The sequence below is a fragment of the Cnephaeus nilssonii genome (genome assembly GCF_951640355.1).
Source record: "Cnephaeus nilssonii genome assembly, chromosome: 8".
In the NCBI taxonomy this organism is placed as follows: Eukaryota; Metazoa; Chordata; class Mammalia; order Chiroptera; family Vespertilionidae; genus Cnephaeus; species Cnephaeus nilssonii.
The window spans coordinates 80,802,671-80,946,849 of record NC_137079.1 but is presented as its reverse complement, the minus strand read 5'-3'; the positions used below and the strand labels follow the sequence as shown (position 1 = coordinate 80,946,849).

Here is a 144,179-nt window from a genome sequence, read left to right as displayed (position 1 = left end):
AATAATTATTATAAAAATATGGACGGATTTGTGAACAGGTGGGTTCCCTTAGCCTGGCCTGCGCCCTCTCTCAATCTGGACCCCATCAGGGGATGTCAGACTGCCAGGTTTTGGCCCGATGGGGCAGAAATCGGCAGTCTGACATCCCCCTGAGGGATGTAGCAGTGCCAAAGCAGCCGCCACTCGCCTCGCTCAGCTGAGAGGCACTCCCGCTGTGGGAGCGCACTGACCACCAGGGGGCAGCTCCTGCGTTGAGCGTCATAGGACCGGTAGACCGGTCATTCCGGTTGTTAGGTCATAAGGGTTGCATATAGATTTTATAGCTCAAAAACAGTTTGGGCTCACAGGCATTTTAGAGGAAATGCAAGGTGAAGGGCCTTTTACTCAGCCTGACTCATTCACCCAAGTGTTACAGGGGATATCAATTCAGTGGACCAGTGAGTCTGGTCCCACTTGATTGTACACTTTGTGACAATGACAGAATAGAATGGGAATGATGAGGCACTTGCCTGTCATTCTGTGGTGTAGTACAGCGGTCGCCAACCTTTCAGACCTCACAGACCACCAGTGGTCCGCAGACCACCGGTTGGCAACCAATTGTTTAGTAGAACACAGGTGATAAACAACAAGACCTTCCTTATTGGTCTTGTTGATAATCACCAAGTGCTCTATGTGATGGGCTATGCTTTGGGCACAGAGCAGGCAGGGTTGCCCTAAAATAACTCCAATGCTTCTCAAGGCTGAAATCCTGCCATTATAGAACCATCTTTCTGTATCTTTAAAATATCACATTTAAAACTTCTTCAATTAAGATTCACTTGGGGCAGCCTTGGTACTGGGTATGGATATGCACTTGGAGTCCCAGGCAAAGGGAGAAAGGGGAAGGGAAAGGAGAGTTGCCTGGGACAGTCTTCTCCTTCATCACATTCTTCCTGAGCCTGGCACCTTCTGACTTTATGAGAACAGGGTAAGATTCTGGGATGATCCTGCTTTCTTGATTTTTCTATAAGAAAACGGAAATAAAATACTATTTGCAAAATGCTCCCTGATAGAAGAAAATATATTAAATTCCCCAAATCCTCCGTTTCTGTCTTTGGGCCGTCCCTCTAATCTTGGCAGTTTCATAACCCCATTTTCCAGGTTGAGAGCCAATCCATGGAAATAAAAGGTAAGTTCTCTGTGGAGCAGGTTTGCACTGAGCCTGAAACCAAGAGAAGGTTTTGGCTCTTCTCCATTAGAACCACTGTTGTCATTGAATTTCAACAAGACGACTATGTATGCTTTCCTTTAGTTCTTAGGATAATGAACTGTTTGTATCTTGTTATTCATTTTCTCTAAGAATGCCCTTTTGTTTTCTTGTTTGTATAGGGACATGTGCTCACGGTGGTGTGGTGAACATCAGCAGACCTGTTATAGTTCAGCTCAACTGGAGAGGGTTTGCTTACAAGTATGGTGCCTGGGGTCGGGATTATTCTCCCCAGAATCCAGACAAAGGGCTGTATTGGGTGGCACCTTTGAATACAGATGGAAGACTCTTGGAATATTACAGACTCTATAACACACTGGATGATCTGCTATTGTATATAAATGCCCGAGAGTACCGGGTTCTGTACGGTCAAGGTAGTGGTACAGCAGTTTACAAAAACAACATGTATATCAACTGGTACAACACCCGCAACATTGCCAAAGTTAACCTGACCACCAACACGGTTGCTGTGACTCAAACTCTCCCTGATGCTGCCTTTAATAACCGCTTTTCATATGCTAACGTTGGTTGGCAAGATATTGATTTGGCTGTAGATGAGAATGGATTGTGGGTGATCTATTCAACGGAAGCCAGCACTGGTAACATCGTGATTAGTAAGCTCAATGACACCACACTTGTGGTGCTAGAAACTTGGCATACCAAGCAGTATAAACCATCTGTGTCTAACGCCTTCATGATTTGTGGGGTTCTGTATGCCACCCGTACTCTGAACACCAGAACGGAGGAGATTTTCTACTACTATGACACAAACACAGGGAGAGAGGGCAACCTAAACATTGTCATGCAGAAGATGCAGGAAAAAGTGCAGAGCATTAATTATCACCCTTTTGAACAGAAACTTTTTGTCTATAATGATGGTTACCTTCTGAATTATGATCTTATCTTTGACCAGCAACCCCGCTAAACTGTTTAGGTATTAGAGCAAGAGAGAAATAAACTATTAGTTGAAAAAATGCTATTCTCCACTTGTTTAGATACCTGCAAGAGGATCAGAAGTATATTTGCTTAGTACTAATATTTGGGAGCATAGTTCTACCACACTAGAAACTTAAGATATTTGTCCTGATTTGTCTGCCTCTTAGGATTCATTTCCCTCCTGAAATAAGGCTCTTCCAGGGTGGGGTTGTCAGGGGTCTAGGGACAGTGTGGACCCAAAAAAGCCTTCAGTGAGGTGACATCTGGAAATGATGGAACTTAAAGAGGACTGTGTATGGTTTCTGGGGCTTCTTTGACAGCAGAGAGGCTCAGTGACCAGTCTCCTCCATGTAGCACAAATAATTCTTCCATACCTGACAAAAACCTGGGCCTAATTATGCAGAGTAATACCTGAAGCTCCTTGAAGAACCAAATCTCTAACTTTGTTTTCCTGCTTGAACCTGAAAGGGTGTTTTGTATGTAGCAGATAAGTAAATTTAGCGTGCTTATATTTTATCTGTAAAATCCTCTGAGTTTTCTGGAGAAAAGCGTTTTTGTATATTGAAGCACACACTGAAAATCAACCCCATGTGAATCTGCAGAAGAGGCTCTGGGTTATTTCCCCCCATTGTCTACTTATAGGAATAAGTAGAACCCAAAGATAGCTTGGAAGATTGGAAATAGATTTGCCAACCAATTATTGCACCCCCATCTTCCTACATCTTCTTTTTTAAATAAAAATTAACCAGTTTTTTTTTCATGTAACAAATATGAGATAAAATTACCTTTTTCCCACTCATCATGAATGTTTACTTACATGACTCTAAGACTAAGAAAATCATGGCAGAGATAAAATGGCAGCATGTCTGGTTATATAACAAAGCCCTTGGAGCATATGTGAGACTTGTATGAAGTCATATCATTTCATGAAATTTTTGTCTTTGTTTAAGACTGAAACTTGTAAGAAAATAATATTTTTGAGGAAGAAATATAGAAAACCTGCTGCAAGTACACCTTCAATCAATGTAGTTTGAAAACCTTGTGGGTGTATGTGCTTCTGCGCTTTTGGAGGCTTTATCATCTGGTCTTGGCATATTTCCCCCTAATGTTCATGAGTTCGGCTCTCTAGAACTGGCTCCTTCAATGCTGTACTCTTTTTTTTTTTTTAAATAAACGATTAATATGTGCTTTGAAAAAAATTGTTATCTTTTGTTTTATTTACTCTTTTAATTTAATTAGAAAAAAACTCTTAATAGCATAGCTCATACTTTGCTGTGAGGTACAGAGAATGGCTACCTCCCAAACAACAAAGCCCGGGAGATCATATACATGACGGCAGATAACATTAATAGCTTTTAAAGGAGTCCAAAGTCAGGCTGGTCTTTTCATTTCCCTTTAAAATCCATTCTTTCTGGCAGCTTTTGTTGTCTGAGACTGCACTCTTTTCTGTTGGGATATGACCTTATGTACTTATTAATTTGCATGACTGAAATGATTATTTCCAATGTTAGACTATATTTGTGTGGCTTATGTTCCTTTTCCAAATGAGCTATTAACATGGGTCAGGAACCTCCAGATCTTTCCCAAACAGGAGGTCTTGCACAGCAAGCAAAGGGACTTACTGGCCATAGTAGGAAGAGAGTACCTTTATCAAAGAGAAGGTGGAGGGGACAGGTGACCTAGAGCTGGAAGGACAGACCGACAAGGCTGGTGAAGTTAATCTTACTGATATGCTAATTTTTAATCTATGCCAAGCCTTTTGAGGCAGGTGGTAGCTGTGATATTTAGTATTTTTAGCAGGATTTTCCCCTGTCATTCAAAGCTAAACATAGAGACTGGCTATGGCCTTCAAAATGCAGCAAGATATGAAGATAAAGACAGGTATGTCATGTGAGATACAAGTTAAAAACAGGGATGTTATATTTAATCTGGCCCTAGGCAATTTTCCAGATGAATGTTTCTACTGAATACACAGTATGACCTCTGAAGATTCGGGAAAGGAGGCAGGAAGCCAAGGTAACTCTAGCAATCAGCTTCTTATTTAAAGGGCTACAGAAGCATTTGCCTGAAAATTCCCTTCAGGACCTTCCCATTGGACACAGTGGATCAGCTGGCAATGGCCACCTGCAGAAAACCTCCCTCCTGGGAAGGTTGAACAACTGAATGGATTCAGATTCCACGGTTTCCTACAAAAAGTCATACAATACAAATTTAGCTCAGATTCACCAGCTAGATTTCTTTTGGGAATAAAAAAACAACAACTATGTACACATATTTAAATCAGCTTTATTGAGAAGTGGCAAAATCTGCCAATTTTAGGTGTGTGATCAAATGAGTTTGACAAATGTATACAATTGTCTCAAGGCTACCATAATTAGCCTATAAAACATTTTCATTATCGCCCCCCCAAAAAAAAACTTTTCTTGTGCCTTTTTGTGGTTAACTCCTACCTCATGTCCTAGCCCCTAGCAACCGCTGATCTATTTTCTATCTCTGTGGAATCATACAATATATAGCCTTTGAACCTGGCTTCTTCAGGTCTCTTCTTGAAAAAGGGAACAGTGGGCTCAAATTACCCCAGAGAGTAACTGAGCATTACCAGTGGCTCTGAGGGTTTCCTACATTTTTATAATTTGGGGGGCCATTGGGGAATTTTGAAGAGCTGTGGTGACCTGCTTGCCTCTATAAGTGTTCCCCTGGAGTTCCCTCTATAAGAGTTTGACTCTTGGTTCAACTGTTTACAAGCAACATGGTGTTGGGCAGATTCTTTAATTTTTTCTGGTACTCAGTATTGTTTTCTGTATAATGGTATAAAACCACCTACTTTAGAGTCCTATTGGGTGAATTAAATAGTATCTCTCTAGATAAAACCCTAATATGCAAATAGACTGAATGGTGGAACAACCAAACAACTGAACAACCGGTCGCTATGATGTGTGCTGACCACCAGGGGGTACAAACGGAACATGGTGGACGTCAGCGGCAGGCAGCAGAGCACGGAACATGGCCGGCATTGGCCATGGCGGGATGGTGGAGCAGGTGAGCAGGGGTGCCAGACCAAGATGGGGTACCAGTCACTGTCATCGGGGCAAGCCTCTGGTGGTTACTGAAAATTCTTTGCTCCCACCTGCCCCAGTCCCGCCCAGTGCTCACACTTGCTACCAGCGCCGGCCCTGCTTGCACCTCCTGCCGGTGCCCGGCGCCAGCCTCAAACACTCGGTGCCATCAGCAGGTGCTAGCAGCCACTGCCAGCCCCGATCGCCCCTGAGGGCTTCTTCACCTACCCCTGCTCCTGAGGGGCAATCTAGGCAGCAGCCATAGCTCGCAGTCACTGAGGGTGCTAGCCCTGCTTACACCCGCTGCTGGCACTGGCCCCAATCACTCCGTGCCATCAGTGTGTGGGAGCAGTGGCAGCAGGACCAGGGCTGCCAGCAGACAGGGGACTAGGGACCTTGGTGGGAGGGGCCAGGCGGGGGCATGGAGGATGGGCCGAGACCTGCCTCTGTGCCCACCACAGCCTCACAGCCCACAGTTCCTTTCAGTGTGCACGAATTCTTGCACTAGGCCCCTAATTAAGTATATAAAGTGTTTAGCACAGTCTTTGGCACATGCTCTGTCCTGAACAGGAGTTATTATCCTTGTTTCTCATTTGAACTTTAGGTTTAAATTAGGCTGGCAAGATACAAAGCTAATTGGGATCAGAGTTTACATTCCCTCCCCCCCCTACCCCCCGCCCTTTAAGACTTGTTGCAATTACTGAGTCTTTAAGCAGGTGCCCTTCTGGTATGAAAGCGTTCCAAAGGCTGGAGTACCCTCTCTCTGTCTTCAACTCCACAATTGATCCTCGGAGCTTATCCTTTTCATGTTGTGACTCCAAGGGACAGAGCAACATGAGCAGCAGAAACGGAGGAGCTTTACCTTTCCTTTGAGCCACTGAAAACCTAAACAAAGGCCAACTCTCATTAAGCCTCATCCGGGAACTACACACGTGCACGTGCTCTCCTACGTGCTTTGCTGTGGTCAATGGAACATCAATCTTCTCTAAACAGGCATAGGCATGTTTTCTGTACTCTACTTTTAGTAACATATATTTATCTTTTAAAGCTAGTTTGCACTGCCAGCCATAGGGCTGTGTTTTCCTTCTCTTCTCGATTTGTGAGCCACTGAAAGGGAAATGACAATGCTTGGAGAGAGGGTGACTGTGTGCCGCCTTCAGGATGATGGAGGGAGGTTCTGGGTGTGAGCCCCCAGTCATCTCAAACAGATGTCATACCATTAAGGATGATTAGCCTCCTGTGCTCCAGAATGTTCTGGAACAACAATAGGGTGAATCGTGACACATCAAAATATAAAAGGCAGACACGTTTCTCAGGCATGCTCCCAGCCAGTGGAACAGACCAGCTGGCCTGGCGCATCGACGAGAGATGCTATTTGAGCTGTCAGTTCAGTTGCCAGGCCTCACATCTGTACCTCAGGATGTGCCCACTTGTCCCTGAGATCTGCATCTGCTCCTGGAATCCATTCAAAGGGAACAGCCCTTGGAATCAAGGTCCGTGGAGGAGAAAGATGGCTTCCAGCCTGTCCAGAGGGGAGGCTTCTCTTTGGATGCCACCCCTGGGCTTCCTGGAACCTGTGAGCCTGGTTTCCTAGACCAGACATTGGAATATTAAAAACCAACAAACAAAAACCTTTGGTGTGTTTGGGGACTTCTAAGTGGTTTTTCTGGAGTTTTGTGTATGTGAAGGATGAGGATGGAATGATGAACAGGGGCCAGGGTTTATATGACATCAAAGGAATTTGGTCCTGTAGCTGCCACACAGGAAATGTATGCTGAACCCCAAGGCTCTCCAATCCCCTCTCTTTTTTAGTTAGTATCTACCAGCTCATGTGCTCCTTTTGGTTGTGGCCTATATTGTGCTTATGTCAGTATTACCAGTGACTTACTCTTTCCCCTGTGGCTGTCATCCATCAGAGTTCAATGCAGGAACAGAAACACCTGCTTTGAACTGGGGTGCTGTTGCTAGCTGCCACATTAGAGAAACATCACTATCCCAGTGACTTAGTAAATAGCAGGTTTTCCCCTTCACTTCAGTGACCACTGCTTTCACCATTTTGCCCTTGGTTGCTGCTTCTATAATATCTGCCTCATCCCCAACACCTTTCTTCCCCCTCACATGCCAGCTGTGGTTTTGTCTGGGGCCACTATGATGGGAGAGAGCTACTCTTCCAAGATGACTCTCTTTCAAATGGTGATTCAGGTACTCAGGCTCATTCCATTCCATCTTGTGGCCCCACCATTACCACCCATAGCTCCCAAGGTCATTGTGCTTGTCTGCATCAGACAAAAAGGGGGGAGAAGAGCATGGAGGGTCTTAGGTGGAGATTGTTTAGTACGGGTCTGAAGGGGGTGTCCAACACTCCCACTCACTATCCGCTAATATAGGTTCACACCCAACTGCAAAAGAACCTGGGAAGCATTTAGTCTAGCTGGGTACACAGAAGAAAAGAAATGGGTTGTAAGGAGAAAGGATTTAATGCAGAGCATTAGGTGCTTACAAATCATTGGAAAGACTGGAGGAATGGCAGCCAAAGGCTGCCATTTAACATTTGTCTTTGAGGTCACACCCCTGCCATCAACCCAGAAATCAAGAAACCGCATCTGCCACTGGTATCATCCCCACACCCTCCAAACTGGTACCAAGACATTGGAACATGGAGTCCATCTGCTGCCAACACTCACCTCTGCTGGTGCCCCCTTACCCACTGGCACACCTGGTAAGCCTTCCATCTTTCAAGTGTTATCCTGTCAAGTGGATCTCATTGAATAAACCTAAAATAAGCCAAAAAACTGGATCTATCCAGGAGACTGGAAAATGTAGTTTGAAGCTCCCCTCCCTGTAAGATAAGGAAAGAGGTTGAAAATTGATGCCAGTGCCAATAGACAATCTCTGGCAGCAGCCTCATTTGGTGGCTACTGCTCTCACCATCACTACTGCTCCATTGTGTGTCTGGTGACTCTTCTGTTAGCACCTCCTTCATCCCCTGGTGACTTGTCACTTTTTTTTTTTAATGCTCACACTCATTGGTGGCTTTGCCTGATGCCACCAGAGTGTGGGAAAATTTCTCCTCTAACAGTGGTCACTCTGAATGAACTTCTGAAGGGGAGCTGGCTTTTACAGCTTTGTAGTTCCTTTGCCAACTCCATCAGAGGTGTTGGAATGTATCTCAATGGTGACTCCATCACAGGAATCCACCAGTGTCCTAGGACAGGCCTGAGCTCCTCGATTCCCTTATGAGGATAGAATTCAAATCTCTTCTATTTGTGGAATGATCCAGAAACTTCCAGAAGTTGGAGTATGCCATGTCTCTCATTTTCCCTCTGTTCATCATCCCTGGAATATTGGCTGATATTTCCCCGCAGCAGTCTTAGAGGGTCTTCTGGCCGAAAGCTGTGTTTGGGAGGTGATGTTTTACCCAGAACTCCAGAGGTGATAGTGCAGAGAGGGACACCACAGGGCCATCAGCAGGCTCTGATCTTCTACTGAGGAAAATCTGGGTTAGAATGGTAGTGTGGGCTTCCTTCCCAATGCTACCACACAGTGTGTTGGTTTTCTCAGAACTATCCTGGGCAGGGCTGCACCGCAAGGCCCCACGGAGACCATCTGCTGCTTGCTGGAGTCCGAGTGACAGGTTTTCTAGCAAAATCTCAGAAGTCACTGAGTGAAGACAGAACTGCCCCGGAGAGGAGGAATTCTGGCAGCATCAGTTCAGGGAATTAGTTTGGGAAAGAAAGTTTATAATAACAGTGTTCTAGTTCCTGCTGAATAAAACATTTGGAGAGCTTTTCTTCTCCCAGCAGAAAAATAAAATACTCTGGTGGCAATAGAATGACTGTTCTTTTTAAATGTGGTGTTTAATAAAAATCAGATGATTGCAGTCATTTGACCTCTACACTGCTCTCCCTCCTGATCTTGTACCTGGCATCCTGTAGGCACACGTGGGACACCATGTCCTGGGGCTCTACCAGGCTCTCTCATTTAAGCAGATGGGGAAACAGTCATTTGAGTGATGGGGCATGAGCCCGGAAAAGGTACAACCAGCTGCAAACAGACCAGTAAATATGGTTGCTACACATCTGGTAGGCAGTTCCACAGCGATGCAGCTAATGGTGCTGGTATTTAAGTGGCCATTAGTAGACTCTGGATTCCGTGCACACAATTAAGAAGTACCCTGGAAGCTCTCTCAGTGCTGCTCTGCTCTCATTTGGCTGCAGATCCGGCCAGCAGCAGAGCTCGCATTTGCATGGCTGTCATCCTTGCCTGAGGGAGAGAGAAAGCTCATTTTATCAGCTGGAGAGAGGAGGTTCTAAAGTGGGCCCCCGCACCAATGGGGCACCTCAGAGGTGATACTTCTCAGAGCTGATAGTTACCTTGGCCCTCTCCTGCGGGGTTGAGAATGCCCGTCTGACATGCCATGCATTTCTAGTGTCTGGCTCTCATTAACCCTGAATCGACAAAACCTAGAGCCTGTTAATCCTGGTGATTCAATATTCTTGAGTGCCAGGCTATTCCCTTCCAACCTCTGGCAAAGGGCAGAGGGGAGGTGCTTTTTCCTTCTGAGGCCTCACCTGTCCAGAGAACTGAGCTGGCTCTGTCAACCTTGCCAACCTCTTGTAAGATCCGAGGATCCTGGTTGCTGAGAGCCACTCCATTGCCTTAGGGATTTGTTTACAGTTAAAATGCAAATATCTTTGGTCAAGGTATTTATTCAGCATTGGTGTTTTTTTTTTTTTTTTTTTTTTTTTTTTTTTTTTTTTTTTGTGTGTGTGTGTGTGTGTTTCACCTTGCCTGAGAAGTTAGAATATGGAGAGTTTAGAGATTATGAGGAAGGTGGGCTGAGTGTAGATGAGGGACATCTCTGACAGCTTATAGGACAGGAAAAGGCGAACAATGGCAAGAAGACACACTTTACCTACCTTTGCCGGCCCGCTCCCACCTCCTGCCCCTAGAAAAAGCTCTTGCTTTTTAATTCTTCTTCTTCTTCTTAGGTATTATTAAAAACAGCCACCACCCCTTCCACCATGTCCTAATATGTTACATGCTGCCCCGAAAAGAGCAGTGACATCTTGTTGGGGCAGTCTGGGTTATGCTTGCTGTCCTGGTGTAATTATTCATAGTGCCCCCCCGCCCCCCCTTTGAATTGCAATCATGTAGTCACCCTATTTGCAGGCACTTCATAGGAAAATGCCATTTGTTTTGTCTCTTTTGTTTAATCTCTTTAGTTTTTTCTTGTTTGGGGGGAGCAGCAAAGAGACACGTGCTTCTACTTTCACACAGCAATTTAGTGACAAGGAGAAACGTGAGTCGATTGGGGAAAACACCAAGGCAAGCCTAAAAGAAACCAAGCTGCACAAAAACGCAGATTGCAGTGGGCCATCGTTCCCAGGTTCCTCCTCAGGCCCCAGGGCTCACTGGAGTCGCCGCTCAGCACCATCGCTGCCTCGGGGAGAAGCTTTGGGAAGCTGGCGTGCGGGGCTGGGCTCTTGATGACCCAGTGGTATGAATAGGACTTTTAGGGTACAGTATGCTAATGATGTGGCTATGTGGTGGGGGCAGCATGTGACAGAGGTACTCACTGAGGTAGGTCACAGTCACTCCTGCTGCCAGCCCCAGCAGTAAAGCGAAGGCCGGCACTCAACCTGGCTGCCTCCACTGGGAAGAAGGGTTCTTGGAATTAGGGAAGATGGGCTGAGCATGGGCTTGGGAAGTTTGCTCTGCTGGACTGATCTGTGTCCCGATCCCAGGGTGTTTGGAGATCTGTACATACACACACACACACACACACACACACACACACACTCTTTCACCCATAGTATTTACTAAATACCAGGCACTCAACATATGGCATATAGATGGGAGGTGTTAGTGTGGCATAATGGAAACAGATCTGGTTTGGGGGGCAATCCAACTTGGTTTCAAATCCTCCCAGCTCCATGATTTACTGGCTGTGTTTCCTCAAATTTCTTAAACTTTCTGAGTCTCAGTCTCCTTAACTATGAAGTATGGTCATTGTGAGGATGAACTGATAAAACATCTCCCAGTCCTGAGCTTTACGTGTGACCCATATGATCAGTCCATAAATGGCAGCCACCAGTTTTTCCTCATTCTTACTTCAGCTCTAAGAACCTTTAAGTTGAGCAGGGGGAGGCTCCCAGAAGAGAAAAATGTACTCTCTTCTGGCCATGCGAGCATGCCCGCAGTCAATCTTTTATTTAGTTACAGAATTTATATTCCTTACTGGCAGCATCCAGGTCTGACCCGACTCACCCCACTTCATATATGCCATCGGGGCCTAGCCTATGCTTGGCCTCTGACTTGCATATGTGTAATCATTGCTACTGCTGCTGAATGAAGGAATGACGTTGGGTCGGGAGCAGAGCGAGTGTTCCATTTGCCGGGGGGCCATGGAGCTCGAGTGATGTTTTGGTTCTTTGAGGTTCCTGCAGGCAGATCCTGAAGAGATTTATCATAGGAGTTTGTCTCTCAAAGACACTGCTGAGGGCCTGCTTCTCTTTCTGTTCCTTGCTGTCCCCAAACAACAAGAGGGTAACAAGATCTGTCCCCTGGAAAATGGCCTGCTCTTGGCCCGTTTCTGTTGTGCATTCGCTGTGTTTGGCCTTGACGCTCCTGTGTTCTGTGCTGTGAGCAGAATATCAATTGGTGAGGGGAAGCAGCAAGCCAGACCCTGCCAGCGCCGTGTGCGCACTGTCAGGGGGAAGTCATGCTACATGCACGGAAAATAACTTCCTTTTCTCAGTTTGTAAATTAGCTCAGGATCCCTGGGATTATGAACCCTTATTCCCATAGATAGTGCTTTTAAAAGGAACAAGCAACACCACCAGCAACAAAGGAATCAGAATGCAGCTTTCTTAGCGGCTCCAAAGAGCAAGCATGGGTAGGAACACAATCTGACCGTCCTTAGGTCACTCTGAATTCTCCCCTCTCCCTGACCCCACCTTTTCTCCTTAGCACCATCCCTGCTTTGGCTGCTTTATCATGAAAAAGTTGGATTAAGCCTCATAATCTCAGTTGGGGCTGCCAGGCTGGAGAGAAGAAGAGGGTCCCTGTTTTCTAGAGGAGAAAAGTCACACAAAATGTTGGATTTCTGTGCCTGCTGGTCTATCAGACTTTTCAGAAACAGGTTTATACTTTATATGATTTTGTCATAGATGCATTGACAATCAGAGCAGGAAATGGACCAAAACATCCCCCAACTGACTTTTTTTTTTTTTTTTTAATCCCAGAGATAAGGAAATTGAGACCCAGAGAAGGTAAGTGACTCGCCCAAGGTCCTCACTCAGGTGAGTATGACTGTGCTTCTGCTTCATTGCTTTGCCTATTAAAGAAACAGACTTAGGGCTCCCAAGGGGGAAAACGGGCGTGTTTCCCCATTTCATTTTATTCCAGAGTGAAAAGCACATTCCTATTTGTTCTTAATCTATTCGTAAACTCTAATGACTAGTTCTAGTGTTAAGTACTTAACATAATTTACTTAACTAGCTAATTGCTAACAATGAAAAGTAGTTTTCTTTGACCTTTTATACTCCATGTTCCTCCCACACAGAAAAGAAGTCCCAATCATCAGCGATTTGGTGACATTGGCATACAAGGTGAATTACTTGGCAGAAAACCAGAGTCCAATTCCGGAAGGTCATGCTTTTCTCTACTAAACATCCGACACTCCCTTATAAAGTAAAATGTAGAAGGAAAAGGACATTTTGGAATTGAAAGCATTACACACACCTATATATTCACTGAGCACAGAGGGGAGCTAATCTGGTAAATAAGTGTAGGGAGACTGGAGCCTCAGGGGCCTGACTTCAAGCCTTGCCTCCCCCCTTTCTTAGAAGAAGGACTTTGAGCAAAGAACCTGCCTCTGAACCTCTGTTTTCTCAGCTGCAACATGGGTTTGATAGCTGTGCCTATTTTGTAGAGTTGTTATGAGGATTAAGTGGATTGCCATATATACAAAGTTCTAAATAATGTATATGGCACATAGTAAGTCCTTGATAATTGATATTATTATTGTTCATAAATACTGATGGAAAAATATGAAAGTTTGTGAAAGTATGAAGAAGAAATGCTGCCTCAATTTCATTCCTCTGAATCTGCTACTCTTCCCATTGTGGAATCATCATAATATAGTGGGTATATAATTTAGCAGGCTGCTTTTTTTAATTTAGCATTCTTTTGTGAACATCTTCCCTTCTTCTTCGAACACATGATTTTTAATGTCTACAAAATATTTCATAAATAGACATACCATAATTTATTCAACTATTTACCCACTGTTGCAAGTTAGTTTTGTTTCCCCATTTTTAAAAAATAAACATCCTGGCATATAAATCTTTGTTTGCACTTCTCATCATTTTCTTAGGATAGATTTCTAGAAGTAAAATTATTGGGTCAAAACGTCAACATGTCAGAATCTTGATTCAAACTGGCAAGTTGCTTTGCAAAATGAAGCAGTGCTTACTTTTAAAGCTCATTCTTCAAAGCTGCACACATCAACATTTCCCAATAGTCTGCATTTTTGTTTGTTTGTGTGTGTGTGTTTTTGTGTGTGTGTGTATGTAAAAAGAGTAAACAAATAGTTAACTAATGTCCTTGTTCAATCAAGAGTCGATTTCCTTCTGCTTCTACTCCTATGCTGCCTTGGGAATGTCCCTGATTTGAGGGTCCTTTTGGAGAGTTACCCAAACCTGAGCTGACCTCATGACCTCAGCTTATCTAATTCAGTCTTCTGACCAGTGAAATGGCATCCTCCATCATACTCATCTTTAAAAGCTTTCAGAACAGCTGGGCCCATGGGTTCTTTGCTTAGTGTATTGCTGTATGGGTGATGCCTCTCATCTGCTCGAAATTACTGCTTGAGTTTACCCCCCCCAAATCCTTGACCAATTTGGTCTTGTTAAGCAGTGCTCTCCAGGGGCACGTCTTCTCTCCACACTGTGTGGGCCACCATGCCACAGGGGTGCCCTGTCTGTACCTCTCTGGGTTCAGCACAGGAAAAGTTTGCTACATGGTACAAATATTAAGCTTCTTCTCAAGCTACTCTATGTTAGATCTAGAATCTTCACCTTTTCTGGAATCACCCTTTCTAGTCTCACTGCCCTGCCACCACCACTCCCTCCCTTCCCCGATATCGATATCGGGGCTCCTGCTCTTTCTGCCTCAAGTGCTGCATACTTATCTAATTGGTCTCGTTGTTGTCAACCTCTTCCTCCTCCAACCTGTCCTAGATGCAGACTAACGCTCCTTAAACATAGTTCTGGGGCGGCCACTCCTCACTGATGACCAGTTTAAGCACACTCTCAAGGCCGCCCATTGTGTAGACTGTCTCCTGGTTGGCCCATGACACTTTCCATCGAAACCATATTACTTGCTGTTTCCTGAATGGACCCAATCCTTGCCAGTCATTGTTTCCCTTTGCCTTAACTGTCTCCCTCCCCCCATGTTTCTCTTGAAATTTCATCTATCAGTGCCAATCCCAAATACCCATATATGAAGCTTGTCTTAATGCCTCTTCACTGGAATGAAAGCTCACCCACCATAAAAATAAGGCACATTAGTTCCCTTTCCTCAGTTTCCCTCATAAATGATTTTCTAATCTTCCCTTTGTCTCGTTCGTGGTAGATAATAAAGATTACCTACCTTTATTATCGATCTCTTATTACTTCATCTTGCCTTTGTCCCAGTCTCTGTAGATAATAAACTCCTGGAAGGCAGGACAGTGCTTGCCTCTTAGCACTGTATTCCTTACATCACCCAGAGTGGGCTTTGTACGTGGTGGACACTCGTTCTGAGACAGACGTTCTCAGACACAGCCCTCCTCTCACACTGTCACAGAGTGGGAGCAGCACAGCTGCCTGGATTTATTGCTTTTCCCAGGAGAGGCAATTATAATGCTTTATCTCCCCTCTTTGGCTTTCAGCCAGTGGCTCTATACCTAGTCTTTAATTTTCTTTTGTTTAAAGGGATGTTCTGTCCACTCAGTCAAAGCACAATAATGATGGTAATGAAAATTGCTGCTACTTATTGAAAGCCTACTACGTGCTAGACACTGTGCTTTTCATATGGAATCTCACTTATTAATGTTCATAAAAATCCGATAAATTAGATATTGTTATCCTACTTTATGAATGAGAAAATTGAAGCCCAGAGAGGTTAAAAATATGCCCAAATCACTTAAGTAGTAGATTAGAGTTGGAGCAAGAGTTGAACCAAGATCTGTTGGTCTAAATCGTTTTCAGTAAGTATGTCCCGCCAGAAAAGGATGACGTAAGGCTGGGCTGGATGTCAGCCTCTGGCTCACTTTTCCTGAGATGTAACACCCCGAGGTTTTCAGTGGGGGAGTGCATACTCCTATTGCAGCTTGATTATGCTAAGCCCCTGGTTCCTCTTCATCCTGTGGCAGCGCCTAGGAGAGGACAGGGAAAGGTGAAGCTTCTACTCTGTGCTGCTCCTGGGTGAGATCTTCGACTATATACATACTCAGCTTCTTCCAGAGCTTTCTAGAGCTTCTAGATCCATCACTGCATCAAGGGGCAAAGTATACTCTTTGACATTAAATTATGGGAAACCTGATTCCTTGCTACACTTGCCTGGTCATCTGCTTGCTCTGGGGAAGGCAGTTGAAAACGGTGTAGTATATGCCAAGATTAAAACAATATTAAATGCATTACTTTAGGCATCAAAACTGGGTGTGTTGGCATAATTCAATGTTGTTTTTTAAAGAACTCTAGAAAACAGCATACTAGCATAGTGCTTGAAATAAAATAGCTATTTAATAGACATTAATTAGATAAGTGAATGAATAAATTCAGGAATATAGGAATGAATGAATGTTATTTTTATGGCAAGCAATAGGGAAAAATGGTATCTTCCTATTATTAGCAGCATGACTTTGGGTAACTTATTCTGAGGCTCAATTTTGCCATGTGTAAAATGGTGATGCTAATACCTGTTGTCAAGAACTGTGAAATGACTTAAATTTTACTTGACTTCCAGCTTACTTGTTAGCCTGCCACAGTTTCAAAGTTGCTGGGAGAGGACGTGGACTTTTGGGTCAGACACATGACTTTATTACTCATGGTACAGCAAAACATGAACATAATATTTGTATAAGTTCCCCTGGCAGTGCTCAGATGGATGGCAATACACACAGCCAGCTGTGTAATAGGAGAGGAACCCTAGGCTTAGAGTCCTAAATTTATAAAGGGCAGCAAGCATGCTATCTCTATCTTTGCAGGCTGTTTGCTAATGTCCTCGAGAAGATATTCTGGAACAAAGGGAGCTATTGCTTTGCTTGTAAGACATACAGGAATTCATGAGACCCATGAACAATTGTGTCTCTCAAAAACCTTGTGGATCTTTTAAAAAAATGACTAAATGATCTAACATACTGTATCAGTTAGGATAATTCAGGTTGTGCTTCAGTAACAAATTTTTTTACCCTAAACTTCCAAAGAAGTATTTCTTGCTAATGCCACTCACTAATGGGGAACGGGCTGGGAAGTCTGTTCTAAGTTATCCTCACTCTTGGTCCTAGGGTGAAGGAGGTTTCATGATGTGGCACATTGCCATGGCAGAGGGCAAGTGAGTGTGTCAAATAGCATGCTGGCTCTTAAAAATCTATCCCAGAAGTGACATACATCACTTCTGCTCATATGCACTGTCCTAAGCAAGTCACATGGTTCAACCTAACTTTGAGGGGGAAGGGAAGTATGCCCAGAAGAAGAACTGAAAATATTTATTGGGTAGGCAGCACAAAATACTGCTACACAAACCCAAAGTATTTGCACAAGGCCTGGCACATTCAAAATGGAAAATTTTCCTTACCACTCCTGGAGCAGTTTGGGCAGACTCAGAAGTGTGGGTCTTTGGTTTAGAAGAAATTCACAGTGGTAATGGATTCAGATGTTTTTCTGGCTATCCATGGCTGTGGTCAAGAAAATTTGCAGATTTCCCAACATAAAGTTGTGTCCAAGCTTGTACATGAAATTAATCAATAGTCATTACTAACATATATTCAAATTCACGATTTTGTTGGTCAACATTTAAAAGGAGGAACATATAATTTCTCCCAATTCCCAATTATTGCACTAATTGAGATAATAACTAGATTGAGAAAGAGAAGAAAATTTTTGATTTTTACTCATGATACAATGCAACCACAGATTCAATAGCAAGAATACTTCCTGACTTAAACTCGTCCCCCTATCTGACTAGAAAATACTGAATGTTGTAGAATGAAATAAAGATTATGAATCATCATGGCCTCCATGCTTTAGAGTTGTGGTGTGTGTTTTTTTAAATGCCAGACGGGTCTTAATTAAATTTTTCTATAAGTATGCATTGAGACCCCTCTATCTGTCAGATTCTTTTTTGAGGATCTGAGTATACAGTGAAAAGCAAAAGAGACACAGTTACTGACTTCATGGAGCTTAGAGTCTACAGGGGAAAAATGATTATCATAAAAGCTAACATTTTTTTATGGCTTGCTTACTAGGGGCTGGGTGCAGGGCTATGCAATATATTTGCATTTCATAAAAGGCTCATCAGCCCTTTGGTGGTTTATTACTTATGATGACTCTGCAGAGGTAATGAAGACCACAGACCAGAGACAGTGTAGTCAAGGCTCAGAAAAGTCATTTGGCGTTTTCTGAGGGTACTGGAGTTGCTAGGACAGAATCCAGGTAAGTCTCAGAATTCAGGTAACCCAGATGATGGATGCACTGACACCTGGACATTTTCAGTAACCTGCACCACAAGAACCATTCTTGTTCACAAGCTGTGGATTCCCCATCTCCAGGCGGCACCTTCTCTTAGTTAATACTCTCCATCAGTGAACGAATCATTCAGAGAACCTATTGCACACCTATTTGGTGCCAAACACTGTGCACCTACAATTATCTTTCTATAATTATCTGCAAGGATAGGAAATTGAAGATCATAGGAGACTTTCCTGTTATTCTAGGAATAAAAATGGTAGAAGAAACCAGGATTCAACCAACTAGGTTGAGCCAGAATTCTTCCCAGGGGCTTGATGCTGCCCCTCCTAACTGCTGCCAGGCCTGGCCCGTGGATGCTCCCAGACCTATAACCATGGCTCCTGCCAGACATCCCTAAATCCCGCTGCAATAATGCCAGCTTATGAAATCCAGGCAGCTTTAGCAGAAACAGACTCATTTGGGAAACACCTGCCTCTTCACACTACAGCGGTATAACTTGCAGCTTTTACTCACCTATTTTAATGAATTCAACAAACATTGATTGAACAGCTTCAATGTGGCAGGCCCAGGCGGCTGGCAGAGTGAGCCCAACACAGCCCTGCTCTGCAATGGCTGAATATCAAGAGCGTGAGAGAAGCTTAGAACCACAAACTGTAATGCAAGTAGACTTAACTCGGGGTTAGAGCAAATAAAGGGCAACAGGAGAACAAAGAGACAGAAGAGAGAGAGAGAGAGAGAGAGAGAGAGAGAGAGAGAGAGAGAGAGAGAGAGAGAGAAAGAGAGAATATGAATCCAGGAAGGTTCTGGGGGGAAGTGTGATGGTCACAGCCTTGAAGGATGGCTAAGGCTCATGTGCTAGAGCCGGGGCAGTGAGGGGAGTGGTGGGAAAAGGTGAGTGTGAAGGAGCCAAGTCATGCAGGCAGGAAAAGGTGCTGTTTCTCCCAGAAACTAGTAAGCTGAAGAAGTTGTTTTTCCAGAACTCACAAAGTCTGATCTATTTTAACAGAGGCCCTGAGGAGAAGTGACTTGCAGAAGGCAGGTGCAGTCTGAGGGGCTGCCCTTCCGGTGAGCTGAGACGAAAGGACACCATGGACACTTCAAAAACCTTACATGAAAGGAAGCCATCTGGTGCCTAGTACCAAGCAAACTTGTTTTTATTTTCTCCAGGCTCCTGGGCTCTGGTGTCTGGTGTGCTGTCCCCTTGGGCTTTGTGAGTATGGAGGGACCCATGGCTCCCTGGGCTGGCGAAGGGCTGCATCCACGCCTGAAGCCTGACTGGCCCCTGTCTCTGCACCTCTGCACCTCTGCAGAGAGCGGTCCCCATGGTGAGCTGATGAGTGACAGCTGTCTCTTTAGGAGCCCCTCGGGTCTCCACTGCCTATGTGCCTGTCCGCTTGCGGGAGAAGCATGGGTTTTTAATCCTGGCCAGTTACATCTGGAAAAAACCATCCAAACGTTAATCCATCCAGAGAGAAAACGAATCCATGTCTCCTGCAGCCATATCTTTTGTTTTTCATCTCTGGATTTTTGAATCTCATTATGAAGCCAGAACGAACCCCCGCCAGCCTGCCTCCTACCCTTCAGGCAGCCTTTTAAACATTTCTTTGTGCTTGGTCTCCTTATGCTCCTCACTCACAGAGTTCCTTTCATCTGGAAGTGGCCCAGCTCTTGAAATAGCTAAACAAAGCCTCGCTACACCCCCACGAGGAAAGAGGCGATCCTAACTTGCTTTCCTCCCGCCTGAGAGGAGATGAAGTGTGGATAGTACAGTGACTTGGTTGAAGAGTCCAGCTCCTGCCACCGGAAAATAAGAGCGCTGGCCACAACATCCTGCCCTGATGTGCTTCTGCAGGAGTGGACTCACATGTTCAAAAAAGAACTCGGTATATTTCTTCCTAAACCTGCTCCTCCTCCTGTGTGCCCTGTTTAGGAAAATGGCATCAACTCATCACCCAAGCCTGGAACTTTCTACTCTCCTAGGCTGTAGGGACTTGTGCCTGGATTTCTACCACAGCTTGTTCTCTGCAGTCCCTGTTCCTACTGTGCTTTCCTCTTAATCCACCCTCCAGGCTGCTGTCAGAATAATCTTTCTAAAATACACAGTTAGGTCATGCCTCTGCTTAAAACCCTTTTCCTACAAGGTCCCATTTAAACTCCTTAGCTTGGCGTGGAAGTTCCATGCTCCATGCTCGAGCCTTCCTGCCCAACCTCATTTTCTACCTGTGCCCCTCTGTACTCTTCATAACCAGCCATGTAGAGCCACTTTCTGTCCTCTGGATGCCTTTGCGCATGCTCCCTGCACTACTCTCACCTGCTGTCAGGGGAAGCCCTGCCCACCGTCAAAGCCCAGCTCAAGAGTGGTCTCCACTCTGAACAGCAGACGGAGCAGACCACTTGCCCCTTTGGGTCCCATTAGACCTAAAGAGGGGAAACATGGGGTGCAAAGTAATCCTTTCAACCAGTGAGTGGCTTACTTTTTTCTCTGTCCCCAGTAAGGATAACCTCGGGGTGAATAATGACAACATGATGAAGATGTCCATCCTCAGCCAATATCGTGGCATCTGGTGTTTTGATTCTGAACCCAGGGGTTAGCTGGAAAGTATAAGAGGAGACTCCTGTGAAGACCCTTCTCTTATTGACTTTCTCGTGAATGTGTGGTTTTGAGCTGCTACTGAGAAGGTACCTCTCTCTGCAGGCAGGTGTGGGCTCATCTGATGTGAAGTCATTCCTGGAAGATTATTCACTTGGAGACAAGGTGGTCTTCAGACAGGAAACCAGAATTTAGAAGGTGGGCCTTATTCGGGCAGGGAAAGGAATTTTCTGGCTTTCTCAGGGCTCTGGCCTCTTTGATAAGGACTTTGAGGAGTGGGTTTAACTTTGATGGGTAGTTGCTGCCTAGAGAACTGAGTCCAAGTCTGCACTCCATGAGGAAGAGTGCTGAGTGCTGTGGTTGATTGGTGATCTGCCAGGAGCAGCCCAGGGAAACCACGCAGCCCGTAGGCTACAAATTGGCCATCTCTGGTGCAGAGAGTCACAAGACCCTGCCAGGATGGCAGGGACTAAACGTGACCTCCAGCACGTGGAGGCAGCAGGACAGCCAGTCAGGGAGGCCTCCCAATATGGGTCATGTGCTAAATATGGATAAACTACATGTGTAAACATGATCTGGTTGCCTATTTTTTTTTAAAGTATTGTTTTTGATCCCTTAGCCATTAGTGTAATCTTCCAAAATGTGGCTGGGTCTCTGCTTTGTCACAAGGTGGAGGACACATGCCTGGGCTGGCGTACAAAGAAGTACCGGCTGGTGAGAACAGTGAGACTGGCTGTGGACAGCACCCTAAGACCCCCAGGCTCACCTCAGGGCCCAGGCTGCCCTCCTCAGGGGTGGATTTCCCCTCTAAGTAAGCTGAATTCTAATTCTCTGTAGGCAGCATTTCATTCTTCTACTAGTAGCTTCAGCTTTTCCAGAATTTTGCTAGACACTATTGCCAAGATGATTAACCAGCCCTAACCGGTTTGGCTCAGTGGATAGAACGTCGGCCTGCGGACTGAAAAGTCCCAGGTTTGATTCTGGTCAAGGGCATGTACCTTGGTTGTGGGCACATCCCTAGTAGGGGGTGTGCAGGAGGCAGCTGGTCAATGTTTCTCTCTCATTGATGTTTCTAACTCTCTATCCCTCTCCCTTCCTCTCTAAAAAAAATCAATAAAATATATTTTAAAAAAAGATGGTTAATCAATCATTTTAATTCTTAATTTCATTAGGAAAAGACTACATAGAAGGGGAAGGCAATGATTAAGACCTAAGTTGAGTGAATATTTATCAAGTTTTTTTTTTTTTTTTTAAGAAAAACACTTTATTGAGGCATACGGACAATAAAAAGCTGCACATATTTAATGAGCTTAGGGACAAATATACATCTATGAACCCATCACCATCAATTAGTCATCACCTCCCAAAGTTTTCTTTCATCCCTTGTATTATTAGTTTATTATTATTATTAATTGTGGCAAGAACACTTATCTCACAATTACCTTTTGAGGTAAGCATTACTGTCAACATGTAATTGATGATGAAACTGAGGTTCTGAGAGGTCCAGGAACAGACCCCAATCTCCAACCCAACCAAAGGCAGAGCCACGCCCCCAAACCCGGATGTTCCAGTTCCTACTGTGCATGCTTCTTGCCCCACCAAGCTCTCTCTCCCTGAGGGTCTCAGGGTTTGTGTTTCTGGTGGAACCACCTAAGGAGTGTGGGCCCCAGGAGGGCTGAACAGGGTCAGGAACTGCAGCCCCGGGAGGAGCCAGAAAGCTCCACCTCGGGAGCAGCTGGGCTTCTGGACAGGCAGGAGAGGGCTGGCATGCTCTGTGCTCTTGAGCCAAGGAAAGCAGCAGCTCCCCCGCCAAGACTCCACAGGTGACCTCCAGCTTGAAAGGCACTGTGCTTAAGGGTCGAACCTCTCTGGGCCTCCTGTCCATATCTCTGTGCTAAAAATGCTCTTGACATGATTTGCTCTATGGGTTTTTATTATAAAAATGAGAGGCCTGGTGCACGAAATTCGTGCACTGGGGGGGGGGGGGTTGTCCCTCAGTCCAGCCTGTGCCCTCTCACAGTCCAGGAGTCTCGCTATCAATGGATCGCCCTGCAGAGGGAGGCCCCACCCACCCGCCACAGTGCCGCTGGGGGATAGCTTGGGCCTCCCTCTTTCGGGCAATTGTGGAGCCCCTGATTGATCGCCCTGCCGGCTGGTGGCCTGGGACTCCCTCTGCAGGGAGATTGTGGGGCAATGGTTGGGCCCGACCAACCGCATCACACCTGCCTTAGCTGGCCTGGCGCCAGTAGTTGTCATAGTGTGGTTGTCCGGAAGGTCATCCGAAAGGTCGTTCTGCTGTTCGGTCATTCAGTTGATTTGCATATTATGCTTTTATTATTATAGATTTCAAGGTATTTCATGAGGTGTTAGCTATGTGACTTTCACTGAGTTTGAATGAGTCTGTGTAGCTAAATCATGGAGCAAAGTGTCCTAGCATTCTGTGTGGTGGTGGTAGTGGTGGTGGTGGTGGTGATGTGCGTGTGTGTTTGTGGTGTGTGTGCTTGTGAGGTGGGTGCTTGTGAGGTGGGTGAGGTGGTTATGATTTGGCTGATGTCACTATGAATATTTTTAGAGACCTTATGAATGTTCTGTAATTACATTGTCTGTACTTTGGGGCTAGTGTTATTGTTCCATTGACAAAATTACAATAAACAAAGAGTTTCATTTCTCTAGAAAAAACATTTTATAGTTTCTATTTGCTTGAAGCAGCCAAAAATACCTACCTGGATTTTTTATTTTTTATGGCTGTGACAGGAACACCCAAGACAATTTTTATCACAGTTACATCTGTATTGCTTGCAAACAAGGAAGTGTATCTTCACACCTTCTGTCTGAATGCGATGGCAGAGAGATTAGAAGGGTTTTGCATGCAAAGTTTAAACTAAGCCTAGATTTTGTGTGGCTAAGTAGCAATGCTTATTCCAGCATTGTTCCTTTGGGCTTCAGTGTGCTGTGTAGACAGAAGCCTGGGGATTTTCCTCTGAGTTAGTGAGAAAAGAATTGAGATTTGCAATCTCCCATTTCACAGATGAGAGGGCAAGAGGTTAGATCAAGCACAGGCCACCCGGCCTATCTGAATGGGATTGAGGACATGAGAGAAGTGGCAGAGTAGTAAAACATGCGGTTCTGGCTCTGGTGGAAGTTTAGCTCTGCCATATACTGTGTGACCTGTGGCAGGTTACCTTACCTCTCTGAGCCTCATAGAGAAAATGGAAAAAGTAACAGTACCTCCCTTATAGCATTGCTGTGCATGGATGGAAAGCACACTTCTTAGCACAGCATTGATACAGGGAGTACTTATACGCAGTAGGCTGTTACTTTTAAGATGTGCTCAATAAGTGTGGTGAATGAGTGAAGAGTATTTGTTCTGATCACAAGATGCTTCAGGCAACGTTTTCAATTTTAAGTTGTGCCAGGAAGAAAGCCTAATGAAGTGTCAGCTTCCCCCAGGAACCTTGTAACTTCTGATTGTCTCCAACAAGGCTGACTGCTAACCTTCCTGTTTAACTGTGGCCATCTGCATTCTGCAGTGACAGCAGCCAGGAGCTGTTACTGGAGCCGGAGTGGTAGTTGGACTGGGCTGACATAGTAGGGCCCAAGGGGGCTGGTGGGCACTTCTGGAGCTGTACATAGCTAATGCTTATTGAACTCTTGCCATGTGCCAGGCACTGTTATAAGTACTTTATGCCAGAAGAGCAATTCCACCAATAGGCACTATGGTTATTCCCATTTTACAGATGCTACCCTGGGATAGAGAGGTTCGATTAGGAAGTCCCTTGAAGACCTACAGCTTGTAAGTGACAGAACTGGGATCCGAGTCCAGGCAATCTGGCTCCAGCTTCCATTGACCACTGTGCTCTGTGGCCTCCCTGGAGCCTGTAATTGTGAGGCTGTGTGAATATGATTTATGTTATGAGTCGGGATGCAAATTGAGAACAGGGCATTTGTTCTCTGATCTACTGAAACCCCGCCAAGAAATTAACCCAGGGTAGATCATCCAACTGGGTGCCTGGAGCTGGCCTGGCTTAAAAAAATCTCTATGTGCATGTGTGTGCATACACACCCACTCAACACACACACACACACACACTTGTTTGTGGGTCCTTTGAAGCAGTTCATGAGGCTTAGACAGACAAGTGAGAGATAGTGTAAGGAGCACAAGTGGAGCTGCATAACTGAATTAAGGAATTTGGAAGACAAGGGAAGAAATGGATTTTCAAATACTTTGTGCTTGCTGGAGGGCTCTCACAGATTCATCTTATTTCCATTTACCCTTAAACATTTGTTTAGGCTTGCCGCCGTGGGCAGAAAATAAAGTCATGGTCCTTCTTAATGTGTCCGTGTCCCCCAGGAATGCTCTCCCTGCTCCATGCGAGGGCGGTTGGCAGTCACAGCGATGACACTGGCAGACAGATTCCAGCATGTGGCCTGGCCTACACCCTCCTGCCTTCCTCTCCAGGGAGTACAGGGCTGTGTAGATCAGCCATGTGGAGGGCTTAGCTATTAAAGAACCTGACACCTATGTGATTGCTTCAAACCTTTTTGAGTCATTAATCTCTGTTCAACCAAAATTCTACTCAGACACCGAGGGTGTGAGGCAGCTGAAGGTGGAGATGCTCTGGTGGAAGCCAGGGGGTCCCGGAACCCTGCCCCCTCTCCCACAATGGGAGCCTGGGGTAGAGAAAAGCAGTTTGAAAGCCCCAACGAGCAGCATTCAGTTCCCCTTTATAGGTCTGAAGACCAGCTTGTCCCTCTTCTGTCCTCCATTCTTCCCAAATTCTGGGTGCCTGTGATCCATTGGTTATAAACAGACAAACTGGACTGCAGGCAGGATCAGAAGGCAGTCATCAGGGGCCAGACTGCACACTCATTCTGCACCATTCTTCCCTAAAAAATGAGGATTGGTGGTGGTGAAAAGTTATTGAACGGTAGACTAGTTCAGAGGTTGGAAACGTGGATTGTGGAGTCAGAACGCCTGGGTTCAAAGCCTACTTTTTTCTACTTACTAGCTGTGTGACCCTGGCAAGTTTCTTAGTGTCTCTGTGCCTTCATTTTCTTATTGTAAAATGGGGACTAAATAATAGCAAACTCTCTCATTTGTTGGTTGTGAGACTTAACTGGATTAATACATATACTGCACTTAGGAAAAATCCTTGCACACGGTAAGTGCTCAATGTTATTAGGCATTATTATTTAAATAATCTTTTCTCTCTTCCCACAAGTGAATTCCAATGTATGCTAATGTGCAAGTGACAGGCTTTCTGATAAGCAACCTTTTTTTTTTTTTTTTTATTGAAGGAAGAGAAAAGCAGTACTGGAAGGAAGAGAAAGGGGTCTTATGGAGGGTAGAAGAGCCACAGAAAGGAAATCCCACAGCGTGTGGAAGGCATGACCCTGCCCCACTATCCCAGACCACTTGCTACAGAGTCTTGAGCAATTTAAGAAATAGGCTGTACCTTATATGAACCTAAGGGAACAAAGACTCATTGGAATTTTATATAACAGTTTTGTTTTATGAACCAGCACTACCTCACCCAACCATTTTATAGTAAGTCGTTTTCTTTTTTTCTTTCTCTTGTGGAGTTGGACACCCTTTTATTATGTGAGATGCTGAGATATTTCCAGACATTTCAGGCCTCATAGCTTTGGGCCAGGTCCTGGGCCAGGAAAGCGTCACATATTCTCACTGGAAGACTTCCCCAGGGGTTGAAGGAGGCTGCAGGGCAGAAATGCCAGGTGATTCTGGAAATCAGTAGCCTGCTAAATATAGCGGGTAATCATGCAGTTATTTTGTTGATTTTTTTTCTAATCACAGTTTACTGGAGGCCTTAACCTTTAGAACCCTTAACAGCAGGAAGGCTGCAAAATCTGTTTTTGTGTCCTCTCACAATAAATGTCTTTGAAGAGTAATTAAGACAATGTATTGTTGCCTTGGTTTCATGGAACCAAACCTAAAGTGTAACTGCTTGGTGTCCAGAGCCAGCGGTCAAGAAATAAGCAGACTTCAGTTGAGCTGAAGCAAGGACACAGGGAGGGCCGGGAACCTGGAGTCCAAGGCTGGGAGCATCACAGATCTAAGGCAGCTTGTTTAGAGGATATTGTCCATGAATTCTCCAACTTTTTAAACTGCTGAGAGCAATAAGAGATAAGTCCAACACAATTGTACTTGGATATAGTGTAACAATCAACGGAAACATTGAACATATATTATCATAGCACATATATAATCACGCATAGGGTAATGATAAAACACATAAATACAGGTCATCATAGTAGCCATTATGATTGAGGGTTGATAAATAATCTTCAAGGAAGGTGTGATAGTCTAAAGACATATTTCCCTCCTGTTGCTCACAATTTTGATTTTGACAGTACTTTGACTCCAGAGTCTGGTGGTCAAATATTTTAGTTTGGTGAGTCCATGGGGGGAGGGGAGGAACTGCAGCTAGACATATAGGTTTTTTTTTTAATTTCTTTATTGATTAAGGTATCACATATTTGTTCTCGTCCCCCCATTCCCATCCCACAGCCCTCCCCACACATGCCCCCACCCCCCTGTTGTCCTTAACCGCCGGTTAGGCTCATATGCCTGCACACAATAGACATATAGTTTTGTTGACACTGACCCTAGTGGTCATCTTGGCCTTGGACTTGCAGAGGTGAGGTATAGGGTGAAGTTCATCCAGAGTCAGTGATGAACTCCCAGAGGAACAAAAGAATAGACCAGATGCAGCGTCTCCAGAGAAAGCAGAAAGGATGTAGAAAGGGAATAACCCTCCCCCCAAGATTCTGGGGTCATAGGGGAAGAGCAGGATTGTTTGGAAGGAGCTCATGCTCTGAGGCTCCTTTGAAAACTCCTAGTTTATAATTTTCATTTTTTAATTTAACAAATATTTATTGATATGCTGGGCACTCTTTTGAGTATTGGGAAAAGGGGAGTGGGGAAACAAAAATAAATAGACATATGAAAAGATGCTCAATGTCACTAATCATCAGAGAGATGCAAGTTAAAACCATAATGAGATATCACCTCACACTGTCAGAATGGCTATCATCAATAAATCAACAAACAACAAGTGTTGGCGAGGATGCAGAGAAAAGGGAACCCTTGTGCACTGCTGGTGGGAATGCAGACTGGTGCAGCCACTGTGGAAAGCAGTACTGAGGTACCTCAAAAAATGAAAAATGAAACTGCCTTATGACCCAGCAATTCCACTTCTGAAAAAAACCTGAAACACGAATTCAAAAGAATATATGCACCCCTATGTTCATTGCAGCACTCTTTACAATAGCCAACGTTTGGAAGCAGCCCAAGTGCCCAGCGGTAAATGAATGGGTAAAAAACTGGTGGTGCATTTACACAATGGAATACTATTCAACCATAAAAAACAAAAAAATCTTATCTTTTACAACAGCATGGATGGACTTGGAGATTATTATACTAAGTGAAATAAGCCAGTCAGAGAAAGACAAGTACCATATGATTTTACTTATCTGTGGAATCCAATGAACAATAGAAACTAACACACAAAACAGAAACAGACTCATAGAGACAGAGAATAGAATGATAGCTGTCAGAGAAGAGAGGCGGTTGGGGGACTGGGTGAAAAAGGTGAAAGGGTTAAGCAAAATAAAATAACAACCCTCATAGATACAGACAACAGTACAGTGATTACCAGAGGGAAAAGGTGGTGGGGGAGGTAAAAGAAGGTAAAGGAGGGGGGGATAAGTGGTGATAGAAAGAGACTTGACTTGAGGTAGTAAACACATAATACAATATACACATGGTATATTATAGAATTGTACATCTCAAACCTATATAATTGTATTAACCAATGTAACCCCAGTAAATTAAATAATTAACAAATATATAAGTAGACACATTCCCTGACCTTGGTTTAAACCTAATAAGCAAATTGGTAGGTGTTTACACAAATAACACAAAGCAGCAGTGGGGGGGCTGGGCTTATTTTGAAATTATCCAGCTTTTATTTCCAAATTGGAGCACTGTGGAGGTTTCCCCTTTCTAAATCCCACATGGCCCCTGTTGACATGTCTGCCCATGTGTCAGGGCAGAGCACAGGATGGGAGAGGGACTGCGGTTAAACCTCATCTCCTTTTTTTCAGTGTGGGAAATGCTACTTGGGTCTGGGGGACTTTAATCTTTGTAATAATTTGCTCTATTTTTGGCCATGGTGCCTGAAGAAATGACTGGTCAGCATCTTTATTCTTATCCTTTGGGGAAGAGAGCTAGAGAAGTGCAGAAGGGCAGTCAGAAGCTGCTGCCCATTTAGCCCCCTCAGCATTTGTTCCTGAGCAAAGGCAGCCGGCTCAGGTAATTAGAGTCTGAGTCCTGACGGAGGTACTTTGTTCAAAGTTCAGTTACAGGCTGGGATGGAGAACTCTGCATGCCCACTTCCCTTGTTAATAGCTTTGCTGACCTTCTCCAAAGAAAAAGTCATTAGAATGTTGAGTTATGACCTGTTTCTTGTAAAATCACATCAGTCCCTCATTTATAGCCCTGTATTTCAACCAGTTCTAATTACCTCTTAGAATACACTTCTTCTCGCCCTTGGAGAATATTTCAAACCCTGATCCAAGTAATCAAGCATACTTCTTGGTTTGAAAGCTGACTGTGACATGATGCACGCAAGTCTCAATGAAAGCCCCTTCCCCTTTCCCAACAGCCCCATAATCCTTATCTCCAGGGCTCTCCAGGGCTTCAAAACCCAGTGTCATTCATTTTTTTAACCTCGGAAGATGACCTTTCATGGAGGATGTTGAATGTCAGGAAGCTAATGAAGAAGAGCAAAAAATTCTACGTCTTTCGCAATAATTTTCTGCATCTCCCTAGGAAGGGTCTCTCCTTCCTTCTCATTACTGAACATCATTCGAAGCCACTGGCTGTCCTCTTCCTCCACATCTGGAGAGAAGGTTGGTTCAGTTCAGAGTCCACTGGGGGTGGGGGTGGGGTTCCAGGAAATGGAGTTCTTGTATTGCTTCTGCTTTATCCCTACAAAATACCCACAAGGTGGGAAAAAAAAAAAGTCTCCAATAGCTTATGAAGCCAAGAGCTCCCTGGTACATTTGAACCTGGCTGTGTCCAATAGATTTTCTCTCCCACCTACTTCTTTTATGTATTAACCTCTATCATTTCAGGCAATTCAAGTGACTCAAAGATTTTTCGGAAGTCTCTGTTCTTTTTATGCTCTGAATGGGACTACAATCCCCCACACTGCTGAGAGGAAACATTTTTATAGACTTTCTAAATCTCCCCACTGCTGAGAAGAATTTTTAAAAAAAAGCATTTCTCTTGTCTCTTTATTTCTAATCACTTTTTCCTTCTAACGGGACTGAGCACCATGAGAAATGGCGCTCTTTTATGGCAAAGACTCATTTGCCCATAACAAACACTGAGTACAAAAGCAAATTAAAAAAACAAAAAAACCCACCCAACACTATGCTTAGAGAGACCATTAGGAATGATTTGACATTTATTGAACAACAGATGGCGATTAAAAGCATAAAAGCTAGATTGCCTTGCTAGAAACAAAGGGTAGCTCTACTGAGGAAGTATAACGTTTCAATTAAAATACCTCTCAATGTCAATTAAATCATATGAAGATAAGACTAAAAATGGTTGTTTCTAGCTGCATTATAATCAATAGTGCGGTTAAAATCCTCCTCAAGAAGCACCCACGTTTTTCGTTTGACAGTTTGCTAAAAGATTAGCCAAAGCTTCAGGAAACCATTTCCTTCAGTGCAGGGTTCAAAAGGTAAACATTTAACCAGGAGTGCTTCATACTATTAAATAGATTTATTTCAACGATGAGAAGGAAGCCTCGCAGCCTTTGCTTTGTTTCAAATCTCATCCACTTTTCGGTATGGATTAAGCATTAGCGAGGGGTGGAAAAATAACCCCATTATTTCCACAGCAAGGATCTCGTTTTAATGATGGTTATGTTCTTTTGGGAGGCAGCAAGTTGGAGTGGAGAGAGAAGTGGTTTGATAGTGAGGCAGACCTCAGTTTGAATCACAGCCCAGTCACGTAGGGCAAGTGTTTTTAATGATCAGAATCTGTTTTCTCATTTGTAACGTTGTCATCACAATACCGCCTTTTTCAGATTGCCTGGTGCGGTCTAGGGTCTCAGTGAATAAGGACCCTTATCTTTAGCCATCTATTGGCAGAGCCTCACGATATACAATCTATTCTAGTAGATTTTATCAAAACTGTGTTCCTTAGGACACCAGTTCTGCTACGTATTCAGTGCCAAAAGGTTCCTGTGTGTTATGGGTTGAATTGTATCCCCTTAAAATTCATATGTAGAAGTCCTAATCCCCGGGACCTCAGAATGTGACTTTTTTTTGGAAATAGGGTTGTTGCAGATGTAATTACCGTAGTCAAGTTAAGATGAGGTTGTGCTATAGTAGGGTGAGCCTTCGTCCAAAATGACTGGTGTCCTTATAGAAAGTGGAAACATGGAGCCGCCCCCACATAGGAAGAACACCATGTGAACGTAGAGCCAGAGACGGGGGTGATTCTATGAGCCAAGGAACGTCACAATTTCCTGAAACCACCAGAAGCTAGGGAGAGGCTTGAAACCGCTCTCCCTCAGGCGGCCAGAAGGAACCAACCCTGCTGACTACTTGATGTTAAACTTCCAGCCTCTAAAACTTTGAGACGATCCTTCTGTTGATTAAGCTGCCCTGTTTGTGGTACTTTGCTACAGCAACCCTAGAAAACTAATATACTACGTCAGATACATTTGGTAAACATTGGCACCGCCTCCTGCTTTCATAAAGCAGTTTACCAAAGTCAAGTCTCTAAGAAATTATGCTGCTAAGAATTATCTCTTGTGGAAAGCACGGGACTTGGTTGGAATGTCTGTAAGGAGGATTCTCTGAAAGGTCAGGGGCCCCTGGGGGGTCCTTGCCGAAGGCGGCAGCCACTACCTTGACTTTTCCAAACAAGTCTGATCCCCCAGGGTGTTTTGCTAGAATCTCTATGTTTTGTCTTTAAAGACCCGACCTTGTAGAAGCACATACTTTCTCAAGGATGCTTACCCTGCTGATTGCATCTAGAGGTTAATTTTAGTTCACACTGTTGTGACAGTAAAAGCCTAAGAAGACAGGTGAACAGGACTGCTTTTGCTTCTAAAGTAAAACAGTCCCTTAGCCCTCTCTTTCACAGAGACGTGTGTCAGAGTAATCTGTTCATCCATTGCTCAGGGTCTGCTGGTCAGCCCCGGCAGCCTCTAAATTATCTTATTTTGTCCCATGTTTCCCAAACATTTGGCCATGGGATACTCCCCTCCCTCCCCTGCATACATACCTACTTACATACTTTGAAACTACTTTGGGAAAGAATGCTCTGAAATGTTTTGGTTTAACCCCACCTCCTAACTTCCATCACCCCCATTCCTTCACCTCAGCCCCATTCCTTCACCTTCACTCCAGTTTGCTGCCCCGCCCTTAGCAACCAGCCCCTCACCCATGTGCTCTGTACCACTTCAGGGGACACCGCCCCCTAGTCACCACTCCATCCCTAGGCAACCTTCCTGGCTGTTCTCGCTCCTTTTCTCCACTTCTACTCTTAGGTGTTAGGTGCTGCTCAAGAAAGTAATGAAAGCCAGTCAAGTGATGAATTTGGATCACGGCAGTGAGACAGAGTACATTTCAAGCTGAGTACTCACTGCTGCTCAGCCAGCTGTAGTGCACGCCTTCCTTCATGTGCATTCATTCTTCATCTAGTGAGTGGCCCACTGTGAGCCAGGTCCTATCCTAGTCACCCGGGTAGGTAGGTGAGGAGGGGCAGGCACTGATGAATTCCTTCCCTCAAATGCTGATGGTCTAGCAGAGGAGATAAACTAACACTATGAGAGAAAATAAACATTCACAGAAGTGCTACCATATTAAACGGAAAAGGGAACAGTGAATAAGAATTTGTCAGCTACAGGTGGGAGAGTATATTTCAGACAAGGAATAGCAGGTGTATTCAGAAATTTCCAAGTTCTGGTCAGATGTTAGGTTTTTAGTTGAGGGAGAGTAGGATGTGAATCTATAAAGGAGACAGGGATAAAAGTATGACACGTTAAGGCACTTGCAGTTTCTCTTGTAGGGAGGGGGAAGCCATTATTGTCATTGATGCCTGTATGTAGTGATCAGGTTTTCACTTAAGGAGGTAATTATGGGATTATAAGTGATTTTAATTTTCTGTTTTGATCTTTTTTGACATTCCCCAAATTCTCTGCCTGCTTTAGTTTTGAAAATATTGTATACATATATATTTATATATTTATGTTATGTGAATATATTTTTATTAAAAGGATTAAAAAGTTCAGACATACACAGAGAAAATCACTGCTTTCTCACCACTCTTCCAATCAATGCACATTTCCTCCCAATAAGTTTGATTTATTTTTTAGGTCCTCATTTATCTTTCTTTGCATTTGTATGTATGTATACAAGCACACACACGCGTATATACATCCACATATGTAGAAGGTGTCCCCCAAAATGTGTACACACTCTAACAGCTGATAGCTCAATTTGGAAAATAAAATATATTTTAATAAACACTGACTTTATAATTATTCAAAGTGTGTGTATAAATACATATTTTTGGGACACCTTATACACACACACACACACACACGAATCAAGTTTCTTAGTTAAAAAACATAAATACAATCATGCTATGCTTCTTTTTAGTGACATATATATTTTTCATTTGCAATGCTATGGAACTCTTTCCAAATATGGGTTCATCTCATTATAGTGGTTTCATAGTATTCCATAGAATAGATGTAATTTAATTTATTTTAGTGATAATTTCATAGACAGAATTTGCTATTATAAGTAGTACTTCAAGAGTATTTTGCACATAAATTTTGTGCACATGTATATTTCTTTAAGATTTCCAGAAGTAGAATTATTGGATCAAAGAGTATACCATTTAAAAATTTAAAAAATGTTGTAAAAAGTGACTTCCAAAATGGTCTCAGTAAATCATTCTTCTACTATATTTTCCAATGAATAATATTATCAATACTAGAGGCCCAGCGCACGATTCAATCGTGCGGGTAGGGTCCCTAGGCCTAGCCTCCTGCGATCAGGGCCATCTTCTGCCTGTTCGCCAGTCCCCAGGCCCAATGCTGCCTCCTCCGCCGCCACTGAGCTGCCAGGCTGTTGGGATCCCCAGCTCATACCCAGCCGCTGCCGCTGCTGCTGGGGCTTGAGGCGCTGACGAAGGGGAGCACGGCAGGGGATCCGGGTGCGGACAACCGGCTCCCCGCTTCCGATGGCAGCGGAGCTGGGTGTCCAGGGTGTCCGAGGCAGCCCCCCTCAGCAGCCGCCAATCCAGCCGTTGAGAGGCGGGGGGGGGGGTGGGAGTCCCGCGCCTCTCAATGGCCGGATATGCCACCCCGAGTCCCACCCCCCAGCCTCCCACCGCCCAATCGTGGGCGTAGCGGAGTGATGGTTATTTGCATATTGCCTTTTTATTATGAAGGATTTTAAATTTTTTCCAAGTTGGGGAGGGCAAAATTTTTATTTAAGAATATTCATCTTCTTGCTAAGGATCTTTTTATATACATATGCTTACTTATATTTATTACTCAAATTGCCAGTTTTTATCCTTTGCCCATTTTTAAATTTGGGACTCATCTATCTTATTCATTTGTAGGAGCTTTTTATATAATTGGAACATCAATTCTTTGTTATTTTACTATTTAAAATTTATTTCTATCTGACACATGTCTTTTAACTTTATTTTGTCTTATTAAAGGAGATTTAAAATTTATATAAAGTAAGACCTGATCATTTCTTTTTCTATTACTTTTAGGTGTTGAGTCTTATGTAGGAAAGATTTTCCTACCAGACTAATTTAAAAAAATATATTTTATTGATTTTTTTACAGAGAGGAAGGGAGAGAGATAGAGAGTTAGAAACACCTACTGGATATGTGCCCGCAACCAAGGTACATGCCCTTGACCGGAATCGAAACTGGGACCCTTGTGTCCACAGGCTGACGCTCAATTCACTGAGCCAAACCGGTTAGGGCCCTACCAGACTAATTTTAAAATTATATATTTTTTTGGTGCTTTTACAGTAAGAATTTATTTTTGTACACAATGTGACATTCAGGCTGTTAATTATTTTTTCAAAAAGGCTAACCAATGTCCCAATACCATTTACTAAATAATAAAATATTATTTTAATCAGAAATAAACATTTAAAAATATATATTAATTTGGTGTCATTGTATAATTTGGATTGGAAGGGATTGAGGAAGAATAATGAGATGAAAAGAAATGCAGCCTTACTTATTAAAATACAACCCAGAGTCTCCAAGTTTTGTTACTAGAAAGAAAATGTTCAGGTAAGGCAATCTGGTAGTTAAACTAAGGAATTGGCTTTGGCATAGAGTTGACTGAGAGAAGAATGCATAAAATGTGAGTTCCTTAGGAATGGGACAGATAGGGACTGGTAACTGACTGAGGGAGAGGAGGGATTCTGTGTGGCCTAGGTTTCCAGCATTAAGTGCCAAGAAATTTCCTGGACAAGAAACTAGACTGAACACAATAACATATGATTCCTAGTGGAAATAACAAAAATGCTGGATGACACATTTAAAAATCTAAAAGTAAGAAGGAGGCTCTGGAATGCTAAAAACGAAAAGGGAATGCAAAGTGGTGAGTAGGAGGCAGAGTCACCTTGCTCAGGGGGCCTAGAGCCCACAGGGGAGGCATTGGTGGCTGTGTTTTCAACATCGTCTTGGGGATGAAGTTAAGTCCACCAGCCCTGGGTTGGTGTGGGAGTCCCAGAAATTAAATCCCTGTGTCAGGCTAGGAATGTGCTCCGCTTCCTTGTATAAGGGAAACAGTCACTGTCCACTCCACAGGGCTGCAGCCCGAAACCAGTGCTGCCTCAGACGAGGGGTGGGAACTGTCTGACCCGGCCACCGCTCCTGGACGGCATCATTTGCAGGTGTAGGGACCAATTTATAGGACTTATGTGGAATGAGAACCGGAGCCCAGCAACTAACTTAAAAAACTGGTTTGGGCTGGCTGAGCCCACAGCACCTGAGCAAAGAAAATGTAAAATTAGCCAGCTGGGACGTTAAGCAGAAAAAAGCAGAGATAGATGATAGATAGATAGGTAGATAGATGAATTTCACACATAGACTCTTAATAGTGCAAGTGTAGAATATCAAGTATAATGAGAAATTCTACAAGGCAATGGAGGAGAAAAAATAAAAAGGTTAACTATAATTGCACAGGAATAAGATTGACAGTGTACTTCTCAGCAGCAATAGTTGTCATATAGTGAAATATATTTTCAGAGTCCTAAAGGCAAATAATTTGGGATTCAGAAATCTATTATGATTCCTATAATCTATCATTTAAGAGTGAGTATACTTTGTACTTTGTGAATTTGTATCAGGTGCTTACTTTACCTATTCAAAAAATTAAATAGAAGAGTGAAAGTTAGGTAAAGATATTGTAGGTCTACTATGATTGAGAAAGTTTATGTCCACAGTAACACTAATAGAGTACACTCACTAAAAAGATTACTAAATGATATATTTTAGAATTAAGACAAATGTATTCAGAAGGAAGATGTGGGATGCAAGTTGCAACGGGAAGAAATAAATTATGGTGGTAAATCTAAAATCAGTGAGAATAACAATATTGTTTATATTATGTGCTTTAAGAGAGAACTGAAATATCAAACAAACAAAATGTAACAGCACAATAGCAGGGGAGTTGAGTGGGCGAATTAAAGTACACAAAGCTCCTGGTTTAGTTCGGAAGGAAGACAGATATGTGTATTAACATTAGCCTTTGGTAGAAACATTTAAATTTAAATATATACACACACACACACACATACACACACACACACACATATGTGTATATATACATATATATATATATATATATATATATATATATATATATATACATATATATATATAGTTAAAGTACTAAAGAAGCAAAGGCAGACTGTATAACTAAATGGGAAAGGAAAATAAAAAAAGGAAGAAAATGTGATTAATCAACAGAAACTAAGACAAGAACATAAACGGAGTAGAGTGAAAGCACAGCAATAGGAAACATCAGAGGAATTTATAAGTAGATCTGAGGAATATCACAGAGACCTTGGAAAATCACTTAGGTATGGAATTTGATTTGTTATTGAGGGGACATCAAACTCAGCAGGTGAAAAGATATCCTATAAAACATGTGGTGTTGAGACAATTGACTGTCTGCAAGGAAAGCTAATGAAAATTAGATTACTACTTCACACCACGCACCAATTCCAGACAAAAATGTGAAAAATGGGACTCTAGAACCACCAGAAAAACCTGTTGAAAAACAGAAAATATTGAAAAAATGTGATCTTGAGATAAGAAAAGAATTCCTTAAAACATCAAAAAGCATACTCCATTAAGGAAAAGGTAGATAAGTTTGATTCCATAAGGCACAATACTCCATAAACAAAGTTTGAAAACAACCTATGGACTAGGAGAAGATATTTTCTGTGTTTATAATAAAGGATCAATATCCAGAGCAAACAAAAAAGAAATCTTACAAATGAATAAGAAAAAGACAGAAAATAGAGAAAAAAAAGTCAAAGGATGTAGAAGGCAAATCACAGTTGAGCTGTGAATGATGATAAACACAAGCAATTAGATAAGTTCTGCATTTCACTAGTTACTTGGAAAAATGTAAATTAAAACAGGGGACATGTTTTACCACTGTTTGTCAAAAAATAGTCTGACACTTTCACTATTGGTGAGCATGTGGGAAAAGATCTCTATATATAAAAGCCTAAGCGACCAAACGACCGAATGACTGAACAACCGGTCAACTGGTTGCTCTGATGCGTACTGACCACCAGGGGTCAGATGCTTAATGCAGGAGCTGCCCCTGGTAGTTAGTGTGCTCCCACAGGCAACCTCCTGTGGTCCCTCCCCCAAGCCAGCTGAACCTTCTTCAGCCCCTCCCCACAGCCAACCTCCCACAGCCCCAAGGGACCCCACCCATGCATGAATTTGTGCACCATGCCTCTAGTATGCAATAAGCCACAGAAAGGGAAAAAGTACCTAACACTCAAACTGGTACTTTATTATTTTTCCCTTTTGTTTGTTTTGTTCAGGCGTCCTCAAACTACGGCCTGCGGGCCACATGCGGGTGTTTTTGCCATTTTGTTTTTTTACTTCAAAATAAGATATGTGCAGTGTGCATAGGAATTTGTTCATAGTTTTTTTAAACTATATTCTGGCCTTCCAATGGTCTGAGGGACAGTGAACTGGCCCCCTGTTTAAAAAGTTTGAGGATCCCTGGTTTTGTTCATCATTTTATACCAGTCTTGGCACACGATATGGGCCATGGGCAAGCAGAGGACAGGATTTTTGAATGAACAAATAAATCATCCCAAAGAAACAAGTATCATTTCTCCCTCTATTTATGGAGAGAAATATTTGTGTCCCCCTAAAACTCAGATGTTGAAACCTTACTCCTCCATGTGATGGCATTAGGAGGTGGGGCCTTCAGAAGGTAATTAGGATTAGATGAGGTCATGAGAGCTCCACCCTCATCAATGGGATTAGTGTTCTTATAAGAGGAGACACCAGGGAGCTTGCTTCCTTTCTCTGCTCTCCACCATGTAAAGATACAACAAGAAGTTGGCAGTCTGCAACTAGAATACAGCTCTCAACAGAACCCATCTGTGCTGGCAACATGATCTTGGACTTCCTGTCTCCAGAACTGAGAAAATAAATATTTGTTGTCTATAAGCCACCCAGTCTGTGGCACTTTGTTATAGCAGCCTGAACAGACCAAGACACTCTCCTTGACACCTTATCTCCTGTTATTTGTATCTTTTTATGGCACCTTGCTTTATTTTGTCTCTATCAGAGTCATTTTTTTAATTTGCTTACTTATCTTAGTTTATTATCTACTAGAGGCCTGGTGCACGAATTTGTGCACGGGTGGGATCCCTCGGCCTGGCCAGAAATTGGGGCCATTGGCGCCATGGGAGGTTGGCCGGGGGGAGGGGCCATGGGAAGTTGGCTGGCCAGGGGAAGGGGCCTCAGAAGGCTGGCTGGCTGGCCCTATTGGGGCCATTGGGGCCCACTGGCTGGGGGGAGGGGCCATGGAAGGTTGGCCAGCCGGCTGGGGAGAGGAGCTGCAGGAGGTTGGCTGCCCCAATCAGGGCCATTGGAGCTGGCCAGCTGGGGGGAAATGCAATAGAAGGTTTACAGGCTGGCCAGGAGGAGAGGCCATGGGAGGTTGGCCATCCAGCCGGGGGGAGGGGCTGCAGGAGGTTGGCCAGCCAGGGGGAGGGGCCACGGGAGGTTGGCCAGTTGTGGGGAGGGACTGAGGGAGGTTGGCCAGCCAGCCCTTATCAGGACCAATTGGGGCTGGCCTGCTGGGGGGAGGGACAACAGGAGGTGGGCTGGCCACAGGAGATTGGCTGGGAGCATACTGACCATCAGGGGGCAGCTCCTGCATTGAGCATCTGCCCTTCGATGGTCAGTGCGCATCATAGTGACTGGTTGACCAGTTATTCGGTCGTTTGGTGGTTGGGTCACTTAGGTTTTTATATATATAGATTCTCATTCTTCCAAGTAATAATCTTTTTGAAAGCCGGCACTATTTTATATCTGACTACCCTATAACTCATAGCACACTACCTTGGAAATAATGAGTGCTCAATAAATACTTGCTAAATTTAATTCAATAAAGGTAAAAATCATGCAATCTTCACTAGAAAAATGGGATAACCATGAGAACCCATTGTTTACCAGTGAATCATCTAGAATTGTCATGTATCAGCTTAAGGGGCTCTGTAGCCCACGAATGAAAAGGATGTCTTTTACACCACTTCATATTTTAAGCTTTTCCTTTGGAGGAGAAAAATCATTATATTTATTTATTTATGTTAGGAAAATTGTGCTTGAGGAGGAAATGAGAGTCACGGTAATAATCTAGGCATCTGAAAATGCACTGGAATTGCCTCTAAATTAGATTTGCCTTTCTTTGGACCGCTGATGCTCTCTTGGCATTTTGATTACTAAAGACAATAGGATCTCAGAATGACTTTGGGGTTCCTGGAAAGGGCGTTTGGTTTAATTAGTTCTCACTGTATGAGTGCAAATTGATTCACACTGGTGGGAAGAAAGAGGCAGGAAAAGAGTAACTCTGTTCCATTCTGCCCATTTCTTCTCATCTCTTCCTGCATCTATTTCTCAACTCTCTCTCCTTTCTACCTGCATCCTTCCTTCTTAGGCTCTTCACCCTTCTCAGGCTGTTCAATTATAACTTAGTGCCATTTGTTAACAACCTCCCTCTTAAGCCTATACCTGTTTCGGTTTTTCCTTATCTGCTCACAATTTATCTTTCTCAGGGATGAGAAAGGAGGACATTTAGTATTGTGCAGACACACATTCTGTAAATCACCCTAGAAATAACTATTACTATTCAATGAGTGTACTCTGGTGGTTTAGGGCAAGAGGAAAATTTAGCAACCCACGAAGCCTGGGCATCGCTGGGCAGAAATAATTGTTAATTAGTATCCTACTAGCTTGGGAGCATTAATTGGCTTTGGGGGATCTGCTTTCCAGACCTGAAGTGTATTTTGTTCATTTGAACTTGCTGTGTGGGATGAGGGAAGAATGAGAATTACTAAAATAGTTTCATTTCAGTAACTCAGCCTAATGGAGACCTGTCATTTAAATGATTATTCAGTAGTTGGTCTTTGTTTTTCTGCCAAGGTTTCAGAAAAACAAACTCAGATATTCTCCAAGCCTGAGAAAACATTATCCTTTCCTTTAAAATAATTTATAGAGTTTTATTTTATTCATGGGTACAGGAATGCTCACAAAAGAATTGTCATTCTATATGACCACGCATGTAGAGAGAAAGAAGATAACTTTTGAAACACTTCATTTTCATTTCAGAACACACCAAGCAATAAAATAAAGTGCTTCAAATTGATATCTTTAATTTTCTCCTAGAGAGAAAATTTGTCATCTATTTTATGATTTATTGAGGCTAAAGGAATATGTGAGAACAAGTTTTATGATTAATTAAATGAAATTACTTGAGCATAATACTCCTAATGATATTATCTTTGAATTAAAATTCACTTGAATAAGATCGATGACATTTTCAATCAGCAGATTAATTAAACTCTTTTGTTAATTACACATAAGTCAATATGTTTGGATTATATATCAATCAATATACTGAAGCAACATCCACTTACTTTGCTCTCGAAAACTGTTTTGCTGATATTTTCCTAGTAGTTTTATTTTAGAAGCTAAAGTTATTTAATTTTCTTTATATTAGAGGTCTCAATATTTAGTCGATTCAGATGTGAAAAAAAATTATTGCAACGTTTGTTTTGCTTTCTTTATGATTGTGGAAATCTTTTGGAAATTCTGATGATTGCTCTAATGATTATCCTTGCATCTGAATTTTGACTCTGCCCTGCTCAGATCTTTTTGTTAACACAGTGCAGTGAAGGAACTCGGGCTGATGGCGGCTGCAGCTGCATTGCTGCGCCTGATGCTCCTCTGATTTGAACTCTTATCTGCTGCTCTGCTTCCTACTTGCAAGCAGGGTACTGACTAAAATGAAATCTTCTACTGCGTTTAACATTCTGAAGGATTGTTAGCTACTCAACCACCTTATCCTTCCTTTGACAACTTACTCCCCACCCCATCCCCAAGTCCCATTTCTTTAAGTTTAATTCCCAATGAATTCATATTTATCTTTGGAAGGCAGCTAAGCTCACCACTATCCCACCAACGCCTTCATATTTATCTTTGTAGGTGGCGGTGAGAAGAAAAAAATGACGAGAGCTTTTTGACACAAGCCATAGAAAGATGATTTTTTAAAATTGTCTTGGTGCCCTTGTGGGCCAGTGATAAGCCCGCATACTGGTCCCTTATAGTTCTGAGTGCCCCTCTGCAGCGCAACAAACCAAACAGTGTGGTTGGACAACCAACCCAGAACCTCTCCTCCTCCGACAGTTTCCGAGCATTTATTTTCTATATTTTGATTCACTGGGCCAAATTCTTCTCTCCGTCTGGCAGGAGTTTACATTCTATAAATACTACCCTTGAATGAGTGGGAGTTTTCTAGGCTCTCAGGGAATCCAATTTGAGGCTGCATTGAGCTCCTGTCAAAGCCTGGCTGAGACAATTGATATTTGAGAAAGAGAGTTTATAGATGTGCAGTCTCCTGCGTGTGCTGAGCTGTACGCTGGATCACCAGGAAACTCTAAATGTGGTGCTCATTAGCTTAGCCTCTCTCAGTGGAAACTCTTTCATGAAGCATATTTCAGTGCTAGGTCTTTATCTTTTTTTCTTTTAAAGAAAGCATTAATACCAGAAAAAGTGAAGTGAATATTTCTATAGCTTCTATAAAAACTGCTTAAAAATACTGCCCATTATGTTGTTCAATGTTCCTTGTGCAAGAACTCATACAATGAATTTATTTTAAAATTTATTATCAGGAACAAGTTTGTCTCTATTGAAGAAGTGAAGGTTTTGCTCCTTTTCAGACAACAAATGCCATATCCTTTAGTGTTTCTCTCTATGCACTGGCTGTTGGGAAGTTTAGAATAACAGCAAATGCTATACCACAGGAGAGAGTGAGAAATCACAGGCAGTTTCTGGGAGGAGCATAGGAGTGTCTTTGTCTTCCCTGAATCTGTTCATTTACTGATGAAATGGACATTTATTAAAGGACCACTGTGTTCCAGGCACCATGCCAGGGAGAGGAGCATGGTCCTTACCCTGGAAGGACTTATGGTTTAGGAGGAGGACAAGGTAAATAAACAAATGAGTCCAATAGGTGAGAGGCATGCTAGAGTAGAGGGATGCATGAGGTGCTACTGGGGGGTAAATAAGAAAGAACCCAACTCTGCCTGGACACAGGGAAGGTTTCCTTGATGAATCATGAAGAATAAATCCCTGGGGTAGACAGGCTCAGGGTGGAGGACAGAGCACAAACATAAAAAGGGAGAAGTAACAAAGCAGCCACAGCAACATATGAGGAGAGGGTTCTGAAATGAAGCTGGAGAGATGGGCAAAGCCTCAACAACAAAGATTTCTGTGCCTTGCCTAGAAGTTGGTGGTTTGTCCTCTGGAGCATATAGATATGTTAAAGCATTTTAAGCTGCTTATACTCAGCCATAATAAAAGATGAAATAGTGCCATTTGCGACAACATGGATGGACCTTTAGAATATCATGCTAAGAAAAATAAGTCAAAAGGAAAAAATCAAGAACCAGATGATTTCACTCACATGTAGGGTGTAAAACTGAAAGCAACAAATGAACAAACAAATCAAACAAAAACTCACAGACACAGACAACCTTATGGTGGTTACCAGAGGAAAAGGGAAGAAGGAGGGAGGTAGTAAAGGATAAAGGGGTCAAATATATGGTGACAGAAAAAGATTTGACTTTGGGTGGCAAACACACAATGCAGTATAATTTTATTAACCAATGTCACCCCAATAAATTTAATAATTTTTTGAAAGAATAAAAACATTAAAAAGTAAGAATTAAAGTCCAATGAAAGTATATTAAATTATCTGATGCATTAAAAACCCCCAAAACAGTATTTTAAGCAGCACAATCCCATTTGCATGTTTGAAAGCCTTCTGACAACCTAGCAGAAGACCATCTGGGAAGGGGAGCAGAGGAAAAGCAGAGGGTTCAGTTAGGAGGCTGTTGGAAAAGTACAGAATATAGATGAAGGACAACACTGAGGCTGAAGCAAAGGGGAGAGAGGAGAGGTAAAGTAGAGAGAGAAATAGGAATTGGAATGAAAGATTTACTGCCCAGGTCAGTGTTGGGCACAAGGAGAGGAAGCAGCAAGAATGACCATCCAGGTTTTATAAGTTAGGAGACTACGGATCATGATGAAAGGAGAGAATATGAAAAAAGGAACAGGTGCAGCTGTATGGGTTTGGGTTTGATCTATTAAATTTTGGCGGTGGGAGTTGAGGTACCTGCGAAATGGTGGAAGATACTTGGTAAGCAGCTAGACTTAAGGGTCTGGACCTCAGGAGAGAAATATGAATTAAAGAAATAGATCTGGGAGTTATTTCTACTTGAAATAGATGATTTCCTCAATTCAATAATATCTCTTAAGAAAAATCAGGGGTGTGAGTATAGAAAAGGGCTGAGTGCACGGGGATGGGCAGAAATACACTTGTCCTCAGGGAGCCGCAAGAGCCATGGGCAGGAAGGAAAGGAGGGACCAAGAAACATCCCATTGCCTTTGGGGTCAGCCTCTGTGATTAACCTGTGGGCATCTCAAACTCAGTAAGGCAAAACCTGAGCTCACCCTCTTCTTCCTTTTCTATTCTCCCTTTGAAGCAGGAATTTACCCATTTCCCAAGGCAGGTCTGCAGAGTCACCTTTGAGTCCTTATGTCCCCAAGCCTCACAGGGAACATTCCATTTCTCATTAAGCCATTCCCTTGTCTCCAACCCCCAGTCACTGCCTCAGTTCAAGACTCGCCACCTCTGGTCTGGGTTCTGGCAACAGTTCCCAGGGATCTCGCTTCTGGTCTTGTTCTCAGATTCAAATTTTCCCACATCCCTTCCATGCTAAAAATCACACAATAGATTTTCATTTCCTGCCTGATTAAGTGCTGTGCCTTGGCTTGGTATGGAAGATGTATTTAAACAGTGAGATGGGAGGTGGCCATCTTGCTGTCATTCTTTTGCATGTGCAGGGCACATAGCACACAGAAGGAAGTCTCCCTCCTTGGCCTTGCTCCATTCCTCCTGCTCAACCTTTCCTCAGTCTAAAGATGACAAAGAAGATTCCACCGACCCAAGGTCAGGAGGAGAAAAGGACACCATGTTTTGCAGAGTTGGGAAATGCCATCTTCAGCTAAGTCCCTGTTATTGAACAACAGTATTTTTTTCTCTTACCATCACACTTTTGCACATGCTATTTCTTTTGCCCGGAATGACTTCCCTTTCTTTATGTTGATAGATTTATATAAGAAATAACTGATGCCGTGAATTCTGTACAATAAGGGATGTTTTGTTCAGGTTATAGGTAACCTAGATGTTGTTTTCTTTCTCTGCCCCCTCCCATCCAAGCCAGGATTTATAAAATCCTTCCATTGCTACAGTGAAGTTCAAAGAGACAGAGAGAGAGAGCTCAGAACAAAGAACAAAAAGTCACCTCTGGGTGTCTATGAGAAGCAGCCAGTATTTGTAGAGTGCACTTTAGAGGAAACCAAATCTCCTCAGAAATAAGCTTGATAACTTAAAAATAAATTTTGAACAACTGTTGACTGAGAAACTGAAAATTCTCTGCGGTTTGAATGAAAGCCCTGATGTAGAAAAGCTTCGTTTGCAGAGCACAGAGGTTTCAGATGTAGAATTTTGTAAAGCAAAGAAGACGATCAGCAAGTAATGTAGCTCCAGGGCCAAGAGAAAAGAATTCGCACAGTATCTGTGGAGAGACATTTCTCTTAGCAGTATTGGCTAAAAGTTGCACCAATTCTGAGGTGAGGAAAGATAAGTGGTTTACAATGTGTTTTTATGCCTAAATTAACTGTTTAATAATCCATACACAATTCCAAAGTAAGCATTGATTTAGTCATTTTCCTCAGGGGAAACAAAAATTATAAACCTAAAACTCCTGGTTAAAATTAAAAGCAAGTAGCCCAGCTGGTGTGGCTCAGTGGTTGAGCACTGACCTATGAACCAGGAGGTCACAGTTAGATTCCCGGTCAGGGCACATGCTCAGGTTTTGGACTTGATCCCCAGTGTGAGGCGTGCAGGAGGCAGCCAATCAATGATTCTCTCTCATTATTGATGTTTCTATCTCCCTCTCCCTCTCTCTTCTCTCTGAAATTAATAAAAAAATATTTAAAATTAAAAGCAAGTATAAATCACTTTACTATTTGATAAGCCCAGGAATAAAAGAATCCTATATGCCAAGTGCTTTGAATTTTGAAGGTGCTTCACTGATGAGATAAAGGTATTTACATTCTGTGACCACAGCCGGAGCTAGCAAAGAGCAAGCACGGTGAAGAGAACCGACAGGAGAGGAAGGGCAGTATTTACATTTCAATTTATACAGGCTTTGTCTGGTATTAAGTTTGTTGGAAAGGAGCTAGAAGCTTTAGGACAGATTCAGCAACTATAAATTTCCCTGAAATAGTTATTTGATGTTAACTACAAAATTGCTACTTAATATTCATAGAGTGAAACCTTCCATTGCTGCATGTGCAAAATATTCTATTATTTACTGAATCCATATTTGTTTTGTAGAGAATGAAATTTGTTTACTTAATTTGTAAAGAAATGCAACAGCCTGTGTTAATCTACGTAAAAATTGTTCTTGCAATAGTTGCAACATTTTTCTATCTCTGGGTCAATTACTTTTCTTTGCGGGTTGCAAGAAAATACGTTTAGCAGATTTAATCTGTGTTTAGCAGATTCCAATTCAGGATTGGTTTCTGTAACACACTAACTTTAACTTGTTGAGCATTTCCTGTGTGCCAGGTATGGTATTGAGCATGACACCTGTCATCCTCTAATCTCCATGTATGAGTCAGAGTTCAGTCAGGGAAGCAGAGCCACTGTAATTTACGGAAAGAGGGCTTATTCAGGGGTGTTCTGGGGCCAGCTCGCATGGGCTCCTGAGAATACTTGGATACCCGTCTTTCCAATTACGTGTTCAGTGACTTGATGTTGGTAGCTTGCAAAGTGAGAGTAATTACACCATAAAAAGCAGCGAAGGCCACAAATTAGGCCTCTCAGGAGATCAGATTTATTACAAAGCTGTAAAAGGAGTTGGGGACATGGAGGTCTTGAAGATGGAGTTGGAGGGTGGGAGGTGTCATCTACCAGTTCGCCTGAAGCTTTGGCTCAGAGAAACAACTCAGAGCTTGCAGGGACATCTGGGTAATTAAACATGTCCAGCAGCCTAAGGTGGACTGTGAGGGGAAGCTCTTGGGGAGGACCAGGGGAAGCTGTTGCCTTTGCGTAGCAGCTGCTCCTGTGGGTTTTCAGCCAAGCACCTGAAGCTGGGCTTCTGGCTGCTGTTAATGAGCAGAGCTGGCATTTGGGGCAACAAGCTAGATGCTGAGCAGATCAAAGTCAATACCGTTGGGATCCACCAGGTACTGCTGTATCACCATCACCACATCTGACTGCAAAGTAAGTCTCAAGCCTTTCCCTTCCCCTCCACGTCATCTTCCAAATTTTGGACAAGTTCCTCTTCTGGCCAGTCCTAACCTTGAATCATACAGAAAACAGGTGTCTGGGAAACAGTCTCCTGCTTACCCAAGTTTACATGGTAGAAACCAAACGCACTTCCCAACAGTGCAATGAACTGGTATTAGTATGCCCATTTTTCAGAAAAGAAAACTGAGCCCTAACCGGTTTGGCTCAGTGGATAGAGCATTGGCCTGCGAACTGAAGGGTCCCAGGTTTGATTCCGGTCAAGGGCATATACCTTGGTTGTGGACACATCCCTGGTAGGGGGTGTGCAGGAGGCAGCTGGTAGATGTTTCTAACTCTCTATCCCTCTCCCTTCCTCTCTGTAAAAAATCAATAAAATATATTAAAAGAAAGAAAGAAAGAAAGAAAAAGAAAAGGAAACCGAGATGTATGAGGTTATGCAAATATATCACTAGGTTTGTTAAATTCCAAAACATGTCTTTTTAACTATTGCAGGGTATTAGGTTTTTTTTTTTTTTTTTTTTTTTTTTTTTTTGTGTGTGTGTGTGTGTGTGTGTTTTAATAATGATGCAAGTAAAAGGATCCTATTCCAAAACAGCTATAGGTAAACATTTAAGATAGTTGAACCCATTTGGCAATTAGAGTCAACATTCTAGTGCACAGAATGGCCAGACCAGATGAGCATTTACAAAATCACATCTTAATTAGGTTGAATTCAGCCTGGTACCCTGTACCTTGCCCTTAGCTTCTGGAGATACAAAGATGCTAGGATGGTAGGGTAAGATTTCTGCCATTAGGGAGCACATAGCCTATTTGACAAAATAGACAGAGCAATATTTTGGTACCGGACCAGTGCTTTTCCAGGTTTACTCAGTCCCACCTCCAGGCTGTGGATGATTGCTTGGTGGACAGCCTGGCCAGCGCTGGCCTTGGCTTCAGCATGGGCTTCATTTTGTCCACTGAAGAAGGGACCTTAGAGCTTCTTGGCTCAGATCTAATTAGAGTGAACTCATAAGGGCTATGATTTCCCCTGCACCTCTGGGCTCTGAATAAGCATTGCATCAGTAGTGGTGGGTTGGGCTTCTTTAGCAGCTTCACAAAGGGACTGAATGAGTTACAATTAACTCGGAAGTGGTAGGGAATTGAGGGGTGACCTTTGACCAATGATAAACAGGATTTGGAGGATCCTGGCAGATACACCCTCCCTTCCGTTCCACACAGACTATTCTCATGTGCAGTGGTTTTACACAGTTGGCTGAAGGGGGTAAGGGGGGTCATATTATTGAACAGCTGATCCTGTTTTCTAGAATGATGTAGCCAGTCTAGTTCTGAATCGTTTTACTTATGTCTGCCTTCTTTTCCTTCCACATTCCCCTTCCTCCCTCACTGTTGCTCTCTGGGATTGCATCTCTTTTAACACCTTGCCTCAGACTCTGATCTCTAGGGAACACAGACAAAGATAATTACCTAAAAGTAAACAAATGCTAAATAAATTATAATAATGGCATGTATAAAACACCATCAGAGAGGGTTGTTTAAAAATATAATTCTTTATTTCTGTTTTGATGCTTACCTAATGTTTCACTACTTGAAGTGTTCACGTGACATGAGGTGACAATATATCATGAATCTCAGGTAGCATGTTTACATTTTAAAAGAGATCTATTCAGTCAGAGGGATGAGTGTTGGACTCCATATTCTGTAGTAGGGCAGACACCATAGAGGAGGTAGACTTTCCAGTCCCATCCCATTGATGGCCATCTGCTCCATCTCAATGTGATAATCTTACGAGTAATCTGCCACAGTAGAGACATGACTTTATGTTCTAACACTTGTTAAAATTACTTGAGTTGCCAGTATTAGAAGTAAACAACTACATATTTTCTTTAATGGAGCTAGTGGATGCTTCCTTTAAAAAAGATATACAATTATTATTATTATTATTATTATTACTAGCATTCCCGTTGCAGGAAAAATCCTGCAATAGGGTTTCCTGCTGCATCTACCCCACCCTGCCTGCTCTCCTCCCTTGTCCCCCGCCCCGCGATCTCCGCTAGCCCCCCTACTTTTCTAACTTCTCTGCCAGCCCGCTCTCCTTCCTTCTTCCCTGGCCCCACCTCCGCTCCTCCCTTCTCCCCCGACCCCGCCCCTTCTACCCCGGCCCCGCCTGCTCAACTTCCTTCTCCCCCGGCCCCGCCTCCGCTCCTCCCTTCTCCCCTGGCCCCGCCTCCGCTCCTCCCTTCTCCCCCGGCCCCGCCTCCGCTCCTCCCTTCTCCCCCGGCCCCGCCCCTTCTCCCCCGGCCCCGCCTGCTCAACTTCCTTCTCCCCCGGCCCCGCCTGCTCAACTTCCTTCTCCCCCAGCCCCGCCTCCGCTCCTCCCTTCTCCTCCCCCCCGGCTTGCTTGCTTCTCTGCAGCTTTGCTCCCTTCTGCAGCTCTTGGCTTCTTTCTACGCTGTCGCGATATGCAAATTAGCCGCCATCTTTGTTTTGATAATTTGCATATTCGTTCTGATTGGTTGGTGGGCGTGGCTTGGCTGGTGGGCGTGGCTTGGGCATAGCGAAGGTGCGGTCAATTTGCATATTTGTCTATTATTAGATTAGATTATTATTATTATATACTAGTGGCCCAGTGCACAAATTTGTGCACATTGTAAAGAAATTAATTAGAAGGAATATTTTAATATCACTATTTGCCCTTTCTCTATAATAGAAGTGTCAGAGATGAAAGAAAATTAGTAAAATGTACATGAAAATAATATATAGATTGATTAATAAAAAACAATAACAACATGATATAACAATGAATATTTTTCCATGAAATTTTTACTGTCAGAATCTTCATTTATAATTAGTTTTTTAAAAATATGCCAAGTATTCTGAAAAATTTATATCATTTGGACAATCTTTGCCTTTGCTACAACATCGAGTAAATTTTCCATCATATGATTTTTCATCAGAGAAATTTAGGGACAGGCAAAACTGACATGTAACAGTCATTCCACCACAACTTTGTTCGATAATTTCATCCTCATTTACCTCATTTTTGCTATGAAGGCAGTTCCTACCAGTATTGGTAGTACTTCTCAATGACTGTTCTTCATACATATTCCGTCAATGACATCGCTTTCTTTAGGTTCAGAGGTATGTTGTGCCAATAGTTGTTCTTCAGATACATTCTGTCAACAATTTTGGCTTCAGAATGTCAATAAAAATGTGACATCATTCCTGGCGCCCACAGCCACTGTTTGCCGGTTGGGCTGTGGGCCACATTTTGCACCATGGCAGCATAGGCTGTGATTTGGTGGGCTGTCACTCCAAGGTGGTGGCGGGGCCTGTGTCCCACTTGGGGGAAGCTGAATGTTGCTTCGTCGGTGCCAGGTCTGTGGTGCCATTTCTCGGTGCACATCACAGCAGCTCCTGCGTTGAGCGTCTGCCCCCTGGTGGTCAGTGTGCGTCATAGCGACCAGTCGGACAGTGGGAAGGACACTTAGCATATTAGCCTTTTATATAATAGGTGACTGTGGGAAAAAAAACACACACTTCATCCAGATGATCTTCAGTCTAATTAGTATGATCTTCAATCATACTAATCTCACTGTAAATGCACAAGGTTCTATTAAAATTAATAGGTTATGGCAAAATAACAGATATCTTGTATTAATGATTAACATATTACAAAAGTTTAAAAAACATATTTCTAAACTCATGGATAACATGAATGTGTTCATATATTTTTTTGTTGTTATTAATCTTCACCCGAAGATATTTTTTCATTGATTTTTAGAGAGAGTGGATGGGAGGGGGAGAAACACACAGAGAAAAACATCAATGTGAGAGTGCCTCCTGCATGTGCCCCGACCGACTGGGGCCTGGGATCAAGCCTGCAACCCAGCTACGTGCCCTTGACCAGAATTGAATCTGTGACCCTTAGTCTGTGGGCCGATGTTCTATTCACTGAACAAAACCAGCTAGGGCTGTGTTCATATTTTTAAACGTGATTGTTTGGCAACTGTAGAATAGCTAGATTCGCTTTTTTTTTTTTTTTTTAGAGAACAACGCTCCCAAATTGACTTTGGGGACTAAATCCCAAACTGCAAATAATTGAAAATAGAGGTTAAAAATTAATATGCTGATACAGCAGTCACCAGAATGGAATGCATCATCACTGTGCAATTATAACTGGGTTTACTATGTGCAAGATTAAAAGAGAGACTGTCAATACAACATTCTAGCCACAGGGATTTTTAGCAGAACTTTATAGTAAAATTTAGGGCAAAGGTAAAATGGTATGTTTACCCTAAAGCACCTCAGAGTCTTCACAATAATTAGAAAAATGAATTTTTTTCTATCAAGATGTTACCTTTTCTTTTCTCGGCCAGCAGCAGAATCATCTCGATGGGAAATTAGCAGTCACAGTGCAATGTTCAATTTCACTAAATTATGGCACAATTCTGGTGCTGTGTTATAAGGAGCCTTTAATGCCACTGCTGCAGGACAATCAGAGATTTTCCCAGTCCTTGGTACTTGAATTGCAAAGGAGAATATTAATAAGATAAAATACAAGAATGGGCAAATCTTTCAGCTCTGAAATGCTACGCCTGGAAGAATCGTAAGATAACGTTTTCTCATAAAGTTCCTTTGCTTTAGAAGATCCACAATCCTGATTATTATTCAAACCTAATTTCAGCTCAGAAACTTAAGTAAAAAACAATCTTCAAGTTCTGAGGATTATAAAAGATGACAGGACATATGTACTTTTGATCAAAAATGCACCGAGGGCAACAGCTGCCCACCAAAAGACAGTTAGAGAGGCTGTCAGTCAGAATAACTGGGAGGCAAGTCAGAGCAAATCACTGTGTCACACTCCCAGGCAACAAAACCATTTACTCCTTAAATGCTGGGCAGTTAGAAAATGTTGCTGCACCGTGAAAACGTTCTCAGTTTGTTATTTCTCTTTAGTTTTTATTTAATATTTATGTACTTGAAAAGGCAACCAAATTACACATTGTCCTTGTTAGGGTTTGAAACATAGCATAACATTCATCTCGTTCTGCAACAAATATTTATTGAGTGCCTGCTATTTACTAGGCACTACGCTAGGTCCTGGGGCCATAAAAATGATTGAATCTGGATCCTTGTTCTGTAGTAGCTTATGGTCCAGTGGGATTTTAAAGGTGGAGGTACAACTAGAGATTATTATTTTATGAATAAGGGCTCTTGGGCCCCTAGAGGGTTAGGGACCTGTTAAAGGTGATTTAGCTTATTGGAGACAGAAGTGAGATGATCCATCTCCTCTTATTTCCACAACAGAGCTGTTTGGAATTCATTACTCATTTATTTATTTACTCATTAACACAGATTCATTGAGTGCCTACGCTGGAGATTACAGTGTTAACAGGGATGGTGAATATCAAAATAGTGAAGAAGGGACATATTCCGAAAGCCATAACTTGGATATATATAATGCAGCTTAATTTTTTGATAAGCAAATAAGTACCTTTAAACAGTATTTCAAACCCCACCTCTCCTTCAGCATTCCCCCCTCCTCCCCACTGATGGCAGAATATTTAACATGATCAGTGTCAGGTGAATCCTGTTCATACTGGTCATTTTTTCACTCCTCTCCTATAGTTGATATTAAGTTGCCCCTGAAACTCATGAATAGTTGAGGTGGCCCATCTAGTCCTAGGTCATCATATGTCAGTGCTGGCAAGGGATGTCTGATTTTCCCTGTCCTCACCCTCTTCATCAATTCCTTTGGCATTTATTAAAATTCCCATCAACCGCCTGGTCTGCACGGCCTACATGCCTGCAGCGAAGCCCCTTGTTTGGGGTCCCAGGCTTCTCAAGGTCCATCCCTCAGGCTCTTTCTCTTCTCCCCAACAAAAATTTTAAAAAAGATTTTAAAAAAATCTCTCCTTAGACTGGAAAACTCACTCTTACATCTTGCTTTCTTGCAAATTTGTTGCTTAAGTCATAAATATTATGCCTCTAAGTTCTTTAGGGCTCTCTTTTTGATAGTCAAGTGCTAGGATTTTCAGGTTCCTTTAAGCCATTGTCATAGAGATGATTTTTGAAAAACTACTTTGAAACAAAAAAATAATTGGCACTTTTTTCTTTTAATATCTAACCTGAGAGCAGTGGTAAGGGTATGGTGGTGTGTTGGTTAGTTATTGCTCAAAGCACTAATACGCATTTATTATGCCCCATGGTTTCTGTGGGTCAGGCATTCACACAGGGCACAATGCGGACAAGTTATCTCCATTCTACCATGTATGGGGCCTCAGCTGGAGCTCTTCAAACACTGGGGGCCGAAATCATAGTAAATCTTATAGATTCAGTGTCTGGAGGTTGTTATTGGCTGGGGGCCTAACTGGGGCAGCCAGCTGGAGGACCCTCACATGCTCACATGGCCATGCCACGTGCTGTGGACTCTCTTACAACATGGTGGCTGGGTTCCAGGGCTAAGAGGGGAAAGAGAGTGAGTGAGAGAGAGAGAGAACTTGGCAAAAGCTATACTGCTCTTTATAACAAGCCTCATCAGTCACACAGTGTCCTTTCAATGGTTGAGCCAGTTACAAAGGCCCACCTACATTCAAGAGGAGGGAACATTGACCCCAACTCTGGATGGGGATGCTCATCCATATCACATTGTGAGCATGTGGAGTGGGCCATATATTGAGATGGCCATCCAGGAGAATATAATCTGTCACAGGGGGGTTAGCAGGAGACATGGGGAATGAAAACCCCTGGGTAATACTTTACAATATTATTTTGTGATATTTGGCCTGCAACTGATGCTCATCATGGTGCAGATATGGCCAAAAGAGGAAAGGATGCATTGACAGAGAATCAAACTATGTGTGGTTGGTTTTTAAAAAAGAGGCACTTTCCTGGTATTTGTGTCCCACTAAGGAGCTTGTTTTGCCTTAGCACCTTTACAAAGGAAGTGCTATTATCTCGCCAGCCACTCCCTTTCTCTACTTTCCCCAGGGACTGAGTTTACTTATGTTGTATTTCCCCCACCCCTGTCACAAATTTCTTTCCATCCCCTGCCCCCTTTTTTTCTGTATCATAACTTAATGGTTCAGCTTTTTGCTGGGGAAATTAATTGGGTTATCATGTCCTTAACTAATAATAGCTTTTTTTTTTTTTGCCCGTGAATTTTAACAGCTGCCTAATTGAAGTATTCAAATGGAATGACTAATAATGAGAAACTTAGGCTTTTAATGCATGACTGCAGGACTCATCTGAGGATGAGACCAGGGCAGGATGGGTAGAAGCAGCTCAATAGCTCCTAATTGTGCCATGCAGATGCCCATCTGTGTGGCCTGGCCCAGGGCTGACCTGCTTTCAGGAAGCTTAATTATCAGGGTGAGAAGAATTGCTTCCTTTCCATGATCAGGCAAAGGGGTTGACCTAGGAGAACAGTAGAGCCCAGTTCCTCTTCTAGTTATATGTTTTTAAATGAAATAATTTTATTTTTTTATCTTGGTTATAAAATAAATGCATTCCTCCTTTTAAAAATTAAACGTTTCTGGAATGTACAGAGAAAAAACACAATCATCTGAAATCTTACCACCCAGATTTAACTCTTACAATATTTTGGCAAACATCGGTCCACATATTTCTATATGTGTGGGTATCTACAGCCATACCCATATATAACTTTGTGTAGATATTATACTATATAAACAGTTTTGTATCCTGTTCTTTTTATTCAATAATAGCTGGTGCCTATTTTTTCATATCAATAAATATTAATCCACATAATCATTTTATTGACTATAATATTTCTCTGTGAGACTTACCATAATTTACTTAATTAACTCTATTAAACAATTATGTCTATTGTAATTTTTTAAATATTATAACCAATGCTCTAAAGAACTTTCTTGTGCATCTATTTTTGTGCACTTGTCCATAGATCTCCTTGGGATAAATTCCTATAAGGGGAAACTACTGGGATTCTCAAAAAGGACAAAAGAAACCATGGGTGAAAGGAGTCTGGCTGAACAGCCTAATTCCAGAGAATTCATGCAACAGACAGGCATAGAAGTCCATGATGTGTCAGGAGACGGATCTAGACAGTTTGAGATGTAAAGATTAAAAAAATCTTCTAGCCTAGCAGGGCAGATGCACTCTTACACAAATAACTATGACAGTCCTAGTAAGATTAAAGCCCCAAAAGAGGTGTGAACAGAGTGCCAGGAGAAGGAGGAAAGAAGGAGCTGTTTAATCTGGGCAAGAGAGATGGGGAAGAATGAACAGAAAGCAACAGTGAGCTGGTTGTGTGGTTGAGACAAGTTAAAGGGATGAGTGTATTAGTCTGCTGGGGCTTTTGTAACAAAGTACCACAGACCAGGTGCCTTAAATAACATTGTCATCTCACAGTTCTAGAGGCTAGAAGTCCAAGATCAAGGTGTTGGCAGGGTTTGTTCCTTCTGAGAGTCATGAGGGAAGGATCTGTTCTAGGCCTCACCCCGTGGCTTGTAGATGGCCATCTTCTCCCTGTATCTTCAGATTATCTTCTCGCTGTGTTTGTGTCCAGATTTTCTCTTCTTACAAGGACAACCATATTAGATGAGTACGCACCCCAATGTCCTCATTTTAATTTAGTTACCTTTTTAAAGACCTATCTTCTCCAAATAAGGCTACATTCTGAGATACTGGGAGGTAAGAATTCAACATATGAATTTTTTTGGGGGTGGGGTGGGGGCATGATTCAGCCTATAACAGTGAAAGAATGGTGAAATTCTTGTATAAAGGCCCAGAGTCAGCAAGGGTGCTGTGGTTGGGGAAGAATGAGAAAGTTCTTTGAGCTAGGTGGAGAAGGTCTGGGGGCTGGGAATGAGGAAGGTTGTGATGAAAGATGTATTTGTGTTGGGATGCAGGGCTTCTAAACAGCCCTGAGGAAGGTGAGCGTTATTCTGTAAGGGTGGAAAATCATGGGTAATATTAAACAAAGAAGTGGTATAATTCAGTTTGCCCGTTATCTAGATGTTACTGTCAGAATACCTAAGAAAGTGGAGTATTTGGAACTCTCACATACAGCTGATGGGAACATAAAATGAGATAACTATTTTGGAAAACAATTTGACAGTTCCTTAAAAAGTTACCCATATAACTACCATGTGACGCAGAGTTCCTTTCTTAGGTATTTACCCAAATGTCTATCAATAAATTGTGGTATACCCATCCAACTTAGTAATAAAAAGGAAAGAACTATTGATACCCACAAAAATATGAATAAATCTCAAAGTAATTATGCTGAGTGAAATAATCATGCTGCCTACCTTGCCTCCCTACCCCAAGAACATACTATGTGATTCCATTTATATAAAATTTTGGAAAATAAACTATTCTGGGTTTGAGGGTTGTGGCGCAGGTGGGTCAGGGGAAGGGGTAGGAGTGAAAGATTGAAAGGGCATGGAGAAACTTTGGGAATATAACTATTCATTATCTTAAAAATTTTTTTTTCTTTATTGATTAAGGTATTACATATGTATCTTATCGCCCCATTGCCCCCACCCCCCCCTCCACACACTCATGCCCTCACCCCCCTGTTGTCTGTGTCCGTTGGTTAGGCTTATATGCATGCATACAAGTCCTTTGGTTGATCTCTCCCCCTACCCCCACCCTCCCCTATCTTCCCTCTGAGGTTTGACAGTCTGATCGATGCTTCTCTGTATCTGGATCTGTTTTTGTTCATCAGCTTATGTTGTTCATTATATTCCATAAATGAGTGAGATCATGTGATATTTATCTTTCTCTGCCTGGCTTATCTCTCTTAGCATAATGCTCCCCAGTTCCATCCATGCTGTTGCAAATGGTAAGAATTCCTTCTTTTTTACTTCAGCGTAGTATTCCATTGTGTAGATGTACCACAGTTTTTTAAGCCACTCATCTGCTGATGAGCACTTAGGCTGTTTACAAATCATAGCTATGGTGAATTGTGCTGCTATGAACATAGGGGTGCATATATCCTTTCTGATTGGTGTTTCTAGTTTCTTAGGATATATTCCTAGAAGTGGGATCACTGGATCAAATGGGAGTTCCATTTTTAGCTTTTTGATGAAACTCCATACTGTTCTCCACAGTGGCTATACCAGTCTGCATTCCCACCAGCAGTGCACGAGGGTTCCTTTTTCTCCTCATTCTTGCCAGCACTTGTCATTTGTTGATGATAGCCATTCTGACAGGTGTGAGATGGTACCTAATTGTTCTTTTAATTTGCATCTCTCGAATGATTAGTGACTTTGAGCATGTTTTCATATGTCTCTTGGCCTTCCTTATGTCTTCTTTTGAAAAGTATCTATTTACGTCCATTGCCCATTTTTTGATTGGGTTGTTTATCTTCCTTTTGTTAAGTTGTATGAGTTCCCTGTAAATGTTGGAGATTAAACGCTTATCAGTGATAACATTGGCAAATATGTTCTCCCATGCAGTGGGATTTCTTGTTGTTTTGTTGATGGTTTCTTTTGTTGTGCAAAATCTTTTTATTTCGATGTAGTTCCATTTGTTTATTTTCTCTTTAGTTTCCATTGCCCTAGGAGCTGTATCAGTGAAGAAATTGCTTTGGCATAAGTCTGAGATTTTGCTATCTGTGGATTCCTCTAGTATATTTATGGTTTCCCGTCTTATGTTTAAGTCCTTTATCCATTTTGAGTTTATTTTTGTGTATGGTGTAAGTTGATGGTCTAGTTTCATTTTTTTGCATGTATCTGTCCAATTTTCCCAACACCATTTATTGAAGAGACTATCTTGACTCCATTGTATGTTCTTGCCTCCTTTGTCAAATATTAATTGAGCATAGTGGATTTGGATCAATTTCTGGGTTCTCTATTCGATTCCATTGATCTATATGTCTGTTCTTGTGCCAGGACCAGGCAATTTTGAAAACAGTGGCTTTGTAATACAGCTTGATATCTGGTATTGAGATCCCACCTACTTTGTTCTTCTTTATCAGGATTGCTGCAGCTATTTGGGGTCTTTTTTTATTCCAGATGAATTTTTGGAGAGTTCATTCTAGGTCTGTGAAATATGCCATTGATATTTTAATTGGGAGTGCATTGAATCTATAGATTGCTTTGGGTAATATGGACATTTTGATGATGTTGATTCTACCAATCCGTGAACATGGTATGTTCTTCCATCTGTTTATCTCTTCCTCTATCTCTTTTTTCAGTGTCCTGTAAGTTTCCACATATAGGTGTTTTACCTCCTTAGTTCAGTTTATTCCTAGGTATCTTAATTTTTTTGGTGCAATGGTAAATGGGATTGCTTTTTTAGTCTCTCTTTCTGAAAGTTCACTATTGGTGTATAGAAATGCCTAGATTTCTTGGCATTAATTTTGTATCCTGCTACATTGCCAAATTCATTTATTAAGTCAACTATTCATTATCTTGATTAAGGTGATGGTTTTATGGGTGTATACAGATGTCAAAACTCATCAAATTGTACAATTTAAGTACAGGTAACTTTATTGTATGTCTTTTTTTTTTTTACCTCAATAAAAAACCAAGCAAACAAAAGAAAAACAAAACCAAAATAAACAAGAAAGGAAGTATGTGAGGTGGATAATAAATTGGAATATAAACTCAAGGGAGGCAGGCTACTATAGAAGACTTGCAAGAGATTATGAGAGTCTAAATGAGGCTGGGTAGGTGGTGAACACTTGGCTTGGCTTCATTTCTGTTCTGGGACATGTGTTTTTAGGAAATGAATTCCTGTGGGCTGCCGACAGGCACTTGGTCCCTATGTGATGGTGGAGCATACCAACCTTTTCTTCCTCACAGTCTACTATATGCTAGGCACACTTTCAGGAATTTTTAGGAGTAGTGACTAAGACAGAAAAATATCTGTTGTCCTCATACAACTATCATTCTAGTGGGAGAGAAAAAAATATGTCAAGTAGTGTTAACTGATATGAAGAAAAAACAGTATAAGGGACCAAATGATGGGTGGGCATGTATTTTAGAGAGGTGTTTTAAAAAGGCCCCTTTGAAGAGGTGACATTTGAGCTCAGATCTGCATGCAATGGTGAAGGGAGGTTAGCTGATATCAGGAACAAGAGCCCTAGGCTAAGAGACTGTCCAATGCAAGGTCTTGGGGTGGAAATGGAAGTGGCTTGATGAGGAGAAGGCTGGAAAGAGTAGGGAGAACAATAGCAGAGGCTTAAGTGGGTTCCTGATTTGCCACCAACGTGTGCCTAAATCAGAACTCTGATCATTTATATTGGGCTCTCTTTCTTACAACAATGTTCATACGAGAATGTCAAAGTGTTAAATGTTGTTTGAAATACTATTCTGTTTGTTGGTTGTAGCTTACAGTAGATTCACTTTTTTATGCTCTTTCTTTTCTTTTTTCTTTTCTGTAAAGTTGGGGTTGGTCATGGCATTTGTTATAATGGAGTTTCATCTATCTCATCAGGTTCTAAGGTGTGAAAAAGTCTTACAAAGGTGGATTGAATCCCAAATTAAAACAAATCTGAGAATGACTGAGAAATGGATAATGGGTAGTGACTGAAAAATTAAGACCATTGATACATCTCTATAAATTCTGTTTTTAAAAATACAGTAGTAAGAAGAAGCAACAAACCTTTTTGATTACCTCCTAGGAGGTGAGCATTTCACATCTTAATTAATTCTCTCAACAACCCTATTATTAATGGTATTTTTCAGCTGTAGATATCAAGGCTCAGGAGCATTTAATAACGTGTCCAAGGTCACACAGCTAGTAAATGCCACAGTCAGGATTTCAAGTCACGTCCACTGCCTCCTGCTTGGAACTCCTGTCGCTGCACCGTGTCAGTCTCTGTGTCCCAATGTACATAATGCCATGCTGTCATGGACTGAATAGAGACAGTCCTCATAAAAAAAGCAAACAACTTCCTTGAGAAAGATGCCCCGAGGCTTTATCTCTTGATTGTCACACCTACCTATCTGTATGAATGTTTGGGAGTAACCTGTGTCCAGCTTCAGCCACTCTTCCCGTCTGACAAGAATTCTCCAAAGGATCTGGTGGCAGAAGGAGGCTGGGGAGGTGGCTGGGTCAGCCGGGAGTGATTGAACACTGCTCCAGTATTGAAGACCTGATAAAAATCTAGAGCCTCTGGGTACTCGATTTTTAAAGTAACCCTGTCAGTTCCCTAATAATAGTAATAAATTAACCAAACAGGGGATTCAGTGGTATTTTATGTCCTAAGGGTATTGCTTTCACACTTCAACTTGATAGCATGATTTATCAAGAGATAAATTACAGCTGGGAACAAATGGATTTACTGATGACAGAGAGACAAGTATATTCCGAAGATGTTAGCAGTGATGGGCACGTACCTGACAAGCATACTTGAAAATCCCCAAACAAAAAGCGTCTCCTCAAAGGCTGAGTAACTTGAATCTTTACTTTAGATGTAGGTCATTGCAAGGACAGAAGAATTTTGGTGGTCTAATTACTCCCTCCCCGAATCATTATGACCTGAAAGTATTAATTACTTTGCTCATTGGAGATGGGATTATGCAGCCATCTCTAACCTTTTCTGAAACCCATCTTGTAAGATAAGTAGGTAAATGAATGTGAGGTTATGCTCCTATAAATGTGTTATACATTCATTTACAGTAGCTGACTCCCTCCATCCTCCACTCCCAATAGGATATTACTGGGTGTCTGTCATTCTTATATGGGTGCATGCAACTAAGACAGAAGTTGGCTGTTGGACTTGCTTAATGAGCAAGACCTCCTCATCCTTGTATATAAGAGAAGTTGGAATTATTTCCAGGATATTGCTCAGAAGAGTAATCAGAAAGCATAACTAAGAAAGAGAGCCCCGGCAGAGGGCAGAGATGGCTTGGACTCTCCGGTTTAGATGAGAGCTCACTGGAGATGCATGAACAGAACCCCTCCAGGCAGAGGCTGACCCGGAAGTGTACGCTGAGAATGGGTCCTGCCCTGCACACCCATAGATGCTGCTGGGGCTATCTAGAGTATGTAGTTTCAAGAAAAGACATATAAGAAAAATTCTTGCTGAGAAATAGTCTAATGAATGTGCTAATCTTAAAGTCTTTTTTTAGTTTTTATGAAAAGAATAAAAACAGACTTATTCTTTGTGGGCATGCAGTGGTGAGAAGAGATGGCAGTAGGGTAGGATGTGTGCTATTAGCCCTTAACAGTATCTTGAAGGGAAAATCCCTCTAAACGTGGGCATTTCTCTACCTTATAAAAAAGGCAAGTTAAGGTTGCCTTGAACATTTAAAACATGTTTTGAAAACAAACCCCAAAGTTTGGGCAGTGTACAATGAAAAAAGACACGTAACATTTTCCCCAAGAAATCAAAGCAAAAAAAACCCACATCATTAGAAAAAGTAGATGTAGAAATAAGATTTAATTTCAGAAGCAAGTAAGCCGATTAATAAATAGTCCACTCAAGGAATAAATAGGATTTAAAATGCTCTCGGCCTTTGGATGGTTTAAAGCTGCCCTAACTAGACAACTATGTACACAGATTAAAAGAAAATGGTGCAATGCAGTTTCTTGTGAAATCCCTTTAAAGTTTTCCAATAGCCTGAAGCATCTGTCAAAATCCCAGGGAGGTGCTACCAAGAACTATTTTAAACCTCCCAATTCAGGGCACCTGAAGATGTAAAGGTGCTTGCCACTTTCCCTCTTAAGGATAAACAGCTTTGCCATATATATTTATGTGAAAACTGTTCAAAACACGTAACACTTTCCTGCCTCTTAGTGTATTTGAATTTCTGTATATTTGGATTTTTTTTTTTATTATAGAGGTATTTAGTTGCTTCATGTAATCCTTTTTTATGACCATTTCTGAGTTACTTTTTTTTTTTATAAGAAAAGAAGATCAAGTGGGAGGCAATTCTTGGACTCTGGGGAGACATCTAGTTTTCAGGATAAATCTCTAAGACAAAAGCCCACGGTTGTGGACATCTGATTTCCAGATAAATCCTCCAAAAAAGCCCTAGGGGCCAGAGAAGTCATCTTTAACATGCATGCTTCATACTGTCTTAGAGAAAACATGCCCACAGGCTAATAAGAGAGGCAGAGCAGAACAGAACAGAGGCTTAAATCTTCTTGGGTTTGATGAATTTTGATAGGTGTCCAAAGCCACTGTTGGCCTCCTGCTGTCCCTCGCACTTGTAGTGGGCAACTGTGGGGGTACTAATATCGGGAAGCAGGACAATCCGAACTAACTGTATCCAGAAAACCCAGATTTGGCCCTCTGCCAGCCTGCTACACTATCCATTCCTCAACTCCACATACAGTCAGAAGTAGGGAGGTGGGACAAGGGGGTGACCTCTTCCATCTCTTTTGTTACTACCCTTCCCTTGAGGCGCAATTTAGTCCACAGTGGGTGAGAAAAGAGAAACTGGCCCTGGATGGTGTGGCTCAGTTGGTTGAGCATCATCCTTGCACCAAGAGGTCACCGGTTATGGGCACATGCCTGGGTTATGGACTCAGTCTCTAGTGGGGGATATGCAGGAGGCAACTGATGAATGGTTTTCTTTTGAATCCATGTTTCTCTCTCTGTCCCTCTCCCTTCCTCTCTCTCTAAAATCAATTTTAAAAATGTTTTTAAAAAAGGAAAGAGGAACTGCTGGTAATACATTTTGTTCTCTACCCAGAAACATACTGTCCCAATTTTCATCTTTTTTGAACCAACTGACACATCTCTTTTTGTTTTGTTTTAGAAGAATGATATCAATATTTTTCTGCCTTCCTTTTATTGAAGCAAAAGTTCCCATGTGTCACAACCTTGGCCTGCTTCATATTAACACAAATAGATTACACTTTAAAAATCATACTGTGGGCCTGGCCGAGTGGCTCAATGGTTGAGCATCAATCTATAAACTAGGAGGTCACAGTTTGATTCTTGGTCAGTTAGGGCAGTGGTCGGCAAACTCATTAGTCAACAGAGCCAACTATCAACAGTACAATGATTGAAATTTCTTTTGAGAGCCAAATTTTTAAGACTTAAACTTCTTCTAAAGCCACTTCTTCAAAATAGACTTGCCCAGGCCATGGTATTTTGTGGAAGAGCCACACTCAGGGGCCAAAGAGCCGCATGTGGCTCGTGAGCCAAAGTTTGCCGACTATGGAGTTAGGGCACATGCCTGGGTTGCAGGCTCCATCCCCAGTGGTGTGTGTGTGTGTGTGTGTGTGTGTGTGTGTGTGTGTGTGTGCAGGAGGCAGCCGATCAATGATTCTCTCTCATCATTGATGTTTCTATCTCTCTCTCCCTCTCCCTTCCTTTCTGAAATCAATAAAATATATTTAAAAAATTATACTGTGGGAATAAATGGGAAGAAGTGGCACTATTTTTAAGTGAGGTATAACATATCATATATGAAAAAATGTGTACCTTGATGAATTTTTACAAACTACAAATTGAATGTTTCCATGAAAACCCTACCAAAGTGAATAAATAGAAAATTACCACAACCCCAGAAAACTCCCTATGCTTATTCTGGCAAGGCTAACGACTATTTTGACTTTTTGATAGATCAGTTTTTTAATTTACTTTAAATAAATGGAATCGTATATACAGTATGTATCTTTTTAAAAAACATATTTTATTGATTTTTTACAGGGAGGAAGGGAGAGAGATAGAGAGTTAGAAACATCAATGAGAAGGAAACATCGATCAGCTGCCTCCTGCACACCCCTACTGGGGATGTGCCCTCAACCAAGATACATGCCCTTGACTGGAATCGAACCTGGGACCTTTCAGTCCGCAGGCCGATGCTCTGTCCACTGAGCCAAACCAGTTAGGGATACAGTATGTATCTTTTGTGTCTGGCCTCTTTCATTCAACACTGTGGTTGAGACAGAGTTGTTGGTGCAGCAATTGTTCATTAATTTTAATTGCTCTAGCATTTCATTGGGTGAACATGCCACAGTTCATTTATTCTTTCTACTGTGGATGCATATTTAAGTTGTTTACAGTTTTTGCTTATTATGAATAGTGTTGCTATGTGCATTCTTGTAGTCTTTTTTTTTAAGTCCTCACCCGAGCGTATGTTTTTATTGATTTGAGGGATGGAGGGAGGGAGAAAGGGGGGGAAGAGAGAGAGAGAGAGAGAGAGAGAGAGAGAGAGAGAGAGAGACATTGATGAACATTGATGTGAAAGAGAAACATCGATTGGCTACCTCCAATATACACCCTGACAGAGGATTGAACCCACAACCTAGGTATGTTCCCTAACTAGGAATTAAACCTGCAACCTTTTGGTATGTGGGAAATGCTCCAACCAACAGAGCCACCTGGCCAGGGCACTTATACATATCTTTTGGTGAACATATATGTACCATCTCTGTTGGTTTTATACTTAGGAGTGGAACTGATGTGCCTAAGGGTGTGTTTACGCATTCATCATTAGTAGACTCCAAACAGTTTTCCAATGTGATAATGGCAATTAACACTCTGGTTTGAGAGTTTGGGTTGCTCTACATTTTCATCATTACTTGATATTGTGTCTTTTACGTTTTAGTTATTCTAGTAATTGTGTGAATGTTAAAATTTCTGAGAATATACATGGTAAAACATAATACTTAAGTTAAAAATAAAATAAAATACATTTTCATGTTATGAAGATTAAATGTCCCGAGGGAGACAAACATGTGGATGACTTCGTTGAGAAATATTGGTGACATATCACTTATGTATGACCAATGTCTTGGAGATAGCTGATTTTAATTATTCCCTCAAAGATGTGCAGAGTTGCTGTAAAATGTAGAATCTTAGATTTCAAATAAAAATAAAACACTTTCCATTTTATTTTTTGGGCACTATGAATAGTGATCAATATCTGATTGCAGGCAATTTGACCACTGGTCAATCTATATCAGCACAAAAATTGCTACAAGAGGGAGACTGTTCATATGCTAAATACTTGAAAGCATTTTTCCCTGCAGTCATCTGGATTCCACTATTATTTATTAACTCACCTTCCACTTTTTCTACAATCTCTAAGTTTTGAAGAGAGTTTACGTGTGTTTCTCATTGCAGTAGAGCTGTTAAAAATGATCAGTTTATCATTGTAATCACATTGAATGTATTCACAAAATGTCTAGTTCTTTCTGTCCATGCAGAAACATCTGATCCCAAATGTTAGTTAGGAATGCATTTGGTATCAATAACAAATGAATTGTCCCAGAGTAGCTCCAAGTGTTTATTTTCCTCACATAATAAAAGAGATGTATTGCTTTTTAAAAAAAGCATCCATGCAAATATGCCTTTTATTTTACTAATTTTCACCTAGGGATATTTTCCCATTGCTTTTTAGAAAGAGTGGAAGGGAGGGGGAGAGACCGAGAGAAACATCAATGTGAATCTGTGAGAGAGACTCATCAATTGATTGCCTCCTGCACATACCCTGACCAGGGCCAGGAATTGAACCTGCAACAAAGGTATGTGCCCTTGACTGGAATTGAACCCAGGACCCTTTAGTTCACAGGCCGATGCTCTAACCACTGAGCAAAACCGGATAGGGATATTTTATTTTATTTAAAATTTTATTGAATTTACTAGAGACCCAGTGCATGAAATTCATGCATGGGGGTGGGTGGTGTCCCTCAGCCCAGCCTGTACCCTCTCCAATCTGGAATCCCTCTCACAATCCAGGACTACTGGCTCTCAACCACTCACCTGCCTGCCTGCCTGATTGCCCCTAACTGCTTCTGCCTGCCAGCCTGATCACCTCTTAACCACTCCCCTGCCAGCCTGATCACTGCCTAACTGCTCCCCTGCTGGCCCAATTTCCCCTAACTGCCCTCCCCTGCCCTCCTGGTTGCCCCTAACTGTCCTCCCCTGCAAGCCTGGTTGCCTCCAACTGCCCTCCCCTGCTGGCCTGGTCACCCCTAACTCCCTTCCCTGGCCAACCTGGTCATCCCTAACTGCCCTCCCTTGCTGGTCTTATCGCCCCCCAAACTGTCCTCCCCTACAGGCCTGGTTGTCCCCAACTGCCCTCCCCTGCTGGTCCGGTCACCCCTAACTTCCCTCCCTTGCCAGCGTGGTCACCCCTAACTGCCCTCCCCTGCCAGCCTGATTGCCCCTAACTGCCCTCCCCTGCAGGCGTTGTTTCTCCCAACTACCCTCTCCTGCCAGCCCGGTCACCCCTAACTGCCCGCCTCTACTGGCCTGGTCGCCCCCAACTGCCATCCCCTGCAGCCCTGGTCTCCCTCAACTTCCCCCCCTGCAGGCCTTGTCCCTCCCAACAGCCCTCTCTTGCAGTCCTGGTCCCTCCCAACTGCCTTCCCCTGCTGGCCTGATTGCCCATAACTGCCCTCCCCTGCAGGCCATTTTGTGGCAGCCATCTTGTGTTCACATGGGGGCGGCTATCTTTGACCACATGGGAGCGGCCATCTTTAGTACTTCTTTATTATATAGGATGTTACCCCAATCCTATATAATAAAGAGGTATTTGTGACATGCCCTCGTGTCACAAGATGACTGCCCCCACGTTGTCACAAGATGGCCGCCCCCACATCATCACAAGATGGCCACCACAAGATGAGCACCCCCATGTCATCACAAGATAGTCACCACAAGGTGGCTGCCCCCACATCGTCAAAGATGGCCACCACAAGATGGCCACAGCCACATTGTCACAAGATGGCTGTCACAAGATGGGCGCCCCCATGTCATCACAAGATGGCCATCCCCATGTTGTCACAAGATGGCTGCCCCCACATTGTCACAAGATGGGCGTCCCCACATCATCACAAGATGGTCGCCCCCACATTGTCACAAGATGGCTGGCAGGGGAGGGCAGTTGAGGGCAATCAGGCCTGCAGGGGGTGGCAGTTGGGGGGGACCAGGCCTGCAGGGGAGGGCAGTTGGGGGCAACCAGGCCTGCAGGGGAGGGCAGTTGGGGGTGATCGGGACAGCAGGGGAGAAGTTAGGAGTCAATCACGCTGGCAGGGGAGAGGTTAGGTGTCAATCAGGCTGGCAGGGCAACGGTTAGGGGGCTATCAGGCTGGCAGGCAGAGTGGTTAGGGGAAATTAGGCAGGCAGGCAGGCTAATGATTAGGAGCCAGCAGTCCCGGATTGTGAGAGGAATGTCCGACTGCTTGTTTAGGCCTGATCCTGGGATTGGGCTTAAACCAGCAGTTGGACATCCCCCAAGGGGTCCCAGATTGGAGAGGGTGCAGGCTTGGCTGAGGTACACCCCCTCAGTGCATGAATTTTGTGCACCGGGCCTCTAGTTGGTTAATAAAATTATATAGATTTCCATTATACAATTCTATAATCATCCTATCTAATAAAATAGTATTATGCAAATTAACCGTCACTCTGTGACAAAAATGGTGGCGCCCATAGCCACAAGATGGCGGCGCCCAGTTCTCTCAGCCCTGCCAGAGTCCCCCAGTCTCAGGGAGGGCTGCTGCTGAGAGCCTGCAGAGTAAGTGGCCTGGCGGAATTCTGCCCAGAGGCCCTCCTGACCCTTTATAAAAAACAAAAACAAATTCACTCTCCACGGCCCAATCCCCTGCCAGCTGCAGCAGCCTGGGCTGGGGTCTCAGCCTGGCAGGGGTGTGCACCCCCACAGCGTGATCTCCTGCCAGTGCAGGCAGCCTGGGCTGGGGTTTCAGCCTGGCAGGGGCGTGTACCCCCATGGCGCGATCCCCTGCCAGTGGTGGCAGCCTGGGGTCTCAACCACTGAGTCACACCAGCCAGGCAGATATGGAGGAATCTTAACTGTTTTTAAAAAATATATATTTTATTGATTTTTTACAGAGAGGAAGGGAAAGGGATAGAGAGCTAGAAACATCTATGACAGAGTAACATCGATCAGCTGCCTCCTACACACTCCCCACTGAGTATGTGCCCCAACCAAGGTACATGCCCTTGACCAGAATTGGACCTGTGACCCTTGAATCTGCAGGCCAATGCTCCATCCACCTAACCAAACCAGTTATGGCTGTCCAATATGTTAAAGAAAAAACCCTATCTAATAAAGAGGGAATAGGCAGGGGAGGGCATTTGGGGGTGACCGGGTTGTCAGGGGAGGGCAGTTGATCAGGCTGGCAGAGGAGTGGTTAGGGGGTGATCAGGCTGGCAGGCAGAAGCGGTTAGGGGCAATCAGGTAGGTAGGCAGGCAAGCAGTTGGGAGCCAGCAGTCCTGGATTGTGAAAGGGATGTCCGACTGCCTGTTTAGGCCCGACCCCCAAGGGGTCCCAGATTGGAGAGGGTGCAGGTTGGGCTGAGGGACACCCCCCTCCCCAGTGCACGAATTTCGTGCACCGGGCCTCTAATTATCTATATATTGTATTGTGTGTTCACCACCCAAAGTCAAGTCTCCTTCTGTCACCATTTATCCTCCTTTACCTTCTTCTACCTGCCACCATCCCCCTTTCCCTCTGGTAACCACCTTACTGTTGTCTGTGTCTCTTAGGTGTTTTATTTTTTTGTTTATTTGTTTGTTTTTGTTTCACCTTTTTCATCCAGCTCCCTAAGCCCCTCCCCTCTGAGAGCTGTCAGTCTGTTCTCTGTATCTAAAAGTCTGTTTATATTTTGTTTGTTAGTTTATTTTGTTCATTAGATTCCACATAAAGTGAAATCATATGGTATTTGTCTTTCTCTGACTGGCTTGTTTCACTTAGCATAATACTCTCCACATCACCTGGCCAGCATGGCTCAGTGGTTGAGTGTCTATCTATGAATCAGGTGGTCACAATTTGATTCCCAGTCAGGGCACATGCTCTGGTTTTGGGCTGATTAATGATTCTCATCATTGATGTTTCTATCTCTCTCCTTCTTCCTTCCTATCTGAAATCAATAAAAAATACACAACTCTCCACATCCATCCATGTGGCTCCCAAAGGTAAGATGGGTGTATATATTCTTTCAAATGAGTGTTTTGGGGTTTTTCTGGTATATTCCCAGAAGTGGAATAACTGGGTTAAAAGGCATTTTAGTTTCATTTTTAGTTTTTTGAGGAAACTTCGTACTGTGTTCCACAGTGGTTGTACCAACCTGCATTACCACAAGAGTTTCCTTTTCTCCACACCCTTGCCAACACTTGTTGTTTGTTGATTTATTGATGATAGCCATTCTGACAGGTGTGAAGTGATATCTTATTATGGTTTTAATTTGTATATCTCTAATGATTAGTGACATTGAATATTTTTTCATATGTCTATTGGTCATCTGTATGTCCTCTTTGGAAAAGCATCTACTCAGGTAATTTGTCCATTTTTAATTGGATTGTGGGGTATTTTTTTTTTTTGGTGTGTGTGTTGAATTTTATAAGTTCTTTATCCATTTTGGATATTAACCCTTATCAAATGTATTATTGGTGAATTTATTCTTCTGTTTAGTGGGTGATCTTTTGATTTTATTGATGATTTCCTTTTCTGTGCAAAATTTTTTAGTTTGATGGGGCCCAATTTATTTTTTTTCCTTCTGTTTCCCTTGCCTGAGGATATGTATCAGAAAAAATATTGCTATGACCAATGTCTGAGATTTTATTGCTAGAATTTCTTCTAGGATTTTTATTGTTTTAAGTCTTACATTTAAGTCTTTAATCCATTTTGAATTTATGTTGTGTATGGCATAAGAAGGTGGTCTAGGCCAATATCCCTGATGAACATAGACACTAAAATCCTCAAGAAAATATTAACAAACCAGATCCAGCAATACATTAAAAAGATCATACATAATGGTTGCATCAGTCTGCATTCCCACTAGCAGTGTACCAGGGTTCCCTTTTCTCCACATCTTCACCAGCACTTGTCATTTGTTGATTTGTTGATAGTAGCCATTCTGATAGGTTTGAGATGGTACCTTATGGTGATTTTGATTTTCATCTCTCGGATGATTGGTGACCTTGAGCATTTTTTTCATATGTCTCTTGACCATCTGTATGTCCTCTTTGGAAAAGTGTCTATTTAGATCCTTTGCCCATTTTTTAATTGGATTGTTTATCTTCCTTTTATTAATTTGTATGAGTTCCTTATATATTTTGGATATTAATCCTTTATCAAATGTATCATTGCCAAATATGTTCTCCTATACAGTGGGCTCTCTTTTCATTTTGTTGATGGTTTCTTTTGCTGTACAGAAGCTTTTTATTTTGATATAGTCCCATTTGTTTATTTCCTCTTTAGTTTCCTTTGTACTAGGAGATGTATCTATAAACACATTGCTATAAGAGATGTCTGAGATTTTGCTGCCTACGGTTTCTTCTAGGATTTTTATGGTTTCATGACTTACATTTAAGTCTTTTATCCATCTTGAGTTTATTCTTGCATATGGTGTAAGTTGGTGGTCTAGTTTCATTTTTTGCATGTATCTGTCTAATTTTCCCAACACCATATTGAAGAGACTGTCTTGACTCCATTGTATGCTCTTGCCTCCTTTGTCAATTATTAATTGAGCATAATGACTTGGGTCAATTTCTGTATTCTCTGTTCTGTTCCACTGATCTATATGCCTATATGGAGTTTCCTCAAAAATTTAAATATGGATCTGCCATTTGACCCAGTGATTCCACTTCTAGGAATATATCTTAAGAAACCTGAAGCACCAATCAGAAAGAATGTATGCACCCCTATGTTCATAGCAGCACAATGGACAATGGCTAAGATCTGGAAACAGCCCAAGTGCCCATCATAAACGTAAAAGCTGTGGTACATTTGCACCATGGGATACTATGCAGCAATAAAAGAAGGATCTCTTACCCTTTGAGACAAGATGGAGGGACCTGGAGAGTATCATGCTAAGTGAAATAAGTCAGTTAGAGAAAGACAAGTATCATATGATTGCGCTCATATATGGAATCTAAGTAACAAAATAAACTGGTGAACAGAGTGGATCTAGTGACTCAAAATATGAAACAGAGTGTGGAATCTCAGAGGGAAGGTGGGGGAGGGTGGGTGGGTGGGAGGTAATCAACCAAAGACCTTGCATGCATATATGCATAACCCATAGACATAGACAATAGGGTGCTAAAGACCTGGTGCTGGGGGAGGGGGGAAATCCGGCAGGAGGGGAGCAGACTGGAGGGAGTCCATGGGGGAAAAAGGGGAACATATGTAATACTTTCAACAATAAAGAATAATTAAAAAAATAAAATAAAAAGAAACTCACCTAACCTAAAAAAAAAGAACATACACCATGATCAAGAGGGATTTATTCCAGAGATGCAAGGTTGGTACTATGTCTGCAAATCAAAAAATGTAATACACCACATGAGCAAAATAAAGGATAAAATCATGTGATCATATTAATAAATAGATGCAGAAAAAGCATATGATAAAATCCAGCAATTATTTAAGGTAAAAAAAACCCTCAGTAAAGTGGGAATAGAGGGAACATACCTCAACCTAATAAAGGCCATGTATGATAAAACATAGCCAATATTATACTCAAAAGGCAAAAACTAAAAGTGTTCCCTTAAGAACAGGAATAAGATAGGGATGTCTGCTTTTACCACTCTTATTCAACATAGTACTGGAAGTCCTAGCCACAGCAATCACACAAAAAGAAGAGATAAAAAGCATCCAACTTGAAAAGGAAGAAGTAAAACTGTCATTATTTGCATGTGACATGATACTGTATATAAAGAACCCTAAAGATTCCATCAAAAGCCTACTATAACTGATAAGTGAATTCAGTAAAGTAGCAGCATACAAAATAAATACCCCCAAATCAGTTGCATTTTTATACACATTAAAAGGAAATTAATTAGAAGAAATATTTTAATATCGCTATTTGCCCTTTCTCTATAATAGAAGTGTCAGAGATGAAAGAGAATTAGTAAAATGTACATGAAAATAATATATAAATTGATTAATAAATAAACAATAACAACATGATATAACAACAACAAAGACATGATATGAAAACAACAAAAACATGATATAAAAACAACAAAATCATGATATAAAACAACATGATACAATGACTGATAAGTTGATTAAACTTATTCTAATATCTCCCTGTATACCACATTAAGAATAAAAACACTTTCAGAGTGCTTGACTAATTTCCCTTGTGATGAAGTATTTACAACTTTAACTTTAATGTCATATACTCTTAGAACTCGAGAGAAAGTAACATATAACTGACCATGTCTGAAAACGTGTTCAGGTAGGAATATTCCTACTCTATCTAGAGATTATCCTTATGATTTATTAATAGTCATTGCAAATGATGGCATCACAGGAAACTGTCTTCGAATCAATTTAAATGGGAGGCCAGTGTCAGACAGGGACAAATCAATTCTTGGAATCAGAACAACCTCTCCTTCCACAGATCCTTTTTTTTTTTTTTTTTCAATTTTTTTATTAAGGTATTATATGTGTACATATCTTACCATTGCCCTCCCCACACCCCACTCCCATATATGCCCCCACCCCCCAGAGTTTTGCATCCATTGGTTATGCTTATATGCATGCATACAAGTCCTTTGATTGATCTCTTATCTCCCCCACCTCTCCCTAACCTTCCCCTTGTAATTTGACAGTCTGTTTGATGCTTTACTGTCTTTGTATCTATCTTTTTGTTCAAGTTTATAATGTTCTTTATTATCCATAAATGAGTGAGATCATGTGGTATTTTTCTTTCATTGACTGACTTATTTCACTTAACATAATGTTCTCCAATTCCTCCCAGGTTGCTGCAAATGATGAGAATTCCTTCTTTTTTATGGCAGCATAGTATTCCATTGTGTAGATGTACCACAGTTTTCTGATCCAGTCATCTGCTGACGGGCACCTAGGCTGTTTCCAAATCTTAGCTATGGTGAATTGCGCTGCTATGAACATAGGGGTGCATATATCCTTTCTAATTGGTGTTTCTAGTTTCTTCGGATATATTCCCAGGAGTGGGATTACTGGGTCAAATGGGAGTTCCATTTTCAGTTTTTTGAGGAAACTCCATACTGTTCTCCACAGTGGCTGCACCAGTCTGCAATCCCACCAGCAGTGCACGAGGGTTCCTTTTTCTCCGCATCCTCGCCAACACTTGTCGTTTGTTGATTTGTTGATGATAGCCATTCTGACAGGTGTGAGATGGTACCGCATTGTTGTTTTGATTTGCATCTCTCGGATAATTAGTGACGTTGAGCATGTTTTCATGTGTCTCTTGGCCTTCCTTCTGTCTTCTTTTGAAAAGATTCTATTTAGGTCTGTTGCCCATTTTTTTATTGGATCATTTATCTTCCTTTTATTAAGTTGCATAAGCTGCCTGTAGATGTTGGAGATTAAACCTTTATCAGTGCTAGCATTTGCAAATATGTTCTCCCATGCAGTGGGCCTTCTTGTTGTTTTGTTGATGGTTTCTTTTGCTGTGAAAAAGCTTTTTATTTTGATGTAGTCCCATTTGTTAATTTTCTCTTTAGCTTCCATTGCCCTAGGGGCAGTGTCAGTGAAGAATTTCTTTTGGCATATGTCTGACATTTTGCTGCCTGTGGATTGCTCTAGTATTTTTATGGTTTCCCGTCTTATGTTTAAGTCCTGTATCCATTTTGAGTTTATTTTTGTGTATGGCGTAAGTTGGTGATCAAGCTTCATTTTTTTGCATGTATCTGTCCAATTTTCCCAACACCATTTATTGAAGAGACTGTCTTTATTCCATTGTATGTTCATGCCTCCTTTGTCAAATATTAATTGAGCATAGTGGTTTGGGTCAATATCTGGATTGTCTATTCTGTTCCATTGATCTATATGTCTGTTCTTGTGCCAGTACCAGGCTGTTTTGAGAACAACTAAAACCTATCCTCCTCAGACTATTCCAAAAAGTTCAAGTGGAAGGAACACTTCCAAGCTCCTTCTATGAAGCCAGCATCACCCTAATACCAAAACCAGATAAAGACAACACAATGAAAGAGAATTACAGACCAATATCCCTCATGAACATAGATGCCAAAATCCTCAACAAAATTCTAGCAAATCGGCTCCAGCAGTACATCAGAAAGATCATACACCATGACCAAGTAGGATTTATCCCAGGAATGCAAGGATGGTACAATATCCGCAAATCAATAAACGTGATACATCACATAAACAAATTGAAAGATAAAAATCACATAGTCATATCAATTGATGCAGAAAAAGCATTTGACAAAATCCAACACCCTTTCTTGATAAAAGCTCTCAACAAGGTGGGAATAGATGGCTCATACCTCAACATAATAAAAGCTATATATGATAAACCCACAGCAAACATCATACTCAATGGACAAAAACTAAAGACATTTCCCCTAAGAACAGGAACAAGACAGGGATGCCCACTCTCACCACTCCTGTTTGACATAGTACTGGAAGTATTAGCCATTGCAATTAGACAAGAAGAAGAAATAAAAGGCATCCAGATTGGAAAAGAACAAGTAAAGCTGTCTTTATTTGCAGACGACATGATATTGTACATAAAAAATCCGAAAGACTCCGTCAAAAAACTAATAGACTTAATAAATGAATTCGGCAATGTAGCAGGATACAAAATTAACGCCAAGAAATCTATGGCCTTTCTATACACCAATAATGAACTTACAGACAGAGAGACTAAAAAGGCAATCCCATTTACCATCGCACCAAAAAAATTAAGATACCTAGGAATAAACTTAACTAAGGAGGTAAAAGACCTATACACGGAAAACTACAGGACACTGAAAAAAGAGATAGAGGAAGACGTAAACACAGATCCTGTTAAGACTTCAGACTCGATTATGTTAGGCCGCAATCTTGTGATAATAAATCTAGTACCATTACAAAGACCCCACTTACTATTAAGATTTCTCAGTAGCATGATGATTGCACCTACTTTCAATTTTAAAATAGCATTCCTGAAGGAGTAATACTATTAAGAAATTTGATGGGAAAATTTTCCTTTTTGGCATCATCGGTTGAATCAATGGAAATCATCACTCAAATAGGTGTGGAAATTTCCATCGAGTATATCTAAAATTTCTTCATTTAATTTATGAATGTGCTCATTTTTAGAACAAAGAATTGCATGATTAGATATATTTTTTTAAATATATTTTATTGATTTTTACAGACAGGAAGGGAGAGGGATAGAAAGTTAGAAACATCGATGAGAGAGAAACATCGATCAGCTGCCTCCTGCACACCCCCTACTGGGGATGTGCCCACAACCAAGGTACATGCCCTTGACTGGAATTGAACCTGGGACCCTTGAGTCCGCAGGCCGATGCTCTATCCACTGAGCCAAACCAGCTAGAGCTGATTAGATATATTTTTAATATTATCTATAGATATACTATTTCCAAAGGTAGCTTCAATAATAGATCATTACAAATCATTTCATGGGGGATTTCAATAATATCTATTCCTAAATGAAAACTGCTATCCAGTTTGCCATCTCTAAGTTATACTAACCATTCACTATAAGCAGAATCCTCTGATCTTATATTTGTTTTAAGAGACAACTGTCTGAAACATCCCCAAACGCTACAGTACAGTACTTTAAATTCGTTTGTACTATGGTTGATCGCATAGCATGGGGCACAACACTGAGACATTGTCGAAAATACCCTCTGAGAAAATACCCTTTCCCACCAAATGCAACATTCAAATTCATTATTTCTCTTAGTAATCTATCTATAGCGTTTATAGAATGCCTGGATGCCATGGTGCATTCATCAACAATGAGAAGTTGGGCCTTTTTAATGGTTTTAGCAACTTCACTCTTTATATCAAGTCTAGAAATTGAAGTTTCATTTAATGGAATTGGTCATTTATATTGGGAATGAAAGGTTCTTCCACCGAGAAGTAAATTTGTAGCAATTCCTGTAGACACTGTGGGTAAAACAGTACCACCACAACCTCTAATATAATATATTAAAACTTTATAAAGATATGTTTTTCCACTACCACCTGGACCATCCAAGAAAAAGCATTTGGGGTATACAGTTTGATCTTTGATGACAGAACTTATAGTCTGAAAGGCTGCCAACTGTTCATCATTCAGAGAATTGATTAAAACCTCTGCCTGATGTCACTCATACGATTCATCACATGTATTTGTTTTCGTTAATAAAGGATAGTCTGGAAGTTTGAAATGTGAACATTTCATTCCATGCAATGTGAATACTTCTTGAATTTCGTTAAGGGCATGCATTTCACAGTTCATTCAGGCTCCTTCTCTTCGGTGTAATTTCCAACAAAAATCTTCAATAAAATGAGATTTATTCTCATCCCATAATTTGTCTGCATCAGAAGGACATCCAAACACGCATAGTTTTGCAAAAAGTTGCCATAGTTGTTTGGGCATATTAAGAATGATAGCATTGTCAATCATATCCTTCCAGATAGTGTCGTTGATTAATAATCTTCAATGTTTAGCAGCTTCACAAAAAGTATCATAAACTATACCTCTTACAGTTCTCAGATCAGCAAAACTTATCGCACCTTTTACATGCAGAAGCAAAAGTCTAAGGTAATATCATTCTGGTTCTCTAAAGCTCACAGTGAACAGTCTACCTAATACTTTATTCCCACCCTTTTGGCATTTATTCCATGAAGAATTATTAAACACATAAAGCTGTGGAATCTCCCAATAATAATAATTATGCCCATCGAAATCTTCTCTATTCAATAAGAACCAAGCCATCGAAGTCGAGTTATGCCTTTTAGCTCTATCAATAACTTCAGCAAAATCATCAGTATGAAAATACAAATTCTGATCATTTGGCAAATGAATAGCTAATTTTGTGATTGCATGAGATTGGTCATGCATTCATATTGCAAAAAGTCTCCAAACAGCCTCAGGAGCACTCACATACCTGGAGTCAATGAAGTGCTGTACTTCATCATGATTGATAATATTTATTTTTCAGAAATTTGAATATTTGCACAATTGTTCTATTTATAGATGTATTCGCATTTTGAAATTCTTTTGGATATCCCTTTGAACATTTTCCATTTTCCATACATGGACTATTTGGATTTTGTATTCCACATGGCCCATCTACCATATTTGATTTTACAATTTGAAAAAGTAGAGGACACTGGTCTTCATCTGGAATTTCTGCCTTAACTATACGGTCAATGTCATCTTCCATTCATAATTTGGATTCACTGTCTAATGTCAATAATATGTGAGCATGATGCAGTCCTAATTTCTGAAATTCGGTGACATGAATTTTAGCTATTACATTGCCAAATAAATCAAATTTACATATATCACTTAAAAGAGCATTCAGCTTAATATTAAAAACGCTGGATACCAAGTCAGGTCTATTTTCCACTTTTTGCCAGGGTTTTAAATTATTTATAATATCTGCCCATTTTGGGTTGTATGTCATGGTTATGAATAAATAGGGCTTGCCCTACTTTGTTATAATTGCCATAGAATCCTGATATCACTGATGCATATTTCTGGGACTACCCTCAAAAGACGATGAAGTATTATCATTTTACTACTTGGCACATTATCATTTTCAGATCTGGATGTGAGATAATCCATCAAACCACTATATTTTTCAACTCTCAACTTAGATTGGTTTGCTTTAATGAAATTTATCTGATTGGCTTCCATATTTGAATATGGACAATATACTGTTGAGTTAATTTTCCTGCATTTAAAATAGAATTGAATGTGTCCCAGGCGGAGAGATGAAATCTATAATACTGCATTTGTGTAACTCGCATCCTTACATTTTGTCTAGTATTATTGTCGATTACACTGTTGTCTCTGAGTCTTAATGCAATATCTGTTCCCCAGCCTTTTTCACCATGTGGAAAAAGAATAGGATACGTTATTGCATCTAATGTAGGAAACAGTATACTGATTTGTTCAATTTTTGTGGCATTCAGATTATTGGGTTCTGGTTTACAATGAATGAGCAAGTCACTTTCAAAAGGAGGTTCTCCATCTTTGTTTCTGAATATGATGGCAACTTTGGTTACACGGGGATAATTATATCTACCCAGATCACTATTACAATCATATTTAATCGCCATTATTACTTCCGTGGGAGCAGTACCTTTTGCTGCTGCTTCACATTGATCTTCCTTTTCTACCTCATGTAGCATCTTGTATGATTTTGTTAATTCATTTATTTCATTCATGAGGTTGTTGATATTGATCATGAGTCTCTCTGAGAAACCTTGGTTTTCTGGCATTGCAAATCCTTTACTCGTTGCTTTGGCCATATCAAAAATATAGAGTTGAGGAAATTTCTGAGAAACACCATCCAAAGGATGTAAAGTTCCAGTACAGTGATAAACTTGACCATGTATTCTAAAACAGTATGGCCCATATCCTTATGGTAATGCAATATTTGTACCCACTGAAGCAAAAGCAAAAGAACTATTTATTGAATGAATATTTTCCATGAAATTTTTACTGTGAGAATGTTCGTTCATCATTAATTTTTAAAAATATGCTGGGTATTCTGGAAAATTTATGTCATTTGGAAAAACTTTGCCTTTGCTACAACATCAAGTAAAATTTCCATCAGATGGTTTTCATTGGAGAAATTTAGGGATAGGCAAAATTGACATGTAACAGTCATTCCACCACAACTGTGTTAGATAATTGCATCCTCATTTACCTCATTTTCACTATGAAGGCAGTTCCTACCAGTATTGGTAATACTTGTCGATGACTGTTCTTCAGACATATTCTGTTGACGACATCACTTTCTTTCAGCCTCAGAGGTATGTTGTGCCAGTAGTTGGTCTCCAGATACATTCTGTTGATGATGTTGGCTTCTTTCAGCTTCAGCGGTACATTGTGGCAATAATTGGTCTTCAGACATATTTTGTCAACAATTTCGGCTTTAGAATGTCAACAAAAATATGACGCAATTACCTGGCATCCACAGCCACCATTTGGGGGCTGGGCTGTCAGCCACATTTTGTGCCATGGGGTCTCGGCAGTGTGGGCCGTGATTTGGTGTGCTGTCACTTCGGGGTGGTGGTGGGGCCTGTGTCCCACTTGGGGGAAGCCGAGTATTGATTTGCAGGCGCCAGGTCCAGGGTGCTGTTTCTCTGTGTGCATCACCGCAATTCCTGCATTGAGCCATCTGCCCTCTGGTGGTCAGTGTGCATCATGGCGACCAGTCGAATGGTAGGACACTTAGCATATTAGCTTTTTATATAGATAGATAATGAACTATCAGAAAGGGAAACTAAGAATACAATCCCATTTACATTTGCATAAGAAAATAAAGTACCTATTAATAATTTAACCAAGAATGTAAAAGTCCTGTACTCAGACAATTATAAGACACACTGAAGAAAATACAAATAAGTGGAAGCATATCCCATATTCATGAATAGGAAGAATTAACATAATTAAAATGTCCATACTACCCAAAGCATTTTATAGATTCAACACAATTCCTATCAAGACAGCAATGGCACATTTCATAGACTTGGAACAAATAGCCCAAAAATTTATGTGGAACCACAAAAGACCCTGAATAGCCACAGCAATTTTGAGAAAGAAGAACAAAGTTGGAGGAATCATGCTACTTGATATCAAACTATATTACAAGGCCATAGTAATCAGCATGGTACTGGCATAAAAATAGACATATAAATCAATGAAACAGAACAGAGAGCCCAGAAATAAACCCATGCTTTTATGGTCAATTAATATTTGATAAAAGAGGCAAGATCATAAAATGGGGTAAAGATAGTCTATTCAATAAATGGTGTTGGGAAAATTGGACAGATACGTGCATATTTGCTGCTTTTAAAACTTAATTACCAGCTAGTTGTTGCTATTGATCCAACTGCTTAGCAATGTATTTAGGCATTCAGTTTTTATTCATTCTGTTTCATCATCCTTAATGTAACAACTTTCATACTCATGTTTGTTGTCTCATGGCTGCAAAATGGCTGCTATGCTTTAGGCATCACATCTACATTTAAGGAGTAAAAAAAGAAAACAGAGGGATTCCAGACATATCTTTACCATTTATCTGGAAAAGTAAAGAGTCCCCAGAAGACTTATGCTTATGCCTCTGTATTATTTAGCTATTGCTGTGGAACAACTAGCCCCTCCTTCTCCAAATCAGTGTCAAAACAATGACAATAGTAACAATAACAATAAGAATACTCCAGGGGGTTAATCAGCTGAAAGCAAAGACTAATAAATAATTATTCTTTTACAGTTTCTATGGATAAGGAATGCCATAGAAACTTAGCTAGATGTCTCTGGCTCAGAGTCTCTCATGAAATTCCAGTTAGGATGTTGATAGGATCTGAAATAATATGAAGGTCCAACTGGGGCTGGAGCATTTACTTCTGAGATGGCTCACTGCCAAGATGGCAGTTAGCAGGAAGCCTCATTTACCCACCCCATAATCCTCTCCATAATTTCTATGTTTTATTCTTACAACATGGGAGCTGCCTTCCTCTAGAACAAGTGATCAAAGAGAGAGCAAGGCAGAAATCACATTGTTTTATGAACTAGCCTTGAAAGACAAACACTGTCACTTCCACCTTTTGAAGAGAGGAGTACCAAAGAATCTGTGGACATAATTTTAAACCAATACTGCCCCTTTGATCAAAACTGAATCAGCTGTTCAGTCTAATTACAGTGGAGTCTAGGAAATAATTTTATCATCAGAAGCCATCCTCATTCTCCCCTTAAACAAAACAGAGGCTCTACTAGCAGGAAGAAAGGGGAAAGGAATATTGGGAAGGGAACTAACTCATTGATTTGTATGTAATGAAATTTTTGACAACTTGTCCAAATAATTCTAGAGTTTAACTGAAGTAATGAACAGTTTAGAAGAGGTACATTTTTTAAAAACAAAGCTTTTTAAGGGTGGGTAGGGGAATGACCATACCTATCTACACTAATAAAAGAGAAACATGCAAATTAACCATCACTCTGCTACACCCACAAGCCACGCCCACCAGCCAATCAGGAGTGAGTATGCAATTAACCCAACCAAGATGGTGGCCGGCCTCGGAGCTGGAGCAAGCAGGAGGCTTGGGTTGCCCTGGCAATGGAGGAAGCCAAGCTTCCTGCCTGCCCTGGCCGGCCCTGGCCTCTGCTCAAGGCTACAAAGTTTCAATTATAGAAGATAAATAAATCCTAGATACTTGCTTTCAGCTGGCCCTAGCCTCCACTCAAGGAGGCGCTGAAAAAAAAAAAAAAAGACAAGAAAAAGAAAAAATGGAGGGGCTGGGACCTTGGGTTGCCAGGGGGTGATCAGGCCAGGATGGGATGGCAGGGGCTTTTGGGGGTAAGCAGACCAGCAGGGGGCCAGTTGGGGGTGAGCAGGCCATCAGTGGGGGTGATCAGGAGAGTGGGGGGGGCAGTTGGGGGCGAGCAGGCCAATGGGGAGGGAAGGTGGGGGTGAGCAGGCCAGCAGGGGGGGCAGTTGGGGGTGATCTGGCTGGTGGGGGGGCATTTAGGGGCGAGCAGGCCAGTGGTGGGGGGCAGTTGGGGGTGAGCAGGCCGGCAGGCAGAGTGGTTAGGGGCAATCAGGCAGGCAGGCAGGCAGGTGAGCAGCTCTAGTAAGCAGTCCCGGATTGTGAGAGGGATGTCCGACTACCGGTTTAGGCCCGATCCCTGTAAACCGGCAGTAGGACATCCTTCGAGGAGTCCCAGATTGGAGAGGGTATAGGCTGGGCTGAGGAACATTCCCCCCCCACCCCCCACCCCCCGTGCACGAATTTTGTGCACTGGGCCACTAGTTGGAGTATAAAATACAAGATGAAGCAATATATAGGCAAATGAATAAAAATGTACAGTACATAAATATATGCTAATTTATAGAAAATTAATATTGAAAGGGATGATTTTTTCATAAATGGCATTGTAAATGTGTGTTTGAGAGGGATTAATTTATATTATTGCTATACAACACAGTGAGTAATAGATACATTAGAAAGTAAAACATGAAAAATAAAACCATTTTAAGAAACTAGGAGACTTTTTTTTTTTTGTAGGAGAATATTGATTTGGTAAATCAAAGAGGTAGAAGAAGCAATTTCTAGAAGAAATGGGCTTAGGAAACAAGTTACAGAGGTAAAATAAGTGCCCTTGGAGCTTGGAATGAGGAAGCTAATGGTAACATGCTTGGGGCTGGGAGGGGGAGGGGAAATGGGAAGGGAAATGGAAAGGCATGGGCATGCCCCTGGGAGGTAAATATTTGCCTTATCCCAGATTCAGAAGGGTTATATAAATATATAAGTAATGAAAGTACATATAAGATTATATAAGTCTATAAGTATAATAGCAAAGGGAAAGATTGATTCTAATATTTAAAATTACAAATTCTATGTTGAGAACATCATAAAAATTTAAATGCAAACCAAGGAACTATGCATTATTGATATTTTGGTGGGATATATTTATTAATAAGAAAAATACCTTAGCTTTCTTGAGTTCTATAGCCCTTTTCTGTGAGCAACTATTTCAGAGAAAAATAAAACAGTGGGAAAATATTAATATATAATGAGTTAATCTAAGTGATAATAAAATCTCAATATTCTCAATAAAATGGGCAAAAACATAAACCTACAATTCACAGAACAGATAGAACAAAAGGATAATAAACTGGATTAAATGGTCAACCTCATTTGTAATCATAATGATGCAAATAAAAATAAAAATAAAATTTAATGTTTTACCTATCAGATCAACAAAGATTGTTTAGTGTAAATACTCAGGAGGGGCTAAAATGTATGAAAAGGGATCATCAATTACTGTTGGTATATGCAAAGCAATCTGACAATCTTCTTCAAGCCTCCAACATGTTTGTACTTTTTTGTCTGATAATCTATATTAATCAAAGGGTAATATGCTAATTAGACCGGGAGACCTTCCGTATGTCCTCCTGGATAAAGCCATGGTGGCAGGGCTGAGGCAGAGGTGGTTAGGGGAAATCAGGCTGGCAGGGGAGGGCAGTTGGGGGTGAGCAGGCTGGCAGGGGGGGCAGTTGGGGGTGAGCAGGCCAGCAGGGGGCACAGTTGGGGACTATCAGGCTGATGGGGGAACAGTTGGGGGCAATCAGACTGTCAGGGGGGCAGGTGGGGGTTATCAGGCCAGCAGGGGGGCAGTTGGGGGTGAGCAGGCTGGTGGAGGAGGCATTTGGGGGCGATCAGGCTGACAGGCTGAGTGGTTAGGGGTGATCAGGCAGGCAGGCAGGTGAGCTGTTAGGAGCAAGCGGTCCCGGATTGCAAGAGGGATCCCAGATTGGAGAGAGTACAGGCCGGGCTGAGGGACACCCCCTCATGCACGAATTTTGTGCACTGGGTCATTAGTTTTACTTATAAGAATCTAGTCTAAGAAAATATCAGAAATAAATTAAAAAACGTACATATAAACGAATATGTCTCAATATTATTTATTATTATAGAAACAAAATAAATTATCTAAATATTATACAAATAGAGGCTTGGTGCATGAAATTCATGCACTGGGGGGTTTCCTCAGCCCGGCCTGTGCCCTCTCATAGTATGGGACCCCTTGGGGGATGTCCACTGTCGGCTTAGGCCCTATCCCCCCGGGGGTCGGGCCTAAGGTGGCAGTCGGACATTCCTCTTGCAATCCTGGATCCCACACTCCTTACCACCTGTCTGCTTGCTTCTTACCACTCAGCTTGCTGCTTCTTAGTGCTGCCCTGGAGGCAGGAGAGGCTCCCCGCCGCTGCCGCTACACTCGCCAGCCGTGAGCCCTGCTTCTGGCTGGGTGGCTGCTCCCTCTGTGGGAGCATGCTGACCACCAGGGGGCAGCTCCTGTATTGAGCGTCTGCCCCTGGTGGTCAGTGCGCATCATAGCAACCAGTCATTCCACCTTAACGGTTGCTTAGGCTTTTATTATATAGATAGACTCATAGCTATGGCTAAAGAAATCATGGAATGTGCTTGTGATGGGATATTTGGTTGTTGTTAAAATATTTGAATGAATTTCAATGATTTGGAAAGATGTTCATGATACAATTTTAATTATAAAAGCAACATACAGTACATAAAATATATTTGACATTATATGAATTATGGAATATGTATTAAATTTAAAAAGAATTTAAAAGTTTTGGAGAAAATAGAACAAAATATTTGCAGTACTTCCTGAGAAATATTTTAGTGGTGGTGGTGGTGGGGAGGTTGTAAGATTATGAAAGATTTGTGTCTTATTTAGATTTATGAACTTCTCAAGTTTTCTACAGTTTATTGCTTTTGTGATAAAGAAAGTACTCAGTAAACTCTAATTAGACTGTCTTAATCTTAACATCTAACCTATCATAGTGTTCTTGGGGAGTTGTGGAGTGAATGTTTGTATGTGTGTGTGTGTTATAAACACATAGAGAAAGTAAGATGGGGTAGTAAGGATGGGGGAGGAGGAGAAAGAGGGAGGGACTAAGAGAGGGAGAGAGAAAATTTGTGTACTATAATTCTAGGAGACTTACGTATAAAAAAATCCAAAACTTATTTTGTCAGGAAGTGGTAAATTAAAGCTTACAATAGTGCATTAACTCTTTCAGGCCACTAAGGGACCAATTAGTACATTATGCTAAGGGTACTAAATTGTATCTTTCTAGCCCGGAGGAGACCAGGCATGTCCTGAAGCTCTAACTCATACCACCACTGGGAAGTGATTCAAATCTGGGAAGAAGCTGCTTCATTGAATATTAATTGAATGGGTGAATAAATAAAGGGAAAGCAAAGAAGAGAGCTAACAAGCTAATACTTATTGATTGATTTCCATGTGCCAGGGGCCTCCCATTCATTATCCCATTTAATTCTCATGGCAACCATATGAGGTCCATATTATTATTATTACCATTTTACAGTGAAAAAAAAAACACTGAATTTGTACCATGACATAAACACTTCCCTGCCCTTCCTATGGGATCACACTGGCATTGACCTGAGATAGTCACATCTTGCTGTGGTATGGAGTACAAAATCCTTCTTGGTCCCCCAGAGTCTTCTTTCAGGCTGTCTGACTTATGAAATTCCACAGTTAAGAAACCATTCCTGTTCTAGCTGGTTTGGCTCAGTGGATAGAGCGTCAGCCTGCAGACTGAAGGGTCCCGGGTTCAATTCTGGTCAAAGGCACATGCCTGGGTTGCAGGCTTGATCCCCAGGAGGGGGCATACAGTAGGCAACCAATCAATGATTCTCTCTCATCTTTGATGTTTCTACCTCTCTCTCTCCCTCTCCCTTCTTCGCTGAAATCAATAGAAATATATTTAAAAAAAAAAAAAAAGAAAAAGAAAAGAAAAAGAAACCATTCCTTGAAGCTTCTGGTCAAGATGGCAATGTAGGTAAACACAGTACTTGGTATCTCCCACAACCACATCAAAACTATAACTAAACTACAGGACAATTATCATTCAGAACGACCTGAAATATAGCTGAACAGAACTCCTATAACTAAGGGTATAAATAAGAAGCCACATCCAAACTGGTAGGAGGGGTAGAGATGTGGAACTGGCTCGTCCCAAACATAGGTGTGGCAGTTAAAAATCAGGAAGGATGCCCGGCCAGTATTGCTCAGTAGATTGAGCATCATCTCATGCACCAAGGGGTCGCTGGTTTGATGTCTGTCAGGGCACATGTCCAGGTTGCACACTCAATCCACAGTAGGGGGTGTGCAGGAGGCAGCCAACCAATGTGATACTTTTCTCTCATCGATGTTTCTATCTCTCTCCCTTTCCCTTCCTCTCTGTCTAAAAAAAAAAACCCAACAAACCATATATATATATATATATATATATATATATATATATATATATATATTTAAAAAATCAGGAGGGATATCTCAGCAGGAGAGATTCCTCACTGAAGAGTGAGGGGTCCCAGCCCCATCAAAGGTTTCCCAGCCTTGGGTTCCAGTGCCAGAAAAAGAAGTCTGCATCACTTCAGGCTGTAAAAAACAGCAGATTGCCCTGGCTGGTGTGGCTCAGTTGGTTGGTTATTGCCCTGTGTAACAAAACGTTGCTGGTTCTATTCTTGGCCAGGGCACAGGCCTAGGTTGTGAGCTCAGTCCCTGGGAGGAGGCATACAGCATGCAAGAGGCAGCCGATTGATGTTACACTCTCACATCATTTCTCTCTCCTTCTCCCTCTCCCTTTCTCCCTCTAAAAATAAATTAACTATTCTTTAAAATAACAAACACACAACCAAAACACAGAAAAAAATAGCAAAGATTGTGGCTGAGATGGAAGGCCTTTCTCTTAAAGGGCCAGCACATGAACTTACTCAGAGTCACTCCCTCTAAGCTCCAGTGCTGGGGCAGCAGCTGGAAAGAAAATGGGACACACGGAAAGAAAATGAATTTTTTGGCATCTGGGTGTGCTGGCTCTGGGGTGAGAGTTGGAGGGGCAGCTTTCTCCCAGACAGAAGTGCTGGCATAGGCCATTGTTCTTTGGTGAACCATCCCCCCGACAGAGCCGGCAACCTGGCTCACACTGTTTCCCCAACCCTGGTGATTCCCTCTGGCGCCACCTCACTCAATTTGTGGGCCCATCCAAGACCCTTCCAGTGGCATTTTCACACAAATGGCCTGTCTTGGCTCATATTTCAGATTTTCCTAAAATCTGTCAACCCCCCAGCATCTGGCCTCTGTGTACCCTGTACCTTTTTCCATGTGGCCCCAGGCCTGGGACTAGAGGCAGCCAGCCTTGGTTCACAGCTTGACCTCTCCTGGGCAACTCCAAGTCCAGAACAAATAGCTGCCACCTATGGTCACTTTGTAGCTCACGCTGGGTGTCCGCAGGCAGGATATAGGCAGGAGCTGACCTTGGCCTTCACCTCCCAGGAGGCCTCAGAGCCAGCACACGCACTGGACAGCAATGGACCATGCCAAAGCACCACTCAACCACCTCCACAAGCAACACACTCAAGGTGGGGACTTGGCAGCTAACTAAGTCCTGTTGTAGTGAGTTTTGCTCCATGAGGTCAGCTCCTGCATAGAAGATCTTCCACATTGGTCTCAGCCAGTCCTCACAGCCTATTGGTCTGGGGTAAATTTCTCCCAGTGACATGCCAAAACCAATCAAAGCTCAACTACAACAAGAGGGTGCAAACAGCCTGCATGGGGTAGCGGGTGGGGCGCACCTGGAGCATCTAGCATGGGTGACTGAGGAGCTGCACCATTAGTCTCTACAGAACACCTACTGCATAAGGCCACTTTACCAAGAAAGGGAGATGTAGCAGCTCTACTGAATACATAGAAAACACAGGGAAGCAGGTAAAATGAGGAGATAAAGAAATGTGTTCCAAATGAAAGAACAGAACACAACTCCAGAAGAACCAAACAAAATGTAGATAAGCCGTATACCAGATGCAGAGTTTAAAACACTTGTTATAAGAATGCTCAAGAAACTTAGGGGAAGATTAGAGAAACTTAGTGAAAACTTCACCAAAGAGATAGAAAACATATAAAAGAGCCAATGAGAAATGAAGAATACACGAACTGAAATGAAGAATACATTATAGACAACCAATAGTAAAGTAGGTAAAGCAGAGGATCAAATTAGTGATTTAGAAGATAAGAAGCAGAAACCACCCAATCAAAAACAGCAAAAAACAAACAAAAAAGAATCAAAAAAAAAAAAAATGAGGCTAGTTTAAGGAGCTTCTGTGACAACTTCAAGTGCATTAACATTTGTATCATGGGAATACTGGAAACCCAAATAAGCCAGTCAGAGAAAGACAAAGTATCACATGATCTCACTTACATGTGGAATCTAATGAACAAAATAAACTGACAAGCAAAATACATCCAGAGACATAAAAGCATGCAACAGACTGATGAATCTCTGAGGGAAGGGAGCAGGGGGTGAAGAAATAAACTAAATAACTTATAAGCATATATGCATAACCCATGGACACCAATAATAGTGCAATGAAGGCCTGGGGAGGGGTTGGGAGCAGGGTGGAGGGTGTCAATGGGGGAAAAAAGGGGGGCATTTATAATACTTTCAATAATCAAGGAAAATAAAATTAAAAAAAAGAAAACCTATTTGAAAAAATGACAGAGAACTTCCCTAATCTGGAGAAGGAAATAGACATACAAATCCAGGAACTGCAGAGAGTCCAAAAGAAGATGAACCCTAAAAATACCACATCTAGACACATCATAATTAAAATGCCAAAGGTTAAAGACAAAGAGAGAATCTTAAAAGCAGCAAGAGAAAAGCAGTTAATTACCTATAAGGGAGCTTCATTAAAACTTCAGCTGTCATTCTAGACACATACCAATCCATTTCCTCTACCTGAAATATTATTTTCTCACATCAGGTTTTCATGTTTTTTTCCTTCACTTCTTTTAGGTTTTAATATCACTTTAATAAATCACTTTTAATGTTAAAAAAGGACTATCAGCTGATTTCTCAACAGAATCTTCCAGGCCAGAAGATATTGGCAAGAAATTTTCAAAGTGATGAAAAGCAAGGACCTACAACTAAGTTTACTGTATCTTGTAAAGCTATTAATTTAGAATCTAAAAAACAAAAAAAAAAGACAAAGAGCTTCCTAGACAAGATGAAACTACAGGAGTTCATCACCACGTAAAGAGTATTATATTAAATGTTAAAGGGTCTTCTTTAAGAAGAAATAAAAAAGATAAAAAATATGAACAATAAAATAGCAATAAATACATATTCATCAACAATTACTTTCAATGCAAATGGGTTAAATGCTCCAATCAAAAGACATATGCTTACTGAATGGATAACAAAACAAGACCCTTACATATGCTGTCTACAAGAGACTTACTTCAAATTGAAACATACACACAGACTGAAAGTAAAAGGATGAAAAAAGGTATTTCATGAAAATGGAAATGAGAAAAAAAAGCTAGGGTAGCAGTATTTATACCAGACAAAATAGACTTTAAAACAAAGGCTATAACAAGAGACAAAGAAAGACCCAGAAATTCTACTTCTGGGTATTTATCCTTAGAAACCCAAAATACTAAATAAAAAATACACATACATCCATATGTTGATTGCAGCATTATTTACAACTAGAAGCATGGTGCACGAAATTCATGCACTGGGGGGCGGGGGAGGGTCCCTCAGCCCACCCTGCCCCCTCTCACAGTCTGGGAGCCCTCAGGGGATGTCCTACTGATGGCTTGGGCCCGCTCCCCATGGGCCTAAGTCATCAGTAGGCCTCCCTCTGCAGGAGACAACCTGGCTGATCAGGGGAAGGTGCTGCCCCCATCACCCAGCTGCTGCTGACACTGCCAGCCACCGCAGCTGCCAAGATGTTTTCATTAACATGGACTCCAGTCCCTTCACCATGAAAAAAATGACAACTTTCTTTAGGCATTTTCAAGATGTCTCTTTCACAGGATATGAAATTTCTTCTTTTTAATCCTCACCTGAGGATATTTTTCTATTGATTGTTAGAGAGTGTGGAAGAGAGAGGGAAAGACAGAGAGAAACATCAATGTGAGAGGGATGCTGCGATTGGTTGCCTCCTGCATGAGCCTGACCTGGGCCCCAGCCAAGGAGGAACCTGCAACCTAGGTACATGCCCTTGACCAGAATCAAACCCGGACCCTGTGGTCAGCAGGCCAAGGCTCTATCCACTGAGCCAAACCGGCTAGGGCAGGATATGATATTTCTTAGCCCCTCCAGCAGCAGACCTTCGTTTTTTCCTCCAGGAGTGTGATGGAAACACTCTAGATCACCTTTTTGGATTCTTATTGGCAAGTTACCAAGAACACTGTGAGTAGCATACGGAGAGCTTAGCCAATGAGTGATCAGAAAAGGTGTTTCCTGAGGCGGGATTGCTGGCAAGGGCCTGCCCTTGGCTGCAAGCAGGCCCTCTCCCTCTCCCTCTCCCTCTCCCTCTCCCTCTCCCTCTCCCTCTCCCTCTCCCTCTCCCTCTCCCTCTCCCTCTCCCTCCCTCTCCCTCTGCCTCTGCCTCTCCCTCTCCCCTTCCCCTTCCTCTTCCCTCTCCCTCTCCCTCCCCTCTCCCTTTCCCTCTCCCCTTCCCTTTCCCCTCCCCCTCGCTCTCCTTTTCCCCCTCCCCCTCCCTCTTCCTCTCCCTCTCCCCCTCCCTCTCCCTCTCCCTCCAGTCCACTCTCTCTAAAAAGCAGTGAAAAAATATCCTCTGGTGAGTATTAAAAAACAAAACAAAACAAAACAAAACAAAACACAGAATAACAGGCCTCCTCCTTGGAGATGCTGAATATGTAGGCCTGAAAGAGAGAATTCTTGGCTCTGTGAAGATCCCTACATTAATTTTATTAACAATATTTGGAAAATTAGCTTAAGCCACACCAATGATTCAAGTTTGTGCTTTTCTGTGTTCCAGGGAAGAATCGAATGATTTTTTGTTTTATTGTGTCAAAACAAAATTTTGCATGTGTTAAATACATAATTCTTATTCAAATACATAATAGCAGATGCAAAAGTTCTGTTTAACTCAGTGAAGGGACTGGCAGGATGATAATGCTGTTCAAAGGAGATTGCCAAAGATGAAAGCCTGAAGTAAAACTGCTAAATTAGATACAATATGGCTAATGTCCTATAGGACAGTAAAACCATCACTTTTTGAATTGGTTTGTCTTCTAGACAGAAATTAGTTACATCATTAAAAGCCTAAAAATTCTTTTCATCTTCTCACTTTATTGATCATTATATGTAACTTTCCAGGGCTATAAAATGTCAAAGTATATGGAACTTATTTAACTGTAAATAGTGTGTCAGAGCTATGTGTTTCATAGAAAAGGAAATGATCATTCTGTGGCCTCTAATGCCCCAATTATATTGAAAGGACTTGCTGTCAATTTTTTACTCTGGGCCTGCGATTGGCCAGGGAGGCTGTGGGCAGGCCTGCTCTTTCCTCTTAGGGCCTGTGCTCGGCCTCGGAGGCTGTGGGCCGGCCCCCCCTTTTCCTGTCTGTGTTTGCTCCAGTGGGCCTGCTCGAGACGCAGTGCGGCAGCTCGGGCCAGCCCCCATGTCCCTGTCCCTGTCCGCTCTGGCCCCTTGTCTCTGTCTCCGTCTCCACTCAGGGCCTCACCTGCTAGCGCAACCTCTTCCTGTCTGGTTGTGACCCGTTATGGCATCCTGGCCTAATTTGTATATTACCTCTTTATATATATAGATAGCCAAGGTATGGAAGCAACCTAAGTGTCCATCAATAGGTGAATGGATAAAGAAGAAGTTGTGCATATATACAATGGAATATGACTCAGCCTTAAAAAAGAATGAAATCTTGCCATCTGCAACAACACGGATAGACCTAGAGGGTATTGTGCTCTGTGAAATAAGTCAGACAAGAGAAAGACAAATCCCAGATGATTCCACTTACATGTGGAATCTAAAAAACAAAATAAATGGACAAGTAGAACAGACTCATAGATAACAGGGAACATTTTGATGGTTGCCAAATGATAGGTGGGTTAGGGAGGTGGGTGGAAAAGGTGAAGTGATTCAGAAGTACACATTGGTAGTTACAGAATAGTAATGAAAATGTAAAAAACACCATAAAGAATATAGTCAATAATATTACAATATTATAATATTATATATGGTGCCAGCTGATTATTAAATTTATTATGATGATCACTTAGTATGTTATATAAATATCTAATTATGGAATTGTACACCTGAAACTAAAATAATATTGCCTATCAACTATAATATATAAAAAAGATACCATTTCTTTTTGGATTCTGGCTTTTATGAGACTCACATAATAAGTACTATCCTATTGGACAGTGGGTATGAGAGAGGATAGGGGAATGGAAACACTTTGGGATATTAGTCACTTATACTGAAATAGAGCTCCTTTTCATTCCTTTCTGAGAAGTATTTTTTTTTTTTTGAGAAATATTTTAATTAAAAAAAAGTCAAACAAAGCAGAGGAAAGTAAAGATTGCTGGAGGACTAAGAGAAGTGTCTCAAGACATAGAAGAGGAGGTTTTGGGTTACTACCTATTAACTGGTGGTGTTAGAAATGTGCTTAAGCCATTTCTCTTTTAATATCCTTAAGGCAAAAGGCAGGCCTTTGCAAAATAGTTATCTGGGCTGCTGGGCCTGCTGGGCATAGGTACAAGCTGTTTTTGTGATTTGAAGCAAAGAAAACTGGCTTATAAAGAGAATGTATTCTTGACTCATTTCATTAATAAGGAGCTGTAAACCAGTAAGTTGGTGATTAAAGACTTACAAATGGTACATGGAACTGACATAGGAAACACAATATCAGAGTTGAATCAACTTTTTATAGGGATCCTGTGTTAGGGGAAGATTTGGCTGCTCTGAATATTTCAGATTTTTATTTAGAAGACTTTTTCTGCCAGAGAGGGGGCATATTCCTTCACAGGTGGTAGGACACAGTTTTACATTTTAGACAACTTAAAATTTTGAGTACAAAATTCCACATCTCTTTAATTTTATTTTTAAAAGATAGATTGAGAAATAAGATGAAAGTTCTAAAACCTTTTAATTCTTTCCTGCTTCTTAGTTTGGGTACATTTACATATAGGCTTTCAAAGACTGAAGAGGGCAAAGTGTTTCTTTCCAGAAAGAAAATCCAAACTAGTGATATCTTTAAATATATTTACACCCAAGTTATACACTGTAAGTCTACAAGCAACTTTATAAAAAATCACCCACATGGCATTTTGAATTGTGATTCTTTGTATGATAGGGAAACTCCTGTAGGAAAGAGAAAATAATGATTAGACTAAGCAAAGTGAAAAGATATTTTCTCAGCTGGAAGCTGTTAATACTTGAGCTGATAGAGACTTGGAGAATAATTCCTCTGTTGCGTGCTAAAAAATAAATATACAAGCATTGGAGTAATCCATGGGATGAGAAATCACAGGAGGGAGATAACAGCCACACAGATCTGAGACTGATTGTTTTTCTGCTCATGGGGATGTTGCTCTTTGGCTCTAAGTCTTGGACTGACAACTCTTCTGGATGTTGTCTCTAGTCCTCTGAGCCTTGCTGTCTTTGAGTAAATACTCCATTGCCAAGTCAGCCAAGGGCTTTACCTTATCATAGAAGACAGATAATTATTGGAAACAGGCAAAGAGTTGGGGATTCTAAACCTCCTCCACAATTAACCACCCTGCCCCCTCTTATTTTAAAAGCAATACATTTTCATGATAGAAAACTTAAAAAATACAAAGAAGCAAAAAGAAGAGTCTATATAATAATCCTACTAATGAGAGATAATTACCAATTAGTAGTGAAGTTACTATTTTTTCTTTCAATCCAATGGGAGTATACTAATATTAAAAAAAAATCTCTTATGGTACATATCCTATCTAATAAAGAGGGAATATGCTAATTGACCCTCATGCCATCACAAAGATGGCGGGGGCCACAGCCAATAAGGAGGGAATATGCTAATTGACTGCCCTGCCTTCAAAGATGGCAGCACCCACAGCCAATAAGGAGGGAATATGCTAATTGACTGCCATGCCTTCAAAGATGGCAGTGCCCACAGCCACAAGATGGTGGCGCCCAGTCCCCTCAGCCCCACCAGAGTCCCCCAGTCACCCATCCCCCAACCACCTTGGGCCAGCCCAAGGCACAGGCAAGCCTTGGATGGCAGCTGCCTAGCCGCCCAGGGCCGCCCAAGGCTCAGGTAACCAGGGCCGGCTGAGGCTTGCACTGTTGGCAGTGGCAGCAGCAGAGGTGTGATGGGGTGTCGCTTTCTCCTGATCACTGGGTCACCTCCTGCCCATGAGGGCTCCTGGACTGTGAGAGGGGGCAGGCCGGGCTGAGGGACCCCCCGTCCAGTGCATGAATTTTCATCCACTGGGCCTCTAGTAGTTTTATAATCTTCTTGGGTCTATTCCCTCATCTGTTCCCATGAGTAACAGTTAAAAATCTACATTTTGGGCCCATCCAATGTGGCTCAATTGGTTAAGTGTGGTCCCATGCACCAAGGGGTCACAAGTTCGATTCCCAGTCAAGGCACATGCAGAGTTGCAGGCTGGATCCCCAGTAGGAGGCCTGCAGAATGCAGCAGATCAATGTTCTATCTCTCTCTTCCTCTCTCTCTCTAAAAACCAATAAAAACGTGTTTTTGTTTTTTTTAAGTCTGCACTTTGGAATCAGAACCTACATTAATAGAATTTTCAGTCTGCATCTTACCACCTGAGTGATGTCAGTCTCAATTCCCTCCTCTGCAAAATGAAGGTAATGTTGTCTGTTTGCAGGATGGCATGATGATAGAGATAATGTGAGTAAAGTGCTTGGCACATAGTAATTACTCAGTAAATTCCAGCTATTATAATTTTTCTCTCTTTCTCCCTTATTGTACCTATGCCATATTAGTGCTGTGCTCTATCTTTTGCTGGGCTCAGCTGCCCGCCCCCCCCCCCCCCCCCCCACACACACACACAAACTAGTTCCATTTACAATCACTTCAAAAGATTTTTTGAGTCTTTGGTGTCCTGCTCCCCAAACCTCAGCTCTCTTGAGGCTGGACGGCAGTGCTTATCACACAGTTACTTGTGGCACCTGTGTTTCCCATTCAGCCTTGACATAGGACATTGATTTTCACAACCGATAATGAAATCTAGTCACTCACATTTCTCATATCTCATAGTAAGTGTGATGTGATTTTCTAGATGATTCTACCTGCCAGGAATAGACACTTGTAACCTTTGGCTATCCTCCGAATAACCTTGGCATACAGGGTTTATTCTAGTTTTCTGCTTCCTTTGCAGGAATAATGTTTTTACTGTTTGACTTCCAGCCCTTCAACTTGTAGAAGAACCCATATGTGTTCTTCTACCTCTTCCCATTTCTCTGGCCATTTCCAAATGTCCTTGATATAATCCTTCCTACCAGAGTGCTCATGTCACAAGGTCTTCTGATCTCCATCCATCAGAATCTGTTCTGTTTGTTACCTTGAGCCATTATTAGTATATATTATTATGATTATTTATAAATATGCTAAAAGCTAAATTGTACAAATTGTTTAGTTGCTTTTTATAATCTTACTAAAGTTATATATGTCACTCAAAAATATATATTTCTTAAACTTTTTCCTTGACAAATGAATAAGAAGTAAGGTTTTCCATTTGTGATAATCTGAATTAAGGAAAAGTAGCTTAGGTTTGAGTGCTGATTATACTTTTTTGTTTGTTTGTTTTAGAATGTATACATATTGGAAATGTTTTGAACAGGTAAAAAACAAACAAACCTGGCAGTAGAATGTTTTAATTCACTATTTCCAACGGTCTCTTTGAGTATGATAAAGAGTTGAGCTAATAATAATCCAGGTCTCACTTGTCTGAGAGAGGGATAAAAGGATTAAGAGCAGGAGGTCCTTACCTCTGCAGAACAACCTTAGAAGAGAAGGGAGTGTGGGCATGAGGCTCTGTTTGGATGGGCAGGATCATAGAAGTGGCATAAGAAGGTTGACCCTCACCAAGGCCTAGGGTTCTGCCGGGACACATTTCCCTTGTTTCAGATTGGACTTTTATGATTTTACCTGGGACAAGCAAGATGGAGGTGTCTGCCTAGGCACTGTTAAGTCATGGAGTAAGAACTGTCATATACAGTAGCATATCAATTGCTCAGCATATTCACATTCAGGGAATGCTGAGTCTGGCAGACTCTCCTTTTTTGGCTTCAGCAGTGGGCAATAGGTGAGGATTGGGCAGTCAGCTGCACTTCCTTCCTTTCTTTGTTTGCTGAACCCTGTCCAAGTGCCTGGTGTAATGGAATGCTCCGTTTAGTTGGCCATTGTGAATGGGCCTGGGAAGATTTAAAAAAAATGTCTTTTTTAAATTATGAAATTAAAAAAATATGTAAGATTAAAGAGAATCCTATATAATAAAACTCTAACATGCATATTGACTGAACAGCGGAACGACCAGTCGCTATGACGTGCACTGACCACCAGGCGGCAGACCCTCAACGCAGGAGCTGCCCCCTGGTGGTCAGTGCGCTCACACAGAGGGAGTGTCGCTCAGCCAGAAGCCAGGATCACGGCTGGCAAGAGCAGCAGCAGTGCAGGAGCCTCTCCCACTCCGCAGCAGGCGGACATCCCCCAAGGGGTCCCGGACTGCTAGAGGGCACAGGCCAGGCTGAGGGACCCCCTCACCCCCAGTGCATGAATTTCATGCACCGGGCCTCTAGTAGTATAATGAAGCCATGAATCACCACATAACTTTTATCAGTTTTCAACATTTTACTAATTTTGTTTCATTTTTTTTCCCTCTACCACTTACCTTCCATGCCTCCCTTGTAACTACAGAATTCTAAAGCAAATCTCAAAGAAATTCTCTAAATACTTCAGTAGATATCTCTAAAAGATAAGGACTAAAAAATAAAACAAAACAAAACATAATCATGGTACTATTCATACCTAACAGAATTAGTAGTAATTCCTTAATATCTAGTCCATGTTTTAAATTTTCTTGATTGTCTAAAAAATTCATTGGTTTGTTTAAATCAGAATCTAATCAAGGCCTACACATTGTATTTGATTGTTAGTTCTCATAAAACTCTTTAATTATAATAGTTCTTTCTTCCTTATACCCTATTTTTATGCCATTTAGTTTTTAAAGAAACGGAATCAGTTTTCTTCAGGAATAGGGCAGTTTGAATGAGCTGTTTCTTCAGGCCTAAAGATTCTTTTGGCTAAATTAGAGGCCATGTGGGACGATGTAACAGTGTGTCTGCAAACATGTTAATATTATCCATCATGGTGGGGCCAAAATAACTGAGTGATTGATGGGACAAGGGAGAAAAGCTTCAGTCATAAATTACAGAAGGTTGAGAACCACTGCGAAGAGGGAATCCTTATGCAGAGAAACTTAAATGACAGCCTAGCTGAACAGCTGCCTTGCCAATGACCTCATTGATCATATTTCTCTTCTTTAAGAGCCCCACTCTGACTCAGGGACCACAGGATCTGTGAGTGTGGACTTCACATCTTTTTCTTCGTACAGGCTGTACTCTCCACCAGCACCATGCTGGCTGTTTCTTTTGTTTGTTGGTTGGTTTTTGTTTTTTGGTAATACACTGCTTTTTCCATCTGCAAATTCTCAGTGATTCCAGCCAACACACTGGAAATAGCTACTCACATACCTACTCTGTGCTCTGCAGAACAGCAGAGGTGTAGTGATGCCATTTGAAAGGTATCTTCTTTTAATCCCAGCTTCAGACAGGTGAACTCTCTTTGGTTTTTAAAAGATGCTTAGTTGATTCTTTGGGCTTTGAAGCCTTCTGATCCTGCTAGGAACTGGAAAAGAAAAACGAATTCTTTCTTGACACGACCTCTGGGTTAATCTCAGCCATTCTGCCATCTTTGTGGGTCGAAATAGGTAGGAATGTGGTGACAGAATAGTAGAGTTCTGGATTCCTCCATGCCATATGGACTAATCAAATTTCTTAAACATACTTTATGATTTTCCAGCACCGAATTCTGCTTTCTCTTTTAAAAATATGTTCCTTCTGCATTTGCACTGAGACCTGTTTCAGGTTCAGTTAAGATGACCACTCCTTCACAAAACTTAATGGAGCTCCCCAGCCAGGTCTGCTTTCCTCTTCTGTGACCTTTCACAGTGCTAACATTAGTGGAATTGCTGGGATGAGAACTTGTGCAGAGACCAGAGCTCTCACTTGTCCTCTTGCTTCTAATCCCTCTAAAGATTGTGGCCAGGTATCTGACTGAAGACAAGGGGACACATCTCCAGATAGTCAACAAAGAAACAAAACCCAATCAAGAATGACAGAACTTGCCCAGCCAGTGTTGCTCAATGGTTGAGCATTGACCTATGAACCAGGTGGTCACAGTTTGATTCCTGGTCAGGGCAAATGCTGGGTTGTGGGCTCGCTTGATCCCCAGGAGGCAGCCGATCGATGATTCTCTCTCATCATTGATGTTTCTATCTCTCTCCTCTCTTCCTTCCTCTCTGAATTCAATAAAAATGTATTTATTTTTTTAAAAGAATGACAGTACTTAATGAGAAATATTTGTCGAGATATCCTTACCTGTGCCTTGCTGGTGAGTGGCAATTTTAGTTCAGTTCAGTAAATCCCCTCCATGCCTCCATGTTTGCCATGTGCTAAGGATCATGCTAGATATGGAGGGTACAAATAATAATAATAACTAATATTTATGTCATGCTTATGATGTATCAGACCCTTTTCTTAGCACTTTAGTTATTTACTTAATCCTCAGAATGATGCTATAAAGTTGGTACTATCACTATCTCCATTTTATTGTTCAAGAAACAGGCGCATTGGGAGGGTAAGCAATTTGCCAAGGTCATACAAACTAGGATCTGTGACAGAACTAGGCTCTGAACCAAGGCCATGTGGTTCAAATTAAAATAAGACATCATCCTTTAGCCTTTAAATGTTTACAGCCTGAGGGTTCTAACAAAAGGGGAAAAATGATTCTCTTCAGTCTCAGACACATTCCACAGGACCAGATGTCACCAACAATGAGGTGCAGAGTATGTTCTCGGTTGGGACAATGGACAGGCCACAACTGAGACCAATGTTGAGATGGTTGTCCCAGCATGCACCAGGAAGAGAGGCAATGTAAACAAGGGCTGAGCTGAGCTCCTGGTTAAACTGTAAAGCCTCCTGCAGAGGGCAGTGTTGGGCATTATCCTTCAAAAGTGACTGGGTGGGAGGGTCAGCTGTATGAGGAGGCTGGTCTCGAAGAAATAGCCTTTATTCTTGTACATTAGTATCAGTGAATCTAACTGCACAATGCCATTCTGTGGTGTGGAATTACTGCTTATTAAGAACTGTTCTGAGGAGACTTCAACATATAAATAACCATTTGGATGTTTCCTTCCAAAGCAACAGATCATATGGCAATGATGAAGCTCCACTGATCTGAAATGATGTGGAATTGTAGCTAAATGTTAGGATGACATAGCAATAGCCACAAGCATTTCTCTGGGGTTCAGGAATGCTCAGAGTAACCCTCTATTTTAAACACTGTTTTTTTTTTTTTGTTTTTTTTTTTTGTTTTTTTTAGCCAAATAGATTTCCTGAGAAAGAAGAGACTTTAAGAGCTTCTCTGGAGACAAATGAGCATATTATCATCTGTTCTAGTCGAAAATGGTTCCCAATCTCTGGCATAAATCTGGGGTGTTGTTGCCTTAGAAACAACTAATGTTGTGTAATTCTCTTGCCTGGACAACCATATTGTTCTCTATAATTTGCTCACTTGTACCCATGGTTTCTAAATCTTTAACCCCAGGTGAAAAAGCTTAAACTCCTTCCCAATGAGGATAATAACAAACAACCTTTCTTATTTCACCATGCATTAAACACTTGGTGGGGACTTATCCTCTTTTCCTCAAGAGGAATTCTACTAAGACGGTGGAGAGGAGATCCTTCATGGCAGGGCGATTAGAGGGTTGATGACATCTGTCCTGGTTTGCTAAGGACTGAACAGTTCCTGGAATGCAGGATTTTCCATGCTATGACCAGAATGGTTGTTCACTATAATAGGGACATGGGCAGCTCTCCAAGCAAGGACACCCAGCTCCATGGCCTCTGGCCTGTGGACAGCTCTGAATTCCTCCCCCAATATCATCAATGGAGGGCAGCTCAGAGTGTGGTCCCTACTGGACTGTCCAGTGATTGCTTTTTCAGATTTCCCTACAGCAGACAGTTACATTAGAGAAACTGATGGAAATATTACACACAGTCAGATTCAGTTCATTTAATTTAATTTTACTCAATTTACTAAGCTTACATGAAGTTTCTATAAATATGTGACACTGCACATGAGGCAGGGATATAAAGATGAAAAAGGCACAGTCCTGCTCACTAAGGACTCTTAGTCTAATGGGAGAGATGAACGCATAAGCAAAGAAGCACCTTGCAGTGTGATGGATGCTGTAGTAGAAGTGGCAGACAAGGTATAGGGGAGGGACATATCATGTAGGCAGCTACATGAGAAAATCAGGACAGGCTTCACAGAGGAGGTGATACTTTAGTGGAGAATTGGAGGACAAGTAGGTGTTTGCTAGCCAGACAGGAGGGAAGAGCACTTCAGGTAGAGACAGAACATAGGGCTAACACATAGATAAGAAATGATCTGTACAGCAGGTGTGGTTGGAAGGCAGGATTTGAGATAGGAGGAATGGTGGGAGAGGAGGCTGTAGGCAAGACGCAAGAAACAGACCATAAATGGCATTGTAAACAGTTATTATTACTGTTGGCCACTTAGCTAACTCCTTTTTCCGTTTTGTTGATTTTGTTCAGGGGATCCATCCTCCCCACAGAGCCATGGGCTTCTTTGAGCTAATCACAATGATTTCATTTCTCTTGTCAGTGGCTCATTTAACATTTGAACTGAAATAAAATTCTGGCCAAAGGGATGTGAGGAGACCCATGTTCTATTGCTGAAAGTTATCATGTCTGTGTGTGTGGCAGCTATCTTGTGACCATGAAGAGAGCTGGTGTGAAGACAAGATGACTTGCTGAGGATGTTAGATCAGAAAGATGGGAAGTGCCTGGGGCCTTGGAGTCACTTTATCTTACAATATCTTTTGTTATATGAGATTTAAAAAAAATTTCCTCAATGTCCTAGCCATTTTGAATTGAGATTTCTGTTGCTGGTGGCTGAAAGCATTTAATGATATGGTAAAAACACTAAAAAGCTGAGACTTTTGGTGACAGAGGGATGGAGTAATGTCATGGGTTTTGTTTTAGGACTTTGACTCCTATTTTCAGTAGGCATATTTCTTGCATTCAAATCCTGGATACAGAAACTCATTCATTCATTTATTTGATTAGCACTTTTGGAAACTATACCAAATACTATTCTTGATGTGGTAGATATAATGTCAAATAATATATGCTATGTACTCTTAGGGGGTTTGCAATCTCATGACAGAAGAAGGCAAGCAAATCAATATCAGGATTTACTTTTCAAGGAGCAAGGCTCCTAAATCAGTATGCTAAATTGTAGCGTGCTTATCAAGGAGGTGAAACTTGAACTAAACCAACTGAAGACTCCTGGAGCAACGACTAGTTGTCCAGAGAACTCTATCTGGGCCCAGATATATGCACACATCCAAGACACATGGGTTCAGTGTACGAATAACAACTCTGAGCCACACCCAGGTAATCATTTTGAGACTGATGTAGAAGATCATATTGATTTCGAAAACTTTGGAGTAAGTGAAAATTAGATAGGAAATAATTTCCATTTTCCTCTTGGCCTCATTTTCTGAGGGAGTCTCAGACTTTCAAACATACTGGAAAGCAGCAAGATAGCATCTGTCAAGTAGTTTATGAGAAATATAATTAGTCCTTGAGCATGACTTAGAAAGAAAAGAGTGATTCCATCTTGGGATCTTGAGTGGGGAGAATTATTCGAGCTGGTTCTTAATGGATTTTAAGCCTTTTAATTGGCAGAGATGGGTGAAGATGGTATCATCAGAGGAGGCATGGCCATAAGCAAACCAGAGTGGAGAGAGGCAAGAAAAGAGAGAAACTGGGCTGTGCAAGTTGTGCAGATAGTCAGAGCTGAGGATTCACTATTGCTAGTTGGGAGAGATATGGCTTTAAAGGTAAGATAGGGTGTGAAGGGTAATGCAAAGATTTGGGTTTTAGATTTTGTACAGTGAGAAGTAACTGCAAGTTCCAATAAAGGGAATGACATGATCAAAGCAAAGTTTTTGGTGGATTGGATGTTACCCTCAAGCAGGATGAATTAAAAGAAGAGAAATGCAAGGAAACTAAAATTAAGCAACACCTGATATATACGAAACTCTGTGAAGTTATTGCACTTCAGCTCTCAGGAATATATCAGAAGGAGGCACTTTTATTCCCATTTTAAGACCGTGGAAACTGAGACTTCAAAAGTTTAAGTAACTTGACCAAAGTTTCAAATCTAAAATGCGAGTTTGAAGTAGTTTTTCTGACTGTCTGCACTCAAGGAACATGGTTTGACCTGCCTCCTTCATACAATGGGGAAGCACTGGCATTATGGATAACTCATAATAATTGCTATAGTGAGTGTGCCAAGATACTCAAGTTTAAAAAATGCGGTTTGTTTAGGGTCCTATTTCCACCCAACCTTTTGGAGAGTTTGGAAAGTTTGATGGACTTGGAGAAGGGCTAGCCCTTAATTGGTCTATTAGACCCTGAACCAGAACAGCTGGTTCACAAGAAATATTTTATTGGTATACTTTTATGTTTTATTTCTCCCTACTCAAACTCTCAAGGGAAGGAAGAAAAGGAGGGCAAGTCATGACGGGGGTAATGAAAATTCTCTAACTTGCTCAGAACACTTTGTCCAAGACTTTCTATCCTGACAGGTACCAGTAGAGAACAAAAGACAGTGATTTTTGGCTTGTCTAGCACAATGGGCCATCTCTTTGCCCTGCCTAAAGGTATGTACATGGGAGTGGGTGTACACATACCCATTCTATACTGACAGAGTTGTTAGAGTTAGCAAAAATATCTCCAATCTCACTCTCCTGGATTTTTGTCTCTCTAGTGCCAGGCAAGCTTTTCTAATCTCTTTTTAAAATAGAAAAATAGTCTAGAGATATGAATATTAACTTAAATGACTTATAAATGCTTTCAAACAGTTTCAGAGGAAAAATGGGAAAAGGACAGTTTTAGAAAGCTAGTGCTAGGGCCTTGTTAGTGAATTTTGGAAAGAGAAATTTGATTTGATTTTTTATAAATTTCACACATCTAGGAAGGAGAGAAGGAGAAGCCCTAGAGGGTATTCAGACTGGTAATTCGTGGTACTGGTCCAGGATTTCCATGGTTCTTCTTAGCCTCGATTTCTATTTCACCCCTTCAGAGGCTCCTGGTCAGGCAGAGACTGACCTGGGTCTCCAGTGTCCTGAGGAGACTTTCCCTGTCCCTTGGGGTTTCATCTTAGTGCAAAAGAGAAACCCACAGCAAGAAGATGCATGGGATCAAAGGCTTCCTTTTTCTAGCTGCTCCTTCTGTGCATCTGGCGTGGCAGTATGTAGCTTTGCCATAGAAAAACAATCTGTTGAGATTATTGCATCAAATATTGTTGAACATTTATAAATTGGGATGATGATTAAGACTCATTGTGGGTGACAGTTGGTGGCTCTTGATTTCTACAAGAGGAGATAGCAGTGTGACAAAAACCTAAAATAGCCATAGGGATAATATTTGGCCCAGAGCTTGCCACCTTCAGACAGCACCCAGTATGTTGAGTTTGGCTTTGAATGACACACTGTGGAAGTGACAGGAACAAATTTGAGCTCATTCAGCAGAGAGCAATGAAGACCAGAAAGTGTCTTGAAATTCTAAGGCACTGAGCATGCTTTGTCCAGAGCACCTAACTCCTGGAGTTAGAATGGTTATATAACAACAGTTAAACTGCTGTTTCAGGCAGATAAAGACAGATGCCAGAAACAACTCTTCTAATAATGACAAAATGGGCTGCTGATAAGAAATGAGCTCCCTAATGCCAGAGATGTTCACATATATGCACCTGATGACCTTCTAAATCAAAGATTCTGTGGTTTTATGATTTCTCATGGTCTTGAAGGTGACCTATTTATATGAGTGTGTGCACAGCTGTCAGCTGTGGTTAATGCCTATTTCTTTTACCCACAGTCTCTTCAGCCCAATCTAAGATGGCTTTTGCCCCAACCACCCCATGGAGATTGCTTCTGTCGACCTCTCAGTCATCAAACTCAATTTTCTCTATCTTATTTCACGTTTCAGAAGCATTTAGCACAACAGCAATTACTACTTTATGGAAAAAGATCCTCTCTTGGCTTCCATGCCCGTATACTTGCCCAGTAGTTTTCTTCCTACCTCACTGACTTTCATCTCAGTCACTTTTCTAATCTTTCCTCCTTCCTCAACTTTTAAATGTTGGAATGACCCACAGCTCTCCTTAGTATTCCCTTCCCTCTATGTTAACTCATTGTTGTAGCTTTAAAACATGTCCACACATTCCTTGACGCTCTTCCCACCCAGAGATGGGGTCTATGTCTCCTCCCTTTGAATCTGGGTTGAGGGAGTGACTCGTTTGTAATGCAACAGAAGAGATGATTCCTTATGTCAGAGGCTGGGTCAGAAAAGGTCATGAAGCTTCCACCTGGTTCTCTTGGGACATTGGTCCTTGTGGTCCTGAGCTGCCAGTACTGTAAGAAAGCCTGGGCCCATACAAAGGCCACTTATAATACTCATGCCAGCAGCCCAGCTGAGGATCCAGGCATCGTGCAGTAGAGACAAGCCTTTTCTGTGTGCTCTGTCCAAATTCTTGGCCCACAGATGCTGAGAGTATAAGAAAATGGTTCCTTTATGCCACTACGTTTTAGGGTGGCTTGTTATACAGCAGTGGAACTGATGCATAACTTAAGGGGTCTCATCCTGTAACATTGCTTGAAATATCACCTATAAATGCTAATGGCTTTGAAATCTACTTTCCAACCCTGATCTTTTCCCAGAACTCTAGACTTAAATCTAATTACTCACATGTCTACTTGAGTCCTCCACTTGTGTATTCAGTAAGCATTATCTCAAACTCAGTATGATAAAACAGAAAGGTTGACATTAACTCTTGACCCTCAAACTTATTTTACTTTTTCTCCATTTCAGTATACATCTAAGTTTTCAAGCTAAAACTCCCTCAGTCGTACTTCCTCCTTTCAACAGCAAGATAACAGCATGTTCCGTTTACTTTTTCTACAAAGTGTACTGGAATCTGACCTCTTCCTCTCCATCTCATCTACCTCTGTCATAATCCAAGTTACCATAATCTCTCTTCCCTCTACTGCAATATAAACTTGACCAGTTTTCCTTCTTCTACTCTTGTCCTCTTAAAATCCATTTTCAACAGAAGTCTGTATCAATTATCTGTGTAAAGAAATTGACCCAAAACTTAGTGGCTCAAAACAAGAACGTTTATTATCTAACAGTTTCTGTGGGTTAGAATCTGCGCACAGCTCAGCGGGGACCTCTGACAATGGGTCTCAAGCTCAACTGGGAAGCATCTACTTCCTAGCTTAGTCACCTGGTTGTGACAAGATTTAGTTCCTTAAGCGCTGTTAGACTAAGAGCCCCAGTTCCTTATGGCCTCCATTGGGTCCTTACCACATAGTCTTCTCCATAAAGTGTCTTACAACATGGTAGCTTGCTTTATCAGGGTGAGGAGGAAGGCAAGAGAGAGAGAGAACTAGCAAGTCATCGACTTTTGTAGCTTAATCATGGAGGTGACATCCCATCACTTTTGCCATGTTCTATTAGTTAGAAGCAAGTCATGATATTCAGAGCACATTCAAGAAGAGGAGATTACACTGGGCATGAAAAACAGGAGGTAGAGATCATTGGCAGCCATATCAGAATCTGCCTACCACACAGTCCCAGAGTGATCTTTTAAGATCATAAATCATACCACAGTACAACTTTCTTAAAAAAAATCTCCATTGGTAAATACATCTTATTTTACATTTGTCTAAAGTCATAGATGTAAAAAACAAAGAGTGAACCCTAATGGAAACAATAGACTTGGGTGCTAATGATGTTCGGTTGTAACAAATGTCCCACTCTAGTGGGGATGTTGATAATGAGGGACACTCTGCATGTGTGGGAGCAGAGGGTATATGGAAAAATCTGTACTTTCCACTCAATTTTTCTGTGAACCAAAAACTGCTCTAAAAAAAATAAAGTTTATTAAAACAATCATTTGCAATGGTTTTTAATGTACTTTAAATGAATTCCAAATTTCTATCTCTTTACAAAGCCCTACATATTTAGCCGCAAACTACTTTTCTCCCTTCTTATTTTAATACGCATTCTCTCATCCATTTCACTCCAGCCACACTGGTTTTCTTTCTGTTCCTTGAGTTCCAAATGTGCTCCTTCCTTGGGCCTTTGCATTAGGTGTTCCTCTTTTGGACCACCTTCCCCTGGTCTGTGTAGGGCTGGCTGGTTCTTCTCAAGCAGATCTCAGCCTCATTGTCACATCCACAAAGAGGCCCCCTTGACCACTCAGCTTTAAGTGGATCTCTTGATTCTATCACATCCCTCTCCTTGGTTCCCTGCAATTGAGCTCATCACCATTTACTATTATTCTGGTTTGTGTATTTGTTATCTATCTCTTGTTTCTCTCCTGCAAGTAGAATGTAGACACCATGAGAGCAGGGACTGTTTTTGTCTCAGCTGCCGTGGCCTTCCAGTCCTCAGATCTCCATCTGGGTCCCAGCTGACCCTGAAGATGTGTGTGTTTCCTGGCAGCATTTGATCCCAGGAGGTGTGTCCACAAACACCATCCATCATTTTCTCCTATGGGGGACCCAAGTAATATTTTGTCTGAAGTCCAGACACCACATGGAACTTGTTCAACAAATGAATAGATTGGATTTAATGAATTGACCAGTTCCAGCCCGGGGTCATTCACTCTACATCTTCTGTAATATCAATTTGTTGATAGGGTTAGCAGAGATTTTCTAATACACAGATTTCATGACTAAGTTTATGGCAATAGTTAACAGTTATATGATACTTACAAGGTGGCAAATACTGTTTCAAATGCTTTATGTTTCAACTCATTGAACCATCATGACACTCCCATTCCGCAGATGAGCAAAGTGAGACATAGAGAGGCTAAGTTACCCAAGGTCACACAGTGAGTAAGTGGTAAAGCTGAGATTTGACCTCATAGTCTAAATTTAAAGTCCTTGCTCTTCATTAATATACGCTCCTGCCACTGACATTGTACAAAATCCCTCCATCACTACTCAACACAGGAATAGGCTGGCTAAGAGCAATGCTTAGAGATAATTTTTAAAAGTATGCAGAACTTGCAGTCTTTTGATCTGTTTATTGTGTTTATTAACTGTATTTCTAGCATTTTAGTGACTGTGTTTCAATGATCTGGGGCAGAGAAAGAAGTGTTAAAATGTAAGGAGAGACATTCTCCAAAGTGCTTTTGAAAGCCACCGTTTTACCCAGAGAACAGATTATGTCTCTAAATGCCTCTCAGATCTGCCCTGGCCTGTCGTCGTGGGAGGGCTTTCAGGAGTTTCTCTGGCTTTTTGGCAGGAAGAGAAAAACTGTAAGCTTGGTTATGACCTAAAAAGTATTCCCTTGCTTTAAAGATGTTATTGACTCAATGATACTTCCTGTGTTACACCACTGAACGCTCCCCTTGGCTGCCACAGTGCAGGCTTTTGCTGTGTAATTGCTTCATTCTCCGTCCATGTGGAGCTATACCTACCCCTCTGGTTCTACTATCCCAATCTGCTACCCTGCACACTTCTCTCCACTCACATTTTGAGATTTAGCTCGTAACATTTCAGCAAAGAGATTCTTCCTGCCCAGTGATGACGATCAAATGGCAGACAACAGGGAGCACCTGTTGCCAAGTACTGAGCTGAAATAAACATCACCCCTCTTCCCATTCCTTACGTTCTGAGAAGAAATAGCAATGTCTTGAAAATCAGGAAGAAAAAAAATGGCCAAATAAAAATTATTTATTGGAAAATATCCAGAGTCCCTCTGGGAGGACGGTTACTAATGTTGTCTCCACAGGCAGCCAGGCTCTCCTGCTGCCTGCAGACAGAGGACCTGAGCACAGACTCTATATTCTGTGATACATGTTGTCTTGGGTAGAAGGCTATTTTTTGTTTAAGCTGAATATTCACCTGAACAAATAGCAGATGTTGATGAATATTAATTTGCGCTTAGATTAATGCTTCAAAGTGTCAATTTAATTTCTGTTTTACTATTCAGCCCCTGATTGTAATGAGCTACTTCAGGAAGTGGGGAGCATACACCTGGCTTGAGGGCAGGGCTGGAGGTCTCCAGGAGTTGGAGCGGGGTCTTCAGGCACAGGGATAATTCCAGGGGAGCCCCGGTGGCCCCTGAAAATTATACAGCTGTGCATTGGCCCAGTGGAGAGCTGGCAACTCCTCAAGGAGAGAGAAACACACACACACACACACACACACACACACACACACACACACACACACACCAGAAACTTGACCTTCAGGACATGCCCAGAGCTGAGCCAGTGCCCAAGCTGGGCTCTGGGCTCTGAGTGGGACAGGCTGCTGGATGCCCTCTTGTGGTCTCCTCTAACTCCACCTCAGACCATTTCTGTTGCTGAGAAATTTCATTCTAATTTGTATCTTTCTAGGTCTACACATGGCGAGGGGAAGAGCGCCTGCTTTTGGAGTCAGGCACGTCAGGGTGTAAGCCCCTGCATCTCACTGGCTTAGGCACATTTCGTAACCTTTCTGAGCCTCAATGTCTGCACTGGTAAAGCAGAGCCATTGAGTAGGCTAAGCGAGGTGCCTGTGGCTTAGTGAGGCCCTCGCACCAGGCAGCACTCAATGCTGCAGTTCCCGACTCCCTTTCCTCCAGATGAATAAACCCATTCTCAAATAATGTAAAAACGAAACTTCTTTCTTACTGAGTTTTCATACATCACTCTGTCGTAAGTGTTTCTCTATGTTGCCTAATTTCCTAATTCTGCGTGTCTTGTTAGTCACTTGGTAAATGGCAAATGTTTTTATTTTGAGTTTTTGGACAGAAATCACAGAAATGCTGTGATTTTTTTTAAAAGGGATATGAATGGCTCCATATTCCATATTTGTCTTGTTCCCCATTGACCTATGTTGTTGTTTCTCTGTTTGTTGGGCAAATAGAATGAATTGTTCTCGCCTTCTGCATCCCCAGCCTCTGGCCGTCTGGGATCTGCCTCACCATTTCACTCCTCACTCCTCCTACTCTGCCGGCTCGCATTCCACAGGCACCCAGGTTGTTGGCACATTGCTATCTGCACTCAAGAGAATCCTGAGTAGGGCTAATGTGCAGGATTACAAGGCCTAGTTGTCTTGTTCTTAAAACTGTTGATGGCAGGTCTCAGCACACTCTGGGGATTTTCACCTCCCTCTTGATCTTCTTCTGAACTTAGATGTCATATTAGTTTCTCAGGACTGGCATGACAAAGCACCAAAAACTGGCTGGCTTGAAATAACACAAATTTATTGATTCATTGTTCTAGAAGTTAGAATTTCAAAACTGAGGGGTTGCCTGAGCCATACTCCTTCTGTGGTCTATAGGAGAGACTCCTTCCTAGCCTCTTCCAGCTTCTGGTGGGTGGCCATCCAGCCTTGGTGTTCCTTGGCTTGTGGCAGCATAATTCCAATCTCTGCCTCTGTCTTTACAGGGCCTTCTCCCTGTGTCTTCACATCATCCTTTTCTGTGCACGTCTGTGTGCAAATTTCCCTTTTTTATAAGGGCACCAGTTATGTTAGATTAGGTCCTATGCTAATGACCTCATATTAAATTAGTTAAATCTATAAAGACTATTTCCAAAAAAGGTTATATTCTGAGGTACTGGGGTTAGGATTTTTGTGTGGTGGGAACACAATTCAACTCATAACATATGTAAATTATTTCTCATTTGTTTTTTTCTCCTTTGGGCTTTGGTTGACCATTTTGGATATTACTTTAGTTTTATCCAAAATCAGCAAAGCCTTTCATAATCTGGCCTTTTTCATTTGTTCATTCATGAAAACATTTATTTAGCACTTATAGTATGCCTGGTGGGGAACTTTTATATCTATCAATTTACTGAATTTTCAAATTTCCTAGAAAGGTTGATATCATCATTCCCATTTTACAAAGGAGAAAACATAAACCCAAATAACTTAAGACACTTGCCTATCTTCTCATAGTGTCAGAGCTCAATGTCTGAGCTGAGCACCTCTGACTTCAAGTATTGACTCAGCAACAGTCTTTACTTTCTATTCAACTATATATCTCTGTCCTGGACTATGAGATATCCTGCCTGTTTGATCTCTTCTCTCCTTCAACATTCTCTGGTCACTCTCTATCTTTGACTATTTCAGTGACTTTTGGCCTGTTCCCTCTCTGTCAGACCTGCAATATTGGCTCCTACTGACTACTTCCTTCCTTGCCCTCTGTTCTATTCTCTTATAAGGACTTTTCTCTTCCTGCCCTTTTCCTTTCTGTCTCACTCTTTGTTCTTTTCTTAGTTCTTTAAACACTACAGGATCCTGACTCCTGGTGTCAATCATCTATACCTAAATTTATCTAGCAGTCTCTGTCCTTTATGTTAATACATTCTGGACATCAACGTTGTTCCCTACCACTTCTTCATGACACTCCTGTTTTTTTAAAGCAACTCTCATAGCTTCTGATGTATTTTAAACAGTCTTAAGACACCGCTTCATCCTGGATCAGAGCCCAATTTCCTACCTCTACTGCTTCTTCCAAACATGATGTTTTTTCCTCGAGCACTGAGAGGTGCCTCCTGCTAATGTTATTGCATGGTGCTTTTTCAACAAAACTTAAGGAGTCTCGGTGTCTGACTGCTCCTCTAATGAGCCTAGTGCCCTCCCTGAGAGAGCTACTTGAACTCATTTGAAAGAATACTGGCTGGTAGGTCTGCCTGTTAGGATGGCTACTCCAAAGTACCCTAGGAAGATGGGAACCTAGTCTAGTTAAAAAAAAACCTCCAGAAATGGTGATTTAGTTACTCCCTTATAAAATTAAAAATAACTCCCCATACAGGGCTCCATATTTTCTTCTGTCTGTATTGTACATGCTCATGTCCTCAGTGATCTGATTTTTCTTTATAGCTTTTAGGTTCTATTTACATGCTGGAAAATGTCAAGTATAATCCCTTCACCTTGGTGCCTTCCCCAAGCTCCAGATCTATCTTTTTAGCTAACTGCTATCCACTTAGATGTCCTGCAGGCACCTTACACTTAACTGTCATTCATCCTGGCTGAGTGTTCTCTTCCTCTTGTAGTCTGTATTTAATGTAGGATGATGTTATGTCCTCCAACTCCCAAGCTATGCACCATTATCCCTAGTTCTGTGTCCAATCAACTGCCATTCTAGCTCAGAAATATCCATATATCTGACTTCTGTTGATTCTTGTCCTCAACATTTTTCATCGAACTTGCCATTAGCCAGTCTTTCCCTCCATCTTCTCTTCATTTCAACCCAAAAAGACCTCTTTCAAAAAAGTAAAGTTGTTCCACATGGCTGTCTTATTTTCAAATAGCTGCTGGCTTCTCACTGCCTTGGATAAGTCTCTAAACTCCATACATTGTCATTCTGGGCCTTCACAAATCTGACTATGGCTGACTTTTCATTCCTTAAGCTCTGTGTTCTCGTCTCTCCCCATGCCCAAGCACCAGCCTTCTGCCAAATGGGCTTCTCCTTGTGTCCTTTCATGCCTTGGTGTTTTTGCATGTGCTGATTCCTCTGCTTGGGTCACCCTTTCTTTCCTTCTTTATGTGGCAAATGTCTTCTCAGGTTAGTGGAACTGATAGTAATTCCCCTAGCTAGAGTTGGTGGCTCTCTCTACTCTACCCCCATGGTACTTTATTCTGAGCTATATAATAATTTGTGTGTTCTCATGTGTCTCCTCCACTATACCGTAAACTCTCCAGCAGCTAGGAAGTGCCTGGCATTCCATAGAAAAGCCACAGATGTTTTGAATGATTGAAAGCTTCATATCATCAAATTCAACTCTGTATCTTTTGAGCTCTCATCCTTCTTTCTTTCTTTTTTTTTTCTAAAGAGAAGAATCTGATTATCAAAATCCATAATGTAAAAGTTTTAAATAAATTAATACATGAGTAAACAAATAAACAAGCTGGAGTTAAAAAAAAAAATAGATGGCAATGGGATCAAGTCAAGAGTGGGTTGGTACATCATCTGTCTGCCTGGGCAGGGCAGGTATTAGAAGATGTCTGTAGGACTTGTTCTGAGCTCAGAGCAGCCCAAATAAAGATCGCTCTGGGGAATAGAGTCTAAGTCTTGAGACCCAAGATAAATTTCTCACAAGGGCATCATGTAACTAAAGAACACCACCATTTTCTTCCTCTGATAGAATAGCTAGCCAGATAATTTTTGGTTGAGTGATTGGAGGCGAGTGTAATATTTGCCCAGCATGTACATTAATGAGTTTTAATTAGAAATATGAGTATATTTCCTTGTGGTCTGATGAACAGGGACAGGAAAAAAAGTGAAGAGGGGAGCATCCCCAACTTCTAACTAAAATCCCTGAGAGTTTCACTCATCTGTTCATTCATTCATTCATTCATTCATCAGACACTAATTATTAGTGAAATATCTATTTTATATAAGGCCTTATGAGGGATTTCTCCTCCACTTCCTACTATGCAATCTTTCCCATCCCAAGTTCAGCTGGAAGGTATATTACCATATATTGGTTCTTTCAGTCAGAGGCCAGAGGATATATCTGCTTAAATTGCATTGTACAGGATTCGGCACTCAAAAATGGAGGCTTTTCGGTGGCAGCTAATGGTTGTCATAGGGAGGAACAAAAGGGGCTCTTGGACACGCTTCTTTTTAAGCATTCAGGGAACATTTTCCGGCTCTGGAAAGATTGCTTTCACAGAGCAATTTTAGCCATTATCAACTGAGAATAAAACCTTCTTTACAAAATTAAATTAGCCAGTATTCCCTCCCAGATTCATTTTTCCTCCTTTAGCGTGGCGAAACCCAGCTCTATTTAGCAGGCCATGTAACCTCTCTTACCTCGTCGTTCAAATCATTTAGTAAAATAAAAGGGCTTTAAAAAAGGAGGTTGAAAATATAAACACGAGTGCAATTAAGATCTCCACTCCATTAGATTAATATAACTACTTTGCATGGAGTTCATTATGATGCGCATCAGGGTTTTAATGTTTTCTCCAGTTTAGTGCCATCCTTAGTTAGAGGGAAACATCGTGCTATAGGAAACAATTGCCTCTTGGGTTGGAAAATAATTTGAATAGGATTCCATTGTGATTAATTAAGCTCACACACGATAAAGTAGAAAGAACCAAACAGTTGTTCTTCAAATTGACAGCATATTTGGCGAACAAAAAGATTTATAACACCAAATTTGAATTTTCCTGATGTAATAATATATTATGTAAATTACTATTGTTTTCCTTTTTGTTGGAAACATGGAAGTTCTGTGGTTTTTTTTCCTATGCAAAGAACAGAGGCAGAAACAATGAAGGAAATAGAAGAATAGAAGACTTAATGAGCAAGCACAGGCATGATAAGATGGATATAAGCCTTTATTTTCTCTCCATTACCTTCAAATTATTTCCCACAAATATTGTATCTGACAATTCTTTGGAGTCAGCTCTAACTGTGTGCTGCCTTTGTGGGGAGGGGCTGTACATCTTTCTCCCTGGATAGCAACCCTCCTTCCTGAAAATAATTCTCCACATTGAAAAAGCAGCCCCCCTGTCCTTTCAGTTCCTCTGCCGGCCTAACCTAAGCTCTGGTCCACTCAGCAGGTCCTTCAGGAAATATCCATTGTTAGCCCTTAAAATGCCAGGTGAGCCACATTAGTGGCATTCATTGGAAGCCTATTCTCTGCAAAGAGAATAATCAGCCTCACTTTGAAAAATGTTTCCTCTCAGTCTCTCCTTCTCACTCTTTCTATATTTTGGCTTTGCCTTGTCATTCTGTCTCTTCATCCCTTTCTTTGTATCTGTGTCTCTCTCTGTGTTCATCCATCCTCAGTCAGTCCATCCATTTCCTCTGCCCACCCCCACCTCGTCCTGGCCTCCTTCCCTGCTACAGCTCTCTCCATTCCCCACCCTCCTTTCCTCTTAAATGCTGAGTCTCCAGGTTGCAATCAAGATCCCTGAAGCCAAATTAGGAGTGATGGCGCATGTCTCCGGAGAGTGTCTTCTATTAACTGGCAAGACTCAGGAACAGCTATTAATGAATAGAGGCAGCTCCCCAGGTTACCCGAACAGCACATTCAAGTACTTTCTGTCTTTGAGAAACTCAGTTGGGCCTCCAGCGCTGGTTTCCTGTCTGATGGAATGAAGCTTCCAAGGCTGCGGCAGGATCAGTGTGACACTTCAAAAGGTCTTGGTGCGGTCCTCTGTCCACGCTGCCGTAGTGTGGCCTGCATGGAACCCCGGGAGCTGACCCCACGAGAGAGTAGGTGGGCCTATGGTGGGTGGGGACACAATTTAAACTCTCCCTTGTCTTTAGAAGACTACAAAACAATATTTCCCCTTAAACACCCTCTATGTTTGGGAAGAAAGCTGACTTCTCACAGGACACTGGCAGCTTTCTGATAGAGAGCCTAATGGGCTAAGACACCCATAATCATCTTGTTTGCTCAAGATGTGCAGGCTGGAGAAGCAGACTTACCAAGTCATTCTGTAAATCCAAGGGGATGAAACATGATAGAAACTTTATTGATTTGGCAACTTTTCGTCCCTTTTTTGAGCTCGTGATGAATGTCTGGAACGAATGTGTAACGAACACCCATGGACCAGCAGCCTCCTGATTTCTGATGCTGCCTCCCTTTAAACCACACAGACCTTGCTTTACAGACTTTTTAAGACAGTTAAAATAATTAATTTTGAAAAAATATATATAAATAAAATAAAACCTAAACCTAGGTTTCAGCCTTCCCCATCTATGATGAACAGAGAAAGGAGTTAAATACTTTTAAAGTCAAGCTATTAATAGATGTGTTTATTCCTAGGAATATACTCCTTTACTTTTTAAATTTTATCTTTATTGTTGAAAGTATTACATATGTCCCCTTTTTCCCCCAGTGACCTCTCCCAGCCTGCGCACCCCCCCTCCCCCCGCCCAGGCTCTCACCACCCTATTGTCTGTGTTCCTGGGTTATGCATATATGCATACAAGTTCACTGGTTCATCTCTTCCTACCCACTCACCTCCCTTGCCTTCCCTTTGAGGTTTGACAGTCTGTTCAATGCTTCTATGTCTCTGGATCTATTTTTGTTCATCAGTTTATGTTGTGCATTAGATTCCATATATGAGTGAGATCATGTGATACTTATACTCCTTTACTTTTTATTATTTTTTAGTCCTTGGCACCATCTGTAAAATAAGAAAACAATAAGAATTGGAATACCTGAGGTCAGTTCAGTTAAAAATGTATTTATTAACCATTATGTATCAAACTGGGATCATAGGGTGAGTAGGACACTGCTCTTGCCCTCAAGATGCTTACAGTCGCAGGGATCTTGTAAGTAAAGGACTGAATGTATGCCATTTCTCTTTCCTGCTAATTACAAACATTCAACTCTCACTTGCATCCTGATATAAGGGCTTTCTGGCCAGGGTGGGCATGCACACGTTAGAATCCGTCCTTAGCTTGGATTGTTCAGTTTCTTCCTACTTCCTACTAGGGTCTCCTTGGTACAGTAGTAGCATCTCTGTACTCTCATATGGTTTTGCATATACTTTTATCTTCAAACTGTGAGAAGGGGTGTTTGTTGAATGAATAAATGAATGAATAAGGGCCTAGATTGTCTTTCAATTATTTTGTATTAATCTGTATTTTACTTTAGGCTTTATGAACTCTTCCAAGGAGGGAGGGTCATATCTCTTTCATTTTTGTGTCCCCATGTAATATGTGCTCTCAAAAACTGTGAGTTGACATTCAATTTTATGCTCTCTCTCTCTCTCTCTCTCTCTCTCTCTCTCTCTCTCTCTTTGGTAGGAAGAGAATGGTTTTCTTCTTATCCTCATTCCAGACACAGGGTATAGGGCTGTTGTGAGGCCATAGCAAGTGCGGATCCTAGTGGATCTGAGCAGCTTGGGGAGGAAATGGTATGGAGGGTGGAAGGTGGCATCCATGACACCTCCATGAGAACACATGACAGGTGTTTCTGGCCTGGGTGTTCTGCTCTGAGCATCTCAGCAAAGACCCAAACTCAGCAGCAACTGAATAAGCAATTATTTTTCTTCTCCTGCCAACTGTGAAGTGAAGGTGTTGGCTGGCTTCTGGCTTTCCCCGAACCTTCAGAGCATGCCTCTCTCCTGGTTACAGTGATCCTGTATCAGTCATCTGTTCCCTGCTCCATGACGTGCCTTCAGGCCTTCCCTGCCTTCCACCCGCTCTGAATCTCCCTACACACAAGTTCCTCACAGTTCCCACCTCTTCAGCTCTCACTTGTTTCACTGTTCTCTTCTTTCCTGGCTTAGATGTGGTAACTGATTTTGGCATATCTGCTTTTGGATTGACTTGAAAATTCTTAGAATACCATTGCTGTGAACAGCCCCTAAATTTTGCTTCTTGATAGTGACCCAGAGCCATCTCACCCTTACTCTCATCTCTGGTCCATGATATGCAATAGTCTAGATCCCCTAGGCTTGTGCTATATCCCTGGAGAAAGATGCAATTTTCCCAAGATAGGCTGTTGTTCTCACTGCCCAGCTTTCCGAGTATGGAGGGGAGATTGTGGGTGAATCTAAGATAAGCATCTCTCTTTCTCTCTCAAAGGGCGCACAGCTAACCCTAATTTCATCCACGTGCACGGGAATAAGAGGTGTGTGGGTGCCACCTGCAGCTCCCTGATAAAGATAGCCAGAAAGTTCATATGCTGGTTCCTAAAAGGAGCTGGGGAATGCCATAAAGAATCTTCTTGGAATAAAAACAAACAAACAAAAACAAACAAAACTAGTGAGGATGTTCACCTCATTAAAAAACACTCCAGAACAGGACAAATATAAGGAGATGTATCTGACCCTGGGTTTTTAAAGGTACCCCTCCACCCCTAGACACTAAACTCATGAAAAAGGACAGTCTCAAGGGCAAAGTAGGAAAAACAAAGGCTCTATGGACCTGCCTATGCAATGCTTTTTCGTTTTATCATCGCTCCTTAGACTTTGAGAAGCCATCTTTGATATCTGAAGACTGGGTTATGTGTCCTTCCTAAGTGCCCTCTTAGCACATTTGCATCCTTTCTGCCAGCACCCAGCATGCGAAGGGCCGGTGTCTGTGAGACGGTAGGTGCATTGAGTGCAGGGCCTCACAGAGACACACCAGGACTTGTTGAATGAGTAGAGTAGGCAGGCCTTTGATAGCCTGGGTAGTCCACTCTAGAAAAAGCCCTGCCACCTCCAAAAGTCTCCCAGGCAACTTATACCCAGAATGTGATTTGTGAGTGCTGATATTAATTTTTGTGATTGGTAAGTGTTGATTAAATTTCCCCCACCCCCAAAGTTGAGGCAAAGTTTGTGAATGAGCACAGTACATTTTCCCATGTGGATTTATGAGGACTGTCTATCTTAGCTCTTGGCAAAGTCTTCAACAAATGTTAGTTCCCTTCCTATTACATGCAGGCAGCCCTAGAAGAAGTGACATTTTACACTGTCCAGTTGGAATTAGATAGGAATCTGAGAAGTTTGTGGTGAAGGTTGTTGTATCAGGAGAGAACACAGAGGGAGTGAAATGAGTCAATATTTGAAAAGTGCACAGTTAGCACTATAAAAATGTTTGTTGAATAAATAAACTATTACTGCTGCTATTATTATTATTAGACACTAAGACACCATACAGACAATAAAACCACTTCCAAACCACAGAAGTTCTGATATTCCAGAGGAAAAAATATACTATACATTTTGAAAGCCCCCCAAATAAAACATGGAAATGCTCTTGGCTCGAGGTTTATTCTATTTAACACCTTTCAATAGGGCAACATCTGGATGTTCTCAGGCTTGGCATGATGAGATGCTGAAATACAAGTTCTGGAAATGCTGTGCATTAGGCACTCTTGTCTTTGCCTGTAATTGCCTTTAAGATATAAAAGAGCCTGATTGTAATAACTCCCCTAGTGTAACTATTCTTCATGTCTATTCTGCAAGAGAAGGTAGCAGGAAGTGGTATCGCTCTCAGGATATGAGTAAGGAAAGAGGGGAGCTAATCTTAAATATATGTGCCTGGCATCTCAAATAGCTACTCAACAACATTGTGAAAGTAATATACCAGTAATCATATATATATATATATATATATATATATATATATATATATCCCTTAACCTATTAACGGAAATAATTGTTGCACTAAGATAAAAAGCCCCTAAGTTTTCTGGGCTAGGTGGCCCTAGGTCAGAAAGCATTTATTATTTATTTCCTAAAGTCCTGTTTCCCAGAGATAGGGATGGAAATTTGGCAGATGGGGGTCCCCTCTTGTCAAGCAAGTGAAATAGTTGTTTCATTTTTAATCTGGATCCTGTGCCCTGACGGATAAATCTGAAGGGTGCTGTTAAGGATGTGATGAATTGGGCTCCTGGTGATGGCTGCAGGAAAAGGAGAAAGATACGGCAGCCACAACTCTGCTGCCCTTTTAGAATGAAACAGGTAGAGCCTGACATTTCTGAGACTGAAGCAAGGAGAAACGTTTGTCTCAAACATGCCTTAAGTCCTTTCACTGGACTTTCATCTCTCATTTTTGGGGAATGTATGGAAGGTCTTTGGGCTGAGCTGGGATGATGGGAAAAACCAAATACTGTTACGGCTGGGTTTGTTTTACCCTCAGGTACCATGAAGCTCTGTGGGCAGTGAAATGGGTGCTCTGTGCTGTGGTCCAACAGCTCTAGCCGAGGTGAGTTGCAGTAAACGAGGGTGCGGAGGGTATGCCTGAGTAACCCCTGGTGTCATGTGGCCAATTGCCATATCCCATAAGAACACAGGTAAGCCTCAGTTTAATCCTTATTGGGTCATCTGATGCATGGACACACCCAAACTGTGTGAGTATAGTTCCAAGTAGACTTTTGTTTTAGACCCAAAGATAATTTAGATTTAAGGTTAATATGACAAGAAGTTACTGCAGGTTTTTAGCAGGAGGTTACATGATTTGATTTATTTTTAGGACAAAAGTGGGGTGAACCATTTAGAGTTAAATCAGGAGACTGAAACCACAATAGTAATTTGAACAGGGAAAACGAAATACTGCATAAAAGTGATTAGCTAGTTAATGATATTACCTACTAAGAAGTATAAAAGGAACTCTCAAGAATACAGGAATAAGACATCGGAAGCAATCATTATTTATATGGCTGAGAAAGAGCGTGCAAGGAAAGGACACATTTGGAAGAAGTTCCTCTCTCAGCTGCCAAGACTGTGATTATCCAGTGTGGTCCAGTAGGAAACAGAAGTTCACGGAGGTGATGCAGTCTGGGCTGACAGCAGGAAGCCACCTGCTGGAAGGCGTCACCAAGTTTCCTGCACACCACGGGCAAGGGAGCTGTCCATTGGCAAGGAAGCAACGCGCAGCACTTTGTAGGAAGAAAAGTGCTGGAACCAGGAAGAGAAGCCCCCTTCTCTTGCAGTCTTCCTCCAGTGCCCACTCCGGACAAGGCCTGACACTGTTCCCCTGGCAAAGGAAATATTTATTTGATTCAGCTCCAAAATCTCCAAGCAGGGCACAGATGGCTACAATTGGGGCTTAGAGATAATAAGTTGATAACAGGAACAGGTGGTGAAGTAAAGGTTGGCTTGAAAAGGGGAGAGTCTAAAGGCTGGAGTGGATGGGTAGTAGGTAAGGTAGAATAAGGTGAGATTGCTAGGTGGATGCACTGACCTTGGTCCTGAATCCTGACAGACAGTGGGACTGGCAGGTAGGGCGGATTCCAGTGGTACTGACAAGATAGAATAGATGCAACCCCAGGTAGATGAGATGGAGACATGAGAGAAGGAAGAGAAAGGGATGCTCCCAGGTTTGGTGGACTTTATAGCTGGGAGGAAAAAAACAGGTTTGAGTTTGAGGGGAAGATAAGGAATTCTGTTTGGACATGTCAATTTATGTGTGGTACCTATAGAATATCCTGACAAGATTCAAAATTTCATGGAAAGAAGCACAATGGATTCAAATATGTACTGGGGCCATGTATTTCCACAACCACTACAAAACTCGCATGTAAAGAAAAGGAGTGAAAAACAAATGTCCACCTTAAGAAAAATTTAAACCAATTTATCTTTCAGAAATAAACTTTTTTTTAAATTCAGAAATATACATGCCGGGCTGGTGTGGCTCAGTGGTTGAGCATCAACCCATGAACTCGGAGGTCATGATTTGATTCCCGGTCAGGGCACACGACCAGGTTGTGGGCTCAATCCCCAGTGTGGGGCCTTCAAGAGGCAGCTGATCAATGATTCTCTCTCATCATTGATGTTTCTTTTTTCCCTTTTCATTCCTCTCTGAAATCAATAAAAACATGTAAAAAATATACAAAATTTTAATTAAATCTAGGAGTTGTATTACTTTCCCCTCCAAACATCCTGAAGCAGCTTTAATCTAGACTAAGGGTCAACATTAAAGTTTAATGTGTGTGTGTGTGTGTGTGTGTGTGTGTGTGTGTGTGTTTATTTCTGTATGCTTTTGTTAGTATGTAATTCCTAAAAGAGTAAAGTTTCTATATTAAGCATTCTAGGAAATTTAATATTTTATCACTGTAGCAATTTATTGCAGGTCAAAAGTTGGTTACACAAACATGCATAAACTCAAAAGAAGGAGGTGGAGTTAATGGGCTGAGGAGACACACGCACACTATATATATATATATATATATATATATATATATATATATATATATATATATATATATTCTCCCCTAGCATTCATTTCTTGTGCCATGCATCATGGCACTTAATTGTATTTTGTGTCTCATTATTTCCTGTATGTACTAAGTTTCTAGAAGGCAGAAAATGTACTGTTATTTATATTTCACAGTTTAATATTGAGTTCTCAATAAAGACTTGTTTTTACTCAATTAGTGTTTATTAAGCATCACTCTGAGCCAACACAGGCCTAGGTGATCCTTGGAACCAACATGAAAAACACAATCCTTTTCTTGAGGATTTCATGAGTTAAAGGGAGAAAAACATAAAAAAGAACTCATTTTGATAAAATATTGTTAGGTGCTTAATGTACCAATCCTTTCCTGGGCAGAACCTTCAATATTGAGTGAGTATTTGGACTAATGGCCAGGAAGTACCATCTATTCTTTACACCAAAGTTTGTGAGCTGGCGGGGTATCAAACACTGTGTGGGCTCATCCAAACTTAAGAAGAGGTTGAATGCAAAAATCAAATGAATGTTCACATACTGCATGAAATTATACAGGAGGGAACATCAGAACAGTCTAAAGCTTTATAAACTTGACAAGAACACTGGGAAAATAAACAAGGTAATATTTAATACCATACTTTGAAAATAGAAAGTGCTGACATTAGTGCTAATTATGATTATTAGCTCCATGACCTATTTCCTTCCCCCTTTACTGTTAGATTTATCGTAAACCTTCTTAATTTCAAGGGAAGTTACTTGTCTTTAGATGAGCGTTTTTTATGAAATCAGATGTTAATATATGCATTTATGGAAGTACCATTTCTTCCATTATTATTTCTATCCTCCCTAGAGGGCAGAGGTTTTGTCATTTATCTGTTCTTAAGACACCTAGCAATGCAATGTTGGTAATGGCTGGCTTACTGTTAAAAGGCAAATGTATGTTTAGAATCCTAGTTGTGACTACAAACTAGTTAGATTTTTAAAGAATCAGAACTTAGGTAACTAAAGAGATTTGCATGTTAAAGTGGTCACCAGGGAGACTAGAGTCTACTCTACCAGAGATGCTGACAGTACTCCAAATATCTTGGCTCTTTTCATTTGGAATTGCTTTCAGGAACACTTTTACAAACCATATTAAGAGCTCATGTCATTACTTTAGGTCACATCTTATATGTGGGAAAGAGCATGAGAGACCAAGAGTGGGGAACATGCCCAAAGCCACCTCTCCTCTCTGTATGGGTGTATGTAAGGCTCAGAGAATTAATGAGCTTGTAACTCATTGCAATAATATGAAGCAAACCATACTAATGCTTTACACACCCACATTAGCTTGAGAAAATGTCAAACACAAATATCAAAAGGTTTTAGAAATATTTAAATTTTAGATTATCTATTAAACTGGGTTTCTTGGGGGAGAATCAAAACTATATTTAAAAGACTTTCACTGAAGAAGGAAAGAAGGCAAATAGAAAGAATAACACCACACACACACACACACACACACACACACACACACACACACACACCTCTCCTTTCTTTTTCCAGTAGTTTAATCAAATATTCTGAAAAACCTAACCTGACAACCCAGGCTAGTTCCTTCTTCCTTTTTTCCCCACCACATTTCTGACATTGATAGGCAGAAATTTTTGGTTACTTTCCACTTTTTTTTTTTTAATCAATGTGATTTTTTGCCAGAGAGGAAAGAGAATAGATAATGAGCAGCCAAAATAGAGAGTTGGCTGAATAGTCATAGGCTTTTATTCCTTTCCCTCTCTCATGCATCTATTTAAGGCTTGTATTGGTTTGCTAAGGCTTCTGTAACAAAGTACCACAAATACGTGGCTTACACAATAGAAATTTATTGTCTCACAATTCTGGAGGCTAGAAGTCCAAGATCAGGGTTTTGGCAGGGTTGGTTCTTATTGGAGGCTGTGAAGAAGAATCTGTTCCATGCCTCTCTCCTAGTGATTTGCTGTCAATCTTTGGTGTCCCTTGGCTTGTAGACACATCACCCTGATCTCTACCATAATGTTCAGTTGGCATTCTTCCTGTGTGCTTGCCTGTCTTCACATTTCCCCTTTTATAAGGATACCAGTTATATTGATTAAAGTCTATTCAAAGGACCTCATTTTAATGTAATTATTTCTGTAAAGACCCTGTCTCTAAATAAAATTACATTATGAGGTACTGGGAGTTAGAACTTCATATACATTGCGGGGGGAAGGGGACAGTGTCAACCCATAACAAGTCTAAATTGGAGCTGTACAGAGAAATGAGAAGGTGGGGAAACAGCAAGCCTAACAGCCTGATCTTTGGCATTATGGCCCATACAAACAGGAAGTCATTCTGCTCACTTTCATCAATTGGCATACTTATAAGGATCTGGGATAACATATTCATCATTTATCATATTCATCTCAATTAGATTTCCATAACACTTTACCTGTACCTACTTTTTTCCCTAAAAATCATTATTGTTGAAAGTATTACATCTGTCCCCTTTTTACCTGTACCTACCCTTTGACACTCACAATTTTCTGACTTGCACTACAATTTTTATGTACATAATTTATCTCTCATATAAAACTAAACTCTTTGAAAGCAGTATCTAATTCATATTTATTATAATTACGTGACTTAGTATGTGCCTTATACATAATAGATACCCAATAAATTGTCATCTATCTATGAATGACCATCCAGGATTTATAATTACAGAGTTCAAAAAGTATACAAACTCATTGTTAAGCACTATATTAGTCAGGATAGGTTAGGTTGTGCTGCAGGATCAAAAAACTTCAAACTCTCACTGACCTGATACAACAAAGTTTAGTTGTTTGATCCACAAATCTTCTGCAGATCCAAAAAATTCTCCAAGGTTGTTATATTCAATGTGGGAGCAAAGCATCAGGGTTTCCTGTGGCAGGGGTAGAGATCATGGAGAAGCCAGAGCTGGATCTTAAATGCTTCAACTGAAATGACACATATCATTATGCTCCCAGCTTGTTGGGCAGAACTAGTAATATGACTCTTTCCAACTTCAAGGGGAGCTAAGAAACATTGTCTTCTATGTGTCAGGAAGGGGAGGATGTCTAAAAATGCTTCTGAACATTAGTAATGTCTACTTTAGGCACTTTCTTTCTAAAAAGTGTATCATCTTACCTTATAATCTTACCTTATAATAGACAAATATGCAAATTGACCGCACCTTCGCTACGCCCAAGCCACGCCCACCAACCAAGCCATGCCCACCAACCACGCCCACCAGGAAACTGTTGTAGGGACGTTGGGGTGTGGCGGAGCCCAAGGCCGGGAAAGCCTCGGGCGTAGGCTTTCCCAGCCTTGGGCACCAGCGGGGAGCCTGCACGGATCGCAGGAAACCACTGGGGGTCGGCTCCTGCGATCCTTAGCAGGGATGTTGGGTGCGGCCGAGCCCAAGGCCACCGCCCAGGGCCAAGCCCCGACCCTGAAAGAAGGCAGAAGGGGGTGGCCACAGCCAAGGCCTGGGTCCCCGGTGCCGGCAGAAAACTGGTGCAGGCAGCCAGGTGAATGAAGGTCTATTGCACGAATTTCGTGCAAACGGGCTACTAGTATATTAGAATTGTGTTTGAGACAGTATTTATTGAGCCCTTACTATGTGCCAGGCAATGTTCTAAATGCTTGTGGTCCAACAGTGATAAAGAGATTAAAGGCTACATTCCAGGTGGGGTAATGATAACAAAGGAGTGACTCCCCCAGAAAAATAAATGAGATATTTGCATACAGTGATAAATGCTATAGAGAAAATAAAACAGGATAATGTGATGGAGAATAAGTTAGTTCCCTGTGACCTCAGCAGACGTATGTTCTATGTATCTTAGACTTCCATTGGAAAGTTAGTGCATAATTTTTTTTTGCTCATATAATTCAAAATGTAATAGTTATTCTTACACTATATTAATTGAAACACTATTGAACAGAACCTTCAAACTTCTGGAATTTAGAACTGTTCAACACATTTTAGGTATTAAAATCAAGTAATGAGAAAATTAGGTTACACAAAATATTTATAAAAAGAAAATAATTTTTAAAAATGGAAGCACAAACACTCTCTTGCTGTATAATAACCCACCCCCAAACTTAGTGGTTTAAAACAACAGCAATCATATATTTACTCTTGATTCGGCAATTTGGCCACACTTGGTAGGGACAGCTCATCTGTGTTCCATATCTGTTGGACTGGAATCTAAGATGTCTTGTTTATTTTTAACTAATGAATTAGTAGGATGACTGTTATTGCTGAGGTTATCCAGGTTTCTTTCTTTCTTGTCTATCCAAGTGGATATCTTGTCTATCCAAGTGGATATCATGACAGCTGCGTTTCAAGAAGGAACATGCCACAAGGATGAATCCAACACTAGGTGCTTAGCAAGGCTTTTCTTGCATCAAACTTGCTAATGTCCCATTGACCAAAGCTAATCACATGGTCAAGCCCAGAGTCAATCTGGGAGGCAATTACACAAGGGCATGATTCACTGGGAGCTAACGAATTATTTGTCTAGCACTGTCAACTCTCTGAACTCTTAACAATTTTCATTCCTCCTGTAGAGACCATATACTGCATCCTTTTGGAGACTCCCTAAGTCTCATTCCATTTAGCACCACGCTCAAGCTTGAAGTCCAAAATTCCTCCACATAAGTCATGCCCAGGGAGGATGAGGCTTCTTATGTGTGGCTGCTTTTAATCTGAACACTTGCAAATTCAATAGGTCAGTTATCTTTCCTCCTTCTGCTTACCATCAGCAACCTATAATGGTGGAGCAAGAATAGAAAAACTAAAATAAAAGCACCCATTCAAAAAGGGGAAACTGGAAGAAAGATTTAGTCTTTTACCAAACTAAAGTGGTCTATTCACCCACATACATCAAAGCCCAATCAAATGCGAACAGGAGTTTGCAGCAAAGAAAGTAGAGGTTTTTTAATTGAGGAAATGATGCCAAGCCAAGTCACAGGTAAGCTAGTGCTAAAAGACCTGGTTTCCTGATGGCATCCAGGGGATGGGTTATATAGGGGGAAAACCATTAATCATGGTGGCTAAATGAGTTAAGGTCATGGGCTCTACTGATTGGTTGGGGCCAGGGTAGGTATGTTGCAAGGGTGTGGTCCATATAGTCTTTTGCTTTCATGGGTCTGGAGCTGAAACACAACTAAAGCTAAGATGTTATCTTTAGCTTGCCTGAATCTCTGCTTCTGTGGTCAACAGATCTAAGGCTTTGATCTTAGTTTGATAGTGGCCAAAATCTGATGTCCTGAGGGTTAGTGATCAATGAAGGGAGTGAACAAACAAAAAGAAAGGGTCATGATAAAGAAATGGAGTTTCTCCATGGTTACACTAGTCTTCAGCAAATCTGAAATCTAGTTTGGTACATATTGCTAGTTTCTTGGTTAGGGCCCAATTCTGATATTTAGTTCTCTAAGGATCATGATTGGAACTGAGTCACATTTTTACTCTTTGTCCTGCTTATAGAAGGTTAAAAGCATTTTTCATTCTGAAATTAAGATTTCATTTTGAAACTAGAGCCCTGGTGCATGAAATTCATGCACGGGTACAGTCCCTAGGGCCTGGCCTGCGATCAGGGCCATCTCCCCCACTGCCTGCAGCCGGCTCCACCTCCTGCCACCACACACCCCCAGTTCCCCATTCATCATTAGGCAATTGGAGCCTGCTGCCTGGGGAAAGGGACCGAGAGGTGGTCAGTGTGTCTCATAGTGACTGGTCGAGCGGTCATTCTGGTCGTTCCGCCATTAGGGTCAATTTGCATATTACCCTTTTATTATATAGGATAGAGGTCCAGTATATGAGTGGGGGCCAGCCATCCTGCCTTGATGGGGACCCCAGATCAGGGTGGGGGTCCCCCCTGGTGGGCAGCATGGCTGGAGTGAGGGGCCGTGGCGGTTTGCAGGCCAGCCATTCCCCTGATCAGGGTAGGGTGGTCCCTGGTGGGGGGCAGGGCTGGCCTGGATGAGGGGCCATGGGTGGTTTGAAGGCTTGCCATGCCCCTGATCGGGGTGAGGGTCCCTGCTCAGGGGCGGAGCCGGCTTGGGCAAGGGGCTGTGGTGGTTTGCAGGCCGGCTATGCCTCCTGCATTGGGGTGGGGGGTCCTCATGGAGGGGTGGGGCCGGCCAGGATGAGGGGCTGATGTCGTTCTGATCTCTGGTCTTTCTGGTCTCTGGTCATTCTGGTCGTTTCACCATTTTGGTCGCTGGGCTTTTATTATATAGGATGCCTCTGTCTGGCAATATTTGTTGTAGTATAATTCTCTAAAAACTGTGAGTTTCTTATAAAGCTTATTATAGGCTCACTTCATTTGACATTAGCTTTGTCATACTCATAAAGCTCTTCAAGGCAGATTCCTCTCTAATTTTGCCAGAAAGACAGGGTGCTGTGGGACAGCACCTCACTGTCCTCACTATCCCTTCCTATTCTTAGAAAACTCCCCCAACCCCCAACTGAGACAGTCTGTGAGTCTTGAGGATTTTTAGAAGTCCTTTTGTCTAGTCAAGAGTTTACAAGTCTGTGTCCTAAATTTTTCTAAGTTCTCATAAACAGTATCCTTGATTTGATCTTTAATTTGGGGTCCCCTTTTACTGGTAATGCCCTAGATTTGATGTTTTCCCTGAGGAAATTTCTTACTTTAAGAATATTTTCATAAGACATACTGAAGATGAGAATTTTATTTTTGAACCCTAAAGTCCTTTACATTTTCTCTAAATTCTGCTTGAAAATTGAACAGTTAATTCTTTAACTCATCTTACTCTTTCCCTAGCTTATTCGAAGAAACTGAAAGATTTCAGGTGCTACTTTGAACATTCTGCATGGGTTCTTAGCTGGATCCACAAGTTAATTAGTTATCCTTTATATTTTTCCATGTTACTGTAGGTGACAGTTTTGCTAATTGAGCTGCACACACATAACTTGGGTTTTCTTTTTTACAACTTTTAAAGCAATTTCCTCACTGCCCTTCTATCATTAAGAGCCTTCTTTAGGTTTCTCAGGCCCCTGCCCACTGCACAATTCCAAATGCCACATGTTTTAGGTTTTGGTGTAGCAGTACTCCACTTCTGGGTACCACTTTCTAATTTTCAAGTTACCTCAGGGACTGTTTTACTAATTGTTCTGCCAGCACATAACTCAGGTCACCTTTCTTCAGCTTCCAACAGCTATTGCTTCACTGCCCTTCCATTCTCTACTAAGATGGAAACACAAACAAAACCTCTTCCAAGTTATTTCCTTAGGGCAATAAGTACACATTTAATTTGATCCCCTATATCTTTGGAATCAACAGTTACAGCACTGAATAGCCATAATTGCAGTTATTAAAATTTCTCAACTGCCAAAGATTCCATTTTCTTAGATTTAACAAAACTTACTAAAAACAGTTTCCTTCCTCTCTGTTTCTTTCTCCCTCCCTCCTCCCTTCCTTCCTACCGACCTTCCTTCCTTTCTCCCTCTCTCCTCCCTCCCTCCCTCCCTCCCTCTCTCCCTCCCTCCCTCCCTCCCTCCCTCCCTCCCTCCCTTTCTTCCTTCCTTCCTTCCTTCCTTCCTTCCTTCCTTCCTTCCTTCCTTCCTTCCTTCCTTCCTTCCTTCCTTCCTTCCTTCTTCCTTCCTGAAATGTTTACTGAGTTTTTCCTATAAGCCAGGCTCAGAATTTGGCATTAGGGTACTAAAATAAATAAAATGGTGTGTTTGCTTGCATGAATCTTATAGTTTAGAAAGGACATTATTCCTTTGTTATCCTAAAAATAAAAGAAACCAGAAAACCCGTTTAGCTATTTGATAGCCTAAGGCAGTGGTCAGCAAACTCATTAGTCAACAGAGCCAAATATCAACAGTACAACGATTGAAATTTCTTTTGAGAGCCAAATTTTTTAAACTTAAACTTCTTCTAATGCCACTTCTTCAAAATAGACTCGCCCAGGCCGTGGTATTTTGTGAAAGAGCCACACTCAAGGGGCCAAAGAACTGCATGTGGCTCACGAGCCGCCGTTTGCCGACCACTGGCCTAAGGGAAAATATCAAAGTGAAAAAATTTTTTATTTGATTCACCTGTTGGTGAATTCTCCACCTTTGGAAATCCTCTCCCTGAAGTTCACTGTTCTGACATTTCTTCCTAGGAAACCTTTGCCCTCTGCTTGGTTTTCCCAGAAACTATGGATCTATCCATAGTTTTCCTGCCTTTCTATACACTAATACACATTCCTTCAGAGTCTTGCTTTGAACTCAGGTTCCCCAAACTCAATTTCAATAATATGATATTGAATAATCACTGCTTTTCTCAATAAAATAGTAACATTCAGATAGAAATGATCTGCAGATGTAATGCCCCAACACAAAGGATGTCTAAAATTATGCCTGGGCTTATGATGGAGATATGTAGGAGTACGTGGGTCTTTCAGGCTTCCTTACGTTGTTATGGCAACTCCACATGGTTTCTGTAACCCCCTGAAATTCTCCATGAGTCAGGCCAACTGCTGGAGAAGGCCTGCTTTCAAGTGTGGGTAGAACCAGTAGCTGTGCTATTAAACTTACCTTTTTTTCAGATTTGAGCGATTTGCAATGTAGGACTGGCTTCATAGCTTTACTTTAGAAAATAGCTTACGGCTCCTCGAGTTGCTGAAAGAATCTGATCAGTCAAGTTGGTAAAATTTCTGCCTTATGGCCTCCAGAACTTTGACTGCGTGTGCAAGTGACTTTGTGACCAGTGTTTGCTTTTCATATTTACTTCAAATAAATCTATGTAAATTTACCTCTTCTGAATATTTAACATCCGAGAAAACCTTCCAACCCCACCCTCTTTTTTCCTTAGTGCAATTTTTCTTTTGTGATTGTTTATACCATAGTCTGCAACATCTGGCCTGGACATCATAAGGCAGGGGTCCTCAAACTTTTTAAACGGGGGCCAGTTCACTGTCCCTCAGACCGTTGGAGGGCTGGACTATAGTTTAAAAAAACTATGAACAAATTCCTATGCACACTGCACATATCTTATTTTGAAGTAAAAAAACAAAACGGCAAAAACACCCGCATGTGGCCCGCGGGCCGTAGTTTGAGGACGCCTGTGACATAAGGTATGGCAAGATAGTGAACGTGATCCACTTGCAGGGGATTTAGCTCCTCACCCACATTGGGTTATATCTGTGAGGGTTAAAAAGAGGCATCTGAACCCCACAAATATAGTTCAGCCACGGGAGGTGCTCCAGAGCCTGGCCCAGTGAGGAGACAGAGGACAGAAGCTGCTGGGGTCCTGCTCTGCCTCTTGACACCTGTGGGGCCTGTCCAGTTTCAAAACTGCTACATTTTTATCAACACAGAATGCTTTCAAGTGAAAGGAATAAGGGAAAAGACTCACTTAACTTCTTCAAACAATAACTTCTTAATGTGTAAAATGCAGGTAAAAACATCTGCCCAGCTTTCCCAAAGATAAGTTATATTTACAGTTCTGGCCACCCTGGGAATGGAGAGGCTCATACATTTTTTAGAGCTTTTCTGCAAACCAAAACAAAAATATGTTCCTATAGGGCAGGGAGGGTCTAGCTGACTTTATAACTCAGTTTGAGTTGCTGCTCCAAGTGGAGTTGCTTTCCTGTGCTTCCTAGAGAGCAAGATGAAATCCAGAGAAAGGAGGCCATACCTCTGTTAATGACACCGTTCATTCTAATTAACCTAGTTATTAACTACAGGAGAGGAGCAAAGGGGGAAGCCAGATACTATAGGCATGTCATTTGGGCAGCTTTGCCAGGAAGCTACAACTTTATGTTGTGGGGTCGAACCCTGGGGTCAGAATAAGACAACCGGAGGCTGCTGATTGATTAAAAAAAAAAAAAAAAAAGCAGGCAAGGATTTATTGAGCTGGCCAGGATGGCCTCGAGAGCACCACACGCAGGTGGAGTCCATCCTCACGACCGCGCTGTCCCAGGTGTAGGCAGTCCTTTTCAAGGTCCAAACCACAATAATTTTCCTTTGTTCTAAATTCTAAATTCTAAATGCTGGGAACAGCCTGCAGGGGGGTTCCCAGCCCCTGCTGGACATAATTGGAATGTGGCCCTATCTTGCAAAAAGCAGGGTTTTACAGAAGCAGAACCAAGCGGACTCAGTAATCTCTAAAGGTTGTCTACAGTTTCTACTCCTGGAGCCACTGAGTCAGTGGGAATCAATCTCCTGTAGTCCTGGTCCACAGGCACAGGAAAATTACCTCTGTGAGTCTCCAGGTCTCAGTCTGGAAGCTGAGGTAATCACCCTATTGTCCAAGCAAGCAAGTGCGTGCAGAAGCCAGAATAGCAGGGTTAAAATTCAAACAGCAGTTTTTACCTAAGTATGGTTGCTACCATACTTCACTTTACACTGCCCAGGGGTTCACCAAAAGGAGATAGACACAGACCCAGTAAAGTGGGGTGACATAAGGAAAGTGCTTATTATCAATTACACCTGGGGACAAAGGTCATTAACCAGAATGGGCAAGGGTGCAAAGTTTGGGCTATTTAATTTCCCGAACAAAGGAATTAGCTCTCTTGTTTCCTCTTGGGTGCTCTTGGGCTCTTGGGGTTTGTGTGCCTCTGGGCTTGCGGCACCCCCTGGCATTCTCCCACATGGCCCAGGGCCATGCAGACCCCCAACCACAATGGACTAATGGGCTGCAGCTGGCCTGATGCTGAACTGGACCCGGCTCCAATGTGGAAAAGAAACTTTGGACTCTGACTCTGCTCCTGATTTTACTGAAGGGAATATAATTCAATGGGAATAAAGCTCTCTACCACATGGCATCCTCTGTGGGGGCCTCCAGAAATCCTTATTCCAGTGGTACCCCAAGAACCCAACTTCCACCGATAACATACTACTGGGAAGAATTTTATTTCTCTCTCTTTTTTTTTTTGTAGGAATAAAAATAGAATCTAGAGGTGCTCCCTTTCTCTGGGGGCAGTTAGGTGTGAAACAGCTTAAAACCATCATCTAAACAGTTATGACAAAGCTACTTCTTTTTTCAGGGCAGGAAAGTATAATCCTATTATCTTTGTGTAGTTATCAGCACCGCTTGAAATTCCAATTAGTGCAGCTAATCACCATGGGAAACAGCTAAGTCTAATTAATACTTCGGAATGCTGGGTAAATGGCATTTGTTTTACTCCTCTAGACACATTTTCTAAGTAAAATTCTGATTTGGGGCTTGTTTCATTGCAAATGGATGATTTATAAAAAGGAACAAAAAATTAACTCTGTGTGAAACTAACAAAATAACATCTTAGGTGATCTTGTCCAGTCGGAGAAGAACTAGAGGCTCCAGAAGAAGGCAGGTAGTCAACGGCCAGTCACAGGCATATTTCTCATCTATTTGTTGTTTTAAAAAAATAAATCTACAAAATAGGAGAGGCATTATTCATTTAAACTCAGATTTGTAAAGAGAATCATTTTCACTTGACTCATTAACAATAATTCTTTGCTTAGAATCAGGATAAAGTATTAATAACCCAGGCCTCTGGGCTTAATTCAAGTGGCTTAGAGCCAGTGGTCTATGGCAAATCCACTCCCAGGGTGATCTCCAGGCAAAATAATACCTTCCCTGTGGACACTGCACATTTTAAATGGGAGCTAGGGTTTGGCAATCTGTTCTTTCATGCAGAAATTCTCTATTAGCACCTGCCCCCAAAATTCAGAATCTCACTATCTCCTGTCCTAGTGAGGTCCCAGAGTTGATTTAAATGTGGATCAGTTTCTCATGAGGAAGCCGGGCTTGACCACATGCACAGTGTTGACCTATGTGGTTTACGTGTGCCCGGGCTCATAACTTAATCAACCTACTGTGACTACTGAACTCTAGTCTGATGGTAATTGTCCCCTTGCCCTTTCTGTTTGAAGAAAAGTGTCACAATGGTAATATTAAAACCCAAGGAGTGAGGGTCTGATTTTTTTTTTTTCAAGACTGTCTCTCTCCATAGGCCTGGTGGATTCCTATGCTTGTTTCCCAGAGTAACTTGTTTATAATTAAATAATTGTTTTATTTCCATCCCTTGAAAAAGGCCCATATTTGCAAAGACTACTGGAGTTTCTAAACCAGGAAAGGCTAGAGAAGAATAAGAACCTCAAAGAGTTGCAAATTTCTTAGGTTTTGAGCTCAAGCCTTTGGCTGGGCGCTAGTCTGGGTAAAAGGGACACTTATTTTAAGTCAAGAATTCTGTGTTTGATTTTTGGGAATATGAAAGAGCCAACTGTTTACTTGGGAAGGGATTTGAAACCTTTTGTAGGCTTTTTGAATTTTTCAGATAAAGGCAACCACACCACCGTTCTTAGGCAAGATAGTTCTGTCAGTCTCTCTCCCAGGAACTGAAGAGCCGCCCAACATGTAAGCATTATTCTGTATAATTATGGATATTTTTTCCTTCCAAAAATATTTTTTTCGAGAAGCTGCTATTTCAAAGGCTTTCAATTCTGTGTGTCATTATCAAATAATCTTTTTTGTACTCGGGTGTTTATTATTGGATTGCAACAAGCATAAAGCTCTAGGGGTTTTTGTCTCCTTTGGTATGCTAATTATCCAGTTTCCTTTTGATCTTTTTCTAACTAAAAAGAGTGAAAAGCTATCTCGGTAGGGAATCTTGGTGCTGTACAGTCATCCCCTCATCTCCATAATCTGAGGATCAGAGAAAGACAACAATTTCACTGCTGAATGAGAGCTTCTAGAAGCTTTAGTTAGTGCTCACTGCTGCCAAGTAATCCTGCTGGCACTCCGAGGTGGGCACCGAGGAGGAAGATGCAGAGGGTGAAAGGCACAAATATTCATGTGGCCAAGTGAGCTCCGTTGCTTTTATTTTTCCAAGCATTCAATCCATGCAAATCTAGGTCATTTTGCCTAATTTTTAACCTTTAGATTTCTTTCTCCTACTAATGTGTTTTTAGTGACAATGACTGAATACTTAGTTTGTGGCCTGCATAACGGGAAAACATACACAGCTGACAAAATCTGTTAGATTACAAAGCTGTCTTTCAAAAGACACAGTAAACTCAGATATGCAGAATAACTGGGGGAAAAATGCTGTGGCTCTTATGGGTTGAATGCACACATTTGCACCTTAGAATATGTGTGGGAATGGATGGAAAAAATAAATTAGATTTTTAATTTGATCACTGATTGGTCTTGTATAGTTGTGAATATTCACCTTTTTATTAAGATCTAAAAATTTAGAACAAAGTCTAGGAAGTTGAATAGGAAATTTCATCAACAATATCATCATCTAGCATCTATTAAGAATGCACTGAGAGGGCAGCACTCATTATGAGGAGCAAGTGAATTGATAATTAAATATTCTAGTTACAAGAACTATAACCAGCCCAGCCAGGTGCGTGCGTGCACGTACACACACACACACACACACACACACACACACACACTAAGTTGAACCATATGAATACACCGTTTATTTGCAAATAAAAAGCAATTTCATAAGCTTCAACTTAATACAATTTACAGATTGGGGGGTATGTTTATAAGGCAATTATTTGTTTAAATAAATTATTTTTTAAAAAAAGACAAAATATGTCAGAGAGATCATATATCAAAAAGAATATTGACACCATTAAAATCATCCTAAGAGAAGTCTGATCCCAAAAATGCCCCCATGGCGTGGGACATTTTTAGAGTAGTCCTGAACCTGAAGGCTTTCATTTCCCCAATGCTTGGAAAGTAATCTTTACCCTTTGAAAATGGGTTTGAGTTTTGGAAATAAAGAATAGTCATTCAAAATCACCTCTTGTGAGTAAAATAATTTATACTGAATAAAACTATTTTGAACTTTCTTTTAAATAACTACAATTTGAATATAAATAATGCAAGACTTTTTGGGGGTTGCACCAAATATGCCACAAGACACTTAATTTTCCATTTAGAAGATACCTTGGAGATTGTTTGGTCCAATAGTCCTTATGTTATTTTTGGTGGGGTGTTCTCTGTGTCCCCACTGGTTACCAGTGGAAGTGAGCTTCTTGGGGTGACACTGGAATAAGGGTTTCTGAATGGATGAGTATAGTGGAACGTTTTATTTCTGTGGAATTAAACCCCTGAGCCCTAGGTCCCTTTGTTGCAGGAGGAATTAATGGGCCTGATTTCCCAGACATGAGTAGGAATGAAGTTCTTATAATATCTTCAGAAAATACATGTTCTAAGACTCGCCTGGGAGGATGGGATGTGGAAAAATGTTTCATTTGCGGAAAGTTACATTGCTCAGGTTACATCGTCCCCTGCCCTTAAGCCAGTCCTGGAAAAAGTGCAGCTGGGGTTTCAGCAGACCCAGAAACAAGGCCAGTGTCCAGAGTGTCCATTCCTGTTGCAGCCGGGTGGCGTTCAGCACTCAGGCTAATTACAGTCTGTTAGTCCATGTGAGGAGTCCAACATGGCCGAGCACCAAGTGGGCCCAGGGGAGCGCATTCCCTGCCACAGGAGAGCCAGGAACCTGACGCGTGTGTAAGAGAGAGAGTAGAGAAGGAGCTTCCTTCATTTGGAAGTTTATATATTTAGATTTCAAAGCTTGCAGTGGCCACGCCCATCCTGGCCACTGACTCACTTCCAGGTGTGATTGATGGGCAAGCAAGTAGGCACCTTCCCCTGTCACTCAGGACTTACTGGGCATGCATCTATTTAATCTGCCTTTGTCTAGTCCCTTCCCCCATCAATCAGCAGGGAATAGACTTGGAGAATGTTAAATGCAGCTTTTTGGCAAAGCTGTATAAACGGCATGCCTGTACTATTTCGTTTCCCCTTCTACTCCTTCCCTGTGAATAATAACCAGTTATTACAATGGCATCACCATCTCCCTCCATCCCACCAAGGGAAAAGTCCCAATTTGCTTTCAGCAGAGCTAGGATTAAAGCAGTTGCCCAGAGTTTCCACCCCCTCTTTGCACAGTTCAGTCTAGCATATGGTTAGGTTAGCTTGTGTTCCCATTTGCAGTTCATTGTGTAGGGTCCACATGGCCATGGGCCGTGCAGCTTCTAGGGCCACATGGTGGGCTAGTGCAGGCCACGGAACAAGCGAGTGCAAGGAAGCAGGAGAAAGCAAGATGAACAAGAGAGAATCCTTTATCTGCAGCTTTTAACCTTCTAAGATTTTGCGAGCTTGCAGTGCTCCACCCTCTCTAGCCAATTATCTTTTCTCTCAGGTTACACTGACAGGCAAGCACCTTCCCTATGGCACCCTGGCTTCGCTGCAAAGTGCCCATCTTCCCCTTTGTTGGCCCTCTTCCCCCAGTGACCGGCAGGGGATGGACGGGTGGGTCCCTGGGGAGGGTAAAGTTGCAGCTTCCTGGGGAAGCTGCCCAGAGGACCATCTCATAATGTCTGGCCTTCCCTCTGCTTCCTTCCGTTTATTAATATCAATAAGAAGCTAATTACAATGGTAACACTTATACTTTATTGAACCTAAAAATCCTCAGTGGAATTATTAATAATGCAATGTTGGGTACCTTGCCGTGAAGAGTCTGATCTATTAGATTTAAGAAGAGACCCAGAAATCTACAATTTAAACAGCGTTGTCAGATGATTCTGATGCAGGGGGTTGTCAGCTCTACTTGGAATTGTCATTCTTGTCTATGGAGATAGGCACTGATGTTCAGTGGCTGCGGAAAGTTACTCTGCTCTGCAGAACCTGGCCCAGGAGCGGAACTCGTCTCCTGGACTCCAAGCAGAGCCTTAGGAAGGGACTTTTCGGTCTGAATCAGTTTGGCACTTATAGGATAAGTGGCATTCAATCACTTTTAAAACCTTTATTTTAAGTTTATGTTTTCTCACTTGTAAAATCGGGTAATACTGATTCCAAGCTCATAGTGTTGTGTCCATGTAACTTGCTTACTATAGGGTCTGGCAGATAGTAATTGCTCAATAAATATTAGCTCCTATATTTTTATTGAAAGATTTCCATTATTGTTCTTTTCTCTGTAGCTATTTCCTTTCTTCGACTTGTCCCTTTTCATGGCTCCCCTCATTCTATCTCTTTTCTTTTTATGGGCACTTCTGCTTGGCATTCCTCCCCAAGACTTTGGTCACACCGTGGTTCCTGGCACTGCCACCAGACAAGAGAGTCATTGTTGAAAGGTGGCAATCAGCTTTAATAACTCTCTAGAATCTTACCTGAGAGAAACAGCTGGCTCTTTTTACATTTTGCCTTTATGCCCAATTAGCCTCTAACTACAGCCCTACTGGCTTGTTATTGCTGGGAAAAAAAAAAAAATCTTCAACTGTGAAACCAAAGTGTGCCGAGATGGAAGGTATCAGCACAGAAATTCCTTCTTCATGTCAGATGAATGGAGGGCAAGGAGCAGGCTATGGGGAGGGGCAGCCCGAACAGCTGGGGGCAAAGCACTCACTCACAGGCTCTTCAGGCCTGGATCAGAAGCCAGAGGCACTAATGAAGATGCCAAACGGAGAAAGCATGAGGCATCCATACAAGGTGCCAATGAAGTACTTGCATCTCTTCCCCATCTGTTCTGTCACCCCATTCACACTCCCATTTGCTCACAGATAAACAGGCAATGGGCGACCAAATGCTGCCTGAGCTACCTGATGTTGCTAATTACTATGACTGTTTAGAGCCAATTATCTCCACAAAAGCAAAACATCTTCATATAGCATTCCAAATGGATACTGTTTTGTCTGGGGCAGAGACAAATTGAACACTGTGGCTTAGTTCAAGCTAAAGGGGCTCTTGTTGCCCTAACCGGTTTGGCTCTGTGGATAGAGCGTCAGCCTGCCAACTGAAGGGTCCCAGGTTCGATTCTGGTCAAGGGCATGTACCTTGGTTGCAGGCACATCCCCAGTAGGGGGTGTGCAGGAGGCAGCTGATTGATGTTTCTGACTCTCTATCCCTCTCCCTTCTTCTCTGTAAAAGTCAATAAAATATATTTTTTTTTTTAAAAAAAAGAGAAGGGGCTCTTCTTGGACACAGTTTTCAAAGACCCATTTGTTGTCTTTTTTTTCTTCTTTTAATATTTATTGTAAGTGTTCAGATGCTACAATTACTAAAATACAGGAAGCACAATTGGGATAATTCTGTATAGATTTGTATGTGTCTTTTCATCTGCAATATATATTGCAGATGAAAAGACACATACATATATATATTGCAGATGAAAAGACACATACAAATATATAGTTGAATCCCATAAATATTTCTCTACTTATTCCCTTTCAGTCTCAATATAGTTAAAGGATAGTATGAAAATGTACTATGTAGGACCTCCATGTAACACAATTGTGCATATACACTGAGTGGCCAGATTATTATGATCTCTGAATGCATAATAATCTGGCCACTCAGTGTATATCCTATATAATAAAAGGCTAATATGCAAATTGTCCCCTGGACCAGGAGTTCGACCAGCAGGCAGGCCGGCCAACTGCCCATGTCCTCTCCCCCTGGCTAGGCTGGTCGGACCCCACCCATGCACGAATTCATGCACTGGGCCTCTAATATATATATATATATATATATATATATATATATATATATATATATATACTGAGTGGCCAGATTATTATGCTTTCAGAGATCATAATAATCTGGCCACTCAGACTCAAATAAACAAAATCAGAAATGAAAGAGGAGAAATAACAACAGACCCCACAGAAATAAAAGGATTATTAAAAAATACTATGAACAACTCTATTCTAAAAATACTAGACAACCTGGAGGAAATGGACACATTCCTAGAAAAATACAACCTTCCAAAATTTACTCAGGAAGATACTAAAAATCTCAATAGGCTGATAACTATGGAAGAAATTGAAGCAGTCATCAAAAAGCTTCCAGCAAACAAAAGCCTGGGGCCAGACGGCTTCACAGGGGAGTTTTACCAAACATTCAAGGAAGAATTAAAACCTATCCTCCTCAGACTATTCCAAAAAATTCAAGAGGAAGGAATACTGCCAAGCTCCTTCTATGAAGCCAGCATCACCCTAATACCCAAACCAGATAAAGACAACACAATGAAAGAGAATTACAGACCAATATCCCTCATGAACATAGATGCCAAAATCCTCAACAAAATTCTAGCAAATCGGATCCAGCAGTACCTCAGAAAGGTACACCATGACCAAGTAGGATTTATCCTGGGGATGCAAGGATGGTACAATATTCGCAAATCAATAAACATGATACATCACATAAACAAATTGAGAGATAAAAATCACATAGTCATATCAATTGATGCAGAAAAAGCATTTGACAAAATCCAACACCCATTTTTGATAAAAACTCTCAGCATGGTGGGAATAGAAGGTTCATACCTCAACATAATAAAAGCCATATATGACAAACCCACAGTCAACATCATACTCAATGGGCAAAAACTAAAACCATTTCCCCTAAGAACAGGAACATGATAGGGATGCCCACTCTCACCACTCCTGTTCAACCTAGTGCTAGAAGTACTAGCCATTGCAATCAGACAAGGAGAAGAAATAAAAGGCATCCAAATTGGAAAAGAAGAAGTAAAACTGTCCTTATTTGCAGATGACATGATACTGTACATAGAAAACCCTAAAGACTCCATCAAAAAATTATTATACTTAATAAATGAATTCGACAATGTAGCAGGATACAAAATTAATGCCAAGAAATCTATGGCATTTCTATACACCAATAATGAACTTACAGAAAGAGAGACTAAAAAAGCAATCCCATTTACCATCGCACACAAAAAATTAAGATACCTAGGAATAAACTTAACTAAGGAGGTAAAAGACCTATACCCTGAAAACTACATGACACTGAAAAAAGAGATAGAGGAAGACATAAACAGATGGAAGAACATACCATGTTCATGGATTGATAGAATCAACATCATCAGAATGTCCATACTACCCAAAACAATCTATAAATTCAATGCACTTCCCATTAAAATACCAATGGCATATTTCACAGACCTAGAACAAACTGTCCAAAAATTCATCTGGAATAAAAATGACCTCGAATAGCTACAGCAATCCTGAGAAAGAAGAACAAAGTAGGTGGGATCTCAATACTATATATCAAGCTGTATTACAAAGCCACTGTTCTCAAAACTGCCTGGTATTGGCACAAGAACAGACATATAGATCAATGGAATAGAATAGAGAACCCAGAAATTGACCCAAACCACTATGCTCAATTAATATTTGACAAAGGAGGCAAGAACATACAATGGAGTCAAGACAGTCTCTTCAATAAATGGTGTTGGGAAAATTGGACAGATACATGCAAAAAAATGAAACTAGACCATCGACTTACATCATACACAAAAATAAAATCAAAATGGATAAAGGACACAAACATAAGATGGGAAACCATAAAAATACTAGAGGAATCCATAGGCAGAAAAATCTCTGACATATGCCAAAGCAATTTCTTCACTGATACTGCTCCTAGGGCAATGGAAACTAAAGAGAAAATAAACAAATGGGACTACATCAAAATGAAAAGCTTTTGCACAGCAAAAGAAACCATCAATAAAACAACAAGAAAGCCCACTGCATGGGAGAACATATTTGCCAATGATATCAACGATAAGGGTTTAATCTCCAACATTTACAGGGAACTCATGCAGGTTAACAAAAAGAAGATAAACAACCCAATCAAAAAATGGGCAACTGATCTAAATAGCCACTTTTCGAAAGAAGACATAAGGAAGGCCAAGAGACATATGAAAACCTGCTCAAAGTCACTAATCATCAGAGGGATGCAAATCAAAACAACAATGCGGTACCATCTCACACCTATCGGAATGGCTATCATCAACAAGCCAACAAATGGCAAGTGCTGATGAGGATGCGAAGAAAAAGGAACCCGTGTGCACTGCTGGTGGGAATGCAGACTGGTGCAGCCACTGTGGAGAACAGCATGGAGTTTCCTCAAAAAACTAAAAATGGAACTCTCATTTGACCCAGTGATCCCACTTCTAGGAATATATCCCAAGAAACTAAAAACACGAATCAGAAAGGATATATACACCCCTATGTTCATAGCAACACAATTTACCATAGCTAAGATTTGGAAACAGCCTAAGTGCCAATCAGCAGATGAGTGGATTAAAAACCTGTGGTACATCTACACAATGGAATACTATGCTGCGATAAAAAAGGAGTTCTTACCATTTGCAACAACATGGATGGAGATGGAGAGCATTATGCTAAGTGAAATAAGCCAGGCAGAGAAAGATAAATATCACTTGATCTCACTCATTTGTGGAATATAATGAACAACATAAACTGATGAACAAAAATAGATCCAGAGACAGAGAAACATCAATCAGAACTTCAAACCTCAGGGAAGGCAGTGGACAGTGGGGGTAAGGGGGAGAGATCAACCAAAGGACTTATATGCATGCATATAAGCCTAATCAATGGACACAGACAACGGGGGTGGGGGGTGGGGGCACGAATGGGAGGTGGGGGGGAATGGGGGAATAAGGACACATATGTAATACCTTAATCAATAAAGAAAAAAAATAATCTGGCCACTCAGTGTATTTATTCAAACAGATGTTGGGAATCTACTAAAAAAAAACATCATTTATTTAGTACAAATCTCTTACCTTTAGTATAAGTAAAATGATGCTTACATAAGATAAATGAGCTGTAAATCTGAAATAATTATCTGATTTTCCGGTCAAAATATTTCAGCTCATGGAAAAGGGAAGCTATGAATAATTCATATTTTCTGCTGCTCTGATTAGTGTCTTTGGACAATTGCGCGGCTCTTCCCCCTTCGTAGATACAGGCTGAGTCATTGCTGTCCTCTTCAGTGTCACTATGAGAAGGAACAAAGACAATTAGTATGTAAGGTATGTACAAGATTTCAATTTTGCCTGTAAATGAAGGGAGCTTCCACAATGAAGCCAAGCCCCTGGAGAAAAAGGATGTTGAGAAATGCACATCTGGGCTGTGAATATTCTTGGGCACACTTCTAATTTCCCCTTTGTTCTCTAGAGGAGAATACCTATAGTATGTTACGGCAAACACTCACGGGTTAGCAAAAGTTAATGTTAACACCCGTCCAATCATTCATTCCTTTACCACAGCACTAACTGTGGGCACTCAGTAGAAAGCAAGACACATAGGCATCTGCCCCTGTTGATTTTAAAGTGAATCCTATGGAAAAACAAAGAGGGTCTATGCTACCCATTAACTGGAATAAGAGAAGCAACACCAAGATATTTCAGGGACTAAAAAGTACTGTTTTTAATAGTCCTAATGTCGTTCCAGTTTACTTTTTTGAAATTTAAAAATATCAAGATTATTTCTCATAGTGTCAAGACCTGCCAGCTAGCCAGAAATTTGGATTCCTCAGATTCTTATCCATGATATAGTATGTGCTAATATTGAACAAGACTTAAATTTGTGGGACTTTTTTGCTACTGATATCTATTTGATGAAACTTACTAGGTATCCCCTTTTCATCACATGGGCGTGGGGTAATAGCTAGCTGTTCTGGAAATAATCTATTCATTAAGCTGCTTCTCCAGGTTAATTGGGAGTGTGTGTGTGTGTGTGTGTGTGTGTGTGTGTAGAATATGTGTGTGTGTATGGGTCAACATGTGCGTGAATATTTGCACACCTGGATGTGAGTGTGCATATGTGTGAGTATATGTGAGTGTCTGTGTCTGTGTGCATGAATGTATGTATTCATTATACCTGCCTCCACATACACTGCAAAGGATTGAGAGATTTTTCTGGAGAAAATTATTCAAATTATTCAGCAGTTGAGTAATTCGAGTAAGTCAGTACATGTGTAATATAGTTTTGAAAAGAGGCTTATTGAAAAGAAATATACAATTTTCAATAAACTTTAGGTTCCTATCATACTATGAAGCAACATTTGGACAGTGTCCATGGTAATCTGTGTAGTGGTTCATGCAGCATTTATTTTAAACTGGTCCTTTCAAGTATAGCAGTACGTGACTGCTCATAAACAGGATTGAGCAATTTCTGAGTGGGAGGTGATTCCTCAGATCCTTATCCATGTGATCTGTAAAGCTGATGTGGGTGGATAACATTTCTGCCCAAGATAGAATTACATAGCACATGGGGATATTATTTCAGGGTAAATATTTTCATATTTTTTTTCTGATAAAAAAAAAAAAAGATGTGCCCATTGCTAAAATTCCTTTGGAAAATGAAAAGAAATAATTATTTTTCTTTCTTTTTCTTGTAAAAATTTTTATCTGAATTGTCTTTATTCTAACTATCTTAGAGGTTGTCACATTCAAGGCTGATTTTGAAAGTGTTGTGTTCTGATGTACTTCCTCTAATTTCAGACTGGGTCTTCATGACACATAGTGAGTGGAACTCTATTACTTGTCTGTCTAATTTAAGTATCTGGGAGGGGGGTTGATTTTTTATTAGTCATTTAGATTTATTCAACATAATTGATTGTGGAAATCTTTGTAATGACAAGCCTTGAAGAGAAATGTAGGGCCTTCAGGGTGTAGGGGAAGCCTTTTTCTAAAAAAGGGACTGGGCCCTGGTCAGTTTTCTCAGTGGTTAGAATGTCGGCCTGTGGACAGAAGGGTCACTGGTTTGATTCTCGGTCAAGGGTACCTACATCAGTTGCAGGTTTGATCCTTGCCTACCCCCACCGCCTCGTCCGGGTGCATGTGGGAGGCAACCAGTTGATGTGTCTCTCTCACATCGATGTTTCTCTTTCTCTCTCTCTCCCCTCTTCCCTCTTCCACTCTCTCTCTAAAAGATCAATGGAAAAAATATCCTCTGGTGAGGATTAAAAAAAAGGTGGTGGTGGGGGGACTGGTTCAGTGAGGTGGGAGCACAGAGAAAGGAGAAAATAATTCTTTTGTGGAGTTAGGGGCACTTTAAAGAAGAAATGATGTATAAACTGAAGCTATGAATTTTTCATATGGCAGAATCTAGTTGGGGGAGTGGGAGAATTTCCAGGCAAGGGTCTGAATTTATAAAAATAAACTCAACTATATTGAATTTCTATCACAACTCAAGACCTATTTATCATTTTTCTCCTTCCTCACTCACTATTCTAGCTAGTCTCACCATTTTTTTCTCTGTAGCTGATTTTCTTCCAAAATCTTTTGAAATCAAGCACTTTGCTTAGTATAAAAATACAAGACACCTGGCCTAGCAAAGAGTAACTCTATTCTGTGCTGTGTTTATTATGCTGCCTTCTTGTCTAGGGCAGGCTGATTTCTTGGTTTGGAATTTTTTATTTAGTTAAAGACCAAAACAATACTTTGTATTCTCCAGAGTTACCACAACCTCTATGCAATAACCCTGGAAAAGGAACCAACCCTACATTCCCATAGAAAAAACAAATAGTTTGGGCAACCCACAGTCCTAGTGAGAGCTTATTTCAGGCTATGTATTACTTCAGGGGGCTCACATGAAGTAAAGGCTAGTTTAAAATTGGTCTCCATCTGCTTTTTTTGAAATTTTATTTCATACTTTTGAATTGTGAGGCACAGGGGCTTTAGATAGTTCAAGATGGACAAACCGATAAAACCAACCAAAGCAAAAATACAAAAACAACCCAAAGAGTGAAAAAGCACCTTGTCTAATATTACAATAAACTTAGACCTTTTGTGTGTAGGAATGGATGACAAAAGTGCTTCACTTGTAAACAGAACATGACGATTTATTGGAGTAAGGTAATGAAGGTATCAACACGGGGCTAGAGCAAATATTCTTCTGAAAACATCCATGACATTCTGCTTCATTTCATATTAGGTGGAACTATAAATCTGCAAAGGTCAGAAAATGGCTTCCCTTCAGGCTCATATGAAATGTTTAAAGACGTCAGTTTGCACCAATCTTTGTTACAATGCTACACAGCAAACCACAGCTGAATTGTGATTTAATTCCTGCATGTGTTCTTGATTTCAGTCTCAATTACTGTAGAGCAAAGGATTGGGTTAATGACCACTTATCTGTGAGATTACCTGTTTTTGTACTAACACTTGTTTTGTCCTTTGCTTTGCATAAATTATAGTCTCCTTTTGTCTAGGCAGTAATTTTTTATATAGTATGAGAAGAGAATTCTTTCTATCCTTTTGCCTCCGGGAATTTACATCATTTTCCTTTCATTTTCTCGAATTCCATACCACACAG

At 41.5% G+C, this 144,179-nt stretch overlaps 1 protein-coding gene across 1 annotated transcript in view; it reads left to right on the top strand.

The window, feature by feature from the left end:
• Positions 1–2,171, top strand: part of OLFM4 (olfactomedin 4) — a gene marked incomplete at both ends in the record, with an annotated part of 20,065 nt that extends 17,894 nt beyond the window's left edge. Inside the window, one exon of the mRNA XM_079779498.1 lies at positions 1,369–2,171. Within this exon, the coding sequence (XP_079635624.1) occupies positions 1,369–2,171 (803 nt within the window). The remainder of the gene's footprint in view (positions 1–1,368) is intronic.
• Between the last annotated feature and the right edge of the window lie 142,008 nt (positions 2,172–144,179).